We start from the raw sequence: 142,873 nt of genomic DNA, 5'->3' as shown, positions 1-142,873 counted from the left end.
AGCTGGGTCTCATTGCAGCCAGATTCCTTACTGTCTGAGCCACTAGGGAAGCCCATAGCACAGAGAAGTGTGGGTCAATAAAACAGTGTAAAGACCAGGGAATCCCCTGGCAGTCCAGTGGTTAAAACTCAGTGATGTGAGCCCAGGTTTGGTCCCTGGTTGAGGAAACTAAGATTCGACAGTCGCATGGGATGGCCAAAGATGCAGAGATGCTGGTACAGTTCTGGCCACTTCACCTCTTATCCATGCAACTTTAGGCCTGTCATCTAAACTTCCTCAGCCTCATTTCCTCATCTGTGAAATGGGGAGAAGAAGACAATCTGCCTTACAAGGTTGTTGGGAGGGTTCCCTAAGATGAGACACAGCAAGGGTTGGTTGTCCACAGAACCTGGAGCACAGTGAGTGCCCGAGAGAGCAGGGACTAATTAAGGATAAACATTTATTTTCATAAATAGATGTTAGTAACCAATATTTTTAAACTGAAATTATCTTTATATATTATATATTTAGTATGTTTATAAGTTAAAGATGCAAAGTTATACATTATCACTCAAAATATATGAAGGGGCTGTGATTACCCTGTAAAGCCACGTGTCTAGCTTGCGTGTCACTTCACATCTTATTGATAGTATTTCCCATCAGTACAAACTCTTCAATGAGTTTTTCGTACTGTTTCCCTATTTGGGTGGCGCTGGGTCTTCGTTGATGTACCCAGGCTTTCTCTAGTTGCAGTGGGTGGGCTTAGTTGCCCCAAGGCATGTGGGATCTTAGTTCCCCAAACAGGGATGGAACCTGTGTCTCCTGAATTGGAAGGTGGACCCTCAACCACTGGGCCACCAGGGAAGGCCTCTTCTATGAGTTTTAAAGGCTGCACAGGACTCACTTGGTGGTGTCTTTAGCAGCTCCTCTCAGTGTCATAAAGGCACGGCCAGGAGAGGAGACCTTGTGATTCCCCATTCCAACCCCTAAAAAGTCCGTTTTTCACCCTGGCTCCCTTTGACTTCATTAAAATCTCTATGAAAATGGTTTTCTGCATATTCGGCCCTTTGATTTATAATCACCAGATAAAATGAATATATCATCTCTGGAGGAAACAAAATAGTGAGCATTTCAACTCCAAGGGCTTAGACAGAACTGCTTCTCTCCTCTACAGGGCTCTGCAGGTGCCCACAATTGCCGTTTCCAGGGGCCTGGGAAGAAGTCCAGAAAATGAGCAACCTGAGCTGATCACAGTGCACCTCTTAGGCACGAAGCACAAGGTGCTTTCTCTTCCCCTAAGGATGCTGAAAACACACCCAGTGGGAGGCAGGACAGGCATCCAGCCCCCATTTTACAGGTGTGAACGCTGAGGCTCAGAAAGGTGACTCTCCTAGACCAGGGCCACATGGTTCTAACAGAGCCAGGGTCCCACCAGGTCTGGCAGGAGTCCCTGTCCATGCCCACCCCCCACCCATGCTGTCCCCCTGAAGAGACAGGTGTCCTCCCAAGGCAGCTGCATTGAGACAGGATTTCAGCACAGCTGAGGCATGGAGGTGAGGGGTATGGGAACCCCCATCACACCCACACTTTCGTTTCTAACCGGGTCCTCCCATGACATTGAAGACTACATTCATGTAGGCCAATGTGAACCCCACACTGGACCACACATCACCCTGGGATGGCTCCAGGCAGGCCCTTATTCCTGCTCAACCCTGCCTCCCTGTGACAGGCCTTCTAAACCTGGGGGAATAAAGTGAGCCCAGATATTGCCCCCTGCCCATGACCACACAGAGCTGGGCTGGGCAGGGGGCACACAGATGGGGACCCCCGCCTTGCCCTCTTCTCCCCAGCCACGGCCTGATCCCCGGATCTTGGAGGGGTCCCAATGGAGGGGGGTCAGAAACCTGAGTAAGTGGGTGTCCCAGGTGATGCTATGAGCAATCAGTCCCCAAAACAGCCAACACTGTCTCCCTTAAGTCTGCGGAAGGAGAAACAGACCATAAAACACTCTCTGTGTATCCTGAAGCTGCTTGTTTCTGGGTCTAGCTTCTCAGCACTTCAGAGCTTTTTAAATTAACATCAAAGAGTCACGGGCAGTGTTTCAGTGTGCTCCCAGCTCTCCTACCCTGGGGAGCTGGGTCAAGCCCAAACCACCCATCACTGTCCTCCTCCTCACTGCAGGAAATTAGCTCCTGTCTCTTAGGACAGACTGAGCCACTGCTCAACTGAAATTGATTCCCAGGCCTCTGGAGCCTCGGGACGTTCTTGCTGCTGGGCTGGCAGCAGCGGGCTGGCAGGAGGTGGCTTCCCTTCCCTGGGAATCCCTGAGGAGCACATGGAGAAGGGCTTTTCACAGATGAATGGGAAAGCGGCTGCCCGGGCTTGTAGCTGAAGCCGGGGGTTGTTTTCAGGAACCATAAAGTGCATTTGGAATTGGGCTGATGGGGTTCAAATCTGCCTTTGACACGTCCTAGCAGGAGGAAATGGCAACCCACTCCAGTATTCTTGCCTGGAGAGTCCCAGGGACAGGGGAGCCTGGTGGGCTGCCCTCTGTAGGGTCGCACAGAGTCGGACATGACTGAAACGACTTAGCAGCAGCAGCAGCAGGTTAACTGCAAGACATTTCAGCTGTAACTTGAGGACAGTGATCATTCTTAGCACTCAGTTATAAGATGTAACAAGAGCCTGGTGGCAAGACTGAAAACAAGCCAGACCTGTCAACTGGCAAATGGATGAACCCAAAGTGGTAAATGCATACAATGGAATACAACCCCACGGTCGGGGTCGGGGGAGAGAGAAGTAATGACACCTGCAACAACACGGATGAACCTCAACAACATTCCGCCAAGTGTAAGAAGCCAGGCACAGAAGACCACGTGTCCTATGAGTCCATTTATATTAAATACCCACAAAAGGCAAATCCCTAGAAATGGAGAGTAGATGGTGGTTGTCTGGAGCTGGGATCACAATGGTTTGCGACAGCAAGTGGGCACAGGTGATTTTCCTGGGGATGGGAATGTCATAAAATTGGACTCTGGTGACACAGGTCTTGCGTTGCACAGCTTTGTAAATTTACTAAAGGGCATTCGATTGTACAGTGGAAACAAGTGAGTTTTGTGCTATGTAAATAGTACTTCAATAAAGTTATTCATAAGAAGTACCCAATGAAGAGTGTTAGTTCTAAGAACCAATTCAGACACTTTGTATACAAAGTGTTTTGAAAACTGTAATGTGCTCTGAGCTGCCAGCCCTGCCAGTCCTAATGATGAATAAGGCAATAGAGGAGAGTGGGCGTAACCAAAGCAACAGACCTGGAATCAAGTCTAGTCCTATCTACCTGGGCCTCGGCTCCTCCATCTCTAGAATGGAGATAGTAACAGTTTCACGGGGTTGATGTGAAGATTAAATAAGTTAAAGATGCAAGTCGCTTAGCCTTGCAAACGGCCATATGCTCAGCAACCGCATCTTACAGTATCACCCTCATCCTGTCTGTTACTATCCTAACAGCTCAGAGCAGGGCCCCAAGGCCAACAGGGCTGGAGACACAACCTGTTCATCACAGTGTCCCTTCTGCGGCTCACGGCCATTAGTCAGAATCCCTTGGGTTTAGGTTTAGACATGGTCATTCATCCTGAACATCCTCTCCCACCTTCCACACCAGCCTGAGCTTGCTCTACCCAACACAAGGCTGCTCCCTGTTCCCCAAGTATCAGCCATGATGGAGGGTCAGCTTGAAAACCCACACAAGGATGGGGGGCAGTGTCTGAGACGGGGCGAGGGGCAGGGGCTGGGGGCCAGCCAGCACCGGGATCAGAGGAAGTCACAAGTTGTACAGTCACAGAACCCAGGCAGGCACAGGGAAATGTAACCCTGGCCGACACATACTGAGCCCTGCACAGTCTCCCCACTTCATAGTCAAGGACACTGAAGCTCAAGGGGGCAGAACACCTTGTCCTGTGTCCCACAGCCGTAAGTGGCAAGTTGTTGTTCAGTCACCAAGTTGTGTCTGACTCTGTGACCCCATGGACTGCAGCATGCCAGGCCTCCCTGTCCTTCATTATCTCCCAGAGTTTGCCCAAGTTCATGTCCACTGAGTGGGTGATGCCATCCAACCATCTCATCCTCTGTCACCCTCTTCTCCTTCTGCCTTTAACCTTTCCCAGCATGAGGGTCTTTCCCAATGAGTCTGCCATTCACATCAGGTGGCCAGAGCGTTGGATCTCCCTTCATGGATCACTGCCTTGTCGTGGCAAAAGGGCTTGTGTAACTCAGTGAAGCTATGAGCCATACTGTGCAGGGCCACCCAAGACAGTCGGGTCCTAGAGGAGAATTCTGACAAAACGTGATCCACTGGAGGAGGGAATGGCAAACCACCCCAGTATACTTGCCGTGAAAATCTCATGAACTGTATAAAAAGGTAAGTGGCAGAACAAAGGTCCAACCTGGTCATTTACTCCAAAGCCCAAGTCTAGGGGCCCAGAGGTGATGTGCTAAGTGAAGGTGTCAGGATCAATGAGAGAGGGTGGAATGAGGCAGGATGGGAACCAAGCTCTGGGTTGGGCAAATCACCCAGATCACACTTCCCTCAAGGACACCTGAGAAAATGCAGATTCCTAGGCCCGCCACCTCCCACCTACTGAAACTGGGAAAGTACATTTTAAAAAGCTGGGCCAGTAAATCTTAAGACGTTTGAGAACCATCAACCCCAGTAAAGCAGGGAAATAGAAATGCAAATAGAGAAAGATCCGGAGATCAGAGTAGATCATTAGTTTGCTGTGTCAAAAGTAAAAAAGAAGAGGAGCCCCCAGACCAATTCAAGGGCTTCCGAGGAGCATGACTCAGACACAGCAAAGTGTGTGGTCAAGGAGAAGCTTTGCACTGACTTCTCATGGGGCTCTGCGCCACAGGCACACAGAGTCCTGAGGATAAAGGAGGAAACTGAGGCCCAGACTGGGGAAGTCGTGTGGCCGGCGGTGACAGAGCTGTGGAGCACAGGAAGGCTATCACCACACTGTTGCCTGCAAGCTTCAATCAGCGCAGACTCTAGGTCCGCATCCTGAAGACCCCAGGGTGCTGTTTCTCATCCGGCCTCTGCTCCATTACATCCATGAATGACCTGACATGGGCTTCTAACTATCCAAAGAGTAGATGTTGGCGGGGACAGGGGGTGGGGGTTGTCCAAGGAGACCCATTTGTCAGCAGGATGCAGTACCATGGGATGGATGGATTGATGGTTATGACCTTATAACTACATGGTCCCTGATGACTTCCAAAGTGCTTTTCCAGCATTATCTGCATTTGCTCATAAGAAGAATGAGTACTCACAGTCACAAATGGGTCTGATCCTAATTTTCAGCATGAGGGCTGAGCTCAGAGATTATTGAGTTCTGATGGCTGCAGCCACTCTAGGAATACTGACTTAATTGGTCCAGGGGTATAGCTGGACTGAAGGCCTCTTTTAAGCTCTTTGGGGAATCCTGAAGTATAGCCAAGGTGGAGAGCCACTGGGTCCTAAAGAGACCCGGCTAGATTTCAGGTCCTGGTGCCTCTAAACCAGAGCCCACAGCATGGCTGCATTCTGAGCGCCTTCCCTGGGTGGCCTGAACAGTGCCCACAAGCCCACAAGTCCCAAGTGTCCTGGAAAGCTCACCTGCCTCCTGCTTACCTCTCCTTGCCCTTGGGCCTTGTCTCTACCCCGACAGCATGCAGTTCTGGTAAAACACATCTTAGTCAAATCCCAAGTGCACCCCAAACAACCCGCCACCTCCCACTCTAGCAACTCAACTCCAAACCCACCTCCTCAGTGAGACAAGTGCAGAGTCACAAAAATTACAGCGGGTCTCCCCACCCCCATCCCATCTCACCCGAGCTCCCACACAGCCTGGGTCCAGCACCAGCACTCCTGAGCACGAGCCCAGTCCCAGGTTTCATGCCTTCAAACTCGTTGGGCCATGACATAACCACCAACCAATGATTTTGGCTTCAAATTGCCTCAGATGTCTTAGACCATGACAGTTTCCCCACAGTTAATTAATTCCAAACACTCCTCACATGCACCGTGGTGACTGCCAGTGTCAATGCCAGCTGTGTGCTAAGTGGTTTGCCCTGAATCCTCTCCAATAATCCTCAAACCCAGGCTGTGAAGTTGCTGTTATTACTACCCCCATTTCACAGATGAGGAAACTGAGGCTCAGGGAGGTGAAGTAGCTTATGTGGGTAAGTGGCAGGGTCTGCATTGGAACTGGGGTCAGACAGAAAATAGAGCCTGTGCTCTCCCTAACAGACACACTGTCCCACCTCTCCCAGGGGTCACTTAAGCATTGTCATTGCTGTTGTTCTCACAAGGACGTGGCAGAAGAAAGAGACTAGATGAGGAACCAGAGCTTCTTGGCCATGTGTGAACGGGATGCCTCAGAAGGTCAGGGCAGAGGGCTAAGTCCAGATGCCCCAGGGACCTTCCAGCTAGGGTGGCTGGTGATTTATTCCTTGAGCTGGGACACTTTGGGGAGCAAAGGGAGCTATTAATACTAACAGTGGGACAGTCGGTGCAAGTCAGGACTGCTCTGGATGAGCAGGACTTGCAGTCACCCACCACCAAGTCAACACAACACAAAGGGTTTCCCTGATGGCTCAGACAATAAAGAATCTGCCTGCAATGTAGGAGATTCAGGTTTGATCCCTGGGTCGGGAAGATCCCCTGGAGAAGGGAATGGCAACCCACTCCAGTATTCTTTTCTGGAGAATTCCATGGACAGTGAAGCCTAGTGGGCTACAGTCCATGGGGTCACAAAGAGTAGGACACTACTGAAGCAAATAACACAATACAAAGTTGTAGCTGGCTAAGCTTTTGAAACCTTGATCTCCTCCTATTTAAAATGAGGATATTATGAGGATTCACTGAAATAGTTTGTGTGATCACACTCTTAATAAATGCTGAAACATTACACACTAGGGTCCTCGTAGCCTGACAATGCTGTATACCCCCACTGCAGCTAAATAGGTAGGTTAACTGTCCAGTATTAATGTTAGGCAACATGAGAATGAGATGGCTGGATGGCATCACCGACTCTGTGGACATAAGTTTGAGTGTACTCCGGGAGTTGGTGATGGACAGGGAGGCCTGGTGTGCTGTGATTCATGGGGTCGCGGAGAGTCAGACACGACTGAGCGACTGAACTGAACTGAACTGAACATGTAGCATCAGTCAAAACACCAGACCATCTCCCCTCACACTGTAGCAAGCATTCAAGTCAACAGTCAACTGGGAAAAACAGGGTCACAAAATCAAAGGGTCATCACATCTCAAATGGAAATTTTGTTTTTTTACCTGGTGAACCACTGCCAACCTCTTTGGGTTAACCTTGAACCTGACAATCAAGGAAAGGAGATGGGGGAGAGGGAGAGAGTCCACCTTCTGCGTGAGGCCCAGTTTCTTCTGCAAACCCCAGAGAATAACATGCACCTGGTAGGACTGAGAGGCCTTGGTGACCCTGCTGGGCACAGAGCCCAGCACACAGACCCCTCTCAGTCACTTTCACTCTTGCTGACCCATCCAGGTAGAGTTCAAGCGTGGTCGCTCTCCATAAGGAGTAAAGGGGCTAAGTTGCTTCAGTCGTGTCTGACTCCTTGCGACCCCATGGACTGTAAGCCCGCCAGGCTCCTCTATCCATGGGATTCTCCAGGCAAGAATAAAGGAGTGGGTTGCCATGCCCTCCTCCAGGGGTCTTCCCAACCCAAGGATCGAACCCAGGTTTCCCACATTGCAGGTGGATTCTTTACCATCTGAGTCACCAGGGAAGCCCATGAATACTGGAGTGGGCAGCCTATCCCTTCTCCAGGGAATCTTCCGGACCCAGGAATTGAACTGGGGTCTCTTCTCCATTGCTGGCAAATTCTTTACCAGCTGAGTTACCAGGGAAGCCCAGGGAGTAAATACTTATCAGCAAACCTATTTTGGTCTTTCTCGCATGCAGCTTCTTAGAAAAGCAACATGGTGGCAGTTTAAACTGAATTTGGAGTTTCATCGACTTGGATTTGAATCCTGGCTGTGCCCTGACCCTGAATGAGTTCCTTGACCTCTAGATCTGTCTGTGCACCTGCTGCAGGGATGACAATGACCCCTGTCCTGCCCACCTCACAGGTAGTTGTCAGCCCCTCGAAACCCTATCTGTGAGATCTTGTAGAGGACCATGTATGTGTCAGCTGTCAATGTCAACTGGGAAACTTCTTCACACTTACGACCCTCTCTGCCATCCAAGCTAATTCAAATGCATATTATGTTGGGCCTTTTATTTTCTAGCAAGGGCTACCCATAGTTATTATTTACTTAGGTTGACTGGTCACAAGGGTATGACTTGTATCTGGGGTATGAAGTAAATAGTTTCCACAATAGCTACAACAAGATAAACAAATCTGTCAATTGCTGGATCCTAGATGAAGCCAAGGTTCCAGCTCTTAGTCAATCGAGTTAGTTAATTATTCATGATACATGATCAGGAAGGGATCTGGGGACCTGAAGCTTATACAGTTTAGGGGCCCTCTTTAAAAAAATCCAACTGTACACACAATTAGGGCCATGAAAGTAAGCATCCTTGAGAGGCTGACTTTGTCCAGCTTCAAGGTCAATTTACCTGGAGAGTGAGGATGAGTGCAGGAGGGACCAACGAAAGCAATCACATTCCGCCTGCCTGGTCCCACTGATCTATCTCACCAAAGCCTTATTAAACACGTGGGTCACCGATCACGATGAATGAAATGTAAATTTGAGGTGAGTTTCAGATTCACCCCAGTCATGCCATACCTGACTCCCACCAGAACTCCTGAAAATCACAAACATTCAGCCAGAATCCCACACACGAAAAGTCCCGGGTCGTAACAGTATTTGAGTCATGGAAAATGAGAAAGCGGAAAAAACCTCCATCATTCCCAGCAAAGACTCAACATTACCCTTGCAAAGCTCCACCTTGCTTCCACTGAGGCAGCTTCCGGCAAGCGCCTGTTTGTACCACCAGCAAGAAACAGAACTCGTGCGCTGATCTGAAGTTCTTACCCCTACACATTTGGTTCTCTTATGATGACAGGCAGCTCTGTCAAGTTTCACAGCATCCCCAAAACGTGCCAGAGTAGGCTGGTGAGACTCTCGGGACTCATATCAGCTGCGACCACAGAGAGTTCTTGTGTTCTTTTTTTTTTAACACCAGCTCAAGGACAGAAGAATTAGTCAGGGCTCAGAGGTTCAGGAACGCTACTGTATGGGACCATAACATCACTGTAAGGCCCCACAGCTCAGCCACCAACTGAGATGGAGCAAAACAAAAAAAAAAAACTCCCAGGTACTTTACCAGACACAGAAAGCAGCGTCCTGTTTGGGACACAGTCATTTGGCGTTCTGGTTTCTCAACCCGTAGTAAGAGTGTTTCATGCTTTTGAAACTGAAAGATGCATCCAAAAAATCTCTATGACACACCGTGACTCACGCACCCCACCCCCCCCCACCCGGCTCTCAAGGGGTTCAGACTCTTTCCTTCACACCGGAAGTGAAAAGGAGTTGGTCAGTGTCTGTCAGTTTCGCTTCCTGCTTCCTTGCTTCCCTCAGCCAGCCGAGCTGCTGGAAACAATGGATGTCACAGCACAGTGGGGACCAGACAGGCCCACCTGACGTGCCTCTAGAAGGAGCACTGCCCTACAGCAGGACTGAAATATCCTGCTCACCAGGCTTCCAGCCTCCCATTCACTCATTCATTGATTAGCATTGTGTGCTCAGTCCTGTCCGACTCTTTGCGGCCCCGTGGACTGTAGTCTGCCAGACTCTTCTTCCGGGCAAGAATACCAGAAAGGGTTGCCATTTCCTCCTCCAGGAGATCTTCTCGACCCAGGGATCGAACCCTCGTCTCTTGTGTTTCCTGCATTGCAGGTGGACTCTTTACCACTAGCGCCACCTGGGAAGCCCTCCATTCATTCGAGGGACATCTATTCATCCAGCCTCTATGGAGGCCTCTTCTGGGCTGGGTGTTGCTAGGAGCTGTGCCTGGAAAGAAAGACACAGTTCCTCCTCTCCCTGTGCTCACTGTCGTGGGGAGACTGAGAGGCTAACACAAGTACAGAGAGATGGGTGCTAGGATGGGAAGGCACCTGTGCTACAGGATCAGATGGGCTGTCCTCAAGGATTCTCAGAGGGCTTCTCAGAGAAGGTGTCAACCAAGAGTAGAAGGATGATAATGACAATAATGACAATGTTAGCTATCACTGGCTGAGCATCGACGGTATGCCAAGAACTTTCTCATGCCTCACACATCCACTCACTCATATTACCTCCCCCATCACTCTACAAGGTAGGTGACAATATTTTTTTCACCCTATGAAGGAGTCACCAAGATGTTCCCTCATTTGGCCCAAAGCCACACAGCTAGCTGGTGGACAAGCTGATCCTTGAAGACAGCATACAGCTCAAGACGTGGGAAGCCATAGAGACAAGAGTGTGGCGTTTGCGGAGAACTGCCAGCATCTCCTGAGCAGAGGTCACAATACTTCGGTACGTTTTGTTGTGGGAAATGCTTTGTTGGTGCATTTCACCAATATGGTGATTTTTTAAAAATATAAACCAACACTTGAAAATTCGGAGATTTCCTGTAAAAATCCACATTGCCCAGGCTGTATTGGAAAATCGGGATCTGGGACCTCAGAGCAGTATTCTTCTATGGCAACAATCAGGGTTGGGTTGGTTCTCTTTAGACAGGGAGTAGCCATCCGTGCTACCCCCTTCCTGGTTCTGTGCAGCCCCCACCATTCCAGGGTCCCCCTAGTCTGGTCTGATAATATCTGCCTGCTGTGTGTAATGTGGGAGGGGCTGAAGAGCTTGGAGGAAAGTTTTCAGATTTGTTTTACAGAGATTACTCTGGTAGTTGTCTGGAAGAAGGACTGGATGGAGTACCAGTATGGAGGTGGAAAGCTGACTAGGAAATACAGTACTGTCCAGGCCAGATCCAAATTGTGGGCTGGTTTTGCTAAAATTCTCTTCTCTATTTTCTCCCTGGGGGGTCAGAATGTAAGTGTCACTTATGAAGCAGCAAGTTTTCGGGGGGTGGGGGGACGAGGTCCATAGAGAAACTCCAAAGTAACTTAGAGTCAAGTGGAGAAACCAGGGAGAGGTTCTTGGGCATTTGGGGGACTGCAGCTTTTAAAAAGTTGATTCCACATTGGGGCTGAAGCTGACCAGCTGCAGAGACCAGGTCCATATCGCGCTCCAAACCTAATTTCACTCTCAAGCCTCGAGACCTAACTTCACTCTCAAGCCTCCAGACCTCCCCTACCTGCTATGTTCTCAACCTGAAGCAGCACGCAGAAGCACCATGAACAAGGCTGGGTGGTGGCTGGAGGCAAGAACCCACATCATCTCCCCCCCAGGAGAGGAGATGGGGCTAAGCCCACGGAACTGCCAGGGAGAAAGTGGAGAAAAATGTCTCCACTTTACATGTGCCGTGAACTCATTCAGCTCGGGGACAGTCAGCAGCCAGGGCAGCAGGCAAAGACACTGACAGAGTGGTCAGCTAAGAAGTAGATCCGTGAGGGACACCTCACTCAGCAATGGGAAGATCATGGGGGAGCTGAGGTCACACAGGACGATTTAGGCCACTCTTGGCTGTGTGTCACGGCATATATAACCGGACTTCTCTGTGTCTGTTTCCCCAGAAATGAGGAATAACTCTTAGCCCTAACCAGAGAAATAAATCCAGAAATAAAAACTTTAAAATGAGGACAGTGACACTTCTCAGGGTCTGGGAGAGCACGTTGTAAACTGCAACGTGGACGCTTCCCTGGTGATTTGGTGGCTAAGATACTGCTCCCCCAGTGCATGGGACCCCGGGTTCAATCCCTGGTCGAGGAACTAGATCCCACATGCCTCAAGGAAGACTGAAGATCCCAAGTGCCTCAACTAAGATCTGGCACAGCCAATTAAATAAATTGAATAAATATTAAAAAAACAAAACTGTAACATGACCTACAGACCTGAGAGACATGCTGCTGTTATACGATTGTCACTGTTGTTAGTCGTCTCCTTTTCAACCCAGGACTGACTCAAACCCTGAAGGAGAAGTCAGACAAGAGGGTCAAGCTTGCATTTTCCTTTTTCTCCCTTCCCTCAAAGTTTCCCAGCTCTGATGCTGTCCCAAGACCCTTTCTCAGACTAGAAAACCTACGCTAAAGGTTCAGAGAGATCCTCCCACTTCCTACTTTTAAAGGATACCTCAAGGAAGGATGCTCTAACAGTAGTTTTCAGATGGCTCTTTCTAGAGCTCTCAGATTTTATCCAGTGAGCATCTGATTAAGTTGAGCCCAAAACCTGGGTTAAAAAAACAAAAAACTCAGCCAACATGCAAAAGTTTTCACATTTTCATACTACTTGGTTATGTATTGTTGTTCAGTCACTAAGTCATGTTTGATTCTTTATGACCCTATGGACTGCAGCATGCCAGGCTTTCCTGTCCTCCACTATCTCTTGGATATTGCTCAAGTTTGTGTCCATTGAGTCTGTGATGATATCTAACTATCTCATCCTCTGCTGCCATCTTTTCCTTTTGCCTTCAATATCACCAGCATCAGGGTTTTTTTTTTTCTTTTTTTCCAGTGAGTCAGCTCTTTGTGTCAGGTGGCCAAAGTATTGGAGCTTCAGCTTTAGCATCAGTCTTTCCAATGACTTATGTATAGACCAGAGTTAACAGATAGATTTCAATTTACACACCAGATCTAATGGTGTGAAATGCTATCTATATTAAGAATGAATCTAAGCCACATTCGAACTAGGCAGAAATGAATACTGTAATTGATTAGTGATGTTTGTTAAGGACCCAGGAATGGAATAGCTATATATGTCATATGTTTGCTGCCAGTGTAGACAAAACATCTAGCGTCTTTTCATTTGGATTCAATCAGATGTTTAAACTGTATAGATGCAGCCTCTGTGTGAAGGCAGAAGCCTCAGAGTGTGTTGGAGGAGCCTTTCTTCCCACAGAGTCTGGTTTTAACATCCCCACCTAACGTGCACTCCATCACCCCTCTTGCTTTGTTTTCTATTGAAAGCACCCTGTCATCTTTTACGTTTCCACTCAGGAAACAGCAACCACGGGACACACACACATACAAATCAAGATCCCATTTGCCTTGATGGATTCATTTCGATACGACTTCATTCAAGAGCTAGCCGCTTCCTGATTTCACATTTCACCATCAAAGACAAAGACCAGGGCAGGGCTGGGGGCGCGATCATTCAGCAACGTACCTGGCTGAGCAACAGCTTCCCACCTGGAGAAGTATAATTCTGGGATGGCAGCTTTGAACCCCATCAGCCCATTCCAGCAGCCAGCAAAGGAGGCGCACCCCATCCTGTGGGCCCCACAGCCAGCAGACAGAAGCCCCAAGAGAAACCCACAAATGAGACAAAGTTGAACCTCTGCACAGATGAGGGAAGCAGGGCCCAGAAAGGGTGGTGGTATGGCCATAGTTACACAGCAAGGTTCTAACACCCAGTGTCCTCATTCTGGCTTGAGCACTTCACCTTTGCAGCCTACACTGCATCAGGGACTCGGTGTACAGATGTCGCCACTCATTTCCCCAAGGTGGGGATGAGGGGTCAGACCAGGGGCTCAAGCAACCCCAGAGCTGGCCTGTAATAAGGTAGTAGTCTGCTATGGGGCTGATGGAGGAAGAGATGCACCCTCCAGAGAGTAGGGAACAGGGATAAGGACTGTGGACTCCAGGTCCTCGCCAGAGGTTTTCATGAGCAACTACTTGGTCCTTGATAGACAATCCCAGCATGACTGAGAGGCAGTCCACAAATTGGGTGGGCACACAGTGGCTTGAATCCAGCCCAGGGGAATTCGAACAATGATTCATTCATTTATCAGACAAACTGTACAGCAAGCTCATGCCAAGCTCTGGGAATACAATGCTGGAAAAGACACACTTTTTCATGTTACTTAGAGAAGCGTCATGAACACTGAACAGATGCGGTACGCATACAATGGGATCCAACACAGCAATTAAAAAGCACAGACCACCACTATACTCAAAAACAGGGCTGAATTTCACAGGCATAATTTTCAGTGGTAGAAGCCAGACACCAAAGAGCAAATTCTCTGTGATTCCATTTATATGAAGCCCAAGAGGAGGTGAAACTAATCGACCATGATGGAGTCAGAACAGGGCTTAGCTCGTGATGGGAGGAGGGAGCTATGGATGGGCAGAGACACTAGGGAACCTTCTGGGAGGCAGAAATGTTCTATATCTCGAAGTGGGCAGTGGTTTTGTGTGTGTGTGTTGTAACTCAGTAAAATTTGTGTGTTTTTTAAGTCATCGACAGTGTCTATTTACACATCTGTTTTTCAGCCAACCAAGAAAAAGGTTCAAAGACAATTCTGTCAGAGCCTGAACCCTTCCTGTGAAATATCAGACGGGGGATTCTGCAAACACATTTGTATTTCCTGGGGATCATGGTGGGCAGCCCTTCCAGTCGGCCTGCAGGACAGTGTCGCCAGAAATGCCCCTTCCCACTGCCCGTGCTTGGAGCCTGAAGAAGAGTTGGCTGATTCACATTCTAAGCCCAAACAGAGGACCAGGGGGGCAATCAGAGCCTTGGGGGAGCCCAGATGGCGCCCACCAGGAGCAGGGACACGTGGGCCTCAGATGGACGGCAGACCAGAACCGGGTGTGGAGGCCCCAGGCTCCAGACTGACCTAGTTTCAAGCAAGCTGGGGCTGGCGCCCATGCCTCGGAAGCTCTTTCCTCTGTTCATGGTGGGATGGAGGGAGCCCAAAATAGCAACCCCCTCCCTCCACCCACACAGAGACAACAGGTGGCTGGAAAAGGAAGGTGGGAGGGGGAGGGGAATGGCTGCCAGGTGAAGGGGGGTGGGCTCCGGATGGAACTGTCTGGCTCTTCTCTGGGGCACAGCCATGGGGCAGAGAAAGGCGGGGCAGTGACTTCATGGGTCGCTGCCACCACCGCCCACCATCCCGCCCACGTCCACAGCGATGATGCCAGTACATGCGCAGCCTGGATCTCTCTCCTGGGCCCAGACTCACATCTCCCACTCCCCATGGTGCTCTCAGCACCCCTACTGTTATGTTCAATGGCATTTCAAGAGGAATATGGGCCAAAAGCCAACAGCTAATTGGCTCCATCTCAGGACAGGGGCCCCCATTCCACCAGGTACTCTGGCCAAAACCCTCGACTCCTCTTTCTTGCAATCCACCCGAGGGAAACCCTGCGGGTTCCACCTTCAACATGTAGCCAGACTCTGACCACGTCCACCACCTCCCTGCAGCCACCTGGTGCTAGCCACCAGCATTTGAGTACAGGGATGTCCACCCAAGGAGTGCTGGCAAGAGGGAAAAATGGAAACCATCTGAGTGCCCGCTATAAGGGGAATGGGATGAATAATCATGATTTCCTCGAGAAGAAAGAATGGGACCTGGGGCTTCCCTGGCGGTCCAGCAGCTGAGACTATGCTTCCAATGTAGGGGGTGTGGGTTTGATCCCTAGTTGGGGAAATAAGATCCTACATGTTTCGGAGCAACCAAAAAGTAAAAAACAAGCAAACAAACGAGAAAGCAGATACAAAAAAGAGAGAGGGAGAATGGGACCAGCAACTCCCACTTTGAAGAGACAACTATAATATGAAGCACAAAAGCATGTGTTGCATCAGCCCATTCTTGCTTTTTTTTTTTTTTTAAAGGTGTGTATGATTGCATAGGAAAGTGTCTGGAACAATGCATATCAGAAACATCAACAATGGTTGTCACTGGTTAGTGAACCTAGAGGTAAACTCTCTTTTTTATTCTTTTCTGTCTTCTGCAAGTAATTTGACAATTAGCATATATCAGTATTCTTAGTTAATCAAACAGATGGGTTCATTCATTTTAGAAAAACATACTAAAAACTCCCAAGGCTTCCCCGAGGGCAGGCCCAGCCTGCAGGGTAGTCTCTATATCCAGACCTTGGCACCACCCGTCAGGAGCTGTTTATGTTGAGGCCCTGGCCCTCCAGCCTGGCCTTTCCTTCTCTTGGCACCAAGCGTCTATGTGTGACTGAAGAGGGGGAAACAAAGAGAAAAGAACCACTTCCTGCAGAGTTGGTGGTGGTGGTGGCAGCTTGGTGGGAAGAGAGGTGCCCACCCAACGTGAGAACACTGAATGCAGCTCTGGGGGCCGCCCGGATTCACAGACCAGCGGGGCCCTCAGTATGGCCTTGGTTGACCACAGGCCAACCGGGCTATAGGAGAGACATGCCCATCGCCACTCTGGGTCCTGTAGGGACTCTGAACCATCCTCTGCTTGGTCTGAATATGGGAATATAGTCTGCAGCAAGATTGAGCACAAGGCCATAGGCAATGGAACCCCACACTGGTCTCCAGACCACCCTGTTTCAGAGTGTCCAATGGAACCCCATCTCTTCCCAAGGAACATGTGAGCTCCTCTCCAGCAACCTTGGGGGAGCTTAACAAACCCCTCACTGCCCCCATTCATCCAGGTAGCATAGGAATCTCCAAATTGACTGCCTTCTATCCATCTCTGTATGCAGGGTGCCCAGCATAGGCCAGGTGCTTAGTGCATTTTTAATCCAGGAAAGTATGGATGAATGACTGAACAGGCCATCCACAAAGATGACCCACGTCACTGCTTTGAAAATAAATATCTCAGTTAGGAACATCTAAGGAGTTGGAAGGGCATCTATGACTTGAAGACAGAAGCTATTTTTATTTTTTATTCTTTGTAAAATTTGTGTTGGCATATATTTGCTTTACACTGTTGTATTAATTTATACTGTACAGCGAAGTGAATCAGATATACATATATCCCCTCATTTTGGATTTCCTTCCCATTTTGGAGAAGGAAATGGAAACCCATTCCAGTATTCTTGCCTGGAAAATCCTATGGACAGAGGAGCCTGGTGGGCTCCAGTCCATGGGGTCACGAAGAGTCAGACATGACTGAGTGACTAACATATCCCTTCATTTTGGATTTCCTTCCCATTTAGGTCACCACAGAGCACTGAGTAGAGTTTCCTGTACTATACAGTAGGTTCTCATTAGTTATCTATTAATATTTTATACATAGCATCAACAGTGTTGTTGTTTAGTTGCTAAGTTGTGTCAGACTCTCTGTGGCCCCACGGACTGGGGCACACCAGGCTCCTCTGTCCATGGAATTCTCTAGGCAAGAAAACCAGAGTGGGTAGCCATTCCCTTTTCCAGGAGACCTTCCCGACCTAGGGATCAAACCCGTCTCCTGATTGCAGGTATATTCTTTACCGCCGAGCCACCGGTAAAAAACTGACATATGAGCCTGTTTGTATGTCAACCCAATTCATCCCAAGCACTTTACCCACTTGGTATCCTTACATTTGTTGTCTATGTCTCTGTTTCTGCTTTGTACATAAGATTGTTCCACGATCTTTTTCAGATTCCACATGTATGCGTTAATACACGATATTTGTTTTTCTCTTTCTGACTTACTTCACTCTGTATGACAGCCTCTGGGTCCATCCACATGGAACTGAAAGTAGCTCAGTCGTGTCCGACTCTTTACGACCCTATGGACTGCATAGTCCATGGAATTCTCCAGGCCAGAATACTGGAGTGGATAGCCTTTCCCTTTTCTAGGGGATCTTCCCAACCCAGGGATCGAACCCAGGTTTCCTGCATTGCAGGCGGACTCTTTACCAGCTGAGCCACAAGGGAAGCCCAAGAATCCTGGAGTGGGTATGGAAGTTGCTTTTAAAGCGAGAGAAGGAAGCAGCCGGACCTGGAAAGCAGGGGCCAGAGGGTTACAGGAATGGGTGAGAGAACCCCACCCACCCGCCGTGCCGGGGGAGGGGAAGTCGGCTTCTGGGAAGATGTGGGGCCTCACCTGGGGCAGTCCCAGAGGAGGGAGGTGACTGACGGGGCCTGGCCTCAGTTTCCTGCCTTTAGAGGCTGAGGGCCAGGCCACACGGGTTTGGGATAATGCGGCCCAAGTCTCATTCTCCTCTGCCTAGACTGAGTGACCTGCCAGGGGTTGGGGCAGGGGGGTGTTTCGAGCTGGAGCCTTTGCCTGGGGTGGAAGCGGGCACGGATTGACCATAGCTGATTTCACCCAGCACTGGGAAATCAAAGAGGCAGATTCCAGGGTGTGGTGCTGGCCAGGAGATGGGTCACTCAATGAATCTAAGCGGCTTTCCAGTGAGTGTGAGTGTGAGGCTGTTTGCAGCTTCCCCACCCTAATCTTTGGCCACTAAACTGGGGCCTGATGTGGCCACTGCCCACTGTCGCACCACTCCCCCAACACACACACCCCAACTGTGGTCACATTCAGGTTGGTAGGATGAACACACAGAGCCGTGGATCCAAACTATGCTGAGATGCTAAGAACACAGAGAAGCCAGCCCTGGTGGCTCCAGTCCCAGTGGGGGACTTAGAAACCATCTGCTTGGCTTACCGTTTCTGTAGGCCAAGAGGACAGAGGCCCAGCTCAAGTCAGGATCCGATCTGGGATCAGAAGCCAGGGCCTCAGACCCCCTGTGTACTGCACCATGGGGAGTTTTCTAGATAAAATCAGGGCTTCCCAAGAGGCCTGAATCAGCAGGATGTGGTATCGGCTTGCCCCACAGGGGGCAATCCCCACTCCTCATTGCTCTATAGACCCTCTGACTACCCAGCCTGGAGTTGGGGTAAGCAGGGTCACAACTGCCCCCCACTGAGAGAGTCTTCTCTTCAGAAACCCAAGGGAAATAGGATAAACCAAAAGGCACCCGCAGAGCCATCTGGAGTTCCCCTGGCTCCAATTTGCTGTGTGACTTTAGGTGAGTCTCTTTGTCTGTCTGGGTCTCATTTTCCTGGTCTACATGACAAAGAGTTTGATCTCTGAGGCTCCATCCGACCCTAATAGGCTGTGCATTGTCCAAGCCTGGACTCATTCTTATGGTGTCCGAGGGATTCAGCCCATCAAAACCCAGCTAGTTACTAAAAACAGAAAGTACTCCCCAAAAGGTGGCCTGTGGTCTAGGAATTTAGAGCCAGGTACCAATGGTCATTTTTTTCTTTTCACCTGAAATTTCATTAAAGAAAGCGAACAGTTGTGCCGCCTGCAAAGCATGCCCAAAGATGTTGTTGGCTGGTTAATAACTGCAGCTCCCTCCATCTGTTTATTATTATTTTTTATTTAAAAATTTTTATTTGGTCTTCCCTGGTGACTCCAATGATAAAGAATCCACCTGCCATGCGGGAGACCTGGGTTTGATCCCTGGGTTGAGAAGATCCCTAGAGGAGGGCATGGCAACCCACTCCAGTATTCTTGCTTGAAGAATTCCCATGGACAGAGAAGCCTGGCAGGCTACAGCCCATGGGGTCACAAATTAATTAATTTTTAATTATTTTATTTAAAAATTTTTATTTATTTATCTTTGTAGAATCTCCATTACCCGACCATAGATTAAACCCAGGCCAGGGCAGTGAAAACCTGGAATCTTAACCACTAGGGCACCAGGGAACTCCCTTTATTTTTACTTTTATCTACTTTTGCAAATGAATCTGGAACATTAATTGGGCATTTTGGCCACAATGTCTTGAGCATGCTGAAACTCCCCTTAGATGAGAAGCTCCTGGCTGATAGGGACTTTTTTCTTCTATATTAGTTGTGGCATGTGGGATCTAGCTCCCTGACCAGGGATCAAACCTGGGCCCCCTATATTTGAAGTGTGGAGTCTTAGCCACTGGATCACAAGGGAAGTCCCTGTAATTTTTAACCAGAGAACCTGATGGGAACGTCACATCGAATCCAACCTCCTCTCTTTACAACTTGGAAACTGAGGGGCAAAGCATAAATTTTATTTAGTCCAGCACAAATTTGTAATCTTGTTCATTTTACTTCAAATCAATTCATACAAGTCACTGAAATTTAAATCGAATGGGATTTTTCAGGGGTGGAAGGTTTGACAAGATTACTTGAAAATGAGGGGCAATAACTAAGAAATGTTTGAGAAAGAAAAATAATATCCTTTTACATATTGAGAACATAGTTAAGTCTACAGATTTACAGAAATTAAAACTGGTTATACCAATTTGGGAACAGATTAGCTAAGGGAAAAGAAGAGAAAATCCAGAAGAAGACCCAGATTTTTAACAAATTCAATAATGTCGTGGTTCTAATCAGTCAGGGGAATGAGGAGTTTTCAGATACTGGCTTTGAAACAAGTTCTCTCCTTTTCGAGAAAAAAATTAAAAAATAAAAACTTTAAAGATGATTTTAAATAACTGAAACAAGTCACATCTCACACCAGCCTTGAATTAAAGATGTATGTTATAAAATAAAACAACAAAAATTCTAGAAGAAAATATAGGGCAAGATTTCTGTAACCTCAGAGTGGAAAATTTCTAAGTATGACATAAAACCAGCATCCATAGGGACTTCCCTGCTGGTCCAGTGGTTACGACTTCGCTTTTCAATGCAGAGGACTTGGGTTTGATCCCCGGTTGGGGAGCTAAGATCTCACATGCCTAGTAGCCAAAAAATCCAAACATGAAACAGAAGCAATATTGCAACAAATTTAATGAAGACTTTTAAAATGGTCCACATCAGAAAGATCTAAAAAAAAAAAAAAAGCTAGCATTCATAAGAAGAAAGAAAAAGAATGTTGACCACATAAAAATTTTAAACTTATGAATAGTGAATAATAAAAATAAAATGGCAAGTGGAGGCAAAAACATTTGCAATACATGTAACAAAGAATTAATAGCCACGATATGTAAAGGGTTTCTATAAATCAACCAGGAAAGATAGACAACCCAAAAGAAAAACAGGCAAAAAAATATGAAGAGATAATTAACCAGTAAAGAAAGACAAATATCCACCAAACATATGAAAAAAAAAAAAAGTCAGCTTCCCTGACGTTAAAGAAATAAAAGTTTGAAGCACAATGAGATATTTTACACCTATTATATTGGTAAAAGTTAAGACTGTCGGTAATATCCAGCTTTGAGGACGTGGGGGACATTCAAGGTGTTCCTTCCATGATGCTAATCATGTCCATTGGTTCAACTTTCTTAAAAAAACTGCTTCAGTATCAGCATTATCTTTCAAATTTTTAAATGCTCATACACACAAAGCAACACCACCTGGGAAAGCCATCCTAAAAGACACTAAACACACATGCCTATGTTTGCTATCTTCTCCTTGTAACAGGGGGAACAGATTAAATGCTGATGAAGAAAACGATAAACCCTGGCACACTTATATTTTAGATGATTGGGTAGACATTAAAGAGAATGACATAATCCATGCATACTGTCATAGAAAATCACTCACAATTTATTGGGAAGTGAAAAGGGGAAGAAATTTATACACTATATATGCATATAAGTATAATATCCTATTTTGTAAATAAGTAAATACAGATTCAGACCAGTTCTGGAGAGGGACATCCAATGGGTGTAAGTTCTGGGATGTCTTCTCCTGGAGCAGTTCCAGAATAGCCCAGATCACAGGAGGTACTGGTCTCGACACTCAGGTATACATCCTGGCTCTGCAACCCAACAGCCATGCAAAAGTCAAGTCATTAACCTCTCTGTGTTTTGCACTTCACAAGACAGGGAGGCCTGGCGTGCTGTGATTCATGGGGTCATGGAGAGTCGGACATGACTGAGCGACTGAACTGAACTGAATCTGTAAAATGCAGGCACTCATAGTACCTATACTTCATGTGACTGATACAAGCATTAGTAAGTGAGTTAATATCTATAAAGGTTTAAAATTGTACCGGGCACACTGCAAGCACTCAATAAATGTCACCTTCTCTTTAAAAAAAAAAAAGAGATTCAAGCCAAAGTTGAAACCATGGTAATATCTGTAGGGTAGGCTTAGTGGAGAATGGAGATGAAGAAAGGTTCCTTTTTAAAATGTTATGTTAGCATCTCTGAATATGCTTTTATGATACATATAATATTACATATGTATACTGTGTTTGTCTGTGTAATTAACAGCAAAACAATATAACTGCACAGGGCCCCCACACAAAGACATTATTATTTTTTATTTTAGAGATGAGGAAACCACCCCAGTTTATATCACTTGAGACACTCAAACGCTGTGAGCTGAGACGGAAGTCTAGTCTCAGTTTGCCTAAACTGAAAGCCAGGTAGGACCCTTCCCTAGCATGACCCACCAGCCTTCAACCCAGAGCTTGGTCATGTGAATTGCTGGCTTGGTTATGTGGATGGCTTGGGAAGCTAGAAGTATCAAGCGATCAGGCATTATTTCTTCAAGTGCTGTATTTAACGTTTCTGATCATCACAGCATTGTAGGCAACAGGGGAAGTATAGATAGGTTAAGAAGCAGGAAAAAAAAAATACCAACCACCCAGAGACAATTATTACTAATATTTTGACATGCTTCTTCCAATATTTTCACTGCATTTTTAAAACATAGTTGGTATTACATTGTCCTTATGATTTTGTATCTTTCCTTGAAAATAACATTGTATCAGTCATCTTCTTCCATTATTAAAATCTTAATAAATGTCACAACTTAAAAACATATCATTGTTTTAAGTAGTGGTATTTTATCCTCTATTTCATTTCATCCTGCTTACCCACTCCTCCCCACCCACCCACCTAACCTGCAGGCACCAAAGTGTCTCATCTGAGATGAAGTGTATTGAGTACATATTCTACGGCGGGCACGGAGATGACTAAGGCATGCCACACAGCAAAATTAATTCTGGGTGATTAAAGAGCTAAAGAAAAAAAATCACAGAAAGACCTGAATAAAGTTGATGAGCTTATTTATCAAACCTTGGTGAGGGGGAGGACTTTCTAAGCCTAAAGCTATGGGAGAAACCACAAGAGAAAAGATCACGAGATCGGGCAACTGAATGTCTTAGTACCCTATAAACAGTGAGAACAAAAAAGTAAAGGTCAAATTGCAACCTGGGGAAAATATCTGCAACAAATATGACAAAAGATCAATAGCCATAATATATAAAGAGCTCATACAAATCAATACAACACACCCAATACGTAATCAGGGAAAGACTTAGACCCAGGTTATCCAATATAGTAGTCATCAACTACATGTGGCTATTGAAATTTAGAACTGAATGAATTTAATGCAAATTAAAGACCCCCATTCTGGGAAAGATTGAGGGTGGGAGGAGAAAGGGGGACACAGAGGATGAGATGGCTGGATGGCATCACCGACTCAATGGAAGTGAATTTGAGGAAACTCTGGGAGACAGTGAGGAACAGAAAAGCCTGGCATGTTGTAGTCCATAGGGTTGCAAAGAGCTGGACCTAACTTAGCAACTGAGCAACGACAATAACAGTAAATTAGAGTTAAGTAAATTAATTCAATCTAAATTTAAGCCAAGCTAAAAATTCTGTTTTTCACTCAAACTAGTCACATTTCAAAGGCTCAAGAGCCATATTTGGCTGGTTGGAAATCCATTAAACAGTGTAGATCAGAGCACTTCGATTACCACAAAAATTCTGATTGGAAAGTGTTCATACTTTTCACAAAAGAAGACATGCAAATGACTAACAAACACATTTTAAAAACTTCATCATTCTTTGAAAAAGAATGCAAATTAAACCAAGGTAGCATTTTATGCTCATCTAATTAGAAGTAAATCGGATGCTGCTAATTGAAGAGTGCAGAGTGACTGACCATCTGTAAAATAGTTTGGTAACAGGAATTTAAAGTAATTCAGTTTCTGGGAACATATTCTAAAGAAATCATCATAAATACAGAAGCAAGGATTTCCCTGGCAGTCCAGTGGTTAGGACTCTGTGCTTCCACTGTAGGGGGCACTGGTTGGGGAACTAAGATACCACATGCATCAAGGTGCAGCCGAAAGAATTTTTAAGTAAAAGAGAAAAAACTGAAATACAGAAACAGTTTTACGCAGAAGCTTACATATCCCTGAGTGATTTTACATTCAGAAAGAGAACCCAGTCTCCGGGAAGTGATTACATTCACTCTAACTCATAAATCATTAATAAAAATTATTTTTTTTTTTACAAAAAGGTCTACTTGGGAACTACCTATGAGATAAAATTAGGTTGTTTTAAAAAAATCTTTCAAAACTAACCTGTGAGGATGACATCAACTATAAAAATAGAGGGCCTAGGACTTCCCAGGTGGCACAGTGAATAAGAAGCCGCCTGCCAAAGCAGGGGACGTGGGTTCTATCCTTGGTCCGGGAAGATGTCAAGGTGCAACTAAACCTGTGTGTCACAACTGCTGACCCCACAGGCTGCAACTACCAAAGCCCATACACCACAATGCAGGTAGCCCCTGCTCGCCACATCTAGAGAAAACCCTAGTGCAGCAATGAAGGCCCAGTGCAATCAAAAATAAATAAGTTAATTAAAAAAAACACAGGACCTATATATGCATAAAATGCTGTCAGATATCAGAAATGAATATCATGGTGTGATGGGATTCTTAATATTCTTTATGCTGTTCGGCAACTTCTGAATTGCTAACAATGGTCGTTTGTGGCTTTCACACAGAACCAGAAAAGTTATTGAAAAATTCAGAGGAAGAGACCCAACCCAGTGATTAAGAGCATGGACCTCAGAGTCAAAGCAGGGCTAGCTCTTCAACTTCAGACAAGGTCACTTCAGTGTCCTCACCTGTGAAACTAACACCAGCCCTGCCTCGTAAGGTGGTGAGAAAATTAATCGAGATGTTGCCTTGCAAAGAGCTCGTCAAAGTCTGAGCACACGCAGACCATACATAGGAGCTACTGCTTTTATCAACACAGGCAATGTTTATTCACACTATTGCAGGTCAGACCAAGACCTAGAATCCTCTATCGAATATGCTCTCAATTGTGGAAAGATAGACTTTAAACATATGCTTTTTTCAAAACTCCAAAAAGACAAAAAGAAGTTATTCCAAACCAGCAATGGTCACTTTGGGGAGATGTGGTTATGTGTTTCCTTCCTCTGTTGAAATAAGCATGAAAATACCCTTCTGTGCTTTCCAAAGTTTTTCAAGTGAGCATGCAATCTTTAGAATAATAAATATGATTTAAAAACAAAAAGCAAGCTGAAATAAGTGTAACTGGCTGTGCTATAGAGATCAGGTTTAAGCCAGGTGGCCAGGGACACATAAGTGAAGCATTTACAGGATGGCCAGAGCCCAGGGGGACCATGAGGATCTCTGGGTGATGAGATTCTGGGGTGATTCACATTTTTGAATATATTTTAGGTATCTTCTGATTTTCACACAGGGGGTTATGAACGAGTATTAATTATTCTTTTCTAATCCGAAAAAGGGTAGTTCAGAAAAGAAAACTAAGCTCTCTGATCCTGGGTTGGGGAGGGAAAGTGGGTCAGACAGAGACAAGTACTAAGGGGCAGGGGTTGAGGGTCAGGAGGAGGGCAGCACGGCAACCACGGACACCCTGAGAGGGGCTCACTTTGCTGGGCCTGCAAGTGGGGGTGCTGGAGGAAGCAGCCCTTACTGCCTCCTCTCCCCTTGCCCCCCAGGACAGCTGCGAACGCACTGGGGTAACGGTGGCAGGTTACCTGGACTGGAGCGGTCCCTTTTTGTTTCCTAAGCTTCCCATGAAAGGTCAGTGAAGTTTTTCACTATCAGAGGAAATAGGAGAGGAACTTGAGCTTCACCGTTCACATTGCTGACAACAAATCCATCTCATTTCTGTCACAAAGAGATTTTTCCCTCTGAAAACCGGTGAATGGCCATCCCCACCCCCAAAGCAGCGCCCCATCATTGCAAGTCCTCCTAAAGCCCCAGGCCCCAGGCCACAAAACATTTAATTTCAAAAAAGTTCAAGATGTAACAGGGAACAAACACCTTCTCCCAGTGTGGGGTGGGGCCACTCCTCTCTCTGCTCTGTGGGATTCCCTCTCCTGATTTCCAAGTTCCTCAAACTCCCCAGGGCCTCAGACAAAGCCTGAGAAGTCTCTTTGTCAACCAAAAGGAAGGGACTGCTGGGGCTCAGAGTCAGATCTGCTCGGCCCAGCACACTTCTGAGGCGCTGAATTTAGACTGTTGCTTGAAATGAGTGGGCTGTCGACCGGCGTGTGAGAAGCCACTGGGGATGCAGAGAGAGGCGGAGAAAATGCAGGGGCTCGGGGGTCCGACCACAGGACCTGAGCCAGCTAATCCGTCCACAGACAGCGGCCCTAGAGGGGGGACAAGATCCTCGGCTTGCCCTTTGTAGCAACATGGACGGACCTTAACATGATCATACCAAGTGAAGTAAGGTCAGACAGATACAGACAAATATCACAGGATATCACTTACACGTGGAATCTAAAACATGATGCAAGCGAACTTATCTACAAAACGGAAACAGACTCAGACATAGAAAACAAAGTTACGGTTAGCAAAGAGGAAAGTGAGGATCAACTTAGGGAGTTTGGGATTAACAGATACATAGTATGGTATTTAAAATAAACAACAGGGACCTACTGTATAGCACAGAAAAGATATTTATTAAATATCTTTTAATAAACTATAATGGAAAAGAATATGAAAAATTATGTATGTGTGTGTGTGTATAACTGAATCACTTTGCAGTACAGCAGACACTAACACAACATTGTAAATTAACTGTACTTCAATTAAGAAAAAAAGATGCTGGGCTTGCAGGGCTGCAGAGCAGTCTGTGAAATGGCCGATGATGCACGGGAAGTGCTAGTAAATAGGAACTCCCGCCAGCCTTTGTTCTGTTGTTGCCAGGGCAACAGAGAAGGCCTGAGAACTTGGAAAACAAGGGGATGAAAAGGCCTGGGACCCAGAGTTGAAGTCCCAGGCATCTTTCCACACTGGCCTTGTGGTCACCTGACCTGGGGGCCCCAGTTCCCTTCTCTGTACAAAGGGGTTCACGTCACCTCCAGCCCCAGCACCAGGCCAGAGGCTCCTCATGGCAGGATTCGGGAGCCAAGGGAAGTGCAGGCGAGCTGTAACCTCTGGCAGAACAGTTGATCACTCGCAGAGCCCAGACAAGTAGCACAAAGCCCGGGTGCCCAGGCAGCGGTTTCCTTCGAAGAGGAGAAGGTGCGTTCTCTGCAGCAAAGCCCAGCAAACCAAGCAAACAAGAGACCACGCTTCCACGCGGCACGGCCTCGTCCAGCCTCTGAGGATCTAGGGCCTTCTGAGGCAGCAGTGAGACATGGAGACTCAGACGGAAGGTATGTGCCTTCTCCCCAAACAGATGCACACGTGAACACACATGACATCAGGCAGCTCATGGAACCCTGAAGCACAAACTGGACCCCTGGGTCGGGCCGGGCCCCACCTGGGGCTCAGGGTGAACCTAGACAGTGGCCCCCACCATGGGCAGCCACAGAGGAAGCAGAAACCAGGCTGGAGGCGTAGCGGCCTCGGTGAGTTACTAGGCAGGGCCTCCATCCTCAGTTCTGTAGCCCGACCACCCATCCTGACTGGTATTGTTCTGGCTGCCTCTGAGGTGGGTTGCTCATCTCCTCTCCCAGGCCCCCCTTAACTGTGGGCAGAACAGAGAGAGGTCCTCAGGCCCTAAAAGGGCCCCTTTTAGATTCACTCATGATCTGGGGTCAGTGGATAACAGGATTCCCCAAAAGCAGCTCTTTGAGTGCTGGGGAGGGTCTTGGGCTGAAAGATCCCGCTTTCAGAGATGACAGTCCCGTGTCCCTCAGCTCCCTGACACCCCGGCCCCAGCATCAGCCTCCCGCCCCAGCATACAGCCACACTCTTGAGGGACGCAGGCACTGGACTGACACCCGGTTGACCAGGGGAGCCCTCTTGAGAAATCCTCAAGCATGTTTTCAATCTCCTCTTCCCTCCACCAATCTACTACCAGGACTTGACCTGGAACCTCACAGTTCAACCCGTGGCCATGGTGGCTCTACCTTTAGCAGAGCCTGTGGAGGAATGAGCTCTCAGGATTACTGAATTTTAGACTTTTAGCTTTTCTGTCCCAGCTCCTTGTCAGAGAAGGGAAGTCGCAAGGGAGCTCAGAAGAGAAAAGAACACGGAGGGAGATGGGGCAGCCCATACCTCACTGCAGATTGGAAACCAAGGAGGGCTTCCTGGGGGAGGAAGCCTTGATCCAGGACCTGGCTGAGGGTGAGAGCGGGGGCAGGAGCAGCTCCAACTTCCTTCCGCTCCCCCACCAACTCCTTCCCACGCCCTGCCGAGCCCTCACCTTGGGTGGACGGGCCTAACGTCATGCTAGCACCTTTTTTTCCCCCTGACTGTCTTATCAAGGACCAGGGCCAGCCCTACACACTGAGCAGACCAACCTCAGAGGGACACCAAGGGCAGGCCCTGAGCTTGCCCCCCACCCAGGTAGGTCCTGCCTCCACAGACAAACAGCCCAGGCCAGAGGCTTCCCTGCACCCCCTTCCCCTGAGTGAGTGCCAGCGAGTAATGGCTTACAGGCCACGGGGACACGTTTTACTTTCCAGCTTGTGACAACCTAGCAGAGTGGTCCTGGCACAGAATCAAGGGAACATCACAGTTTGCATGTTGGTTCTGACAGGTGGATCCAGAGTCTCACAAACACCTTCCCTTCTGGAATATTGGGGAGGGGGGAGTGTGTCGTTCACCCAAAAGCAGGCCTCCTCTAGTGGACAGACCTAGTGTAGCAAGGTAGGGGTATCCTGCAGGTCTGACAGTCAGGAACCCTGGATCCCTGTTGGTTCTTTAACCTGCCAAGCGACTAGGGGTGTGTCACTAAAAATGGGGCCAATGTTATCTGTGTTGCCTTCCTCCCCATGGTGGTTAGAGATCAGCTCTGAATCTGAAAGTTCAGCTCTGGGAGGATTGACAGTCAGAAGTTGTTATTGATCAGGCATAGCCACCACAACCCTCCCCTGGATGCAGCGGGGGCGGGGGAGGGGTGGGGGTGAAGGTGGGGGAGCAGGAATCCTCCCCCTGTTTTGCAAATGAAAAAGTTGAGGCTCAAAGGACAGCAGCTTTCACTCCAAAATGTCAGGAACTGGTTTTGGCTTGAACTCTTTCTCAGAACTCTTTCTCCCCAGGCTCTTGAGGGTCTCCATGGCCTCGCTAGGCCCCCTGGATTCACCAGGCAGTCAGAAGGAGGTACAAATAGCCAAGGATTTAGTATCAGGAGATATGAGTTTAGATCCTGGTTGTTGCTTTCTCCCCCTGGGGTGTTGGAGTCACTTCCCTTAGCTTCGGTTTCCTGGTTTATAGCATGGGGGCAGCCCCTCCTACCCCCAACCCCCACATCTGAGGGGCTGTGAGATGCTGCTGGAAAAAGTGCTTTATAAAGCGCCACACCGCAAGAGAAGCACTACAGTTGTCCAAACCACTGACCACCCAGGCCACCTCAAGCCTGCTCTGCAATTAGCAAAGCACTTGCCTCTGTAATTGTGGGTTTGTGTGTTTCACACCCTGCCTTGGTCTCTAGCTCTTTAGAGAAAGTCCTGTCTACTCTTCTGTGTGCAGGTATCTGTGGGTGGCAGCAGAGCTTCAAGAGTAAAAATAAACTGGACTTTATACGATGACCCAAAGCCCGTCACTGTAGAATGGATGAATAGACTGTGTTCCCATCACACAATGGAACCCTCCTCATGCAGCAGCAAAGAACAAACTTCCACCATAACATAGTAACACCAATGGATCTCCCAAGCATAATGTCGAGTGAAAAAAGCCAGACACAAAAAAGTCCAGACTGTGTGATACCATTGAGACAAAGTTCAAAGACAGACGAAACCAAACTATGATGCTGGAAGTCAGGATGGTGGATACCTGGGTGGGGAGGGCTGGGGGACGGGGAAGCGCAGGAGATGGGCTTCTGGGTCAGGTTGTGCTTCTTGGTCTAGATGCTGGTGACATGGGCGTGTTCAGTTTGTGAAGTCGCTGAAGCTGTGCCTGTGCATCTGCACTTTTCTGGGTGTGTCCCATATTTAAATAGAACAATCTGTAAATGAAGCGTCTGAGTTCAAGTCTGAGCTCTGCCATTAATGAAACTCTTGGCTTCCACATTCTCCTCTCCTCTCTCCCCTGAAAGATAGGAATAATAATGGTACCCGTCTCTAATGGTCCCAAATGTCAGCTGTTTAAATTCCACCTTCCTGGGGCTTCCCTAGTGGTCCAGTGATGAAGACGCTACACTTCCACTTCAGGGGACATGATTTTGATCCCTGGTAAGGGAACTAAGATCCCACATGCTGTGCAATGCAGCCAATAATAATAATAACAATGATAAGCACATTAAATTCCACCTTCCTGACACTTACTTTGTACAAGTGCCAAGTATTAATATTTTTCCTTTAAATCAACAGTTTAAATAATTTAAAAATAATGTTTTATATCGTTCTCACAAATTATGGGTTTGGTGTGCTAATTATCTGTTTTCTAGAGGATTAAATTAATATTACTTAAAACAAACACATAGTTATTAAGATAAAGATGTCCATCTGTAAGCCACCTCAAATCATCTTCCATATCAGTGACAATGACATACTCAAATTAAAAAAAAATTATAATGAGTACTTAGAACACCTGGTGCTGTTCAGGCCCCTGGTAAGTGGAAACCATTAACACCATCATCATCACCATCAGCATCACCACCACATACAGGTCCAATAAATACTTATTTCCAGTTCATCTCAGAGGGTCAAACCAACATGCCCTGCCCTCAGCAGAGCTTAAAGAATTAGGGATATGGAACCCATTCTGAAACCTGGGAATCTGCTGGAATGCACATCTAGGTGAGGGCTCCACATGGGTCTCGACTGGATGGGAGCTCCGGGCTACACCCACCCTCCACCCCAGGCCAGGGCTGACCCCTCTCCAGACACCTCTGCTAACCTGCCTCTTCCGCCAGGCCGAGGCTAACCACCGCTGGGCCCATCCCCACATTTCATACAACTTCAGGCTCTTCATCGCTAAAACAGGGCCAGTGGCCGTGGCTCTTCGGAACCTCCCACCAACGGGTCCAGATCACTAGACAAAGTCATCCTAGGAGAGCTCTGGATGCTCAGTAAATAAAGAAAAGTGTGTCGCAGTATTATCTCAAATTTGTCCTCTGCGATTGCCTGGGTCCCTCCCTCGATGACTTGGAGTGTCCATTCCAGAATAAAAAAAAACCCTGATCCTGGGACTTTCCTAGTGGTCCAGTGGTTAAGACTCAGCACTCCCAGGCAGTGGTACAGGTTTTTTTCCCAGATCAGGGAACTAAGATCCTGCAGGCTGAATGGTGCGGTCAACAAAAAAAAAAACTCTGCACCTGAAAGTGGTAATAAACCATTAGGGTTGCCCTTCTTTTTAAGTAAATTCAGCTAATCAACAATCAGATTTATTGGAACTAGATTGAGGTAAGGGTTACTCCATTTTCTAAAAAGGCTTTTGGTATTTAGAATGGCCATAACTGTTGATTCAAATAATTTTACTTAAAGGAAATAAAGGTATGAAAAAAATGTTTGTGCAAAAATATTTATCACACATTTATTTTTAATAACAAAAAAATGAGAAAGTAAAGAATACAAATGTCCAGTAATAGGAATTAAACATACATCAGGACTTTTATATATTAGCTATTGCACAGCCACTCAAAAACCATGTTATATAAGTCTATGACATACGTAGACACTCAAAATATATGTTAAAAGAAAAAGCAGCTTACAAATATGTGCATATATATATACATTTATGTGTATATGTCTTTCTATATGTCATATAAATACATCAGATCAGATCAGATCAGTCGCTCAGTCGTGTCCGACTCTCCGCCACCCCATGAATCATAGCACGCCAGGCCTCCCTGTCCATCACCAACTCCCGGAGTACACTCAAACTCATGTCCACAGAGTCGGTGATGCCATCCAGCCATCTCATTCTCCGCCGTCCCCTTCTCCTCCTGCCCCCAACCTTTCCCAGCATCAGAGTCTTTTCCAGTGAGTCAACTCGTCGCATGAGGTGGCCAAAGTATTGCAGTTTCAGCTTTAACATCAGTCCCTCCAATGAACATCCAGGATTGATCTCCTTTAGAATGGACTACATATATCATACATGATACTGATTTATAATTTTTATAAATTATAATTATAAATATTTTATTTATAATTATAAATAAAAAATATATTCCTTAATATGCTAACAGTGGTCATACTATATGATAAGCTTGTGGGTGGCTTTATTATTTTTATACTCAACTACACTTGGTTGTTCTCAATAAACATGCATTATTTTTATTACTAAGGAAAATCATATAATAAAAAAGTTATATGTCATATATAGTTATACAAACAAATACATGGAACTTTAAAAAAAGGTTTTCTGCAGATCCTTTTTGTGTTGTTATTAAATGTATCATAAAATCATAATACACATTCTTTGAAAAACAAAACCAAACAATCCAGAGGTGCATAATAAAAACAAAAACTCAACCCAACCTCACTTTTTCATTTCTACCAAGACTTGTCCCCTTGGACAAGATTCATCTCTGTTATTATTACTTTGGTGAATATTCAGCAAAACCTTTTTCTGTGAATGTAGAAACATACCTGGCTATTCAATTCACTCATATTTTTATGTTATGAAAGTAAGATGGAAATACACAAATTGTTCTGAAATGTCGCTAAGCAGAACGGCTGTCTCTCCAAGTTTGTACATTGCGATCTGTGTCCTCTCTCTTCACTGTATCATATTGCAGAATAGAGCTGGAGTGAAACCTATTTGCTTTTTGTCCTATTTTTCATTACCCCTTGGTGGCCTAACACCCTGGCATATATTGATTTGCACACTGGGGAACACATGAGAGCTCTCTAAAAATAACACTGTGTAAGAGTGTTTTTTTAAAAAATGTGACTTTTGCCATTTTATCTTTCAAAAAAAGGCTATATTGATTTTTCAGGTTGTTTTCGATGGCATTCTTTAAATAAGATCCCAATCCAGATTGAGGACTCTAAGGGACCATCTTGGGGTAGGAGGACACATCCCCAGACTCAGAGCCTATAAAAGGCTGAGTCAGGACTGATACCCAACTCCCCCAACTTCTAGACCCTTCTCACCTGTAGTAACATGGTTATTGTGCTAAAAGGACCCTTTGAGCCTTTGTCCTCAGTGTGGAAAACCAACCACCAAAGCAGCAAACTCCTGCTCATTCTTCAAGTGTCAGCTTGGATGTCACTCCCTCCAAGAAGCCTTCCTTGACTTTCCCAGAGATTAGGCTCATGCATAGTCCCAGCTGCCTGTTGGATGGTCTTCCCACTAGATTGGAAACTCAGTGCTTGGAGGTAGGAAATGGTGTGCTGGTCAGTCTCTTGCCTGTGCCCATGCGCAAAGCCTCCCTGTCATTCACTCATGCATTCAATAAAGAGCTCTGTGCCAGCACTGGGAGAGAAAGGATGGGTTGGAGAACAAAAGAAAGACAGAAATGTTTCCAACAAGCACCAGGACTTTAGAAATGCTGAACGTTGCCCTATCAAGCTGGAGACCCTGGTGCCGTGAAGCCGACTGTGCTGACGACCCACTTTGCACCTTTCCCACAGGGCACTCAGCCAACCTCACAACATCCATCCAGAGAGGTTCTGCTCTGCCCATTTTCCAGATGGGATATGAGGCTCCAAAAGAGGAGGCTGCGGCCAAGGACACAGAGCATGATCTCTCCACCTCCTAGGCTCGCCATCTATTATATATAACACAGCAAAAGTCCTCAAAGGGCAGAGGAAGCAGCCGCCTGCGAAAAGAGAGAGCACTGTGCTGACGAGGAGACCTGAGGGCTCAGTCCAGATCTCACAGTTGGTTAGCTGTGAGCCTTGGGAAATTAACCTAACCACTCTGATCCTCAGTTACTTCAGCTGAAAAACGGGCTCAGTGAACAGCTGTCCTACTCTGTCTATTAGGTGGCCTCATTTTCTCAATCCAAACCTAGGTCTTCTCGTTGAACAAGTCTAACCTTACAGGATCAACAAAAGAGAAACCATGAATGCTGAGTTCTCAAGACGTGTGATTTGCATGAGCCATGGGCTGTAGGACATTTCTTGCACACCCACCATGGGGAGGCCTGAAGCAGGTCTGATGGGATGGGAGTGAAAAAGGCAGGTCAGTTCATTCAAGGGCATCAGCTGAGCCTCCAGGCACATAGTCCCCATGAGGAAACATGAACAGGTCCTGAGAGGCTAGGGTGGACGGGGCCTGAGTTGACCAGCCTCACACTCACCCAGAGGAGCAAGTGCACTAGGATTTAGAAGCTCTTCAACTATCCTTGCCTGGAGAATCCCGTGGACAGAGAATCCGGTGAGCTACGGTCCATGGGGTCACAAAGAGTCAGACACGAATGAAGTGACTTAGCATGTTCACACGCACATGTCATTAAATGATGGAAACTTCCAGAAGCCCTGTAATGCAGGGCTTATCCCTACTCCCATCTTAGACAAGACAATCAGTCTCAGAAAGGGGAAATGACTTGCCCAAGGTCACACATCAAGTCAAAACAGAAAGTTGGCATCAGGGCCCCCTAAACCCTAGACTCTCCACCCAGAAATGACCATCATAACAACTCTGGTTTCTGGAGCCTTTACCAGGAGCCAGGCCTGTGTCTTTATAGACACTTCATCTTCAAACCGTCCCATTTTACAGATGAAGAGTTTAGGTAACTGACTTGAGTCCTTGACTCAAGGTTTCACCACAGTGATGTGAGACCAGTGTCATCAGATGGCAAAACCCAGGTCCCAGATGTGGCTGGGAAAAGTGGGAGGGAGGGTGCCCTGACCTGTCCCTGCAGGTTGCATGGCCACCCAGGACTCCAGGAAAGTACACACACCCAGCCACCTTACAGAGCCTGCACACCCCTATCCATGGCAAACTTGGGTTCTCTGCACTCTGCTCCTCCAGCAAAGCCCTGGTACCCGACGACAACTTCCCACTAGAGACAAAGAGTCAAACTGTCCAGGTCCCATATCAGACAAATCCCCCACCTCCAGCTCCCACGGCGGTGCAGCCTCGGGGCAGGGGTCCTAGAACCGGAGATTGGGGCCTTGGCATCACTCAAATCCCTGGTTTGCAGATAAGCCAGCAGAGGCGCTGAGTGACCCTGTGAAGCAGAGGTGGGACCCCTCCACCACCTCAGTTACCCACCCAGATTCAGAATCAGACCCTATGCCCCTCCTCTTCCCCATCCTCGTCCCTAATAAAGATCTGATTGAACTGGAACACAGCAGGGGGGGAGGGGCGGCGCGGGGGAGTGCACTTCCTGAGGTGGTGGGGAAGGAGAGGAGCGGTTAAGACTGTCTCCACTCCCACCCTCCCGCCTCCACTCCCGGGCCCCAACTCCCCTCCAGGCTGCGAAGAACAGGTTTTCAAGGATTTAGGTCACTGAGTCATTCAACAAACAAATACGTGCGGGTGTTCTTCCTGCCCACCGCGCAGAGCAGAGGCGCCTCCTCTGGCCACCGGGCCATCCCGGGTCCGTGGGTACCACCCCACAGATGCATCCATTCATTCAACAAGCGCTGAGGTCCTACTATGCACCAGTCACCTTTCACTTCATCCTTGGTCTCCTCCCGCTGCCCCTCCCAGTCCCAGCCCTCCGCTCCTCCCCCTTCTCCTCCAAGTCCCCTCGGCCCCTTTGCCCTGGCGAAGAGGGGCAAATCCTGGGGGAGCGCTGGGAGCTCGGGAACTCGGAGGGGCTTGAGGCAGCGCGGGGTGACTGAGGGACAGGCACCCGCAGCCCCGTGGTTACCTGGTGTGGGCCCGGGCAGCGCAGGCAGGCGCTTCTCCCGCGGAGGCCGACGCGGTACTGACACGGCCCTGGGTGGGGGCTGGGGGTGATAACCCCCTCCTCACCCCCACCTTCGGCCTCCACCCAGGGCCCGGCGGCCTGGAAAACCCAGCCCCGGCTCAGCCGACTTCCTCTTGTGTCATGGAAAGTACGGGCGCTGGGGACAGGAAACTCCCGCCAGGGACCTGGGGTCTGAGCCGGGACAGCGGGTCTGGAGGCCTGGGAGGGGTGGAAGGGGGGCCGAGCGACGGGGTGGGCGGCCGGAGGGAGGGGCTGGAGGAGACAGACGGGGCGTCTATAGACGGCGGTGGCTGGAGGGGATGTGAGGATCCCTTCCACTGGGACAAGGTCAGGCCGCTACCCGAGGTACTGCGCTGCTTTCAATTTTCCAAAGACTAACAGAAAAGAGTAAAAACCACACCCTTGTCTGTAATGAAGACTCTGAGATCAAGTAAAAAGCCAAATTGTTTGTTTTCTTTGGGTATATGCGGGTGGAGGATAGTGGCAAAGGTTGTGGAGTGAGATATACGAGGGTTCAAATCTTAGTTTTAACCTCCTGAGGCCAAGTAGCTTACCTTCTGAGCCTCAGTTACCTCCTCTGTGAAATGGAAAGCTCCACCCACTCCCCATAGTGGTTGGGAAGATTGAAAGAGGCCACACCCCCGACATGGGCCATGAAGGGCCACTTAATACACACCACTAGCGTGACCAATAAAAACTTCCTAAACATGGAGTGTTATTTATTTATTTTAGGCTACTGTGGCATTGGGAATCTTACTTCCCCCACCAGGGATCAACTGGAGTCTTTGCAAGGGAGAGCCTGGAGTACTAACCGATGGACAGCCAGGAAATTCCCAACATCGTTTTTAAGAGAAAAATTATCCAGAAGGTGGGTCCTTGGAATGTAAGCAGAGTGGGCTCTGCGTCTCTGGTGCTTCTCCAGGAAAGAATACTAGAGTGGATAGCCATTCCCTTCTCCAGGGATCAAACCCAGGTATCCTGCATTGCAGGCAGATTCTTTACTGTCTGAGCTCCCGAGGAAGCCCTTCCAGTGCTTAGCCTAGGGCGATGATTTGTTGGATAAACAAACCCAACTGAAGGAAGGATGAAATGTCTGGGATTTCCAGTTACAGGACAGGAAGGATGCATGGCGAGGCTGCAGAGGAGGGGATGCGATAGGGAGGAAAGGGTTGCAGGGCTGGAAAAGGGCTGGCTGATGCCTCCGTGTCACCTCTGGGGAGGTGTGGAGGCACGTCCAAATCCTACGTGAGGTGGTGAGCGTGCCCCCCAATCACAGTTATAACAGGACTCGATCCCAGACCTCGATCCTTCCCTCTGGGGAATGGATTCAAGCTTCCCAGCACTCTCTTGGTCCCATGTTAGCAGAGACGGGGAAATGTTGGATGCTGGGAGCTGAGAAAACCTCAGAACCCAGGGACGGAGAGGCTTCCCCTGCAGCCCGGTGCTGGGTGGGGGCCGGAGCGGGTGGGTGCTGCGAGGCCCGGCTCCAACTCTTACCCTCCAACTCTTCACACTCAGCTACTGTCACGTCCCTAAACCGCTTCGCCCCTGCCTGGCATGCCCCAGATTGTGAGAAGCCCCAAGGAGCCCGGGTCTGGGCTCCCTCTACTCATCCTGGAGTGAGGGACCTGAGCCTAGTCCCCGGAGAGGCTGAGCCCTTCCCCGCATCTGCTTTGCAGAATGCCAGCCGGCCTGCCTTTTCCTCAACAGCCAGAGGGTTATTTCAGCAACAGTGACACCGAGATTGAACCATCCACACACAGCCTGTTGCAAGTCTGGTGTCCATAGAGGACCCCTCTCCTGTGCTTTCTCATAAAATGCTACCTGTGGGGATTCACCTCCAATTCCCACCTCATCCCACAACAGAAATGGAGGGTTGGGTGAGGTTTTTCATCACTGAGTCCACTGCAAGGACTGGGGCGGTGCCCACCACCTTCCACTCGTGACAGCTAAGGGCTCACTTGGTGAGATGTGTCCCCTTTCCCCCTCAGTCCCCCCAGGCCTCCCTCCCTTCATCTTGGTTTAGGACCGCCCCCACCCCCCAACTCCGCCCCCAGACCATAGTCACTGCTCCAGGCCTAGGCACCCTGGGCAGGAAGCTGGCAGAGACCAGGACCGCCAATCAAACTGGGGCAGATGGTTTTTTTACCAAGGAGGAAGTTGACAGTTTCAACTTCAAACACGGGTGACGCAGGCCCCGCACTGCCTGCTCCCCTGTCCCACCCCTGCCTGAGCCCTGTCCGCCCCGCCCCCTCCTCCCAGAGAGGGAGACACAAGGCCAGACACCCTCAACTTAGGCGCCTAGGTTGCGGAGGCTGAGGCGGGAGGAGGCCGCGCCCATGGGGTCTCAGCATCAGCCACTGGCCGCCTTGTACCTGCTGGAGCTGCTGGGTGAGTACCCCTTCTGGGGCATCTGCCGGGGGTACCTGGGCTCGCGGTACAAGGGAGAAGGTGCCAGCATCAGATCTCTCGGGCCTGCATGTCACCTCTCTGGAGTATCGTGGAGGGCTGGGGCCGCCAGGATCCCTGTCCTGTCCCCCAGCCCCAGCTTGGCTCTGGGTTCTGCTTGTCCCACCACAAGGGCCCCATTTCTCCTTCTCTCTTGCACTGTTGGAGGGTTGGGGACCTTACTGTCTCCTTCCAGGTGGAATCCATCCTCAGATCGGGCTCTGAGCCTAGAACTAAAGTTGTCCAGCTCTCATTCAGTGCCGGCTTCCCTCTGCAGCTACCCACCCTCAGCCCTGCCTTATGAGTGTCCAGCCTTTACTTGGGTGCTTCCAGGGGCAGGAAACTTACCATCTTCTGGGCAATTCTGGAGATGCTCTAGACGGAGCAGGCCGAGGTGGGGTGGGGACCAGATCGCAGTTGAGCAGATGTCAAAAACATACATCTTAGTTCCTAGTCACTCTGTTTTCATCCCAGGGGCCTCAGCCGGGCCTCCCAGGCAGATGTGAGCTCACACGGGCTCCACTTTCACTCCACACCTGGACGAGTGACATCCTAACCCTTACCCAAGGGTGGCTGTGGAAATGACCTGGGGCCTCTGGAGAAGCTGGCTGGGAATAAGGTTTGGGGTGGGTGAGCCTGGGGTCTCCCGTCTGCTGGAGGGGAGAAGGTGGAAGAGGCAGCCCTCCCTCCCTGAGGTCCTGGGACTCTAGCTCGGGACTGGAGCCCTGCTGCTAGGGCGTCTCCGACACTGGCCAGTGGGGAGGATCCTGAGCAAGCGGGAGAGGTGAGAGTAGTGTACTTTGTGGTCTGAACCCTGGGGTCTAAGTTTGGCCCTGTACGACCTCAAATAGGACTCAAGCCTCTCCAGGCTCTACCTCCTTGTTTATAAAATGCAGGGGGGTAAACTGGGTGAGATCTGACCACTTCTCAAGGGTTTGGAAGGTGTGGCAGTTGAGAGAGGTGACTGACTCAGGATGGGAACAGGTGAGAACAGATGGCAGCTTGAGGCTTCCCAGTTTAGGAGAAAAGGACTCAGGAGACATAGCCTGCTTAGCGGGGTACCTCAGTCCCTCCTAGAAAAGGGTGTGTATGTGTGAATATGGGTGTGAGAGGTGTGTGTGTACGTGTGTGTGTTTTCATAGGCAAAACGTGGCTTCTGCATGGAGCTGGCCTTCCCCCTGGGCATGTGGTGATGGCTCTTATGCACACATATTTTCATGAGTGTTCTTCCATGGACCTGCAGGAGATGCAAAGTGCCTTCTGTCCCCAGGGTGGAGGCTGAGGGATGGGCCCTGGTTACTTTCCAGTACCTTCCTGAGCAGCTGCTGTGGCCTCCTTGGCCCTGGAGATTCCAAAACCCAAGGTCCTAAGCCTCCCCCTTCCCTGGTGGCTCAGGGGAGGGGGAGGTAAAGGTGGTAAAGAATCCACCTTCTATGCAGGAGACCTGGGTTCGATCCCTGAGTTGGGGAGCTCCCCTGGAAGAGGGCATGGCAACCCATTCCAGTATTCTTGCCTGGAGAATCCCCATGGACAGAGGAGCCTGGCAGGCTACAGTCCATGTGGTGGCAAAGAGTCAGACACAACTGAGCGACTAAGTACACACCCCTCCTCCCCTGCAACCTATTCCTTACCTGTGGCCTCTGACCCCACTGGGTCAAGGGTCTGGCCAAATTCCCAGCTGAAAGTGGGGTTGGGATCCTTCTCTGCAGGCCTCCCCATGAATCTCATCATGGGCAAGGCTCCTGGCAGGATCAGGCCCAGCGGAGCCCAGAGTCCAGAAGGCAGGGCCCTCACCAGAGTATAGGAACCACCTGGAAGTCCAGGAGCACAGGGTTCCCAGTGTGTATGTGTGGGTGTAACTGGTGGATAATAAACATTTCCACTGTTCAGTGGGTCACAGCTTAAGAAATACTTTGAAAGCCATTTTCTTCTGAAAGCTTCACAACAGCCTAGTAATCAGGTCGCCTAGTAAGCAGCCTAGTAAGCAGGGCCCATTGCCCCCATTTTACAGTGTGGAAAACTGAGGTCCAGGAGGAGCACCTGGTGAGCTGCAGAGCCCACCCCAGCCCAGGGCTCCTGCTCCCATGCAGCCTCTCCGTGACCCTGGCCAAGAGCAAAGACACACCAAAGCCACTCTCACGACTAGGAAAATGGCCGCAGGACACAACCGCCACCAGCAGACAGCCAGCCACCAAGGTTTGGGGATACCTAGGCCCAGGGTTGGGCTGGAGGCAAGCAGCACAGGCAACCTTCAAGCTGTTCTAAGCAGAGATGACCCAACGCCAGAACCCTGGGGACACTTCGGCCTTCTGTCTGGCCACCAAAGTTGTGCCTATGGCTTGGGGACCTTTGGGACATGGAAATACCACGGCCTGCTTTCCTCCACAGCTGCTCTTAGCCCCAACCTGCCGGGGGCTCACCTGCTGAAGGTAGGGCGTGGAGGCAGCTCTGATCACTACCCAGCCACTCAGGCCTAGCCAACAGGGTTACAGAAACTGACACCTAGGTGTGGTAAAGTCACAGACTCAGCAGTCTGAATTCGGGTCTCCTCCCTTGCCCGTTAGGTGACTATGGACCCACTCTGTAAGCTTCAGTGTCCTCCTATGCAAAACTCGAATGATAATAGCACCTGTCTTATAGCGATTTATAAGGATTAAATGAGTCAGTGAATGTAGATTTCAGTGGGAACACTAGCTTGTATAATAAGTGCTCAGTAAGCATGAATAATAATCATTAATAAATTTATATAGTAACATAATTACATAACTTATTTATTATTTATACATAATAAATTCTCCAGGCAAGAATACTGAAGTGGGTTTCCATTTACTTCTCCAGGGGAGTCTTCCCAGCCCAGGGATTGAACTCAGGTCTCCTGCATTGCAGGCAGATTCTTTACCATCTGAGCCACCAGGGAAGCCTATGTATACATAATACACAATAAGTATATAAATTTATTATATAATTTATCATAAAGATTATTTGTTGTTTATTATGTGAATTTATTATTATCATTATTATTAGAGTCAACAAGAAGCCAGGTGGGGCAGGGCCCGGTGGGGAAGGCTTGAGCCTAGCCATCAGGCTCTCTGTCCTCCATCCTCCTGTTCTGGCTGATGATTCGTTCATTTCTTCATTTCCATATATTTATTGAGCATCTACTATGTGCCCAGTTCTGTGTAAAGCTCTGGGGATACAGCAGTGAACCAGACAAGAGTCCCCCTCATGGAGGGGGCACCCGAAATTTTACAAATTTCTAAACTTTGTCATTAGCATGATGAAGGAAACAGTAACCACTGAGCCTCTGGGACCAAGTTCACGTTTGACGGGACCCCCAGCCAGAGGAGATGATCTCATCTGAGACCCGAATGATGGAGGGATCCAGTCAGGCAGGGAAAAGTGGGAGGAGTGACCCAGGCGGAGAGCACGTGGAGGGTGAAGGCAACAAGCAGGACAGGCCTAGAGGGGCTGGATGTCCACGGTGGAGGTGGGGAGAGGGGACGCCCACTGTGAGCCTGTCGCCCGGTCTGAAGTCTCAGGCTTCAGAGCTGAGGCCATTGCTGGCTCTGAGTGCAAAGAATCAGGCCCCCAGAAGCCCCGAGTTCCCCACCTCCAGCGGGGAGCAGAAGACCTGGGAGCTCAGGGCCCCCACTGACCCCTCCGGTCACCCTGTCCTATGCCAACAGCTCAGAGGGGTTTCCCTGCAGCAACCAGGGGACCACAGAAGGACTTGGCCATCCTACAAAACTGATTGCTTATTCTATGTGCATGACGTGGGTACCTTGTGAGCATGTGTGTGTGTGTGCCCGCTATATGTGTGCACACGTGCAGAGACCTGTGGGGCTTTGAAGCAACACAGAACTTGGTTTGACGTCTTTGAGATCACTCACAAATGACAGGCACATGCCTCTGAGACTCAGCATTCTCATCTATAAAATGGGGATAACCACTGCGCCCATCTCAAAGGACAATTGTCTTCCTAAAATCTGGTTCATTCATTCATTCGGACAGCAAGCATTTATCGAGCACCTGTTATTCTAAGTGCCAGGGACACAGCAGTGAATACTCGAAGTTCCTGTCCAGCTGGAGCTGACATCGTAGTTGGAGGTGTGATGGGGAGACAGACAAGAGACAAACAAGTCAAGGATTATATGGGTGTTAGGAGGTCAGGAGTGATTTGAGGTTGGGGATTAGGGGCTCTGGGGGCTGTGCTGTACCCAGAGAGGGTGCAGTGGGTCTCATAAGAAGATCACATTTGAGCAAATACATGTAGGAAGTGAATGATTCCACAGCACCATGCGGGCCCAGGAAGGAAGGTGGCGGTCACATGTAGGCTGGTGGCAGGGCAGCCATGAAGGCCTCCGTGAGGATGGGGCATTTTCTCCAACAAACTCGAGGCACCTGGGGCCAAGCTGAGGAAAAATGGTGCTGAGCACCCTGGAGAGAAACGGGACCTCTCCAGGTCCACAAGCCGTTATCTTGAACCTCTGGCCAGATGCGTTTGGGAACTCAGAATTTTCCAGGCGGTGGAAGGTACTGTTGTGTATGTGCTGTGTGCTCACAACACATCACGGAGGTCTGGGCAACACACTGTAATCAAACACATTCCCATCTCTGCAGTGCAACTACATTTGCGCGCTAAAAACATAAATGCCTTCCCACCAAATGTGTCAGAAAGACTTGGTTTTGGCTTTGAATTGCAGATAGGGTGGGGGCCGTGGCCCAGTGGTACTTCCTCTAACTACCACTGTCACGATTCCTGCCCTGTCATTGCCGTGTACCCCTGGGGAGCTTGACCCTCACGTTCCCACAGGAACCCTGGTACTCCCTTCTCCCTGGGGGCACAACTGGGAGATGTGTGGTGGGAACAGACAGGAAGTTGGTGGTAGCCAGCAGAAGCAAAAATGGTCCCACAGACACCCCTGTGGGGTGAAGCCCTCCTTCCCTCTGGCCTCAGTTTCCCCATCTGTACCACAGGGCCAGCAGGCTCGGGGGTCTCCCAGTGGTAGAGCCCCACAGAGCCCTGTCAAGTGATGGTGATGGGATTTCTGTCCTGACCCTACCACCAGCGGGCTGTGTGACCTTGGGCTAGTCGCTCGGCCTCTCTGAACATCAGTTTCTTGATCTGAAAGTAGAGATAGGCTCCGTCCCTTCTTCACAGGGCTGTGGATGGAAAGGACGACCCCTTGTGCAGGCTTTGGAATAAGTGAAACTCTGAAAAGAAAAGAGGGCTGGTCCGTGTGACAGTGGAACCACATACGGCAAGTGTGAAGCTCATGCAAATTCAATCAGACACACAAGGCCACCAGGGAAAGCGTGGAATCGCAGTTCAGATACGAAGGCCATTCTGCCCAGAAGCTGCTCGCTGTCGCTTGTTGGCGCAGGCTCTGGGTGGGTGAGATTAGAGACACAAATCCGCTGTTCCTTCTGTGGTCTCCGGCCCCCCAGCTTCTCCTGGCATGAGCCCCGTATGATTCTCTGAGCATTTTGCACATAAAAAGGCTCCTAATCAAAAACCAACCCTTCATCTGGTGCTGCACCAGAGAAACAGAATTTTGGCCCTTTGTGATCTTTGTTTCCCTGAAGCCCTGATACAGATTCAGGTTAACAGGGCTCCACTAACAAGTGTCATTTCAGAAAATCAGGATTCCTGGCCTCCTGATTCAGACTCTCATCAGAGGCTGAGGGAAGGAAAATAAAGAAAGCACCCCAAAGGCAGTGGACATACTGTGTTTGCTGTAAATTGATGAGAATGTTAGGGACCATTAAAGGGAATCACTGTTAATGGAAAAAAGTGAACATCTGACTTCCTAACCACACTAAATTGGTCTGTCAGTTTCCTTATTTGGAAAACAGAGTGATGACAGACCCCATGAATGAGGATGTAGGGAAGAAATGGAGTTTCCCATGTAAAACCTTCATCTGGGGGTCTACACAGGGTAAGAGGTGGCTGTCCCTGTTTTTATCATCAGTGAAGCCCAAGCACCTCCCTGGGATCCCCATGCCCACTGGACCCTCGCAAGGCAGGGCTCCCCAAGGCGGGCCTCGCTCTTGCCTCCATTTCTCAGTATATAGGGGCTGTGAGTAGAGGTGCTTGTGGGTCCAGGAGGGCCCACGAGTGGGTCTGAGGCCGGCATAAAGGGTACAGTCTCTGAAGCCAGTTGCCTGAGCCAAGTTCAGGCTCTGCTGTAAAGTGGGACCAATAATACAGACCCACCAACTTGCATCTGCAATTCCAAAAAGTATTTGTAAATTTCCAGCAAATGCATACACTGCAAATCCTGACCTGAATGAATAGGAGACTATTTATAATCTTCACACATCCCACTTGGTGTGAAAATTCATATATTTCGCTGCAGAAACCATCATATGTATGCAGCTGAGGCTCTCCAGATGCAGGGGGACAGTAGGGTGCTCCAAGGATGCTGGCAAACCTGGATAGAACTGACTGCCCTAGGGCTCATGGCAATGCAGCCCTGCATGACCAGAAACAGAGTTAGTCAGTCAGTCGTGTCTGACTCTGCGACCCCACGGACTGTATGTAGCCTGTCAGGCCCCTCTGTCCATAGAATTCTCCAGGCAAGAATACTGGAGTGAATACAGGCAAGAATAATGGAGTAGCCATTCCCTTCTCCAGGGGATCTTCCTGATACAGGGATTGAACCCAGGTCTCCTGCATTACAGGCAGATTCTTTACTGCCTGAGCCACAGAAAAAAATTTTTTCAAAAATATCTCTATCTTGGGATTTTTTATAAAAAAGAAAAGCAAGGGACTTTCCTAGTGGTCCAGGGGTTAAGACTGTGGTTCCACTGCAGGAAATACAAATTTGATTCCTGATCAGGGAACTAAGATCCTGCATGCTATGTATGAGGCCGAAAAATAAATAAGAAGAGGAAAAAGAAAACAAAAAGAAACCGTTAAAAATAACGGGCTCCCTTCCCCAGTTTTATTTGCTGAGCAAATAAAACTCATCTGTGGCCTGATGCAGCTCAAAGTGTTGCAGTAGAGGGAGCTGAAGAGAGAACCATCCAGAATAGGGAGGGGGGAAGGGTGCAAGAGGAGAGGCAAGGGAGGGGATGAGTGTGTAAATGTCTCAGAGTTCCTTTCAGAAATTCATTTACTCCCCACCAAGACCTCCTTAGGGCAGCAGGGTCTAAACAGCTCAATCTCTGCCAAGGCAGAGATGAGGAGAGGAGCTCGGGGAGCATGACAAAACCTTCCTACTGCCTCTCTGGCTTTTTCAGCCCCGAACTTTCCTTGGCTCAGCCAATCTAAGCCTGAATAGTGGGGACTCCAAGGAGAGGTTGGCACCGGAAGGAAGCCAGCCCTGGCCCTGGCTGCTCAGATTGTGGTGGTAGATGATGGGTTGGGCAATGGCGCGATACTTCCATGACTATTGTCCCTCATGGTCTGCGGGGTCCCCAAGCTTTTGTTGGCAGGTTCTGCAGCAGCAAAGCCTTGAACCTCTGGTGGCATGCTTTGCCTGGACCTCCAGGCTAAGGTGCAGCCAGGGAGGGGGTCTGAGGGACCCTGAGCACAGTCTGCAGGATTCAGGGAAGGAGGATGCTGGTCCAGACACTGTGAGAAGCAGCTAAAAGAATAAAAGTAAGTTGTGGACAAATCAAAAGCTGGCAGATCCATGGACAGACAGGAAGAAGCAGCACCCAGGAAGCCTCCCAGTCAGTCGTGCATCTCACCTGCCCACGCCTGCCTGCCTGTGGCTGAGATACATCAGGAACCAGAGATTATAGATCCTGGAAGTTTGAACTGAAAGGAAGGTGAGGGAGGGTGGAATCTAAGGTCTTCACTTTACAAACGAGGAGACCAAGCCCAGAGAAGTTGAGTGATTTGCCAGGATCACACAGCAAGTTCAGGGAAAGTCTTCCCATAGGATGTTTCGCTGGCTGAAGGGGATTTCAAATTCACTCCTTTTCATCAGGTTTGCATGCCAGGTATACGCAGGAATCAGTGAAACACAGAGCAGGACAGCACAGGCTTCCACTGAAGGGAAGGGAGGCAGCTCAGCCCCGCGGTCAAAAGCATAGACACTGTGCCCGGTGGCCTGGCTTGGAGGCCTGGCCCCAGTGCTCATCAGTTGCTTAACAGGTTATTTAATCTCTCTGTGCCCTCATCTGTAAAATGAGAAGGTCAAAATAATAGTGCCAGCTTCGCAGAGCTGCAGTGAGGTTTGAGAGAGTTCACGTATAAAAATGTCTGGGAGAAAGTATGAACTATAGAAGTGTTTACGGTGATGGCGACAGGGGTGGTGATTATGTTGATGGTGATGGTGACAGCAATGGTGATGGTGACAGCAATGGTGATCGTGACTGTGTTGTGAGGGTGATGGTGGTGATGGCAATGGTGATGATAGTGACAATGATGGTGACAAGAAAGGCTGCTCGCCCGCGGCCAGTTAGGCTCACAGAAGGAAGGTGAAGCCCTGGATCACATAGATGCCTTGTCTCCACCGGGCATTTTCTGTTTTAGAATTGTCTTTGGTTCTCAGGTTGTGCAGTCTTTCCTGAGGTTGTTCTCTGGCTGTTCCATGTGAGATCGGCAAGGGTGGTCAGGCCCAGTCCCTGCCCTCAGGGACTTTGGGGTCTGGAGGCTCCAGCACCAGGGTCAGGGTCTAGGTCATGTTCATTTCTGCTTGTTTGTCTGTTCTGAGGACTTGGCAATTTGGAGGCCCAGATAGGTGACAGAAAGCAGAGAGATGAGTTTAGAAGGCAGACTTGTGGTTCGAATCCAGGCCCTAGCGGTGTCACCCTGAACAGATGTCTATATCGAACATGTATTCAGCTCACATTGTGGGGCTGTCTGGAAGATAAACAACCATATCTGTAAGGAACTACCCTCCCGAGGGCTGAGTATACAGTAGTGTTCAGTAATTGGTAGCTGCTGTTAACAAAAGTTGGCTGTGGTGACTTTGGGAATATGAAGCTCCCAGGTGGGAAAGGGGGGCAGCAAGCCCTGTGATCCAGCTCTCCAAGCATCCAGACCCAGACGCTTCCCCCTGGGAAAACTCCCGGGCAGGCCTGCAGTCCACCCACCTGTGCCACAGGCCCAGCTGGCTCCACAACCAGCAATGCCGGCTCTGAGCATAGAATGCCGGATGGAGAAGGCTGGCCAGGAAGGCCCTGGGCCAAGGCTTTTACATAGATTGCTTCATCTCATCCTCATGACATTGCTATAAAACTGGTCCCTTTCTTGCTCCCATGCCACAGACAAGGAAACTGAGGCTCAGAGGGGCCAAGGATGTGGCAGAGCCCTTACTCAGACCCAGTGAAGGGCCTCAACGTCTGAGAAACTTTCCTGCAGCTTTGAGCACCAAAGAGTGGATCCCCTCTTCTCATTAGTGCCACTTCAAGCTGCCTCAACCCTCAGGGTTTAGCCAAAGAAATGACTCCCTAAAAGTAGACAGCCCCATTCCCACTGGGAATTGGCACCGAGGGAGGTAAGAGGTCAGGGGTGAAAGGTGAGGGCAGAACAAAGGGCCTCCTGCCTCCTCGTCACCAAGTGAGCCAAGTGTCTTCACCATGTCCTCCTGAGGCCATCCTGCCCCTCGCAGTGGATTGGATGCTTGACAGCTGGTCAACCCTCTCCCAGCCGAGAGCAGAGCTCTGGGCCTGACACAGTCTCTGCATTAGAAATACGTTCTCTTTCTGAGGCCCAGGACGCTCAGGACAACTATGGTGGGCTCTTGTCAGGATGGATGAAACTTACCACAGGCTGCCAAGTCATTATAAGGAATCTTGGTTGGGAGAGAGGGCAGGCTGGTGGGGCGTGACTTCCTTTAAAATTCTACCATTGGTTTCAGAACACTCAGGCAAAACTAGGCTTTTTTACAGCCAGCAACAATCTCTCAAAAGCAACTTAAACACAGCCGTTTACTATATAAAGTACTCACCCTGGCCCAATAGTGTCCCCAGCTCCCAGTTGAGAAACGAGCCATGGGGGTAGACAGAAACCAAACCACTTGTTCCGCGACTGATGAAGCCTAGCAGTAAATGTGGAGGGTGGGCTTGGAGGCCATACAAGTGTGCCACCCGACTCGTACCCACCCACATCAAACCTCTCCCAGCTACACTTGAATCAGCCATGAGCTGCTCTGCCAAGAGGGTGACGATTAGCTGCTTTGACCACTTGCTCCACAAGTGGAGGACCACTTGCTCCTTCCATACAAGGCTGGGAGGAAGTGGGACTTCCTAGGGGCCCACATTCCTAGTGAAGGGGCCCAGGCAGAAGCCTGGCCAAGGGGTAGACCAGTTCTCCCCAAACACATGTCCGCTGGGCCCCCTCACCAACTGACTGCTTGATCTTGGGCAAGTCCCACTGCCTCTTTGAGCTCTGATTTCCTCCTCCTAAACTGGGAGTTGTTGAAGAGAAATTGTTTCATTTCTATCCTGCCTTGGGAATTCTAGAAAGTAGCAAAATGTCCTAGATTCCCATGCTGGCTTGTTTCTCAGCTCTCTAGAACTAAGATGTTTGATTGTTTTGTTTTTTTTTTGACTGAAAGTGACACTCAGGATATTTTTATATTGACACCTAGTGCACAAAAAATGAGCCTTATCCTCACAAAACATGATGCATTCTGACATTCTCTATTCTCGTCCATTTCATTTTTTAGAAAACTGAGGGTTGCAGGGACTTCTCTGGTGGGTCCAGTGGTTAAGACTCCATCTTCCAATGCAGGAAGCATGGGTTCAAGCCCTGGTTAGGGAACTGAGACGGGGTGCTGTCAAAAGTTTGAAAAATAGTTTTTAAGTTGACGGGTTGCATTGCTACACAATTTTGAAAAAGTTGATGGTTGCCATGCTGCATGTTACTACAGAGGAATAGCATGAGGAAGTCTTTAGGGGTGTGCAGAGCTGTACACCTCGACGGCAACAGTGATCGTGCAGACCTTTGTGTGTGTTTATAGTCCTAGAACTGTGCACTAAAAGAAAATCAATTCCACACGTTCATTGAAAAAGTCAAGTTTTAAAGCAAGAGAGAAAATTGATGCTTGCAACGCACAACATTGATTTCACGACCCACCTAAGGGTTACAACATGCAGTGTGAAAACCCTGGTCCCTGCACCCCATGACCGCAGCACGGGGCAGAATAGGCCATTGATCAGGCTGCGGGTAGAGGTGAGGTGGGGAGATGGGAGCAGGGGAGGGACCTCACTTCCTGACCCTCCTCTCTCCTTTCCACAGTCACTTCCTGCCTCGGAGGGCTCAAGGTGGAGGACCGAGGTAAGGAAGAGCCACGCGGAGAGGGGGGCACGGAGCAGGGCTGCGACTCCACCAGGCTGTAGGGGGACCTACCATCTTTTCATCAGAGTGAATCTCACCTTTCAGGGAGAGAGAGAGTACCCCCCCACACACTCACACACCCTAAAGAGGCCCATTTGCAGAGAGCTGCCCTAGACAGCCATAAAGTACCATACAAATGCTAGTTCTCATGCTAACTACTATCACAGTCCACTCATTGGGGACAGAAAGTATACTGGCCCGTAAATGCATCTTGCAAAGTCCTATTTCTTACCCACTTCTGCCAGATGCTCCTTGGCCAGAGACATTTGCAGCAGAGGCTGCAGAGAGGCTGTCCCAGATTGTGATGTGTGTTAAATGTCTTGGACTTTAATCCTAGAGGTGAGTGTTTCCCAAACAGGATTCCATGGAAGTCGTTGGACAAAGCATAGGCCACACTACATCCCACCTTAGAGTCTGACAGGGGACAATGGCCTGGTAAAGGCTCTGGGAAGTCCTGCAATGAGGAAATCTGTTAAGCATTTTCAAATCCAGCAGTCCCTAGGCTCCCTTCACCACAGACCTCTCTTTTTCATATGTCCTGAGATAATATCAGACTGAATGTATTTGGAGGTAAATGTAGCAAGAGGGTCTCCTGAAGCTACCAGGCAGTCAGAAGGGGCTGCAGGGTCCTTGGCAGGCCCTGGACTGGGACCTGGAAGCCTGCAATGACATGCTAACTCCAAATGCTAGCCAGATGGGACCTGCCACATGATTCTACTTATGTCACATTTGAGAGCAGGCAGAACTCATCTCTAGTGACAGAAAGCAGATCACTGGTGGCCTGAGGCTGGATTCAGGGAAATCGGCTGTGAAGGGACACAACGGAACTTCTGGGTGATGGGAAAGAGTTCTTTGACTAGAGCACAGTGGGGGCTGCAGGCATGTATACATTTGTCAAATTTCATTGAACAAGTGCCCTTAAAATGCATGCATGTCCCTGTAGATAGATCATGCCTCAATAAAATTGATTTTAAAAGTTGGATAGAGAGAAATAATTCAGCCACTGGGCCCTATCTGGGGTCTATCGAAAGAGAATTTCAAGGCAGGGGGCAGGGAGTGATTTTGCTGGGCAGTGGGTGCTGAGAACTCCTTGCTCACTGCTCCAAGTTCCCCTGGGGCCTCGAACCCCATCCTCCTGGACCTGGTTTTTAAGGGACCACCTGGAACCAGAGCAGCACCAGCATGAGTTTCTGGAAAGTCCCCGAAGGAACCCCAAGGACCAAACTCACAGGAGGAGCAAAACTGGTGGGAGGATCCCGTGGGTAGAGGGAGCCTGGCTGACTTGGAGACCCAGGTGGGGAGGGTACAGGGAGGGGCCCCTGTGGAGGACCCTGTCCAGTCTAACCTCCCACTTGCCATCTCTGACTCCTAGGGCTCGCCATGAGACTAAGCGGCTCTGGCTCACGGTGTCAGGGCCGTCTGGAGGTCAGCTACAGGGGAGAGTGGTATGCAGTGCATAGCCAGAGCTGGGGCCAGCGTTCGCTCTACCAGGTGGATCCCAGGCAGTTCTCGAAGCTGTGCCAGGAGCTGCAGTGCCGGGACCCTTTGTTCCTCTCTTCCTCGCGTCACTTCAAAGAGAGGAGATTCAAGAACTTAATGATCTGCCATGGACAGCTGGGGTCCTTCTCCAACTGCAGCCTCAGCAGTGGAAGCCAGGTGGACCCTCTGGCCCTGATCTGCTTAGGTGGGTGACTAGCTGGCCCAATAGGTTCCCTAGGCCTGGGCAGCCTCCCTGCCCATGCCTGTGACCTGGAGCCTGAGCAAGCAGGTGGAAGGGGTCACCGACTTAAAACCACCCTCTCAGAAAAATGCACTGGCGGGAACTGGAAGGGGAGAGCAGAGAGGGTGCTAGCCTTTGTCTGGGATGGAAAATGTAGAGGAACTGGTTCTGCCAATGGCTAATTTCATTGTCTACTCTTAACCTCTATTTTCCCAACTGTAAAATGGGCTGGCACTCGCAGAAGGCTTAGATACAATGTATGGGTCAAGTGGGTTTAATGGGGCCTGTAGTACTTATATCATGACTTCCAGTTCTTTCTCAATACTGCCGGTTGCCCCCAGCTCTCCCCACACCCCCTCCTCTTCCAGGGGCCCCGGCCTCTCCCTAACCAGAGCATCTTTTTGCAGAGCCACCAAGGACAACAGCTCCTCCCACGACCTCCCCGCCCACAACCACTCCAGAGCCCACAGGTAAAAGGATTCTGAGGGCCCTGGGGATAGGGTGCTGGATTTTAGCAAATAAAAACACAGGATGTTTACGTTTGAGTCTCAAGTAAGCATGCAAAATTGTGGCGCATGTTCCATGCAGTATTTGGGACCTCACCACCTCCTAGGGTCATTGGCCAGTCACTCACTCCTCTGTGTGTTAGAACCACAGAACAAGGAAGGTCTGGCTGCTGGTCATCAGCTCTCAGGTCCCTGCCCCCAACCTTCTTTCCCCTAGCACCTCCCAGGTTTCAGCTGGTGGCAGGGCCAGGGGGCCTGCGGTGTGCTGGCCTGGTGGAGTTCTACAGCGGCGGCCTGGGCGGCACCATCGGCATCGAGCCCCAGGATGAGATCAAGGGCCTGGGGCAACTCATCTGTGCAGCCCTCCAGTGTGGCTCCTTCCTGAAATCCCTGCCAGAGACCGAGGCAGCCTGGACACCGGAGCCAGGGGACCCCCGGCCCTTGCCAATCCGCTGGGAGATCCAGAACCCAAGATGCGCCTCCCTGAAGCAGTGCTTCAGAAAAGTGCAGCCCCGGACAGGTGGCCAAGCTCTGGGCCTCATCTGTTCTGGTGAGTGGGAGCAGACTGAGACCCATGGGCGTCCCCACGTGGTCATGTCACTTACCGCACGTTCCTGAAACCCCAGCATGCAGCGCAGGGCACTAATGCTTTGGAGAACACACGGGAAATGGAGAGCTGATTGTTGGCCTCTGAGAGGTAGGGCGGTCATGGGGTGGAGAGGTGGCACACCCGATGCCCTGGGAACCTCCACAAGTAACGCAGAACAGGCCCAAACGTGCCGCTGGCTCGGCTGCCACTTGGGGAGGAGCAGGACTTTCGGGAGGAGGCAGGGTCTTCTGGTGGTTTTGACGGATCGTGGCTTGTGTCAAGGGCCCAAGAAGGATGGAGCACTTGGAGGAGACCAGCCTTGCAGGAGGGGACAGAGACAGAGACAGATGAGGTTGGAGCAATGGTAACTCATAGGAGGTAGAGAGAAGGCAGAGTGGAGCCCCCAGGGGCTTCCTGCAGAGGCTGCTGAGTCATACACTGCCACCCTGAAGAAGCTAGCGATGCCGGTGTGGCTGAGTCAGGAGCCCAGAGGCGGGGCTGGGGGATCCCAAAGCCAGGATCAGTAGAGAAACAGGATAAAGGACCAAAGATCAAATTAAGGGTAAGCACAGCAGACCTCAGCAGGTAGTAGCTCCTATCACAAATGTTCTAGTAAAGTCCAGACTTTAAGAAGTCACACTTACTGAGCACTTGTATCACACTGGGCACCATTCAGGGCATCCAATCCTTTTCACAACAAGCTTAGGAGGTGGGTACTTTACAGATGGGAAAGTTGAGGCTCTGAGAGGTTAAATTTCTTACTCAGTATCACAGAACACTAGCTGGGGTTTCCATTTAAGTAGCATCACTCCAGAGTCTGTAGTATAAGCCTAGGCTACTCCAAGTGTGGAGGGCTTCCCAGATAGCTCAGTGGGAAAGAATCTGCCTGCCAATGAGAGAGATGTGAGTTCGATCCTGGTTTGGAAAAATCCCCCAAAGGAGGAAATAGCAACCCACTCCAGTATTCTTGCCTGGGAAATCCCATGGACAGAGGAGCCTGGCAGAATACTGTCTACAGGGTCTCAAAGAGTCGGATACAACTGAGCGACTGAGCATGTATGTGTGCACACACGCACGCATACGCTCCAAATGTGGTCCTGGACGAGCAGCTTCATCTGACTGGTTAGAAATGCAGACTCCCAGGCCCCACCTTCCATTTACTAATCAAGATTTGCATTTCAGCAAAGCCTCAGGGGTTCATGTGCACTAACCTGGGAAGCATTGCTCTGGAACACTGGGCCCATCCTGCAAGCAGGAATATCCCCAAAACACTGGATTCATAGTGGGAATTAGTAAAATGCTGCCCCCTCCAGGCAGACGTAGTCCCCAAGGATCTCTCAGCCTGAGGAGGGAAAAAAACCCGGCTGGCTCCCAGGCTCACCCACTACTCTGCTCTGAGCCCTCTTGCAGGCTACAACCTGCAAAGCCATACCCAGAGGGCTTGCCTTTGATTTTTTTTTTTTTTTTCCTGAGTAGAAGATTTACTAGAGCTTTGAAGATGGCTGTTGCTATAGCAACTGGCCACAGCTGGTAAGATCACAAAGTGCTCTGACCTGAGCACACATGGGCCTCCAGGCCAAGCAGACAAGCAGAAATCGATGATCCTCTGTTATACCAGGCCCTTTTATGAAAGCCAGTCTCTCCAGGCTCAAGGCCTGGGCAGCAGGATTCCTGGGTATGGTTCCCAGCGGTGAATCTTCAGGACTCAAAGCAGATGGTATTTCTCATCCCCAGGCCTCAGTTTCCCCCTCTCTGAAAAGCCCCCACCTCCCAGGGAGCAGCAAGAGAATGAGAGGATGTTTCAAAGAGAGAAGCAGACCCAGGTGGAGCGTATTTCTCACTTCTCTTACTAACCCCTAGGTAGGGGACAACGGCAACTGGGGGCTGCCGACGGGCACTGCCCCCCTGCCAGTCTTTTCACTGAAAGTGCCCAAGCTGTTGCAGCTGCGCAGAGGTGCCAGGGACAGAACTTGATGGAGAAAATGCCAGAGAGGATGCCAGAAGAAGGGAAAGGCAGAAAGGAAGGCACTCCCATGTGGTACCCAAGCCCCCCGAGACCTGGGCCCTGCTAGGGCCCACACTTGGCCAGTGTCATGGGGTCCCAGTGGCCCGGCATGCAGACTGAGGGCCCAGGGAGATCCGGCTGAGCCCACCAACTCACCTCCCATTGCTTTACCCCCAGATTTCCAGCCCAAGGTGCAGAGCCGCCTGGTGGGGGGCAGTGACACGTGCGAAGGCTCCGTGGAAGTGCGCCAGGGCCAGCAGTGGGACACGCTATGCGACAATTCCTGGGCCAAGGGCACGGCACGGTGGGAGGAGGTGTGCCGGGAGCAGCAGTGTGGCAATGTCAGCTCCTACCAGGGGCTGGACCCCAGCGAGAAGACCTTGGGGGGCTTCTTCTGTTTCTCGGGGATTTTGTCCCAGTGCCACCAGCTTCTGGAGAAAAAGTCGCACTGCAAGAGGGTGTTTGTCACATGTGAGTTGGCTGTGGTGGGTAGAGGGCGGTTCTGGATTTTTGTTCTGAGACTTGGTCAATGAACATTATTTCTGAAGAGCAGGTCCAGGGACTAAAGAGAGAGAGCCCTAGGACAGGATGGAGAGGTGACAAGTGGGGGAAGAGGGGACAGTGTGCTCAGACAGCAAAGAGCAGGAGCCATCAGGAGGGGACTGGCCATAATTGTCAGGAGGCTAGTGAATAACTGGACTCTTACTCCGTCTTCTGCTCTTTCCGATGGAAGTTAAGAAAGCAAGGGATGGGGTACATCTCTCCTATACTAATGGTAACACTAATACGTAAAAGAGAGAAATGGATGGGTGGACGGCTGGTGAAGGCAAGGTGATCACTCATAAGTAACAGGAAAACAGTGGAAAGCTGATAGCAGAAGTGGTAAATGATAGCCGGATGATCAGCTGTGACACAGTAAATGGTGGCTAAGTGAACAGGGAGCAGAGGATTTCAGAGATGGATGGACAGACAGACAGATAGAAAACTGCCTCCTGCACATGCTGGCCAATTCCTAGGGGACGCCAGCCAGCCAGCCAGCCAGGAGCTTCCCTCGAATGGGATGCCCCCCTGCTCCGGGCCAAGACTGACTTCACTCTGCCTCCTGCAGGCCAGAACTCCAGGCGAGCAGGCCTGGGTGCAGGCACCGTGATGAGCATTATCCTGGCCCTCGTGCTTCTGGCGGTGCTGCTGGTTGTGTGTGGCCCCCTGGCCTACAAGAAGATCGTGAAGAAATGTAGGTGATGGAGCCCTGAGCTGCCTCCTTCTGAAGCCCCTGCCAGGAAGGGCTGCACGTCAGCCCCGCAGGGGAGGGTCCCCACCTCCAGAGAGCTGGCTGGGCGCACCTCTGCTTCCCAGCCCAGCCCCGCCCCTCCCTTTCCTGCCCACTGGCCCTTCTCTACCCCAAGCAACAAGCAGGAAAATCACTGATTTGCCCACATCTGGGGCCCAATGGAGGGTGTGGGTGTTCTTGAGACTGTGATGGGTCCAGAGGATCTGACCTCAGAAGATAGGTGTCCCAGGTCGGCTCCACCACTTTGCAGCTGATGGAGCCACTTCCTGTCTGAGCTCTGTATGTTTCTCCATCCAACGAAGGGGCGAGGGCAGACCTGGTAAATGCAGTAGGTGTCATCTTGGGCTTGCAGAGCTCGGGAAAAAATCGTTCAGAGACGAGGCTGTGAGATTAGAGAGGCAGGTGGGAGAAAGCCCAGAGGTGGGCAGTGTTGGCTGGGTCCCGGCGGCCCTCCCAGGCCTGAATTCTAGTTCTGTATACCTTGCGCTGTTTCTCCTGGAAAATCAGCCTCTCAGCATGCACCTGCTGCCTCCCTCCTTCCCTGTCCCCCTCCCCTACTCCCCCCCTCAATTCCCCCCACCCCCATCCTGACGTACCTTTTGCCATCTGTCTGTCACCCAGTCCGCCAGAAGAAGCAGCGCCAGTGGATTGGCCCAACGGGAATGAACCAGAACAGTAAGTATCCCCTGGAGGCAGGCTCCTCCCTGGGCCGGGGCCAGCATCCTCGGGGCTCAGGAAGGAGGCCGGTGGAACAGGGTTGTGGGTCACTGCTGACCATGGATGGAGCCAGTGGCTGCCTGTGGCTCCACTGTGCTTGTCTAAGGTGTGGCTGTGGCTGCGGGTGCTGGCAGGTGGTACTCAGAAAAGAGGAAGCCATGATCAAAGAGACTTGGGAATCAGTGAATTAAGCAAAGCTAGACACAGTTCTTTACTTCAGGACCTGTCAGAGAACCTTCACGGGCATTTTTGGGTGGTTCATCTTTCCAAAACGGGCATATGTGAAGGAGGGTGGTCCAAGCTAGATTTTTCATGGGGTGTCTTTATCACAGGCAGACTTTACAAGGCCAGTTTTAAGACGTTAGGAGGCAGCCAGCCCAACCCCCAGCCCTGGTCCCCATCGTCTTTCTTTCTGGCCACGGTCAGAGCACTTTTGTGGGTAGAACCACAGCCTTCCTCCTGTCCCCACATCCTCCCCTTTCACACGTCGAGGGCCAAATCCTTCAACTGTGTCGTCAAGTCTTTCTTACAAGATAAAGACCCTCAGCTCCAGGAGGGCAGGGGCCGTGTTTGCCCTGTTACTCATGTCCCAATTCCCTGCTTGATCAATGATTGAGGGCTGACCGACTGAAGGCCTGCCCACCAATCAGCTTGCCGGCCAACCCAAAGCTGCTCTCCAAGTCTGAGCCCTGGGACATCCCATTGGTCCAGTGGTTAAGACTCCGCCTTCCGATGTGTGTTCCATCTCTGGTCGGGAAACTAAGGTCCGACGTGCCGTGGGGTACGGCCAGAATTTTTTAAAAAGATAATAAAAATAAAAGTCTGAGCCCTGCTAGAGTGAGCATCCCCAGGAAGAAAGGGAAAAAAAAAGTATGTGCTGTAGGATACCTGGGGGTCCCTTGCCCCCACTCCCCATCCCCACGTTACACGGTGGGAACAGGAAACTGGAGTTCCGGGCCCCAGGTGGGGAGGAGGAGAACAGAACAACACATCTAACCACACCGTCTCCTGCATCTATTAGTGTCTTTCCATCGCAACCACACCGTGACTGTCCGGTCCCAGGTTGAGAACGCCACGGCCTCCCACGTGGAGAACGAATACAGTCAGCCTCCCAGGAACTCCCAGATCTCAGCTTATCCAGGTAAGCACCGGCTGGCACTCCTAGGAATGACGCCAGGGCCGAGCAGAGGGCCACGTGGTTGCCCAGAGGGAGAAGGAGGCTGAGCAGGGCGGAGGATCAAACTGCTCCTTTGATGGCTGGTCACGGCAGGTAAGGGAAGGGATACAGCCTTAACGGGCCCCTCAGCAGGAGAGAAGAATGTGCCGGGATGTCATTAAATCCCAGCTCCTCTGTGACCCAAAGGACCTGTTCTCAATAAATGAGGCCCTTCGCATTCTTCGAAGCAGAACAGAGCCATCCACCAGCGGCCCGCAGAGCCTTGTATCGAATGCTCCCCGACTGCCAGTGACAATTAAGCCGCAGGGAGCCTGGGGCTCAGCATCATTAGTGGACACTGGCTGATTTGATCACAACACTTGTGGGGCTGTTGAGCCACCAGCTCAGGAAGCCTCTGTGATCTTCCGAGGCCTGAAAGGCACTCGGCTCTGAGGGGCTGTCTTTGTGTGTCCTGAAGGGATAAGCCTGCTCACGCGGCCTTCTTTCTTTCCGCAGCTCTGGAAGGGGCCCTACACCGCATCTCCACCCAGCCTGATAACTCCTCTGACAGTGACTATGATCTACACGGGGCTCAGAGGCTGTGAGAGGTGATCCTGGCTCCCGGCAGAGCCCTGGGGATAAGCGCAAGTCCCCGGGGTCTGCTCACCCTGCCTATCCTGGAATGGGGTGGGGGGACAGGCGCTGAGCACCGGGGCTATTGTAACGGAACTGGATAAGCGGCTGCAATTTAGGTGGTGGGAGCCGATTTGACCGTCTGAGCCAGCGGGGTCACGAACCTTTAACTCCATCTGGGAAGACCACATAAAAGAGCCCCAGAGGGTAGAGGAATGTTATGAGGTACAAACTACTATCCATAAAAGAAATAAGCTACAAGGATGTATTGTACAGCACAGGGAAGAGAGCCAATATTTTATAATAATCATGTTGCTGTTTAATCGCTAAGTAGTGTCCAACTCTTTGTGACCCCATGGACTACAGCATGCCAGGCTTCCCTGTCCATCACCAACTCACGGAGCTTGCTCAAACTCATGACCATCGAGTTGGTGATGCCATCCAATCATCTCATCCTCTGTCTTTCCCCTTTTCCTCCTGCCTTCAATCTTTCCCAGCATCAGGGTCTTTTCCAATGAGTTGGCTTTTTGCATCAGGTGGCCAAAGTATTCAGCTTCAGCATCCAGTCCTTCCAACGACTACTCAGGGTTGATTTCCTTAAAATCTATAAACTTGCTGAATCATGATGTTGTATACCTGAAGCAAATATAATATTGTAAATCAATATATACCTGAGGTTTTAAAAAAGGACCTCTGAAAATGTCCTGATTGACTTACCCCAGAAGTAGGGCAAAGTCACTGTCCCTGATTTTGGGTTGGGGGTTCTGGGCCTTTCCCCCAACTCCTTGAACCATCCCCAGAGCATGAGGTGCCCTCCACCAACGCACTTCCTTCTCACCCCACAGATCTGGGACCCGGGAACAAACATTAAGAGCCAGACTTTTTATCCCGAGAATCCTCTGCAGTCACAGCTTGGATGCCACGTCCCACTTCCTGCCCAGCAGGACCACGGACAGGACTTCCCAACACATCCCACTGCCGTGCAGAGGCAGGTCCGCTCTGACATCTCCTCACATCTTCACCAGCCCCCAGAAGACCCCAGCATGTCTCAGCTGGCCCCTCCATGGGTGGAAGCTGTGAAAGGGCAGAGCCCGGAAGCAAGCAGCCTTCCCAAGCAGAGACACACAGGGTCCAGGCCCGGGCAGCCCCCTCCCTCGCCTGTGGACATTGGCTTTCCCTTCAGACTCTGACCCCATGAGGACCCACAGGAAGCCTGCACCTGGAGGGGGCGGTGGGAGGGAAAGCTGATTTCTTTCATGTATTTTTAATATGTTTTTTTGTAAATAATGCTTTTTATTGCTTCCTGGAAAAGCCTGCTCAGCCTGCTCAGTCTACCTCTGTGAATCCCTCTGGGGGTGCCAGTGGGAAGGGGCACCTACCAGAGGCAGGGGGCTCTGCAGCCTCATGGTTGGAGGGCTTCATTCCCGACAGAGGACCACCTAGCACAGTACAGCAGCTGCCAGCCAGCACCTATAGCCTCATCACCAGCCCTCCATCTGGGCCCTCGCTTGACAGAGAGCAGGGACCCTGGCTGTCAAGCCTGAAGGGCACCAGGGCCACCTCAGGGTCCTGCACAGAACAGGCACCTAGTAAATTCTAGCCAGTGTGGGGTTTGGGTTCACACAGCTATTAAAAGTGCAAAGTATTTTCTGCCAATTAGGTGACCTCCTAACCTGAGAGTCACAGACCAGGACTGAACATTTCCTTGGGCTAAATAATTCCCTTAACTGAAATGGTCCCCTCTAACCTGCGGAGAGCCTTTGTTGTTCAGTTGCTCAGTCATGTCCAACGCTTTGTGACCCCACGGACTGCAGCACACCAGGCTTCCCTGTCCTTCACCATCTCCCGTAGCTTGCTCAAGCTCACGTCCATCTAGTCGATGATGCCATCCAACCATCTCATCCCCTGTAGTCCCTTCTCCTCCGGCCTTCTGTCTTTCCCAACATCAGGGTCTTTTCCAATGAGTCAGCTCTTTGCGTCAGGTGGCCAAAGTACTGGAGTTTCAGCTTCAGCATCCAGTCCTTCCAATGAATATTCAGGGTTGATTTCCTTTAGGTTTTGACTAGTTTGATCTCCTTGAAGTCCAAGGGACTCTCAAGAGTCTTCTCCAGCACCATAATTTGAAAGCATCAATTCTTTGGCACTCAGCCTTCTTAATGATCTAGTTCTCACATCTGAGCATGACTATTGGAAAAACCATAGCTTTGACTATGTGGGCCCAGAGAGCCTAGACATACTTAACCCTGCAGTGCCCAGGTTTTCTTAACGACGTGCCAGCGGAGAATATCTGACCTGAAACTTAAGGGTCTAGTGAAGGGAGAGGCTGGTTCAGGTCTCATTGCCCCCTGGGAATCAGACAGTGACCTGAGAAGACATTTTGGGGCTGGGGCCTTTCTCCACATGATTTGGCCCCGTGTCCACTGGGAGCAACAGATATCAATGGTCCAATTCACAAAAGCCAACTCTGGAAGAGCAAAAGGGAGTTTCTAGAAGGACATGGCGGGGGTGAGGGGTGTGCTCCAGAATGAGGGAGCTGGAGGGGCACGAGCATGCCAGAAAGCCAGGCCAGCCCCCTGTCCCCACAGACACCCTCCAACCAGACCTCCCACCCACCCCCTACTGAGGACTCCATCATGGGAGAGCCCAGGGCAGGGCCCTAGCCCTGGCCATGCTGGGAATCCAGAAACAGGGACACCCAGTCACCTGGGGGCTAGGAGTCACCTGGCAGAGACTCCTGTCCTGGAGACCCTCCTCAGAAGGGAGGATCCTCCAAAGGGAACTGGGGTGCAAAGGGCCTGGGGCACCAAATGTCTCTTCCCAGCCCCTTTTCTGGGCAAAAGCTCTTGCATGTTTAGCTTGGCTACCATTCAGTGGCCTAATAGCTATCTCGGCCTACTTTAAAAACATACTTCCCCCCAAAAAAACCTGCCTTTGTGCAGAAAGGGGGTCAGGTGATACATCTCCAGAAGGAACATTTGGTTAAGCAACTGAGTGGGAGCTCTCCGAGCCTCGGAGGTGCCTCTGTCTGGTTCCAGCCGTGGTGGGCAGACACAGCCCACAGGCTGCTGGTCAGTGCTGCTCCCGTGACAAGAAGCTCACAGGGTCTCCCTCAGATGGAGGATGCCCTGCTGCGACCTGGGCCCATCTGGGTCCACACTGCAGCCCCCACTCCCTATCCTTCAGCCCTCTACATCAGCCAGAGAGGGTGGCACCCACCTGTGTAACCCCCCTACCCCAGCCCACTCCCCTAAATCATGTCACCCACCTGACTCTCGTGGGCAACCGGATGCTCCTCATTCTCCTAGCACATTCTCCTCATGTTCTGTCTAGGACACTGGGGACCCTAAAAAAAAGCTCACTCCAACAACCAAGAACTGGGTCTAGCTCCAAACCTGTCACGCCTCTAGGGTCTGGGAGTGCTGAATGGGACTACCCTAAAAGGACATTTCAGATGGCCTCATGGCAGCTAACAGAGCTGAGCGTCCTCACCGAGCGAGGGATCTCTGTGAAGCTCTGAACTTGACACTTAGGGTCTGGCCCCGTGCAGCCCACACACAGTGAGAGGCCCACTGCGGTCTGGCAGAGGACACTCAGTGATTTCATGTGGCGGATGCAGGGCGGGGGTGGGGGCAGGGGGCAGGGCCTGAGAGCCAGAATGAAGAGCAGCGGGGCCGCCTGCCCCAAGTGACCAGCCTCACTTAGAAGGTGGCGCTTCCTCTCTCCAGCCCCTGGGTGCCCCTGGCCACCACTTTGGGCCAATCCAAAGCTCTGTCTTGATTGCGCCCCCTCCTCCACCCTGTGAAATTCTCAGCTTCTTCCTACACAGCCCAGGGGTCTCCTAGTTCTCCCTGGGACTCTGACATTCCCAGCCTGCAACACACTTGCAAGGCAAGGTCAGAGTTCGGGAGGGGGCGAGGGGACAGTAACCCTCTGGCCAGAGTGTAGGTGGGTTCGCAGCTTAGGTTCCCCAAGCTTTTCTCAGGACTATGGTGTCTCAAGGAGGCCTGATGACTTCTGGAACCACAAAGGTATCTCAGCTGCCAGATCAGAGCTGGGTGCAAGTCTCATCCTGACGCCCCCAGGTGAGTGACCTGGTCACTGAACCACCCACCCTGCAGCCTCCTCCCTTTGTTTAAACTTGGGGGCTAAAGGGCTGCTGAGAGGCACCCATGAGGTAATGCACATCCAAGGTTAATATAAGGTGCGATTTGTTGAGTATTCAAGACTGGTGATTCACAGCATCTCTGGGCATTACCCACAGGCAGCCTGTCCTGATGAGGACACCTTGCAGGGAAGGAAAAGCAGAAGGGATGATTCAAGGGTCCGCCAGAAGCCTGGTCTCCTGACTCCACCAAAGCTGCTCTTCTGGCTGAAAGGCAGAACATGCCCTCCCAGGACTCACGATGACCGAACTGAGCTCAGGGGGAGCTGGAGAGGAAGGCTGGGTGGTGGCAGAAGACAGCTTGGCTCCACAGTCAGTTTAGCAGCCTGCTGCCCCTCGATCCTCGTTTAGAAATGGGATGCGAAGACATGGACCCCCGCTGGGGATCCTGGACAGGAGGACAGGCTGTCTTGGTCAGCCCAGCAGGTGGCAGTAATGAGGCCCCTCCTGTGCGCCAATGAGGTTCTAACGCCACCTAGTGGGCATCTGTGGCCTTGCACCGCCCAAGCTCTGTACCCAGGACACCGCAAGCGTGCAGGCTCCAGCGTGAAAATGCCTCGGATGGAAAGAAAGCCAGAGAGCAAAAGCCGGAAAGGGAAACACTGTAAGAGCCAAGCCCCCGGGGGTGAAGGAATAGAGGAGGGCAGCGGCTCAAGAGACGATATGCAGAAAGATGGGGCCCTGCGAACGTGAATCAAACAGGCCTTTCAGCAGAGCATGACCCTGAAGGCTGTGGAAGAAATCGCAAAACAAAGAACACTGCCCAGTTCTACAAGGATTAAGTCAATAGCCAGTGCACCCTGAAAGGAATGCAGGATGAAAAACAGGACAAGGTACTCCATACTTCTTTCCAAACCGTAGCTTTGCTTGTCCGTTCACTTTTGGCCACACTGGATCTTCGTTGTGGCACACGTGCTGTTCACTGCTGGTGCAGGCTTTCTTTATTTTTGGCGAGTGGAGGCTCCTCTTTAGTTGCAGTATCCATGCTTCTCACTGCAGTGGCCTCTTGTTGTGCAGCTTGGACTCTAGGGTGTGAGGGCTCGGTAGTTGTGGTAAGTGGGCTTAGTTGCCCTGAGGCACGTGGGATCTTAATTCCAGGACCCGGGATCTAACCTGTGTCCCCAGCATTGGCAGGCAGACTGTTAACCACTGGACTTCCAGGGAAGTCCCAGAAAAAAATTTTTAATGAACCCAGATTCTTGCACCTTAGCTCAGTTGGTAAAGAATCTGCCTGCAATGCAGGAGACCCCAGTTCGATTCCTGGGTCTGGAAGATCTGCTGGAGAAGGGAAAGGCTACCCACTCCAGTATTCTTGGGCTTCCCTGGTGGCTCAGCTAGTAAAGAATCCCCCTGCAAGATGTCCATCAGCAGACGAATGGATAAGAAAGCTGTAGTACATATACACAATGGAATATTACTCAGTCATCAAAAAGAATACATTAGAATTAGTTCTAATGAGGTGGATGAAACTGGAGCCTATTATACAGAGTGAAGTAAGCCAGAAAGAAAAACACCAATACAGTATACTAACGCATAGAAATATGGAATTTAGAAAGATGGTAACGATAACCCTGTATACAAGACAGCAAAAGAGACACAGATGTATAGAACAGTCTTTTGGACTCTGTGGGAGAGGGCAAGGGTGGGATGATTTGAGGGAATAGCATTGAAACGTATATTATCATATGTGAAACAGATAGCCAGTCCAGGTTTGATGTATGAGATAGGGCGCTCAGGGCTGGTGCACTGGGATGACCCTGAGGGATGGAATGGGGAGGGAAGTGGGAGGGGGGTTCAGGATGGGGAACATGTACACCCAGGGCTGACTCATGTCAATGTATGGCAAAACCAATACAATATTGTAATTAGCCTCCAATTAAAATAAATACATTTAAATTAAAAAAAAAAAAAGAATCCACCTGCAATGCATGAGCGGAGAAGGCAATGGCACCCCACTCCAGTACTCTTGCCTGGAAAACCCCATGGACGGGGGAGCCTGGTAGGCTGCAGTCCGTGGGATCGCTAAGGGTCGGACACGACTGAGCGACTTCACTTTCCCTTTTCATTTCACACATTGGAGAAGGAAACGGCAACCCACTCCAGTGTTCTTGCCTGGAGAATCCCAGGGATGGGGGAGCCTGGTGGGCTTCTGTCTATGGGGTCACACAGAGTCGGACACGACTGAAGTGACTTAGCAGCAGCAGCAGCAATGCATGAGACCTGGGTTTTAACCTTGAGTTGGCAAGATCCCCTGGAGAAGGGAAAGGCTACACCTACCCCAGTATTCTGGCCTGGAGAATTCCATGGATGGTACAGTCCATGAGGTTGCAAAGAGTCTGACACGGCTGAGCAACTTTCACTTTTACTTTTTGTGCATAGAAAAACATTAAAATCATTAACTGAGCTATCTGATCATCACAACTAACAGTCACATTTTTTCTTTTTAACGAAGATATGTGCCTGACAGCATACATTCCCAAGCCAAAACGATATCTATACTGGCTTCTCTGAGCTACTGAGAGGCTGTTTCCTGAGTAACAGTCCTATAGTAAGGTCCCTCAATAAAAGAAACCCATGGCTTTTACACTGTGCATTTTTCTTTCAGTTGACAGTTTTGGTGACCACAAAGTGACCCACAGCAGACTTGTCTCCTTCACCTGGTATTCTCCAAGGATCTGGAGCCCTGGTACCACCAAGGGCCCTTTGAGCCTGTCTGCCTCCTCACTAGTCCAGAATACTGGGTGACTCTCTCCTGAGTCTCAGAGCTCTCATGTTGGCTGACAATCCTGAGTTCAATTTGGTAGCAGATAAAAAGGTACCTGATTTCTCAGTTGAAAGATACAAAGAAAGGGCTCAGCTCAAAGACCCTGAGAAAATCATCCAGTTGAGAGACACAGGTTTGGATGGGGTGATTAGGCAGGCAGCTGACGTGACATCTTTCATCGAATTGGCAGCTTAATGGGGTTTGTCAGGACAAAAGTGAAGATACCATACAAGGGCTTTCAGCTACAAAGATAAGGGACACAGCTCTCACCAGCTAGTCACGACTTTCTCAGGCAACTGAGAAATGAACAGAACTGGTGAAGGCAAATCCTCATAATATCCAGCAGTCCCACAGGGAAATCCACTTGTTACTTTTAAAAACTAGCTAGTCCAGGGACCCTCACATGAAGACTGGCCATCCAGGGATCTGCATGCCCACAGTGGTTTTAGACTGCTAAAGGGAGAAATGGAGACACATAAAAAAGCGTAAACGACCGTAGGGTGACATCTAGAGGCGCTGGCCAGCACCTATTCCCTAGTCAAAATATATATACTGGCTTCTCCCCCTACCTCTTTGGAGCAGCTTTTCAGTGGTACTGAGGGTTTGCTCCTCAGGCTATAGTCTGCCATAAGGTCTCCAAGTAAAACTGAAATCCACAAGTCTTATGCTGTGCGTTTTCCTTTCAGTTGACGAAATCGATGTCCCCCACAGGCAGCCACTTCTCAAATTCACTGCAGCTGCATGGACAGAAGAGCCTGGTGGGCTACAGTCCATGGGGTTGCAAAGAGTTGGACATGACCGAGTGACTAACGCTAACACAGCACTACTCGCAACTCATCAGAGTTTATTATGGCAATTAATTATACAAACATACCAGCGATTGCTCGTCCAGCACAGAAGTCCTCGAACCGGTAGAGTCCATTAGTGATCTCTCTGTATAAATAACTTATTAGAAGCAAGCACAACTGGTCAGGGCCCGACGGGGCTGACTGAGCATCTCATCACACACACCCACTGATGGCACGCAGGCCGGGCGGGGCGGGGCAGGAGGGGCCGGCACCAGAAGCTTGGGTTTCCTCTTTGGCCCCCAGCACCCCAGGCCCAGCAGGTGCTGGGTACTCGGGTAATGGACAATTCAAGGCACATATGACTTCCTAACAGATAGCAGCTCCAGAGTCTGCCCTTGAGACCTGGTTCACATCCGGTAACAACCAAGGTAATGCTTCATTCATCACAACCCCCTTTGGTCTACTGTCATTTTTATTATTGAACTGGATGCTGAAAGCCCCCAGTGTGGTGGGGGCTGTGTGTGGCTCGGAGTCACAGTTCCTGCCCTTTACATTCTGAAGATAAGAGAGATGCAAAGAAATGACTCCGATGGTGATGGTGTTTTACAAAGCACCACAGGGGAAGTGTTAGGGCATCTTTTGATGTCTGTCTTAGGAGGGCTTTAGGAGGTCATGAAGAGTTACAGGAGGGAGTCAAAGGAAGGGAGGGGGCTGCCGTGGATGAGATTCAAGGCACTAAAGGAGTGGACAGGATGGGGTCGAGCCACAGAAGTCAACCAGAAGCAGGGACAGGAGAGGTGGCCGGGGAGGCAACCCGGCCTTCTGCTCCTAAATGAGCCCCTGATGTGACCACAGTCTCCTGGACCAGAACTGCCCCCTCTCCTGCAGCCAGAGGGTCCAGGGCAGCCCCTGGATTCTCCAACCAGGGCCAGCAAGGTCTGGGATCCGCCTCCACAATCTTCGGCCTGCTCCTTGCATGGGCACCGCTGCTGTTGTTTAAACGGCAGCGCACAGGACAAGCTGACCTGACATCAGTCTGTCAGAGTCCCGTTATGGCTTTATGTGACGTGAAAATCACTCATTGTTTTGCCTAACTCTGTTCTCTCCCCCTGATCCAACTCTGCCATGGAGCGAGCGGTGGGCCATCCTTGAACTCACCGAGAGACACAGAGCTGCCTCTCTCGGCGTGGGCACCGTGGTTGCACTTGCTAAATCCCAGAGAAGAAGGGGGTGAGCAGGGGCCAGCCAGCCCCTCGCTGAGATAACTCCTCACTGGGTTCAGGTGTCCGTGAGTCCGTGAGTGAGTGCAGTCACGAGGAGACGTCCATAGGTGTGGGCACCCACTCCTCCACCAGGCACCCACGGGGAGGACTGAACTCCCCGCCTGGCGAGCACCAGGAAAGCTACAGTCAGCCACGGAAGCCAGGTGCTCCCTTCCCCTGGGAGGCCCGCAGGCCCTGGGACCACCTGGTGCGGCCAAGCCAGTCACACTGCCTGGCCAGCCTTTCCAGGCCTGTGCGCTCTCAGTTGAGTCCCCTCAGGCTCCCGGGCACGACACAAGTCCATGTGGAGCCAACTCCACTTCCAATTTGGCCTCGAATCTCAGCAAGGGGTGGGCTGAAGGTTGTGGTACAGGTGGGAGTAGGGAAGAACCGAGGGCCAGGACTGTGCCTAATAGCCAGGCCAGGCGGGACCCTGTGGCGGGGGGAACCCATAGGGAGGAGCGGGCCCAGGGGGGTAGGGGGGCTGGAGGGGGCCTGAGGGCTGGGGCTGTGTGGGGTATGGAGGTTTTCCTCCTGTTGAGAGGTAGGGGGGCTGCTGAGGATAACCAGGACTGGGGGCCCGGCCCCCCATCACGGGGTACCCGGGCCCAGAGGCACCAGTGGGGGCCACGGGATAGCCCGGCCTGGGTGGTGTGCTCCTCTGTGGGGACCAGGAGTAGCCTGAAGGGACCCGGGCTCCCGGCTGGGCTGCGGGGTACGGGGGCCCCAAAGGCCCACTGTAGGAAAAGGAGGGTTGGGACACCACGGGGAAGGGGGCTGGCTGGAGCGCTCCGTGGGCGGTGGGGCCCACAGGCATGCCTGGAGAGGGGCTGTAGGGCAAAGGGTAGGGAGGGACCACTGCGGGCTGCGGCGGCTGTGGCTGAGCGTCTTCGGCTGGCGGGGGCGTCGCCTGGGGGCCTGGGCGCAGTGGGGGGGGCGGCCGTGGAGGAGGGGAGTCCCCGGCTGGCTCCAGGGAGGCCCTGGGCTTTCTCATCACATCCTGGAGCTTCTCCACACGAACCCGGCGCAGATGGGACAGTGTTCTCATGGAGGAGAAATTCTCCAGGAATGTGTCCAGGGGCACCTCGCCCTCCAGGAACTTCTCAGCCATGGCCTGGAAGACACAAGCTCCAGTGGCATCGGGTCTGCCAGAACTGAGGCCACCTGAATACCGCTGGGTCAGAGGTCAGCTGCAGCCTCCACCCCCATCCCAGCCAGGCTGCAGGAGCTGCCTTCTTTGTCCCCCGCTTTGGGAATTTCTCTCTATGGCTCTTCTCACTGGGGATATATTATTACATAAGCACGTATTTATCCTGTCTCCCCCACCAGGATGTCAGCTCCCAGAGGGTGGGGACCACCTGTCACGGCCACTGCTGTTCTCCACCCCGGCATCATGCCAGGCTCATGCCAGATGCTAAATTGGGTGTCGACTGACCGGATGAACACTGGCTCCCTGGTCACTAGCACAGCCCAGCCCAGGGGCTGAGGGGCCTGGCAGAGGGCAGAGAGATGTGGAGAGAGCCAGTCTGCCCATGGAGAGTGAAGACGGGCCCAGAGGGAAGCAAGAGAGAGCTGCCAGGAGAGGGAAGGAGTTGGCGGCCCGGCTTCAGCCCTCGAGGGTACCTGCTCACTGCCCTTCCCCACCAGGCCTGCAGCTGCCCCACAGCTGTGCCATCCACAATCCATTTCCACTTCATCTAGTGAGACTGGGTTCCCGTTCCCTGCATCCAAAAGGGCCTCCATGGGGACTACAAGTGGAGGGACCGTTCACCTCTGCCATCTACTAGAGCCCAGGTCCTGCGCCCTGCCGACGCAGGCACTCAGGACAACAGCTCCTGCTCCCGAGGAGCGGGACCCCCAGCTTCTCTCCTCTCCTGGGGCTGCCTGGTCTCTTCTGCTGCCCTCTGGCCTGTCTTCACTCTCTGTGAGCAGACCGGCTCTGGGTGGAAGACGCTGCCAGGCCCAACAGCCCCTGGGTGGGCTGTGCTGGTGAGCATGGAGCCAGAGTTCAGCCGGCCAGTGTTCATGTGCTCCAGGGGCCGACTCTGCAAGGAAGACCGGGTATCAACAGCGCTCTCACCTCGGACTCTTCTTCAATCTTCATGCTTTCAATCTGCAGAAGGTCCAACAAGGTCCCCAGCTGCAGTGCTGAGGAGAACTTCTCTGGAAGGGAGGGCAGAAAGGTTGACATTTCAAAAGTGCCTCTTGATGCTGTGGTAGAGGCCGAGGTTTCGGCAAGGGTCCTGGAGAGTCCTATGTGCCAGGGGCCCTGCCTCTGCCTGGGGTCTCAGCAAAACCCCCTTCAGTCGGTTCCCTGTGGTCAGCTTCCTGAGCTGACAGGAGCTCAGTGAACAGACCCTGGCTCGCCGGCTCCCCATGCTGGCAGGGAAAGCAAGAGGCCTCAGGCTCCGCCCGCCCAGCCTAATCTGCCCAGGGGGTCCTCCACCTTGAGGACCAGACGCCCCTCACCTCCTCAGATGGCAGGCTGGGACACAGAAAGCCCAGACCAGGCTCTCCAGATTCAAATCCCAACTCCGCCTCTACGTGGCCGCGGAGCCCTGGCCAAGCCCCCGTGTCTCTCTGAGTCTCACTCCTGTCATCTACGACATGAGAACAACGACAGCACCTACCCTTCGATGGCTGCTAAAGCACTTCCCCAGGCTGGGGACGTGGTGACCCGCAGTAACTGCTGGCCCCTTCCTGTCCTCGGGAGGGAGGGGGAATCTGTTCTTCCAGGAGGTTCCAGCAGCTCCCCCAGCCCCATGGGGAACAGGGACCCTGAGTGAAGCGAGGCGCCCCTGGGGCACGTTCCCGGGGCTGGCCGCCTACCCAGCTTCGCCTTCTGCTCCTGGCACCGCTCCACCAGCTTCCGGAGCTCCTGGTACTTGTCTGAGAGGTTCGAGCGGCTGATCTCCAGTGGACCCTGGAACTCCAGGTTCTGTTCGGCCAGGCTGCGGTTGGTGGCCAGCGCCATCTCCCGCTCCAGCTGCAGATCCTGGACCTACAGGGCAAGACACCTGACCATGAGACCTGCCACTCAGCTCCCGGCGGGCTGGGCCAGGGGCTCCTGGGACCTGTTGCTTACTGAGGGGAAGCCAAGCAACACTCAGCCCCCAGTGAGAGTCAGTGGCATGTGACGTGCACACTAAGTCGTTCAGTCACGGCCCACTGTGTAACACTGTGGACTGTAGCTGGCCAGGCTCCTCTGTGCAGTGGATTTTCCAGGCCAGAATACCGGAGTGGGTTGCCATGCCCTTCTCTAGGGGATCTTCCCAACCCAGGGATCGAACCTATGTCTCTTAAGTCTCCTGCATTGGCAAGCGGATTCTTTACCACTAGCGCCCCCTGGGAAGCCCAAAGTCAGATGGACCTGGGTTCAAACTCTGAGCAAAGCACTGACCCAGATGCCTCACCAAAACTTTAACCCAACAGCCTCTATGGTGGAGGCAAGTGGGGGGCTGGCACTGAAGGGACATGTGACGAGCGGAAGGAGCCCGCCGTGGAATGTGTGGAGCTCCGGGGAGGGGGCGGGGAGACTCAGACGCTTCCTAGGAAGGAAGGGGCCAAAAGGACCAAGTGCTCATCCCCAGGATTCAGAGGCAGGAGACCTCCTCTGAGGTGCACTAACATGGCCCAGGCCAGACCACAGGCTGGACAACCAAGGAGGCCCCCAAACAAACTTAGTCTGAGGAGCGGGAAAGCCAGGCCAGCCTGAGACACCGATTCCAGACAGACCTGCCCTGCCTCCTCCACGTGTGTGTCCTGCAGAGAAGCTACGCAGATGAGCTAACAGGGGGTCACCTGGAGAACTGGAAGGGAGTCCTCAGGTGAGCCCCTGCACGGCCTGGCTGAGATCATGTCCCCAGGCTGAGCGGTGCTCTTCCCCTCGGTGAGGTCCTTCGTGGTCGCCAGCCTGTGAGGTGGCAGCCTCAGAAACCCTTCCCAGACCTGCTCTGACCTGAAGCCCCGTCCATTTATCAGGGACAGGAGGGTGGAGAAACATACCCACACCCCTGCGGGAGCGGGGACTACACGCCAGCACGTCACCAGGGGCACCAGCGTCCCCAGCTGGGCTCAGGGCACAGCTCGGCAAGACCCGCTTCCACCAGGAACCACTGAGCAGCTTCTCCGCCACGGCGCACACATGGCGAACCCTGCCTGACTGGCTCGACCCCAAGCAGACGCAGGAAGCCGTGGGCGTCCTGGAGGAGGGGGTTTTGGAGGGCCCGGAATCCTGTGCTCTGGGGTGGGCTGGGAGCCTGCCCTTCGAGCTCCAGACTGCAAAGAGGACTGCCATGGTTACCAGAAATTGTGGGACCTGGCCACAGCCTCCCAGGTCTGCCCCCACACCTGGCTGTAACAAACACCCTCTGGAGCTGCTCAGCAAGGGCTCTGACTCGGGACGCCTGCACTGTGGGGTTCCAATCTCATCTTCATCAGCCGTGAAAGCTTTCCTTCTCTTATGTGGCAGACCCAGAGGGGTGCCTGAAGTGCCCTACTCAGCTGCCCCTTAAGGGGCCCCAGATCCCCAGTGGACATGTCCTCTTTATATCTCCACTGCCTTTTCCCTGGGTTTTAGCCAGTAAATCTATGCCAGACACAGCAAAGACAGAAGCACATGCCAAAGGCCGATCAATGACCTCGCCGAAATGTGTCCGTGTCTCCCGACCCTCAGGGGCAGGAGGCGGCGGCGTGTGGAGCTGAGGATAGGCTGCGGCCACTCAAGGCATGGCCAGGGGCATGGCCAGCTCTGCGGCCCCATCTGGTCAACTGACTTCTTTGACCTTGCAGGGGAGTCACAGGGTCAAGGCGATGGGAAGGGCAGAGAGCGCCCTTTATAAAATGTAAAGCTCTGTACTTTCAGAAGGTGGCTTATTCCCGTGAGGATGGTGACTAGGAGCTGTAGGTGATTAGGTGTCTGTTATGATTGAAAGGGATTAAACAGGAGATGAGCCTAATCCCAGTCCCAGAAAGGCTCTCCTAGAGACCCAGGGCCAAACAAGGCTGCTGGCGAAAGGCGGCTGTATGACAGAACCAGCGCTTTTAGAAACGCCTCCAGTCCCAGGCTGGAGCAACAGGGTAGGGGCTCCGGAAGACACCAGGAGCCAGAGGTGGCTGGGGGCCCTGGACTCCCTGGCCCTGCCCTGCCTTCCTCCCCAGAAGGCCCAGGAACTGGACTGAGACCCCAGGGGCTCCTCTGGCTGGGCCCAGATCAGGGTGAAGGCCACAGAAAAGGGAAGACCTGGCCCAAACTCCCAACAAGCCAGCATCCCTGAGGAGGGCCCCAGTCCCATCTGCCGTCTCTGGCCCCATGATAGCCTCCCCTACCTCCGGGGTGTCCTGGGCCAGTCGGTCGATGGCCTCCGGGTTGTTCTGCATCTCCTCCAGCTCCTCCAGGGTCTTGTCTTTTAGCGTTTCCATCTTTCCTGGGATCACAGAAGGACAGTGAAGTGAGAGAGGGGTGGCTCAGGAGGAAGGGACCCCTGAGTCCATATTCATCATCTGTTAAAGACCAACTGGAGTTTCCCAGCGATGTTGCCAGTCCACAGGGAGGCCCAGGGAGGGCACAGTCAGGCTACCCTGCCCATTCCCTGTTCCCAGGGAGGCCAACAAGCTGCTCCTTCACCCAAACCATGAACCTCAGGATATGCAGAGGAACCGGGCAGCCAGAGGCAAAACCACGATTCCTGGAGATGACAGATGAAGCCCCCCAAGAAGCAGACAGGAAAGGCAGGAAGAGGGAGGCAGACAGCTAGGGATGGAGACCAAACTTGGCCCAAGGCCGCCTGTGAGCCCTGATGCCAGCACATACCCTAGGAGGTGTCTATTTCTGTCTGAACCCGAAATACATCTACTCTTCACATGGGGGCTTTGCCGGCTTCGGGTGCCTCCCTGCCTGTCATGTTTAGCACACCAACCACCTTGGGTTTGCCACAAGCATTCTCTGCAGCTCCACGTGCCACAAAACGAACCCACATGTGCCACAAAAATGAACTGTCACATGCATGTCCCCATCAGGGAAGAACCAGAAATCGCCACCAAACTGGCCCCTGTGGGTACCAGAAGGAAAGGAAATCGACCGACCCGAACAGGACGCCTGCTTCGAGGGAAGAGCTGGTTTCTGCGGCCCTCTCCCCGTCACTCTGCCCAGGGGGACGTGGATCGATGACTGTATGACACGAGGTCATAGCCAGGCCCCAGGAGGACGGAGTTCCAGGGAGAAGAGAAAGGACTAACACACTCAGGGCTCACTTCCCTTCTGCTGACAGCATCCCTGTTCTCATCTGTTCCCACCATTTCCAGACACGTGTTTTACAGCCCGGATTTTTCACTACAGAGGCTCTGCCAGTTTTCCTAGGATCCCGATGCTACAGAAACCCAGAGTCCCCCATCGGCCCTCTGCGCCACGGCTCGGCGGGAATGACAACTGGGCTGAGGGGGCGCTGCGGAGTCCAGGCCCAGGGTTACGGCTGTGTGGCCAGAGGTGACCTCCAGGCTTGCTTCCTCATCTGGAGTAGGAGGGGAAGGCATCTCCAGGGCAGCAGAAAGACGAAGGAGAAACCCATCAATGGAGACCATGTGACACCTCTGCCAGGAAGGCCCAGGTTCAGCCTTCACGCACCAGTGAAGTTATTACAGGTGCCCCCCCTTTCATGCTCCGAAGTGTCCTGGTTTAGGTAACCGATTAAATGGTCACCTGACCTACAGACCACTACAGGGCCACCCCCACTTTCTGTTACCTACTGAGGGCTGAATGTCACCCCCAGCCTCCATGACAAGGATGCCAAGCTTTGCTGAGCACCTGAACCCTGGGGGGTACGCTCGCTGAGAACGCAGGAGCCAGAGCTGCACCCTCAGAGCCCTGCGTCGTAGGCCAGAGTGGGGCCCAGAAATCTCCTGGAGATGCGGACACAGCTCGTCCAAGGCCAGATTCTGAGAAAAACAACAGCTCACGACTGGTCATGTGCACTGGACACCTCTAGGGACTGAGCACCATGGTGTGAGTTTCACAACGCACTGCCTCTCCTACTCCTGCGAGCTGGGAGCAACTGTCCCACTGGTGGGTGGGGATCAGAAAGGTTACAAGGAGAAGAGTCAGAATTCTGCAGTCTGTCTACACCCCACTCTGAGACTCCCAACAAGCTTGGTCTAAAGGTTGACGGTGAGGGTCTGGGGAAGGAGCAGAACCGGGGATGTCATTCCCTGTCTTGTTGTTTAGTCACTAAGCCGTGTCTGATTCTTTCGTGACCCCACGCACTGCAGTCTGCTAGGCTCTTCTGTCCATGGGATTTCAGAGGCAAGAATACTGGAGTGGGGTGCCATTTCTTTCTCCAGGGGATCTTCCTGACCCAGGGATCGAAACCACATCTCCCATGTCCCCTGCACTGGCAGGCGGATTCCTTACCACTGAGCCACCAGGAAGACCACTGGGGAGGCCTCCCGCTCCCGCCCCGCGCCCTCCACTTATTACTCTGCAAACCCAGTGAGTGTGCCACGAGCGAGACAAGCAAGGGGAATGGAGCAACGTTCTGAAGACCTGGAACATCAGGGGCCTGGGCTCCGTCAGACCGACGTCATCTGAGTCCCAGGCCCTGCCACTTGCCACTGTGGGAAGTGGCTCAGTGAACTCACCCTTGGCCTCGGGTTCTTCCTCTGTAAAATGGGTAAGTGCAATGGTCAACATAGGCAAAGCGGTGGCTCAGTGTGAGGCCTGGCCTAAAACAAATGCTGATAGAAGGCTCCAACGCTGCAGAAGTTACTTATTGGTTACTAAAGCCTCCAACACAGCCCAGACTTGCTGGGCCTCAGTGGCAGCTGGCCTTGCTCCACCCACCTGGGGAGGGACCTGCCACAGGAGGGTGTCTGCTCCTTTCCAAAGTTAAGGCTGGGCACAGAGACACCCCCAGACTGAGGATGGACGCTCCAGTGCTGGCAGCTAGCTGGCTGCGGACAAACAGTGCAGTTTCCGCAGTGCCACCTGAGAGGGCCCCAGCAGGTCCAGACACACTCACCATTCACCCGCTCCCTGGGATGGGCCCCCACTGCCCCCTGACCACTTACCACGGGAGGCTGCCCCAGCCACGCATGGTGAGACCACATTCAAGGTGGCACAGCCTCAAGAGCCGACGGCACACTTTTCAGTCTCAGGATACGTGTCACTCTTAACACTATGGAGACCTCAAAGAGTTCTCATTTACGTGGATCTTAGCTACTGATAAATATCAAACTTAAAAGTAAGGGATTCTTAAAACACAAGAACACGAAAGCATACACACACTTGTTGTCAGAAGGATGTTGTGTTGTGAACCCTCTGAAAACTCCCCTGTGTACTCATTCGAGAAAGAAAGGAAAAAGGAAAATAATGCCCTAGGTTACGAAAATCACTCTGATCTCATGGACAGCCTGACAGGGTTCTCAGAGATCCCCCGGAACACACTAAGAGAACCACTGGCCTTAGATGTTAGGTGCACAGACTCAGGAGCCAGACTGCTGAGGTTTGAAGCTCATTTCTGCCACTTACTAGGTGTGCTATTCAATCTCGCCGTGCCTCCGTCTCTCCAGCTGTAAAACGGCAGCGCCGGGCACACTGTAGCACTACAGAAGTCTTTGTTGCCACCAGGACGCCCATAACCTCATTACACAGTGAGTCTCGCTACTGTCCAACCTTAGAGACGAGCCTCAGAGAGGTGTCCAGCGTCACCAGGCCCGGCGGGGGCAGTGCCTGAACCAGTCCAGGACTCTTCTCACCACCTGCAGCCGCGTCGCCGGGGGTGTCTGCTGAAAGCCAGAGTCCCAGGTCCCTAGACCCAGAACGTCAGCATCTCCACGGTTCATTCTTTGTTTCTTTCTTCCTCCCTCCCTTCCTTTCTCTCTTCTTTCCTGCCCTTCTTTCCAGTTTTATTGAGGTATATATAACTCACATACAGCACTGTGTAAGTTTAAGGTGTAGAACATAATGACTTGACTCACATCATGAGATGATGACCGTAATTTTAGAGAACATCCATCATTTCCTACAGGTAACAAAATTAAAGAAACAGGAAAATACTTTTGTGTGTGTGATGAGAACTCTCAGGATTTTCCTTCTTAGTGACTTTCAAATGTAACATATGGTGTTAATTATATTTACGTTGTCTCTATAAATTGCATTTTTATAAGTAAAATGCATAAACTGTTATAAATTATATTTATCATGATATCTTTATCATCCCTATCGATTATCTACCCTATAATGGAAGTCTGTACCTTTTGATGGTCCTCCTCCAATTCCTCTCCCCCACCCCCCACCCCCATCTCTAGTAACTATGAACCTGATCTCTTTTTCTATGAGTTTATTTGTATGTTCGTTCATCTGTTTTGAAGTGTGATTGACCTACAACCTTGTTAGTTCCTAGTATACAACACAGTGATTTGCTTCCACACATTTCAAAATGACCACCAGGACGAGCCTGGTTACGCTCAGTCACCTACAGAGATATTAGTTACTGACTGTATTCCCCACACTGTACATCTGATATGCGTGACTCACTTTGCAGCTGCAAGTTTGTCCCTCTTGGTTCTCCCTCACCCCACTGCACCCCTGCCTCTGTTTGTTCTCTGTCTCAATGACTCTGTTTCTGTCATGCTATGCTTGTTCATTTGTTTTTTAGATTCTACATACCAGTGAAATCATAGAGCATCTGGCTTTCCCTGTCTTGACTTCCTTCACTTAGCATAAACGCCTAATTTAATTTTAATGACGTTTTCAGGGGGCTCAATCTCCCTGTGCTGTTTCTGCCAAGTGTCTATCAAGCCTCCACATGCACTGCCCTCCGGGTGCTGACGGCCTGGCTCATGCAGGCATGGAAGGGAGTCTGGCACGTGAGAACAGGGGTCTTTCCCTCCAGGATTTAACTCTGGGTGTGCAGCCCCGTGACATCGAGCATCACCGAGCAAGGCCACTGCAGTGTCCAGACCAACCAGCAGAACGTGGGTATACGGTCTGGAGAGGACAGCCCCAGTGCTGCGGCCTCCACAGGGAGATCCATGTGACAGGCACACCCGCCACGCCGCCAGGCTTTGAGCAGGCCAGGAGAGTCGCTCTGCATGCAGGCTGGGTATTGGGGGGTGCGGGGCTGAGAGGGTCCTGGGGGCTCATCACAAACAAGAGGTGCTGACACTGGACTCCCCCCTGCAGCCCCCCGAGAGGCCTGGCTTCCCTGATGGGCTGGCCTTCACCAGCCACTTTCCCTCCGCCACCCTCCTCCCCAAAAGGGAAATGTTTTGATTAGCGGAAAGTCATTAAAACAAAATCTTTCTAAAACTTTCGAGCTGTTTTACAACATTCTAGTCTCCTTCTACTGGGGCTGCCCAGAGGGTAGCGCGGGCGCCTCTGTGGGTCAGATGTGCACGTCCAGCCTCTGTGAATTCGTAGTGTATGTGGGTGTTCGTGGGTGAGTCTGACAGCAAAGCGGCCAAGTCTTCCCCCTGGGCTTGAGAGTCCAGGGTCACACAAAGAGGGCCTGATGTTGCTAAAATCTGTATGAGGCTGCTGCTTCCACTAGGGAGAGGGCCAGAGGCAAGGATGAAACCTGTCAGCAAAGTTTGGTAATAAGTCACTGAGGATACTGAGCAAGAAAGGAGTCTTTCCTGTGTTAAATAAAGAAAAAAAAAATCCTAGGAATAGAATTACCATGCTGTGCTGTGCTAAGTCACTTCAGTGATATTGGACTCTTTGTGACTCTAGGGACTGCAGTCCTCCAGGCTCCTCTGCCCATGGGATTCTCTAGGCAAGAATACAGCAGTGGGTTGCCATTTCCTCCTCCAGAGGATCTTCCCAACCCAGGGATCAAACTCATGTCTCTTCTGTCTCCTGCACTGGCAGGCAGGTTCTTTACCTGGAAAGCCCATATGACCCAACAATTCCACTACTGGGCACATACCCTGAGAAAACCATAACGGAAAGAGACGCATGTGCCCCCATGTCTGTTGCAGCACTATTTACAATAGCTAGGACATGCAAACAACCTAGATATCCACTGACAGATGGATGGATAGAGAAATTATGGTACGTATATATAACAGAGTATTACTCAGTCATATAAAAGAACACATTGGAGTCAGTCCTAATGAGGTGGATGAACCTAGAGCATGTTACACAGAGTGAAGTAAGTCAGAAAAACCAGGATCATATATTAAAGGACATATATGGAATCAGCAAGAGGGAACCTACTAGCAGGGTCGCAATGGAGATGCAGACACAGAGAACAGACTTGTGGATACAGTGGAGGGAAGGAGAGGGTGGGACGAACTGACAGAGTCGCATGAAAGCATACAAACTGCCGTATGTAAAATAGACAGCCAGTGGAAATTTGCATATGATGCAGGGAGCTCAAATCAGGTGGTCTGTGGTGACCTAGAGGGGTGGGATGGGGTCAGGTGGGAAACGGGAGGGAGGTTCAAGAGGGAGGGGTTATTCATCTTGATGTATGAATATCTATGGCTGATTCATGTTGATGTATGGCAGAAACCAACACAATATTGTAAAGCAATTATCCTCCAATTAAATTTTTTTTAAACATAAAAAGCATATAAAACTAAAAAGAAAAAAAAAGAATGGCGGCCGATCTAGAAAAAAAAAAAACAAAAACAAGCAAGTGAGCACCCCAGGGGATTCCAGGGTGTGTCTCCCTTTGCCACTACACACGCCTCCCTGGAGTCGCCTTCCCCTCCAACCACTGTCCAAACGAGGACCTTCCTCTGCCATCTAAAGTCCCACACCTGGCTCTGTTTGATGACTTTAAACTCCTGTGGCAAAAACCCCTGACACATCTATCTACCTGGTGACCTGGACAATCACGTGTCTTTTAGGCAGTGAGAACTCACCCCCAAAGTGGGCAAGGAATGAAACATACAGCTCTGCTAATTAAACCATCTCTCCCTGGATCAGGCCCCCTGGCTGGGAAAAAGGATCCCATTCTGTGTGGGGAACATGCTGGTATGTGCTCAACCTGGCATTCATCCACCCTCTTGTGATGACTCTCTGCCATTCCCCAATTGGGAAAGATTTGTCGTTGTTGCTATTGTTCAGTTGCTAAGTCGTGTCCGACTCTTTTCGACCCCATGGACTGCAGCATGCCAGGCTCCTCTGTCTTCCACTACCTCCTGGAGTTTGCTCAAATTCAAGTCCACCGAGTTGGTGATGCTATCTAACCATCTCAGCCTCTGCCATCCCCTTCTCCTTTTACCTTCAATCCTTCCCAGCATATCAGGGTCTTTTCCTATGAGTCAGTTCTTCACATCAGGTGGAGTTTCAGCAACAGTCCTTCCAAAGAATATTCAGGATAGGGAAATGGCTACTCTCAAAGACAGGAGAAAGACCATCTCAGTCCCACGGTCATACAAAGCCTCTCGTGTCAATTCCCTTTCATTGCAGACTTCAAAGTATGCATGTTTGAAATGCCTCAAGAACTTCAGGTATGAAACAGCTCTATTTTATGCAGGTCATGAGAATGAACCCTCAAGGTCAGCCTGCAATTCTGACGTTCTCAATACTACCAGAAGTAGATCTCTTTCATGTAGCAAGTTTTCAGGTGAAATGTACTTGGCCACAGTGGGATGTGGGCTACAGTGCTTTTCTTCTTAATCCACCGTCTCTGGTTTCTAACTCAACATCCCTCTCAATTCTATCATGCCCATTTCACAGGTGGTGAAACTGAGGTAGAACGGCATGTAACTTTGCGACCTGATGCACTGCAGCCCATCAGGCTTCTCTGTCCATGGAATTCTCCAGGCAAGAATACTGGAGTGGGTAGCCATTTCCTCCTCCAGGGGATCTTCCTGATCCAGGGATCGAACCCAGGTCTCCTGTACTGCAGGTGGATTCTTTACAGTCTGAGCCACCAGGGAAGCCCTTTGGAGGCAAGAGAGGGGACGCCAGACCTAGAAGCCCTGACCTGGCTGGCTGCTCCTTGCACCAGGCTCTGCCCACCCAGTCGCCTCTGCTCACACTGCCCCACAAGGCGCTGCTGGCCCGTGTAAGAGCCACATCTCCTCAGGCAGAGGTCTGCTCAGGATCCCATGACCAAATGTATCCCACTCAATTTTCCTTCACTGTCAAAGGGACCCTAATGGTTCCATGGCTCCCTTCTTCTGAAATCAAAGCCCTTTGCAAACTCTCCCATTAATTTATATAAACTGTCCAGTAAGTAAAGTGAACTCAGGGCATAATTACCCCTATTTCAGAGATGAAAGCCAGAGACAAACAAGGTACTTACTGCGCATGGTCCGGTAAACGGCTGTATTGCCCAAGTTCCTACAAACTGTTACCGCAGGCCAGAGTCCTGTCCTATCCTGGTATTCTGACTTCACAAAGGACACAGGGGAGAGATGAGGGTAGCGCTTAGTTATAACGTTATCTGAGCTGCAGAGATTACGAGCCCAGGCAAGCCGCTGATCACCTTTGCCCTCCCCGGTCCCTGCCTCTCGGGAAGAGGTGACTCACAAAGATGCCTGCTGACCTGAGGATGGGCAAGTTCCATCTTACAAGATTTATTGAGGCATCGCCCACCCCTGCAAGTTAATTTCTGACGCCTTTGCTTCAGAAGTCCACAGACACTGCCTGATCCCAAGACACCCAGGGAGGCTGAGCGCAACAAGCATTTCTCATAATTTGTAGAAGGGGTTGGAGATGGGAGAACAGACAGTATTCTGCCCAGGCCCACAAGGCAGTTACCCCCAAAGTCTGGGGGTACCCATCTCCTGCCATCAGCGTTCTGCCTCTGGATCATCCAAAGTGGCAGAGGAATCCAGACCAGCGCTTCTCAAAGTGGCCACAACCCAGGGAAGCCATCAAGTAGAGGACGGGGTGGGGGAAGGGTTACGGAGAAGCTCTTTGGGGAGACAGAGGCCATGTGCTTTTGCCTCTGGAGGCCTAACAACTCCAATGACCTCACCTCTCGGCACTGTGGCCCTGGACTGGACCCCCTCCCACTTACTACGGTGCCCAGAAGGGGGCTGGGCACTTCTCGGGCAGTGCCTGCAGACTGCCCAGGGGAGGGGCCAAGAGAGAAGAGGCACGGTGAGCAGAGGCAAGCCCCTTGATGGCAAGGAGAGTTCTTGTTGGCCTCTGTATCCCCAGGGCCCGGCAGAGGCTGATGCACAGCGCAGGGAATGCTAAGAAAAACAGCTGGAGGCAGGGAGCTGGCTGGTGGGCAAGTCACGAGGGACATGCGGCAATGCGGGCAGGGCTTCTTCCATCTTCAGGCTTCCTTCATTCATTCCTGCTTCACTGAATAACATTTAAGGAACAGTTACCACAAGACAAGGACAGAGCAGGGCTCCAGATGAAAGCAGGAGGGGTAAGTGGGAGCAGAGGGAGGGGAATAAATGTTTACTGACTTCTGATTATGAGCCAGACACAGGCTTACATTAAAACTGATGCTCTCGAGGAACTCAGTTCGGTTTTTTAAAAAGAAACACTTCACCACGAAGCATAGTGAACACATGTGAGAGTGGTGAGGAGTTGGCAGGGGGTCAGTTCTGAGGGGCTGGGGTGCTGGGAGCCCAGGAGGCCTCCCTATAGGGGAGACTGCTGTTGGAACAGGAGTCAGAGGGTCGGGGGCAGGCAACAGCAAGGCCGCCATGGGAGCCACTCACAGAGTATCCACAGGTACAGAGACAACAGCTCCTTGGGGGATGCTACCTCCCACCCTAAGGAGATCAGACTGGGACCGAGGCGGGAAAGGAACAGGTGCTGATCTGTGTTCCCTCCACTGAGAAGAGACAACGCATCACCGATTGCTCACCAGCTGAGAGAGACACTTTCTCTTCTCTTTTCCTTCCTTCCTTCCCGTCTTTCTTTTTTCTCCTCTGAGCTTTCACCCCTGACACAGCTCACAAACCCAGATGCCTACACAAGCCAGGCAGGCGTGTCAGAGACCGTCTCCCCCGAAAGCTCCATCCCAGCTGGGGCACCTCCTGAGGAGGGCGGGCCCAGCGTGACCAGACCTGCCTGGTCTCCAAGGGAGGCTAGAAACCCACAACGCTGTGACGTCTCCCCATTTTTAAATTTCAGTAACCAGTTCAAAGTTGTAACGACCACGGGGTGAGCTGTGGTTTGTCACCTGACATCAACACCGCACCCTCCATGAGAGGCACGTGCGGGGAGGACAGAGTCTGCAGAAGGAAGGCAAGTGTGAGAGGGGCGAGGCGACAGACATTTCTCAGGTGTCCTCGAGCCCAGCTTCTGCCCTGGTGTAGGGGCTGACCTGGAGCAGCGCCAGCCAGAGACAAGGAGGCGGTCTCCAGGTGCTACCCCGGCCTTGCCAAACCCGCAGCATGGGGAGGGGTCACGAACTCTCCCGCCACCGCTTCTGCTGCTTGCAGTCTCGCCCTCAGCTTCTTTCCACTACTATCTTAATGAAATCGAGCTCACGTACCTTGAACACGGGAAACACGATCGAGTGGAAGATAAGGAGGCCCCGAAGCGACTACACAAGCCCCGGTGGATGGAGGCCAGAGCGCTGCCCTTGGTCACTACTCCCCGAGACGGTGGCTGCAGAATGTCCTGGTGGGACACCTGCCAGGCCTCAGCTCGGGGCAGCCCTCCAGATCTGACCTCAAGCAGGAAAACAGCAAGGTATTGATGGCTCCTGCTCAGTGAGGACCTATCCTGGGACTGTTTAGCTCAACAACAAATACTTTCAACTAATATTAGATCCTGTGCAAGGATAAACTCTCTGGGAGGAGGGGAGGGCGGGGGATGGGGAGAAAAAACCGAAAGCGTAACTCAGCATTTTCTAAGCAGGAGGGTGCTCAGATCAGAGTAAGGTGTGCAGCCCTAGAGATGGCTGGTGGTGCCTCTCACCCCTTGCTTCTGCATAAACAATTAGTGCTAGGTCACTTCCTGCTGGGTGCAGAAGAGAAACAGAATCTGGGGACTGAGGTCCTAGGTTTGCGCTTTGGCTCCTCAGCGCCTTAGCTGTGTGACCTCGAACACGTCCCTTAACCTCAGCTTCCTCATCTGTAAGATGGGCAGCATGATGATAATCCCCCCATGGGGGCTGCATGTGTGCCTGGCATGAGCAAGCAGCCCTGAGACGGCTTTGTCATCTCCTGGGTCCAGAATAAATATTAATTATTCTGCCTCCCGGGGGACAATCCGATGATTCGAGGTGACTCCTGACTCTTCAGGGTTCAATACTGAGTTATGGAAATAACTGCTATTTCTGAACCATAACCCAAACTCTGACTGAGCTGGGGCTTCTGTTTCCTGGCTCCACCAGGAGCTAAAGCACTGGCTCTGATTAGTCCCCTCCTCACGCTTAGCAGCCAACCTTTCCTTGCCAACTACTTCAAGCCTGAAATCACACTGCAAGGAGAGTTGTAAAAGCCTTGGCTTTTCTTGTCACTTTCTCACATCTCCCTAGGGCAGCACAAGAAGCTGTTACCAAGGCAACCTGCATAGTTCAATCTCTGCGTTTTATTTGGAAATGGCCCCATTTCTCCCCTTGTGACAAAAACACCTGTGGCTGCCTTAGAAACCTTTCTAAGCCTGCTGCTTAATGAGGAAATATGTTCTGACCTGATTAAGTTTTCTTTTCCTAGGATGATTTCAACTGTTAAATCAAGTAAGCAGACATTCAGTCACCTAACTTCCCACAGGACTTGACAAAAGCAAACCACCCATCATGCCCTTCTCACTTGCCCCAAAACACCATCGAAATGACCTGCCTTGACAATCTGAAAAGGCCTTGGCAGTCTTCCAGAAGGAAGACTTCTTTTGTTTCCTTTCTTTTTAAGGAATTTCTGGAGTTGGGATTGGGGTTGGAGATCCGTCCACACTTCTCAGTGCTAAATAGCTAAAACAGTGTGAAAGGCAGTGGAAAGAGTTCAAGGCTTGAGAGTCCAATATTCTGGATTTAAATCCCAGGTTGACCTTTTACTGGGCTTTAGACAGTAAAGAATCTGCCTGCAATGCAGGAGACCCAGGTTTGATCCCTGGGTTGGGAAGACACTCTGGAGAAGACTGGAATGGCTATCCACTCCAGTATTCTTGTTTGGAGAATTCCAGGGACTGGCAGAGGAGCCTGGCAGGATGTAGTGCATGGGGCTGCAAAGACTCAGACATGACCGAGCAACTAACACAACAATTTGACCTTTTACTAGGTATGTGACCTTGGGCTAATTATTCAGCCTCCTAATTCTGCTTCTTACTGGTAACATGGGAGTAACTCTACCAACTTCACGGGGTGGTTGTAAGAGTTTAGCAAGAAATAAACACAAAAACTTCTGGAGGTGCTAGGAAAACCACCAAGCCAGTGCGAGGTAGCATTAACCCATGCACTCTCACACTTTTTCAAAACTTATTGTTGTAAAGTGCTGCCTGACAACCCTGCCAGGCTCCCAGCTAGGCCCATGTGGGAGAACTGTGAAAGAATAGGTTCCAGAAGGCAGCAAAGGATATGGCTTTCTGAAACAGACTCCAGACCAATCTGAACAAAGGTCCACAAACATAAGGGGGCCCATACATCTATGGGGGATGTATGGTCTCTCAGGACAAGATTTTGGAGGACATTATCATCAGTACATTATTATTTACATGACTGGATGCTCCTCGGGTCCCTGAATAACTCCATCTGATGCCTCTTTCCCCAGAGACAGGTCCCAAGTGAGAAGGCCCAGGGATGATGAGCCACTTACTGTGCCAAGTGCAGGAAGGCATGCTTGTCACCTTTTTTCTCCCCAAACTAGATTCCCCTCCCGACCTCCGCTTCCAGCAGCCTTCCGTCCTCACTTCCCCCCTCCAGGCTGGCTCCCTCACCTCTGAGGTCCACCACCAGGTTTGATCTAGTTGTTGTTCAAATGTCGTTTAGATGCATCCATCGCTACCCTGCCACAAACTCCAAAATGGGACTTCCTACCTCCAAACTGCCAGGCACCTAAGGATTAACGTTTTTTAAACACTGCTTCTAACTCCATCCAACCTTCCCTGAAGCTCACCATCTATTTGCTTTCCCCTTCCCTCTTCTGTTTATCTCCCCAACACCTTGGCTGGGAAGAGTCTAAGCATAGCCTGACACGCTGTCAGGACCTGCACCTCCATACTCTTTCCCCATGTGCCTCCTGAGCCCACTCCTGATGTTTTCCAAAACTTTATCAACTCCCCAGCACTCAGGACACATCACAGAGGCCATGCTCTAGGCGAAGGGGTAAGGGACGAGCCCCACTCTCCTAGCTCAGTCCTCCCATTGACATCATGGGGGTCCCCAAGGCACCTTCCAGGAAGGCAGATGGAAAACCCCAGCCCTGGCCCCTCACTCCTGTTGATCCCCACCGTCCCCTCCACCACCTGCCTTATCCCCCATCCTCCAGCTGGGATGCCTCACCTGCAGGGCACAGAGGGAGGGAGGGCGGGCGGGCTCAGCACAGTAAATGGTTCCTGGTTCTCACAGAGCACGTGGGAAAGCCGGCGTGGTCTTTGGGAGAAGCAGTGAGGAGGGGCAGAGGCGGCTCACTTCATCCCCCTACACCTTGGTCTCATCTGTAACACAGGAGTTTTACTAGGAGAAATGAGTTGGTCCCAGGGAAAACTAATGCCCTGTTCTCAGGCTGGGTTCAATAAAGGGTCATGATTCTTATTACCATGGCTGAGTTCCCACACTCCGCCCATTCTGATGTCTATAACTCAAGCCCTTCTCACATGGACACTAAGGAGAGAAAACCTCAGATTCCTCCAGAGAGCACAACAGTCAACAGCATGGCAGAACTCAGATGGCTGTATGGAACTCAGATCAATAGCATTCAGCTTCAGTCAATACAATGGCCAAAAAAAAAAAAAAAATAGGTCATCTAACAAGTAGTCCATTCTGGAAACTTACCGACAGTAAAACACAGCCCAGCCACTTAAGAGAAGCCTCCTGCTTGTCTGCCCTGTGGCTCTGATGTGAAAATAAAAACATCCTAAGCTACTTCACATCAAACTTTCATTTCTTTTTATTTCATCCCAACTGCTGAGATGACTCAGAAAGGATCTCGCTCTGCGGCTGGCAGTCCTCCACCCCACCCCACACTTTCTCATCTGCAGATCAGGCTGAGCAAACAGGTTCAACCATCCCAAGGATCAAGATGAAGGTTAAGCCAAAGACACACTCAGGGCAAATAACAGGAATCTGTACAGGGTCATGCTGGTGTGTCTGTTGTACCTCTAAGATGAGGAGCTTCGCTCTCCAGGCTGACCAGGGGCTATCCTAGGCTGGTACAGAGTTAGGCCAGCTCCAGACCCTACCTCTGCCAGCAATGTCTGACCCTACAAATTTCTGGGTCCAGCAGAGGCAGGCAGGTGTGTTGGGGGGCGGGCAACAGTGTAGCCACGGAAAGAGAGAAACCCAGGCCTGAGCCTCCTCAACTCATGACTCAGGCAGCAATCTACAGAGGCTATCACACACAGGTGAGACAGGGCACAGCGGTATCAGCGCCGCAGTGAGCTCTAGACCCCTCTCCCTCCTAGTGCAGAATGTCCACAGGAGCCAGGGTCTCTGGCAGCTTCCCGCCTGGTTTTAGCAGACTCAGCCTTCTTCAGCACTCTTCCACATCCCCCAGGAAAACCCAGAGAACACAGTCAATCAGGGCTGCTGAAAACTGGTTTTTACAACACCCAGTGTTTGGTATCACATTCATAATCTTGTGCTCTTCAGCTTGGCATCCAAGGCCCTGTACCAGCAGAGCCCAAGCCTCCTCTTCCAGCTATATCTCCCTCCATGCCTCCACGGACTGTGGACTCTACCTGACTCTCTGTTCTACCTATTCCCAGAACAAACTAAATGCTTCCGATCACCTGGCAGATATTCCGCATCTAAAAAGATCAATAGGATGGGGACCCTGTCCTCTGGGAACCCCAAGGTTTGCCGCTCTGTCTTTGCTCTTAGTATTCTGTCCACCTAGCCTGGAATTTCTTCCCTATACCTTCTCCAGATTGAAAATGCCGGGTGATCCTTTATTGTCAGCTATCTCGGAAGTATTCCTTGTGCTGTTCCCAAAGACGTCATCCTGACCTCCCATGGTGCTCTTTATATGAAGTGAAGTGAGAGTATTAGTCACTCAGGTGTCCAACTCTTTGCAAGTCCATGGACTGTAGCCTTCCAGGCTCCTCTATCCATGGAATTCTCCAGGCAAGAATACTGGAGTGGGTAGCCATTCCCTTCGCCAGGGGATCTTCCCGACCCAGGGATCGAACCCAGATCTCCCACACTGCAGGTGGGTTTTTTATTGTCTGAGCTACCAGAGAAGCCCAGCACACCATGCAGCAATTACTCTGTAGGAATCAGCATGATTCTCCAGCAAGACTGGGAGATTCCAAGGGCCCAGCATATGTCTCATTCATGTCTGCCTGCCTGCACCAAGGTCAAGGCCAACGCATGAATGGGGTCTCCAGTGAGTGCTGACAGCAGGGGGACCTTCTTTTTGGCAGACTTAGAGGAGCAGGCACCAGACTTACTCTCCTGCCTCAAACAACTCCAAACCAGACAAAATAAATGTAACAACAGTTTCCAGACACTGGATGTGAGGCCGCAGAGGATGGATTCCTCAGAAGGTCAGACTAAACGAGGTTAGTTATTTTCACCCCAACTCTAGACAGTTTCCAGGCCATGGCACAGGGAGGGGGTATCCAGGCAAAGTCTAACAGTCTCCCCGAGTTGGGAAGAGAGAGCTGGGATTCTAGGTAGCCAGAGTTCACAGGAGAGAGATACACACAGAGAGATCTGTGGAAATCTGCAGGAGATCCCCCTCCTGGTTTCTGCTGAGTGTTGACAGTACTGGTCAGGATTAGAGCGAACAATCCTTGAGCCTCACATTGAGCCAAGACTAATTTGTGCCTCCACACACCAGAGTGGAATTACCTTGTAACTCATAGAACATCAGTAGGGCACTGAACATGGTATTGCTTGGTAGTGTGAAAATTAATGTTGGTATAAAGACTGGTCTCAGCTATCACTGCTGAACAGTGAGCCTTCAAAAGATCACACTATTTTCAAGTAACTTAACAGTGTCCTCAAACAATTTATAAAAATACAAAAATAACCAGAACCCAACAGGGCAAAATTCCAAACATTCAACATCTAAACAAAAATTTTCAAATATACCAAGAAGAAAATATAATCCATAATGAGGGGAAAACCAATCAGTAGAAACAGATTCAAAAATATAGACAATATAACTAGCACACAAGGACATTAAAATGGTTCCTATAACCATCTTCCCGGACAAGGCAATGGCAAGCCACTCCAGTACTCTTGCCTGGAAAATTCCATGGATGGAGGAGCCTGGTAGGCTGCAGTCCGTGGGGTCGCTAAGGGTCGGACACGACTGAGCGACTTCACTTTCACTTTTCACTTTCACACACTGGAGAAGGAAATGGCAACCCACTCCAGTGTTCTTGCCTGGAGAATCCCAGGGAAAGGGGAGCCTGGTGGGTTTCCGTCTATGGGGTCACACAGAGTCGGACACGACTGAAGTGACTTAGCAGCAGCAGCATAACCATCTTCCATATTCTCAAAATGCAAAATAAGATTAAGCATGTTAAGCAGTGACAAAAAAATAAAAGACCCAAATCAAACTTCTAGAAATGGAAACTATGAATGTCTGATATAAAAAGCATACCATACGGAAATAACAGCAGGTTAGGCACTACAGAAGAAAAGATCAATGAACTTGAAGAAACAGAAACTATGTAAAACCCACCCTCCCCCACACACAAACTGGGGGAAAAGTAAATGGAGCAACAGACAGCTGTGGATCAACTTTAAGAATACTAAAATACATGTGACTGCATTTTCCAAAAAGGAAAATCCCGAAAGAATGACTAGTTGAAAATTTTCCAAATGTGATGAAAGCTTTAAACTCACAGATACAAAAACTCAATTAACTCAAGCACAAGAAATATGAAAACTACCCAAAAAGTGAAAGTGAAAGTCAGTCATGTCCGACTCTTTGTGACCTCATGGACTAAATAGTCCATGAAATTCTCCAGGCCAGAATACTGGAGTGCGTAGCCTTTCCCTTCTCCAGGGGATTTTCTGAACCCAGGGATCAAACCCAGGTTTCCCACATTGCAGGTGGATTCTTTACCAGCTGAGCCACAAGGAAAACCCAAAACTAACCAAGGTACATAATAATTCAATCATTTAAAATTAGTCATAAAAAAAAGTGGCCAGAAGGAAAAAAGAGAGATATGAACAGATGAACTTCATAAAATAAAAACGACAGCAGATTACTCATACGAAACAATGTAAGCCAAAAGACACCAGAACCACATCTTAAAATACTGAGAAAAATATAATCGACTTAGTGACATGTATGACAACAAGAGTATAAAGGCCAGGAGGGAGGAAATGAGAATATACTATGGTTAGGTTTTTATACTACGTGTAAAATAATACAAGATCACTTGCTTATAGACTATGACAAGTTATGACACATATCATGAATCTTAAAGCAACTATGTAAAAAAAACCTAATAAACTGACAAAGGCAATAAAATGGAATTAAAAAAAAAAAACTACTTGATCCCAAATTACTCAAGAAAAAAAAAAGGGGGGGGGAGGCGATATAAGAAGAAAAAAACATAGGACAGATTGAAAACAAACAGCAAGATGATAGAGTTAAACCCAACCAGAGTTAACCCATCAGAGGCAAACCTGCCACAGAGTTGTACCCTGGGCCCCAGATGCCAGCAGATTCCCCATGCCCAGCAGTACAGTGAAAACAGAATCCGCCAGGCCCCAGCACCCAGCATCCCATGTGCCTCACACTTAAGGCCTGTCCCTCAGGTGACTGACTGCACCCCACCGAGGAGACTCTGGCAGGATGTTCTCCAGATGGGTAGACTCACACTGAGTCATCCTGGACTCAGAGCACACCTGTCAGAGGGAATTGTATAGAAAACATCCCAGTTGACATTCTCAGCACGATCTGAAGCAAGATGGTGCAGTACAAAGACTTTGAGAGTTAAACTTAACTACAGTAATAATCACATTAAATGTAAATGGCCTAAATAGCCCAATTAAAAGGCAGAAATTATAAGGCTGAATTTACAAAATGCAAAACTCATCTATATGTTGCCTATAAGAAATTCACTTTAAACATAAAGACACAAACAATTCAAAAGCAAAAGGATGTAAAGAGATACACCACACAAACACTAATTTTTAAAATACCTATCCATTTATTTAATTGTGGTAAAATATACATAACATTTTCCATTTAAAACATTTAATGTGTACAGTTTTGTAACATTAAATAGAGCACACTGTTGTACCACCATCATCACCATCTACCTCCAGAACTTTTCCATTATCTCAGACTGAAACTTGTACTTCTTAAACATTAACTCCCATTCCTCCCTTTCCTGTGCCCTTGACAACCACCATTCTTCTTTCTTATTCTATGAATTTACTACTCCAGGCACCTTAAATAAGAGGTTGTTGTTCAGTCACTAAGTCATGACCATCTCTTTGCAACCCCACGGACTGTAGTCTGCCAGACTCCTCTGTCTATGGGATCTCCCAGGCAAGAATACTGGAGTGGGTTGCCATTTCCTTTTCCAGGGGACCTTCCTGACCCAGAGTTGAACCGGAATCTTCTGCACTGTTAGGAGGATCATTTATCCTGTAGTGACTGACTTGTTTCACTTAGCATTATTGCTTCAACTTTCATCCACGTTGTCAAAACTTTCCTTCATTCTTAAGGCTGAATGATGTTCTGTTGTGTGCAGGTATCACATTCAGTTTACCCATTCATCTGTCAGTGGACACCTGGGTTGCTTCTACCTTTTGGTTGTTGTGAATGACGCTGCCAGAGGCACTGGTACACAAATACCTGAGTCTGTTTACACTTCTTTAGGGTATATACTCAGAATTGGAATTGTTAGATCACATGGTAATTCTATCTTTAACTGTTTGAGGAATTGCCATACTGTTTTCCACAGCAGCTGTACACTTCACACATTTCCACCAGCAATACAAGAAAGGGATCCATCTGAGCCACTGGGCTTCCCTGGTGATTCAGATGGTAAAGAGTCTACCTGCAATGCGGGAGACCCAGGTTCAATCCCTGCGTCAGGAAGATCCCCCAGAGAAGCAAATGGCAACCCACTCAATATTCTTGCCTGGAAAATTCCATGGACGGAGGAGCCTGGCAGGCTACAGTCCGTGGAGTTGCAAAGAGTCGGACACGACTGAGCCACTAACACTTGCCAATTCTTCAGATGGCTTTCTTTTTTCTTTAACAGCTGTTATTCTAATGAGTGAGAAGTGGTATCTCCTTGTCATTTGATTTGCATTCCCCTAATGACCAGTGATATTGAGCGTCTTCATGTGCTTATCGGCCATTGGTATATCATCCTTGGAGAAATGTCTATTCAAGAACTTTGTCAAATTATACCGGTTGTTTTTTCATTGTTGAGTTGTAGAAGTTCTTCAAATATTCTGATATCAATCCATTGGCTATATTAATACAACACAAAGTAGATTTCAGAACAAAGAACATTACTAGGGATTAAAAGGGTCATTTCATTATAAAGGAGGTCAATTCATCAAAAGAACCTAACACTCTTAAATGTTTATATGGAACAGTGAATTATAACAATTCAAATCATGCAAAGTACATCCTCCGTTTACAACAAAATTAACTTAGAAATCAATGTTCACTAGACGGAAGAATAAAGTAATAGCATAATAGCTGACTTTCCTCTTTTACTACCTGTAATTCTGCCCAGGAAGGAGCAGATAAATTAGCAAGACTTACATGTCTTCAATGCTAGGCATACCTGACCTGGGTCATTTGTTTCATTTTCTTGGTTCAGTCTTCCCTCTTCTCCCCACCCTAAACTCCAAGGACTGCACTTGTCAGCCACAGCTAAATCACAACAATCAAAGCTGTCTGGTGTTTGCTCAGTGAAAATGAAGAGAAATGTAGTGGAGCAAACACCTGCTAAATAAACCTCCTTTATAGTCCCCAAACCTCAGAGACACTGTTGCATTTACAGAGATCTCTCTGTCATGGCTCAACTACGCAGAAATAAACAGGAGCCTTTTGAAAACCCCAAAGTCTAAGGAGTAACTAAACAATTTCCGGACAGAGACCCAATCAGATTAAAACAAGGTCTTTGCTGACCTGATTAGGTCAGTCTGGAAAAACCCTCCCAGGACTGGACAACAGTGTCCAAGAGATGATTCATACAGCTGGTTACTCTGATGCCCTTTTCACAGCAGATTAGCAAATTACATAAAAATAAGCAAAAACATAATAAGAACCCTTAGAAAAAATTTCACTTCCAGGCTCAACAAATCTACAAACTCCTTTTGTGTAAGGCAGTGCTTCCAAACTTGCCTTACAGTAAGAATCACCGAGTTCAAGTGTTAAAAATACAAATTCCTATGTCCTTCTGGGCTTCCCTGGTGGCTCAGTCGGTAAAGAATCTGCCTGCAATACAGGAGACCTGGGTTTGATCCCTGGGTCGGAAAAATCCCCTGAAGAAGGGCATGGCAATCCACTCCATTATTCTTGCCTGGGGAATCTCCATAGACAGAGGAGCCTAGTGGGCTATAGTCCATGGGATTGCAAAAAGCTAGATATGACTGAGCAACTAAGCACAGAACAGCACATGCCCTAGAGAACCTAAGCAAGAATACCTGGAGGTGGGGCTCCATATCTCTGACAAGCATCACAGATGCTTCTTAACAGCCAGCAAATACATTAGCTTGGAAATAAGGCTCATGAGTTAAAACTCCCAATGTGGCCACCTATCATCTCTAGGTCTCCCTCACTTCATCGGCAAAATGGGCTCACCACCTACCTTGAACTGTTTCCAGAATCCTCATATGTTAACAAAGTCCCTAGAACACTGCCAAAAGCACACGGCAGCAAGGTAAGAAATCAGAGCTATTGCTACCTTGAAATAAAACAAAAAAGCCACAGAAGCTGTCCAAATGAAATCTACTAAGAAAATTTTCAATCTAATGGAAACTACAAAGGCATCAAGCCAGATTTCTGGCATGATCTAGGGGGAAAAGCTTTTCTAGGCGCTATGACTGCCAAGAATGCTAACGTTCTCACTCCAGGGTCCAGGACTTCACTGCAAGTCCTCACTCCCATCCAGAACCAGAGTTCAGGCCTGTGCAGGGTCAGAGCTCTGGACAACAGCCATAGAAAGTCTTTCCTTCCCAAGTCCCTCTGTCACCACCACCTCCAGCTCTAGGACCAACAGTCAGAGACCTGACAGTCAAGTGGAAGCATCTTGGGTGCACCAGTAGGGGATGGGACTCCTGGGTAAGAATGAAGAGGGTGGGAAAGGCCTGTCACAAACAGTATTACTAGGACACTGCTGAAGTCTGTGAAATTTCCAGAGCTAAGGGTGGATATTCTCAGGGTGAGTGACCCAGATATTGGGCAGCTGAGAAAGCACTGACTTGCTGAAACCCTGATGTGCAGAGTCAAACACACACCCACTCACCCACCCTTTTGAACCCAGGAGGAACAAGGCACACCTTGGAGATACACAAGCGCCAAAGACCTTTGTACCCAGCCGGCCCAGAACTAGGGATTGGTCAGTGATGCTGGGACAAGAGTACAGGATAAGAACAGATCCAAGCTGCAAAGGTCGATCCTCACCGCCCTGGGGAAAGGGCATAACCCAAAGGCTTACAGATCAGAGCGTCCCTTGGACTCCACTCTGCAGCCAGACTGCCGGTGGCAAGTCAGAACGCACTCTGACACCTCTTTCCCCACCTGTACGATGGGCAACATGGTTCTAATGTCACCAATAGTGTGACCGGCAAGACGCTCAAGTACGGATGGAGATTAAGCGGACAGTGACGGGTGACGCGGGGCTGGACCTCGGACTTGGGCGCGGAGCTCGGGCACTGCCTCCCTCCCGCGGTCCCACTGCACCGGGCAGGAGCGCCGGTCCCGGCGGGAGTCACGCGTCCCTCGCGCCCAATCGCCAGCCTTTGCCAGGTGAGGCGGCACGCCCGGGGACGCGCCAGGAGCGACGCCCGGCGCCGCCCCCATTCCCACCCTCGCCCCTCCCCAGGACCGGCTCACGTACCCCAAGCCGCCTCCGCAGCCGCCTCAGCCGTCGGGGGGTTAAATCGCAGCCTAAGCCCACATTTCCGGAATCGACGAGGCCCGCCCCCTCCCGCCGGAAGTGACCCCTTCCACGTCCGGGCGCTGGGAGCCGGTCCCACGTCACTCTTCCCGCGGCACGTTGGGCGCGCCGCAGGCCTCTGAGTCACCACGATAGCGCACTCCCTCCCTCGCCCCCAGCACCCCCGGGAACCACACCCACGGGAGGGCCCACGAGACCTTCCCGTGAGAGGGGAGCCTGGCCCCGCCCCACGGGCCATTGCCCCGCCCCCAGAAGGGACACCGCCCATTGGAGGGCCCCGGGCGAGTGCGCCTGCGCAGGTGTCCGCAGAGTCTGTGACAGGAGAAAGATGGTCTCTCTTTTTTTTTTTTCAAACAGTGCCTGACCTTCAGAGTGAGACTCAAAGTGGCCCAAAGGAGACCCGAAGGGAAACGAATGGAATTCCAGCCCCAAAGGGACTCCCTCGACGGTCTGAGCTCAGACTTGGGAACCCCCACGCCAGGACTGAAGCGATCAGTGTCCTAAATGTCCCCAGGCAAACAGCTGCTGCTGCTGCTGCTAAGTCACTTCAGTCGTGGTCGACTCTGTGTGACCCCATAGACGGAAGCCCACCAGGCTCCGCCGTCCCTGGGATTCTCCAGGCAAGAACACTGGAGTGGGTTGCCATTTCCTTCTCCAGTGTGTGAAAGTGAAAAGTGAAAGTGAAGTAGCTCAGTCGTGTCCGACCCTTAGCGACCCCACGGACAGCAGCCCACCAGGCTCCTCCATCCATGGGATTTTCCAGGCAAGAGTACAGGAGTGGCTTGCCATTGCCTTCTCCGCAGGCAAACAGCAGTGGCTGTCAAACTGGAACTGACTGACTGGCTCCTCAAAACAACTGAGAAGCTTCCTGAAAAGTAACGTGTTTCCCAAGGCCCTCGTTCATTCATTTCAGTCGCTCAGTCGTGTCCCACTCTTTGGGTCCCCATGGACTGAAGCTCGCCAGGCCTCCCTGTCCATCACCAAATCCCGGAGCTCACTCAAACTCATGTCCATCCAGTCGGTGATGCCATTCGACTATCTTAGCTTCTGTCCTCCCCCTCTCCTCCTGCCTTCAGTCTTGCCCAGCATCAGGGGCTTTTCTAAGGAGTCAGTTCTTGTCAGGTGGCCAAAGTTTTGGAGCTTCAGCATCAGTCCTTCCAATGAATAGTCAGGGTTGATCGACTGATTTGATCTCCTTGTTGTCCAGGGGACCCTCAAGAGTCTTCTCCAGCACCTCAGTCCAAAAGCACCAATTCTTTGGTGCTCAGCTTTCTTTATAGTGCAAGTCTTACATCCTTACATGACTCCTGGAAAAAATCATAGCTTTGACTAGGCGGACCTTTGTTGGTAAGGTAATGTCTCTTCTTTTTAATATGCTGTGTAGGTTTGTCATAGCTTTTCTTCTAAGGAGAAAGCATCTTTTAATTTCATGGCTGCAGTCACCATATGCAGTGATTCTGGAGCCCAAGAAAATAGTCTGTTTCCATTGTTTCCCTATCTATTTGCCATGAAGTGATGGCAAATGGACCGGATGCCATGATCTTGGTTTTTTGAATGTTGAGTTTTAAGCCAGCTTTTTCACTTTCCTCTTTCGCTTTCATCAAGAGGCTTTCTGCCATAAGGGTGGTGTCATCTGCGTGTCTGAGGTTATTGATGCTTCTTCTTGCAATCTTGATTCCATCTTGTGCTCCCTCCAGTCCAGCATTTCTCATGATGTGCTCTGCATATAAGTTAAATAAACAGGGTGACAATATACAGCCTTGATATATTCCTTTCTCAATTTGGAACCAGTCTGTTGTTCCTTGTCTGGTTCTAACTGTTGCTTCTTGACCTGCGTACAGGAGGCAGGTAAGGTGGTCGGGTATTCCCATCTCTTTAAGAATTATCCACAGTTTGTTGTGATCTACACTGTCAAAGGCTTTAGCATAGTCAATGAAGCAGAAGTAGTTGTTTTTCTGGAACTCTCTTGCTTTGTCGATGATCCAACAGATGTTGGCAATTTGCTCTCTGGTTTCTCTGCCAAGGTCCTAGGTTACATTTAGTCCAATCTGTGTGGATAGTGCTTAAAAAATAATAGGCAGCCTTAGACAGTACATCCTAACTCCCCAGAATCACTAGGCTAGTGCTCCGTGAAGCAAGGCCCCGCTGCTAGCACTGTCTTCTCTAGGCAGCTTGTACTTGACAAGCTGACCTGGAAATGAAGCGGTTCCCTGTCTGCTTCTTAGCAGCGTCCAAAATTGCAGCTTTGTAAAAATGGGGCCCCAGGATGAGAGCTTCTTAGACCAAGGAAATCTTCCGACCAAATTGAAAATCTTATTCGATGTTGAATTAAGACCTGGCACGCGGAGAGTCGGACATGACTGAGCGACTGAACTGAACTGAACTGAACTGGTAACAGTGCCAGGAACAGCAGTACTTTTGGCCTCATTCTCCTCATTTGATTCTTTCTTCATGTTACACCTTTCCTTTCAATGGATACCCTCAAATTTCTTTTTCAAATTTTTGAGAGAGTGGATCGGATTGGCTGAGATAATCACTGTTGACTGTTGAGCTGAGTTTACTCTTTCTTTCTTTCTTGACATTCTTTAGAATGTCATTCATATACTCCACTTTTGGAAAGCCCTTTTGGTACCCCTAAGACTGGCTAAGTGCCCCCCTTGTATGTTCTTCAATCTCCTCACATTCTGCCCCCCCCTTTTTTTTCAGTATTTGCTACATTTTTCTGCAATTGAAATTCACTCTCTCTAGATGGAAACTTCTCTAAGGTAGGAAGACACTATTCTAGACATCTTTTCACACAGATCCTGGAAACTCCTGAAAGACTGACAGTATCCTGTGAATGTGACAGACACAGTGATTCCACTGAGGGTGTCGAGAGGAAATGGCAAGGGCTGCTCTCTGAATCAACTGGGTCACTGCCAAGTCACCTTAGGGTGGGGTGGGGAGAGTAATGCTGGCCCTGCTGAATAAGTGAAGATAGAGAATTAGGGCAAAGGAGGGCACAGGCAAACTTGGCACAAAATTCAGACGGCAGACGGCATTGGAAAGCCTGCTCTTCCTAGCTTGTCTCCTCTTAGTTTCCACTTCTGGCTCTTTTTAACCTCCCCACCTGCTGTGACCCTGGTCCTCTATCACTTGCACCCATGTCCCCAGACACCAGTCCTCTAATATTTCTCATTTTCGTATTCAGACTGACCCTGACACAGGCAAAACGTGAGAAAGAGAAAGCGTGGGCAGCTCCTTACTATCTTCTCTTGTTCAATCACTCCACATACATATGCTCAATACCTGTACTGTTAGACCTGTGGGTGCAGAAGTGAACACACCATCCCCAGTTTCAAGGAAGTCACCTTCTTGGTTGGGATTTTAGAGGAAACAAGAGATCTCCCTATTCTAGCCATCTCAGTCCTTCAGGTGACCTTGATCAGGAACAGAATACGTATTAAAGTAGTCATCCTGTTTCTATCCACTTCTCAATACTGAATCTCCTCAATACTGAATCTTGTTATGCTGGTGGACCCTGATACTGGGAAAGACTGAAGGCAGGAGGAGAAGGGGATGACAGAGGACAAGATGGTTGGATGGCATCTCAATGGACATGAGTCTGAGCAAGCTCTGGGAGATGGTGAAGGACAGGGAAGCCTGGCATGCTGCAGTCCATGGGGTCGTAAAGAGTTGGGCACAACTGAGTGACTGAACAACAGCAAATGCTGGTGGACTGGATGAAGACATGATGTGAACAGAAGTCAGGCAGGTGAGACGGGCAGGTCAGATGTGAGGTAACAAAGACAGGATACTTAAGAAGCTGAGATGTTGAGAAAGACTTGGAACCTGAGTTGGAAAAGCAGTTTTCCAAAAGAAGTTTGGCCGTGTGGTAGGTTTAATCCCCAGTTCAGTGCTCAGGAGATCTCCGTGCGATCTCAGGTCAGACCCGTGTAGCTGTTTCTCATTCTTGCTCCTCCCTTGTGACTCCCACACCGTGCCTTGCATTTCAGCCTGATCCGTCTCTTTGGATGGATCTTTTGTGTCTCTTGAGGCAGAGGGTGGTAGCTACCCACGAAATTGCCATTCTCAGGTTATCTTTAGAAACAGAATGCCTTCTGTTATATAGCCATGTGCCCAGTAGCTACAAGATTGCATTTCCCACCCTCCTTTGCTCTTAGTCATCACTGGTGACTTTGTGATATAAGCAGACCCGTAAGAAGGATTTCTTGGAAGACTGCCTTCAAAGAGCTGATTCAGCTGGGAGATGAGTCTCTTTCCTTCTCCACCTTCTTCTTAACTGTTGTCTGGGCTTCAGATATGATGGCTGGAACTCCTGCAGTTGTATTGGCCCATTATGTGACCTTGGAGATGAAAACTAGGCAAGCTCTGGATGGCCCACAGAAAAAAAGAAATCCAGATTTCTTTTTGTGGGAGAAAAAAAAAACAAGTTTTATCTTCTTAAAGATATTGATGTTTTAGGTTTTTTGTAATGTGCATCCAAACTTAAACCTGGTACTGCTGCTGCTGCTGCTGCTGCGTCACTTCAGTCGTATCCGACTCTGTGTGACCCCATAGACTCCCCCATCCCTGGGATTCTCCAGGCAAGAACACTGGAGTGGGTTGCCATTTCCTTCTCCAATGTGTGAAAGTGAAAAGTGAAAGTGAAGTCGCTCAGTCATGTCCGACCTCTAGCTACCTCACGGACTGCAGCCCACCAGGCTCCTCCATCCATGGAATTTTCCAGGCAAGAGTACTGGAGTGGCTTGCCATTGCCTTCTCCGAACCTGACACTACTATGTGCTTAGTATTGTAAAGCTTTATTATTATTTATTAGTTGGATTTGATCAATAAGTTCAGTTCAGTTGCTCAGTCTTATCTGACTCTTTGCAACCTCATGGACTTCAGCTCACCAGGCTTCCTTGTCCATCACCAGCTCCCGGAGCTAGCTCAAACTCACATGCATCGAGTTGGTGATGCCATCCAACCGTCTCATTCTCTGTCATCCCCTTCTCCTGCCTTCAGTCTTTCCCAGAATCAGGGGCTTTTCCAATGAATCAGTTCTTCTCATAAGTTGGCCGAAGTACTAGAGCTTCAGGTTCAGTATCAGTTCTTTCAATGAATATTCAGGACTGGTTTCTTCTAGGATTGACTGATCTGATCTCCTTGCAGTCCAAGGGACTCTCAAGAGTCTTCTCTAAGACTATAGTTCAAAAGCATCAATTCTTTGGCACTCAACTTTCTTTATAGTCCAACTCTCACATCCATACACAACTACTAGAAAAACCATAGTTTGACTAGACCTTTGTCAGCAAAGTTATGTCTCTGCTTTTTAATGTTGTGTAGGTTTGTCATAACTTTTCTTCTAAGGAGGAATCATCTTTTAATTTCATGGCTGCAGTCACTGTCTGTGGTTATTTTGGAGCCCAAAGAAATAAAGTCTCTCACGGTATCCATTGTTTCCCCACTTTTGCCATGAAGTGATGGGACTGGATGCCATGATCTTAGTTTTTTGAATGTTGAGTTTGAAGCCAACTTTTTCACTTTCTTCTTGCATTTTCATCAAGATGCTCTTTAGTTCTTCTTAGCTTTCTACCATAAGGGTGGTGTCATCTGCATATCTGAGGTTATTGATATTACTCCTGACAATCTTGATTCCAGCTTGTGCTTCATCCAGTCTGGACTTTCTCATGATGTATTCTGCATATAAGTTTGCAGGCTGACAATGTACAGCCTTGATGTATTCTTTTCCTAATTTGGTCAATAAATTTATATTTAAATTTTTTTCTCTATGTTTTTTGTTAAATTTATTTATAAACTGCATATATACCTAATCTTATATAAATGCAGAATTGCAATTACAAGCATGCTTTCTAATAGATTTTGGACTTCTTTCTTTCTTTTTTTGGCTTTGTTTCCCCACTTATTAACAGCCTAATATATGTCCTTCCATTGGAGAAGGACATGGCTACCCACTCCAGTGTTCTTGCCTGGAGAATCCCAGGGACAGCAGAGCCTGGTGGGCTGCCATCTATGGGGTCGCACAGAGTCGGACACGACTTAAGCAACTTAGCAGCAGCAAAGAAGAGACTACAATCTCTGTAAAATTCTCTGTATTCTGAGAATTTTCTAAATCCACTCCCCAAAGACACTGATGGATGGAGGCAAACATTTAATCAAGAGGTATGTATTTCTTATTGGCCTCAAGGGGACAATTGGGGCAGATAAGAGCATATATAACTGGGAGCTCTTGTCACCATGGCAAACCCAGACCCTCTGTTCTGTGAATACTTGAACCCAGGAAAAAAGCGTGAAGTGGCTTGGGCTCCTGGGCCTGGTGGCACTCTCAGAGTGCACAGTCATGTAAGTACAGGGACTGTAAGCGTTGGCATCTGTCTTTCTGGGATTTTTCTTGTTGTCCTCTCTTCTTCCATCTGTGAGGGTTAGAAGAGAAAATAATCATTCCCTGGCAGCCTTAAACTTCAGCTTTCACTTATTGATAAGTACCTTTCCATGGGCACCTTGGGGCCCAAAGATTTGGAATAGGCTTGCAGGGTTGCACATCTCTAGGGGTGCCAATCACATCATGACCTAAATGAAAATGACGCTCCTTGGAATTGTTCAGTGCACAACTTGTGCAACTGTGAGTGTGGTCCTGTTGCATTTCTCCTGCATTTACTTCTAGATCTTCTCTCAGCTCTCTGTCCGCTTCTGTCTGTGTGGCTCTGTGTCTTCGTTACTGTATCTCTCTCTTGTCTCTCCATCTCTTTGGCTATCTCCGTGCATGCAAAAGTCTCCCAATTTTTTTTTCTTTTTCAATTTGGACTCTCTCTTGCTTCTCTAGCCTCTTAATTTCCCCAGTTTGTTCCCTGTCTCCTGTCATCCTCTCTCACTCTCTCTTCTGCTTGAGCCCAGAAGAAAGATCAGTAGCACTATCTCTCTGCTCTTTTAGCTCTAACAAGCAGTGTGACCTCAGCCAAGTCTCCAACTCCCTGCGTTTCAAATTCCTCCTCTGTTTAAAGAGGATGATAATCCCCTTCTACCTCCCTTCCAGAGCTTCATTGCGAAACATACAGTGGGATGACCACATCAGTGGTAATGGCTGTCATTGCTGAGACTTCCTGTATATCAGGTGCATTATATACATCATCTCCCTTAATACCCAAGACATTCTATATGCGGGATACTGATTATTACATTCCACCTTTTTACTGACAGGAAAATGGAGACTCCAAATGGTCCTATGGCTTATCCCAGATTACACAACAGGACCAGTATTCAGACCTAGGTCTTTGCCATGGTCTTTGCACAGCATTCTAATAATAAGGTGATCCTCATTAAAATGCTTTAAAAAATACACAGTGCCATAACAACGCCAGCTATGGCAGTCCTACCATAACACATATGGCTGATGGCTGCCCTTTCATTGTTTCCTTTTCCCCGTGCTTGCGGAAAGAATCCTGCTAACGAAGATGAAGACCAAGCAAGAAACCCTCGGGGGGAAAAAATAAAAAACTTGGTGGAAAATTTCCCGGAGGAAGAAGCGTACAGCCTGTCCAAAAATTCTGCTCATGACCCAAGTGCAACTTTTCATCCCCTGAGAAGCTACGAAGATGTGAATGTGTTGGGAGGATGGTGCTCCACAGCGCCCCCTGGTGCTCTGGCCTAGCACTGGGGTTCATTTGCACGTGCCAGGTGGGATGTTGCCGCTGGCGAACAGGGACCCCATTCCCAGAGGAGAAGGCAGTCTCATCCTCGGCTCTTGGTCTGTGGTGACTGAGGCCAGCAATGACCAGGGGGCAGATAAACATTCATTTCTGTGCCTAAGGTGTATCATTAGTTTGAGGGAGATTGTTCTTTCCAAACTAAGTGAGCCACTCAGTTACAGATGAAGGGTGAGCCGTCTCTCATCAAAAGATAAAGACAGCTGCAGATCAAGTATGAATCCCCAGGCAGAGCACGTTCAGTCTCAGCAGACCCAAGAGTGATACTGGTAAAAAGTTACCGAGTCCCTATGGCGTGTGAGGCCAAAAAAAAAAAAAAAATCGAATATTGTGGTTATTGCCAAAGGTCTAGTCTCTTCTTCAAGAATGCACAGGCCATCCTGAGAGATGGGGAGAGGGTAAATACATGTCTAAATAAAGGGCCACCTGAGTGCCGTTGATCAGACATGGTCTGAGATTAGAGTCAGTGGCCTGGGGTGACCTAGGAGAAGGAAGGGCTCACGCTGGACATAGAGAGGAGACTGGAGAGCTTCTCAAATGAAGACGCGAGTCCCAGTAGAGGCTGTGAGGTTGGGCGCTTGGACAGTGATTTCAGGAGACCTGGGAAATCCAGCAGGAGGCAGTACTTGGGGAATTGGGGGTGGGAAGGGGGTGGACAGGCATCCAGGTCTGCCCTAACCATCCCTTCCCGGCCCCTGTAGTTCGTCTACATCGGCACCATCGCCATTGGAACGCCCCCTCAGGAGTTCACAGTCTTGTTTGACACCGGCTCCTCTGAGCTGTGGGTGCCCTCCATCCATTGCCACAGTCCGAGCTGCTGTGAGTACCCCCTCCCCAACCCCCACATCCTGTGCTTGCCCTCCCATCCTGCTCTCCGTCTTTGGCACCTGAAGGACAATCATCCCTTCTGTCTGCAGTGACACACAATCTCTTTGACCCTCACAAGTCCACCACCTTCAAGCCCCTGGACAACCCCGTCAACCTTATCTATGCCTCTGGTAGGATAAAAGGAGTCCGTGGCCAAGATATCATTCAGGTAATGTGGAAATCAGAAGCTGCTGGCCCTGGGAGCAACTGCTGCTTACAAAACAGGTTCAGATTTGTAGCTATTTCAGCTACAAATTGGAAAGTGGAGACTTGGCCAGCTAAAATATAATTTTGACACTGTAATATAGACAATAGTTCTTGAAAATTGCTTAATTCTTTCTCCAATTTTGATTTCTCTTCAGTGAATTTTAATTTGGCTTCATGAACCTTATGGGACCAGCACCACTTATTCTTGCCCTTTCTCAATTGGAATGACCTACAAAAGCTCAGTAACTTCTAAAGTTTTGGCCAGCTTTAATTTAGAGTCCCAATTCTCACACAATCCAGTGAATATGCCCCATTCAGTAGTTAATAAGAAGTAAGGCCAATCTTCCCATCTAGAAATAAAAGCTTGATAAAGAGTTTTTCATGAATTGGCTCATAGGGGCAAATGATGTTTTGCTAAAAGTTTTATTTCATTTTAGGTTCAAAGAATCTGATAACAAAATAAACAACTCCTTACAAAGAATTTCAATTTCTAAAGATAATTATTTGACTTCATTTCAATATACCGTCCTTAAAGAAAAGAAATAGAAACAGCAGAGAGAAGTAACAGCTTGTACATCACCAACTTGGGCTGACAACCTGCCCAGAATTGAAGAGCCCTGGAAAGTTCCAGAAGAAGGCAATCTGGAATCCCAATTGGGAAAGAGTCCTAGGTGGTCCTTGGACATCCCGGGTGGGACTACAGGTTGCAGTTTGGGGCCCTCTGCTCATAATCCCAGGCTACAAACTGATATCATCACCGGTTTTCCCTGTAAAGTGCAGCTCTAGCTTGGCTTTAATGTTTTACAATGCTGTTTCTTTCACCTTGTGAATTACAAGGTTTTCCAGACCCTGGGGGCTAGCCAGGCCTCAGGGGGCTCAGGAAATTCCAAGACTCACTCCCTCTTCTCATCTAAGGTGCTAGTTGACATCACTGATAACACTTGGTGTGCTTGCAGCAGGCATGTAGTCCAGGCCAAGTCCAGGAAAGGTCAGAACTTGATCAGAGGCCTGCTCTCTTACTTCTGAAGCCTGAAGAAGACTGCCTCAATTTTCCCTAACAGCATGACAGCTTCCCAAGTGGTGCTAGTGGTAAAGAACTCCTGCCAATGCAGGAGCCACAGGTTTGATCCCTGGGTTGGGAAGGTCCCCTGGAGGAGGTAATCGCAACACACTGCAGTATTCTTACCTGGAGAATCCCATGGATGGCGGAGTCTGGCAGGGTACAGTCCACGAGATTGCAAAGAGTCAGACACACAGAGCACCACGTTTCTTCCAATATTGAAACTGCCTAGAACTTCGATGCAGTTTGGTGTCAATGGTGTCTCTGATCTGTGCCATCTATCCCTCTACCTAAAGCCACTCGTATGTCGCTGCACTGTGCTGTGTTGTGCAAGTCGTTTCAGTCGTGTCCAAGTCTGCCATTTGACCTCTTTTCCTCCTAGCAGTCTCCTCTCCGACTGAGGACAGCAATGCGCATCTCATGAAGTGGCTAGGAAGACCACACGAGATCACAAGGGTCTAACATGGCCCTTAACATGTACTTTTATCACTTTATTAGCAGTGTTTTACCTACAAGTTGGAACGAGTCTCCCCACTCTTAGATTGTGCAGTTCAGTTTGGTTTTTCACCCAAGAACGAAGGAAGAGATTACAGTGGAATTTTCTGTATAATGGGAGTTTTCCAAGTCCACTCCTCACAGACACCGATGGAGTCAAAGATTTTATCTAGAGGCTCATATTTCTCATCGGACTCATGGTGGCTTGAAGGAGAACATTGGAGCAGGTTAGCGCAAAGAGTCGGACACGACTGAGCGACTGAACTGAACTGAACTGAGAGCATATATAGCTAGGTAACCTTCACCGCCAGTGCATGCTCAGAACTCAGTCTGTCCTGAGCACTTCATTCGAGGACAGAAGCATGAAGCGGCTTGGACTCCTCGGGCTGGTAGCTCTCTCAGAGTGCATAGTCATGTAAGTGCGGGGACTATAAGTGACATCGTCCCTTCTTTTTTTTTTGGTTTTTTATTCTCGTCCTCTTATTCTTCCACCTGTTCGAAGGGAATGTAATCACTCCCTGACAGTCTAAAGTCAACTCTCGCTTGTTGATACGTACCTTGCCACAGACTCTGTGAGGCCCTCGGGCCTCCAGGCAAACCTGTAGGATCGCACAACTCTTGGGGTCCAGCCACATCATGTCCCGTGCAAAACTGCATTCCTTGAAATTGCTCAGTGCACAAGCTGTGCAGCTGTCGGTGTGGTCTGAAGAGACTGCGCCTCTCCGTGTGTGGTTCTAGGCCTCCTCTCGGTCTCTCCGTGTCTGTGTGAACGTGTCTGCCTCTTCCACTCTGTATCTCTCTATGTTGTCTGTCTCTTTAGATGTCTCTGTGCATGCAGAACTCTCAGATTTTTCCTTTTTAAAAACATTCTTCTTGGCTTCTTTCAACTTCCTTAATTTATTCCCCATCTCCTGGCCTCCTCTCTTCTGCTTGAGCCCAGAAGAAAGATCAGTAGCACTATTTCTCTGCTCTTCTAACTCTAACAAGCAGTGTGACCTCAGCCAAGTCTCCAACTCCCTGCATTTCAAATTCCTCCCCTGTTTAAAGAGGATGATGAATCCCTTCTACTTCCCTCTCCGAACTTCCTTGAGAAGGATACTGTGGGATGACCACAGCAATGATAATGGTTGCCATTGCTGAGGCTTCCTGTAAATCAGGTGCATTATATCCATCAGCTCACTTAATATCTAAGCCATTCTATGTGGGGGTGGTGGTGGTGGGGATTATTTATTCCACTTTTTTACCGATGAGGCTATTGAGACTTCAGATGGTCATATGCCTTACCCAAGATTACACAACAGAACCTGTGTTCATACCTAGGTCTTTGCCATGGTCATTGCATGGCGTCCTGATAATAAGGTGACACTCATAAAAATGCCTGGAAAATACACAGTGCCATTCCAATGTCAGGTCTGACAGTCTTTACAACACAGACAGCTGATTGCTGCCCGTTCTTTGTTTTCTTTTCCTCATGGCCGGTGAAAGAATCCCTGTTATGCAAATGAAGACCATGCGAGAAACCCTAAGGGAAAGAAATTTGCTGACAGATTTCTCTGAGGATCACCCTGACAGCCTGTCCCAGAAAGCCAGTAACGACCAGAACATCATTTATCATCCCCTGAGGAGCTACAAGGATGTGAGTGTGTTGGGCGGGTGGTGCTCCACTGCGCCCCCTGGTGCTCTGGCTGTGTACCAGGTTCAAGTGGAGATGCCATGGGGGTTGTTGGGGCTGGGGCTCCTGCAGGAGGCAGAAACAGGGGCGAAGAGGGACCCATTCCCAGAGGAGAAGGCACTCTCATCCTCAACTCTTGGTCTGTGGTGACTGGACCCAGCAATGACCAGGGGGCAGATAAACATTCATTTCTGTGCCTAAGGTGTGTCATTAGTTTGAGGGAGATTGTTCTTTCCAAACTAAGTGAGCCACTCAGTTACAGATGAAGGGTGAGCCGTCTCTCATCAAAAGATAAAGACAGCTGCAGATCAAGTATGAATCCCCAGGCAGAGCACGTTCAGTCTCAGCAGACCCAAGAGTGATACTGGTAAAAAGTTACCGAGTCCCCTGGCGTGTGAGGCCAAAAAAAAAAAATCGAATATTGTGGTTATTGCCAAAGGTCTAGTCTCTTCTTCAAGAATGCACAGGCCATCCTGAGAGATGGGGAGAGGGTAAATACATGTCTAAATAAAGGGCCACCTGAGTGCCGTTGATCAGACATGGTCTGAGATTAGAGTCAGTGGCCTGGGGTGACCTAGGAGAAGGAAGGGCTCACGCTGGACATAGAGAGGAGACTGGAGAGCTTCTCAAATGAAGACGCGAGTCCCAGTAGAGGCTGTGAGGTTGGGCGCTTGGACAGTGATTTCAGGAGACCTGGGAAATCCAGCAGGAGGCAGTACTTGGGGAATTGGGGGTGGGAAGGGGGTGGACAGGCATCCAGGTCTGCCCTAACCATCCCTTCCCGGCCCCTGTAGTTCATCTACGTTGGTACCATCGCCATTGGAACACCCCCTCAGGAGTTCACGGTCTTGTTTGACACTGGCTCCTCTGACCTGTGGGTGCCCTCCATCTATTGCCATAGTGCGAGCTGCTGTGAGTACCCCCTCCCCAACCCCCGCATCCTGTGCTTGCCCTCCCACCCTGCTCTCCGTCTTTGGCACCTGAAGGGCAATCATCCCTTCTGTCTGCAGTGACACACAATCTCTTTGACCCTCACAAGTCCACCACCTTCAAGCCCCTGGACAACCCCGTCAACCTTATCTATGCCTCTGGTAGGATAAAAGGAGTCCTTGGCCAAGACATCATTCAGGTAATGTGGAAACCAGAAGCTGATGGCCCTGGGAGCAACTGCTGCTTACAAAACAGATGCAAGACCAGCTGGGAGTGTCTGTCCTTCCAAAAGTCCCCTAATGGCTGTACGTCTGCCTGGAAGGACTCTGTCCTTGGGGATACAGCGCCCCTGCTGACACACAAACTCCCCGTGGCTAACCCAGAGAGTGGCTTGGAGTGTGGATTTGCAGCTTCTTTGCCTGTGAGGAGCCCAAGGTTCATTTTGGTGTGAGCTGAGAGGGATGGGGGAGAAACACCCACTTCTATATCCTCAGGCGGTGCTGGGCGTTTTCATGGTAATAACTTGCTTAAAGTGAAAGTGTTAATGAAGGTCCCATATTCTGGTTACCTTCTGTGAAGAGCCAACTTATTGGAAAAGACCCTGATGCTGGGAAAGACTGAGGGCAAGAGGAGAAGGGGGTGACAGAGGATGAGAGGTTGGATGGCATCTCTGACTCAATGGACATGAGTTTGAGCAAACTCTGGGCAGTAGTGAAGGACATGGAAGGCTTGTGTGCTGCAGTTCCTGGGGTCGCAAAGAGTCAGACATGACTTAGCCACCGAACGATAAGCAACTTGTTTAATCCTGCAACAACCCTACACAGCAGGTACTATGATTAACTCATGATATAGATGAGGGAACTGAGGTGCAGAGAACAATGGCCTTGCCAAGGTCACACATGTGCTGAGCAGGTGAGCTGGGCTGCCTAGTCAGGACTCAGGCAGGTGTGGGGTATTTGGGGAGAGGATAAAACTGCTTGGGACCCTGGGGGCAGCCCAGGGCTTCAGGTATCCAGACAGGGAAAGCAGGAGGTCACAAATGCGGGAGGGGCCTGGTAAATGGGTTCTCACTCTCGAGGGTCTTTGAGAGTATATTAAAAACTATGGCGTGCCTTCCCCCAAATGTCTGAGTATTCCACACTCCCCGATCCCCCCCGACACGTGTGCACGTATATCCCAAAAAGTTAGCTTCCCAGGCAGAATTTTCATAAGAACCCTGCCAGCGACGCTGTATAATGGGCTTCTGTCTTCTGGGCAGATGCAGAACCCACGATGCACTGCAGTGAATTCTGTCTGCTTCTGTCCTCAGATCATAGCGATGTTGAAGAGACTACCCTGCTGTCTACTCACTTTGTCCACAAGGGGGCACCGTTCAGTCCTGTCCTGAGTCTTGGTTGCCCCACCTGCACAGAAGGCATGAGGCCAGTCTGATTCACTCAGATGGTGTTTGTGGGAGCAGCAGGTGTTGTTAAAATCCACAGCCCCACACAAATGGAACCCGAATTCCTCTCCCAGCTTGGTCTAACTGTTTGAGGCCAACGCAGGGCACAGCCAGGAGTCAGGTCCTTTATGTGGGAACACTCTCCTCTCCCGGGCTTCGCTTGTGGCTCAGCTGGTAAAGAATCTGCCCTCAATGTGGGAGACCTGGGTTCAATCCCTGGGTTGGGAAGATCCCCTAGAGAACGGAAAGGCTACCCACTCCAGTGTTCTGGAAAATTCCATGGACCATATAGTCCTTGGGGTCACAAAGAGTCAGATACGACTGAGCACCAAAGTTACTCTCTGCTCCCACAGATTGGGAACTTTCTCCACTTCAACCAGACCTTTGCCCTGAGCCAGAAGCAATCCAAACATTTTTTTCAAAATGCACCTTTTGATGGTATCCTGGGCCTGGGCTTCCCAAGCCTTGCCATCCAAGGAACCACCCCAATCTTTGACAACCTGAAGAACCTCGGACTCATTCCTTACCCTCTCTTTGCCTTCTACTTGAGCAGGTAAGTCTGAGGTGACAAGCATCCTCTCCAAATCAACTGAAACACACTTTTACTTTCATGAAAAATTATAGACCACTTGAGGGCAGTGGCTTGGTTCAGGGGATAGGGGGAAGGGGGAGAGCAATGGAAAGTGTCAGGGTACGGGTTGGAGGAAGGGCATCCGGATTTGCTGTGGATTTGATATGGAAAGAAGGAGAGGAATAGTGGGAATATTTCCTTTCTCACTAATATTGCACCAGGAGCCCAGGACCAGCTACACAGTTTGCTGGAGCCAGTTGAAAATGCAAATGCGTGACCCCTTGTTCAACAACTGTTAGGAATTTCAAGAGAGGGTAACAGAGCTTGGGGCCTGCTGAGTGTGGGGCCTCATGGTCGGCACAGGTCATAGGCCAGTGGTGCCAGCCCTGGGTGACCCTGAACCTATGCCCTTAGTGCCTTTGGGCCTGGAAGTTTTGAAAAATGAAAGGTGAGGCAAGGGGGATGCCAGACTCCTCTAGCACGGAGTCCTCTGAGGGGATCTCTCAGCACTCAGGTTGTGGGAGGGGACCAGGCCCTCTTCAGAAGGTTCGGTGGTCAGAGCCAGGCCAGGCTTCAAACTTCTGCGGCACTGATTAGATGGTGACAGACCTGGGTCGGGTACTCAGCCCTTCAGCTCCTCAATCTCCACATCTGTACAATGGGGACCATGGTAGTGTCTCTGATGGGTGGAGAAGCACAGCCTTCAGACAGTGCTGGCGTTACTTTCCTCCAAAAAGCCCCTCTCTCACTTCTCTCGACAGCCGGAAGGAGAATGGCAGTGTGGTGATGTTTGGTGGGGTGGACCACTCCTACCACACAGGAAAGCTCAACTGGGTACCAGTGTCCCGAACCCACTACTGGCAGATAACCGTGGGCCGGTAAGCCTCACCCTCCGAGGGCCGCTCCAGCAGTGCTCCCACGCGCGTGTACTGAGACATGTAAACACACATGGATTTAACGCAGACACACAGTCTCACACATGTAACACATGTCACACACAGACATGTCCACCCACAAAGACTCACGTATACACACACACGAGACACACAGAAACAGTCTCACAGGCACACATATAAGCATGCAAAGGCACACAGACATACACACATGTGGCCAGACACAAGCACAGAGACACACAGGCACACACACACAAAGACATACACACACCACCCAAGGCACCGTAATCACCCTAGGCCGCCAGACCGGCCCGCTGGCCAGGGTCCTGAAAGGGTCCAGAGAGGCCTGTGCAGCTCGGGAAAGGCTGTCCCCACCGCACTGTGAGGCAGGCAGCATGGTTAGAGGACCTGACTGTGTGCTGGAAAGAGGATCAGGGAGAATTCACCCGCCTGAGCAGGGCTGTGTTCAGATGACCAGCTGTCTGGGGCTGCCCGGGGTCGAGAAGGTTCTTAGTGCACAGAACTGCTAGTTTAAAAATAGGAAAAGTCATGGACAAACAAGGAAAACTCGTCTCCATAGAGAGAAGCTACCTCGCAGTGGAGAGAGGTTGGCTGCAGTCTTGAGACCTGAAAGCATCTCTTACAAAGAGACATTCCCTCTATCCGTAGCTACCTACCTACTTTCTGGGGCACACAGTGGGGCAGGGCTTGTTTCAGAAAGAATCAGGGAGCTGGGATCCAGGAGTGGCCTGAGAACAAGGGGCAGTAATTGATGGCATTCTGTGTGATACCCTCAGACAAAAGCTCTTCTGTCCTTTGGAGCCCTCTGGGTTATCTTGAGCATCCGCTGGCTGGGGCCCTCAGTATCTGAGCCGGATGAGGGGCTGGTGCTGGGAGACAACCTCTCCCAGGGCAGCTTGTGTCTCCCCCACCGCCACTCCAAGAATCTGGGGCCTCAGGGGCCCTCCATCTTCACCGTGTGGGTTGAGGCATGGTTGATTGGTCAGACACCAGAGATGAGTCTCTGGGGTTCTTCATTCACTCACTCAACAAACATACACTTGCATCCCCTGTGGCTGGGCACTTGGGGGAGGCACTGAGGATCCAGCTTGCCCTCACATCTGGCGAGGCAGACGCACATGAAGCGAGTCACACACACAGGGAATCACCACTTTGGTGCATGACAGACACGAGGAAGAGACTGAGCAAGACAGGAGCCTGACCTAGTCCGGGGGGAAGACTCCCTCACAGAGCGACAGTCAATCAGCAACCTGGAAGATGCCGAGAAATTAGGGGGTCTTCTAGGAAGGGCAACCAACAGGCGCCAAGGCCCTGAGGCCTGAAAGAGACTGGCGCATTCAAGAACTGAAAGGAAGTCAAAGTAGGGGACGTGACCAGAGCCAAGGAAAACAGCGCAGGGCAAGAGCTGAAGGGCTGTTCAGGAGACGGTCAGGGAGGGGGCAGTCATGGGGGAGACTTCTGAGTGGTGTCTGCTCTGTCCCACTTTCAGCATCTCCATGAACGGTGTCTGCTCTGTCCCACTTTCAGCATCTCCATGAACGGGAAGGTAATTGCTTGTAAACACGGCTGCCAGGCTATTCTGGATACTGGGACTGCATTCCTGCTTGGCCCAAGTAGACGCATTGCCAAAATCCAGAGGCTCATCGGCGTCAGGCCCTTTGGAAGTCTGCAGGTGAAGGGTTGTGCACCAGGGTCGCTCCCAGGCTCCCCAAACAGCAAGGATCAGCTGAGCTGACCTCTCTCCCTCTGTCTGACAGTACACAGTGCCGTGTAACACCACCAGCACCCTGCCTCCTCTCATCTTCACCATCAAGGGCATCGACTACCCAGTGCCCGCTCAGGCCTACATTCATGAGGTGAGGGGCCAATCCCCGGGGCTAGTTCTCCAATATGGGACTTGCGGGAACCCTTGGGCTGCTGCTGCTGAGAAGAGGGCGCCCTCTGCAGGCCAAGTCAAACCATTGCAGCTGCTGCTGAGCCCCTGTGGCTGGGCCAGTGCCTCCCACAAAACCAACCACTTGAGAGTGAAGGGTACTCGGAGACATCCATCCTCCTGAAATAAATGTGGAGACACCACTCAGTGCTGGCCTGTGGGAGTCACAAGGAGAGGGGAACACTAAGGGCCTTAGTTTCAGTTCAACCAGAGACCTCAGACGCATGAACACGGAAAGTCAGCTCTAGCAATCCCTGAAATATACCAAGTGACAGGAAGGATGGCTGGGGACAGTCCCAGTGTGCTGTGCCACAATAGGAGTTAACAGTTTCCCTTTCCATCTTGAAAGTGTCTAGGTTGGGATGATATATTACATGGTAACCCTAGTCCTCAGGGGCAAATTCCCCTTGCTAAGCCCCAGAGCCCCCTTGGTGAGTTGGGGTACTGACCCCTCTGTGGGGAGGTGGGTTGTTACAGTGAATAAAGGCTACACAGTGGCTGCTCAGCCCCAGCACAGGGTGGAGGCTTCATGTCATCTCCCTGTGGGAGTTCAGAGCAGGCTGATGGGCTTAAAGAAGGCTTTGAGGAAGAAACAAAGCTTCAGTAATTCTAAACCCTCACCCTCATGGAGGAATGAGGAAGCCTGCTTGGGTTGAGGCAAATCTATACTGGATTCCATGCAAATGGCACCCCCGGGGCCTGTGCAAAGGGGCATCGGGGGCAGATTAGGGGTGATGAGGGCTACAGACTTGGGGAGCATCAGGGTAAGTCACCCAACCCAGCCTGGAGTGGCCAGGGAGGGTGAGGGTGTGTCCAAGAAGACTTCCTAGAAGGCCTGAGTAAAGTCTTAAAGGCAAGGATTGTGGGGAACAGGGAGAAGAAAAGGCATTCTCTGCAGAGAGAAGAGTGAGCAGAGGTCGGAAGAAAAGGAACAGCAGAGTGTGAGGGAACTTTGGGCCATTCTTTTTTTTTTTAATTCATTGAAGTATTGTTCATTTCAGTTCAGTTCAGTCGCTCAGTCGTGTCCGACTCTCTGCGACCCCATGAATCACAGCACGCCAGGCCTCCCTGTCCATCACCAACTCCCGGAGTTCACTCAAACTCATGTCCATCGAGTAGGTGATGCCATCCAGCCATCTCATTCTCTGTCGTCCCCTTCTCCTCCCGCCCCCAACCTTTCCCAGCATCGGAGTCTTCTCCACTGCTGTACAGCCAAGTGGCGGTTACACACATATATATATGTAATTTTCATATTTTTTCCATTATAGTTTACCATGGGGTATTGAATATAGTTCCCTGTGCTATACAGCAGGACCTGGTTGTTTATCCATCCTCCCTATATTAGTTTGCATTTGATAATCCCAGATGCCCAGTTCTCCCCTCCCTCACCCCCAGGCTTCATAGAAACTGTAGGTCTTGGCCTTTCTTGTTCTTGGGTGAACCCCGATTCGTGCAGCTGCTAAGAGACCCACTTGCTTCTTATCAAAGGATGGATATGAATCCGAGAAGCTTCCAGCTCTGGATCTTGATTGGGAGAGGCAGGTAGGGGCTCAGACTGACTGGTGTGTGTTTCCCTCTCCCGCAGAGTTCTCAGGGCCTCTGCTACAGCACCTTTAGGAATGGCAAACAGCATAAGAACGAGGCAGAGACCTGGGTCCTGGGCAACGTCTTCCTGAGGCTGTACTTCTCAGTTTATGATCGGGAAAACTACCGGATTGGCCTGGCTCCTGCAGTGTAAATCCAGGCTGCTACAGGAATCAGTCAGGCTCACACCAGACACACACTCACTCACACGTAGGGCACTCTGGCCCAGGGATGCTGGTGAACTGTGCTTGGTGCTCTACAAAGCCCTCGTCTCAGGAAAGAATAAAGGATTTAGGGCTTTCCTTGATGGCTCAGTGGTAGGGAATCCGCTTGCTAATGTGGAAGACAGGGGTTCAATCCCTGATATGAGAATTTTCCACGTGCTGTGGAGCAACTGTGCCCCTGCGCCACAAGCATTGAATCTGTTCTGGGAGCCTGAGTCTGGGAGCCACAATCACTGTGCCCACGTGCCACAGCTCATGAGGCCCGAAGGTGCTCTAACGCCTGCCCTGCAACGAGAGAAGCCGCCACGGTGAGAAGTCCACACACTGCAACTAGAGAATAGCTCCTACTAGCCACAGTTAGAGAAAACAGAAGACTGAACAGCAAAGAATACCCAGCACAGTCAAAAATAAACTAAGTAAATAAAGAAAATTATTAAAAAAGAAAGAAGAAAGATTTCGTCTCAGTGGTGCTGATATGAATGGGGGCCTCTCTTTGGGTCAGGGGGTGGCAGTGTGTCATGCCCAGACAGGGCCTCGAATCAAGTCTGAACCACAAATGAGAGGAGCCTGACTCCAGCTGGGCTTCAAGAAGGGGGAGACTTATTGGAAGGACATTGGGGATCCAGGATGCAGGAACCAGAGCAGATCCAAAGATCTGTCACTATTGTTGTTCAGTCACGAAGCTGTGTCCCACTCTGTGCGATCCTGTGAACTGCACACGCCAGGCTTCCCTGTCCATTGCCCACTCCCGGAGTTTGCTCAGACTCATGTCCATCAAGTCAGTGATGCCATCCAACCATCTCACTCTCTGCCGTCCTTTCTCCTGCCTTCAGTCTTCCCCAGCATCAGGGTCTTTTCTATTGAGTCAGCTCTTCACATCAGGTGGTCAAAGTATTGGAGCTTCAGCTTCAGCAACAGTCCTTCCAATGAATATTCAGGACTGATTTCCCTTAGGATGGACTGGTTGGGACTCTTTATGGTCCAAGGGACCTTCAAGAGTCTTCTCCAACACAACAGTTTAAAAGTGTCAATTGTTAGGTGCTCAGCCTTCTTTATGGGCCAACTCTCACATGCATACATGACTACTGGAAAAACCATACCCTTGACTATACAGACCTTTCTCAGTAAAGTGATGTCTGCTTTTTGATACACTGTCTAGGTTTGTTATAGCTATCCTTCCAAAGTGCAAGTGTCTTTAATCTCATGGCTGCAGTCACACAGTGATTTTGGAGGCCAAGAAAATAAAGTCTGTCACTGCCTCCATTGTTTCCCCATCTATTTGCCATGAAGTGATGGGACCGGATGCCATGATCTTTGCTTTTTGAATGTTGAGTTTTAAGTCAGATTTTTCACTTTCCTCTTTCACTTTCATCAGGAGGCTCTTTAGTTCCTCTTCACTTTCTGCCATAAGGTGGTGTCATCTGCATCTCTGAGGTTATTCATATTTCTCCCGGCAATCTTGATTTCAGCTTGTGCTTCATCCAGTCCAGCATTTCGCATGATGCATTCTGCATATAAGTTAAATAAGCAGGGTGACAATATACAGCCTTAACGTACTCCTTTCTCAACTTTTAACCAGTCCATTGTTCCATGTCCAGTTCTAACTTTTGCTTCTTGACCGGCATACAGGTTTTTTAGGAGGCAGGTAAGGTGGTCTGGTATTCCTGTCTCTTTAAGAATTTCCCACAGTTTGTTGTGATCCACACAGTCCAAGGCTTTAGTGTAGTTAATGAAGCAGAAGATTTTCTGGAATTCTGTTGCTTTTTCAATGATCTAGTGGATGTTGGCAGTTTGATCTCTGGTTCCTCTGCCTTTTCTAAATCCAGCTTGAACATCTGGAAGTTCTTGTTTCACGTACTATTGAAGCCTAGCTTGGAGAATTTTGAATATTACTTTGCTAGCGTGTGAGATGAGTGCGATTGTGTGGTAGTCTGAACATTATTTGGCATTGCCTTCTTTGGGATTGGAGTGAAAACTGACCTTTTCCAGTCTTGTGGCCACTGCTGAGTTTTCCAAATTTGCTGGTGTATTGAGTGGAACACTTTCACACGGAGCCCATGCTGCCTTCCAGGCTGACGTGTCTCAGGCAGGGGCTGCTGGAGCAAGTGCAGGTGAAAGCGAGACGACCTTGCCCTTTAAAGCCCTCATGTTGCCTCCACTGCCCTCAGCTCTACACGGTTTTTGGTGTGTAACCTCCCCCTTCCATAGGCCTGCTCTTCCCGCCATCTGTCATTGTGTCTTGTGCGGGATGAATTTCTGGTCCACATGTCTGAGGATGACTGGGAGAAAGTCACAGTCATTCTTTACCCATAGGGAAAGTCAAGTGCCCAATCCATTGGCTACCCACCAACTGTGTATATGGCATTTCGTTAAATTTTCTTGCTTTTTGATCTGATAAAACAGCATATAACTCAGCAAATTGGCCTCTTTAAATTTCTCCAGTATTTTTCCTCAATTTAATAGTGACTGTATTATATGCCACAGCTTTTCAACAGCAAATGAATTCTGTATATTTAGATGATCCATCAGTATCACCATGAACGCTGTTTTTCTTGTGCTATTAAAGAGACAAAGGGCTTTCCCCAATTACAGGTGACTCAGTTATGTCAGGGCAATTATCCTCTTTCTCCAGGGCTTCAGTAGGAATTTCAAATTTTCTTCATGTAAGGCAGCAAACCCATGTGTCCCAGGTTTGGCTAGATCCTGAATGTATCATATGATTTCCACTTCATTACTCTGGACTCCTGGGCTTGTCCAGTCCTGTGGCTTTAGGGGGAACCTTTGTACTCATCTCATGACTGTCGCCTGTCTCAGTACTACAGTGTGATCTATAGTCAATATTTTCATGTCAGTCCAAGCCCAGTAACAAGCCAATCACTGTTTCCCAAAGGTAGCATAAATTCTCCTCTGTGTGCTCAAGCTCAGTCATGTCCGACTCCTTGCCACCCTTTGGACTGTAGCCTTCCAGGCTCCTCTGTGCATGGGATTTTTTCAGGCAAGAATATGGGAGTGGGTTGCCATTTTCTCCTCGAGGGAATCATCCTGACCCAGGAATCAAACTCACACCTCATATATCTTCTATGTTGAAGGCAGACTTTTTTACTGCTTGTTGTAGATCAGTCACTCAGTCGTGTCCAACTCTTGGCAACCCTATGGACTGCAGCAAGCCAGGCTTCCCTGTCCTGCACTATCTCCTGGAGTTTGCTTAAACTCTTGTCTATCGCATTGTTGATGCCACCCAACCATCTCATCCTCTGTCATTCCCTTCTCCTCCTGCCTTCAATCTTTCCCAGCATCAGGGTCTTTCCAATGAGTCAGCTCTTTGCATCAGGGGGCCATTGTATTGGAGCTTTAGCCTCAGCATCAGTCCTTCCAATGAATATTCAGGGTCGATTTCCTTTAGGATTGACTGGTTTGATCTCCTTGCTGTCCAAGGACTCTCAAGAGCCTTCTCCAACACCACAGTTCGAAAGCATCAGTTGTTCATTGCTCAGCTTTCTGTATGGTTCAACTCTCACACCCATACATGACTCCCAGAAAAACCATAGCTTTGACAATATGGACATTTGTCAGTTAAGTGATGTCTCTGTTTTTTAATATGTTGTCTAGGTCTGTCATAGCTTTTCTTCCAAGGAGCAAATATCTTTTAATTTCATGGCTATAGTCACCATCTGCAGTGATTTTGGAGCCCAAGAAAATAATGTCTTTCACTGCTTCCATTTTTTCCACCATCTATTTGCCATGAAATGATGGGACTGGATGCTATCATTTTAGTTTTTTTGAATGTTGAGTTTAAGCCAGCTTTTTCACTCTCCTCTTTTGCCCTCATCAAGAGGCTTTTTAGTTCCTCTTTACTTTCTGCCATAAGGGTCTCATCTGCATATCTGAGGTTATTGATATTTCTCCCAGCAATCTTGATTCCAGCTTGAACTTCATCCAGCCTAACATTTCAAATGATGTATTCTGCAAATAAGTTAAATAAGCAGGGTGACAATATACAGTCTTAACGTACTCCTTTCTCTACTTGGAGCCAGTCTCTTTTTCTATGTCTAGTTCTGTTTCTTCTTGACCTTCGTACAGATTTCTCAGGAGGCAAGTAAGGTGATCTGATATTCCTGTCACTTTAAGAATTTTCCACAGTTGTGATTCACACAGGCAAAGGCTTTAGCATAGTTAATGAAGCAGAAGGAGATGGTTTTCTGGAATTCCTTTGCTTTCTCAATGATTTAGTGGATGTTGGCAATTTCATTTCTGGTTCCTTTGCCTTTTCTAAATCCAGCTTGTACATCTGGAAGTTCTAGGTTCACATACTGTTGAAGCCTAGCTTGAAGGATTTTGAGCATTACCTTGCTAGCAAGTGAAGAGTACAATTGTGTGGTTGATTGAACATTCTTTGGCATTACCCTTCTTTGGGATTGGAATGAAAGCTGACCTTTTCTGGTCCTCTGGCCACAGCTGCGTTTTCCAGAGTTGCTGGCATATTGAGTGGAGCACTTTAACAGCATCATCTTTTAGAATGTGTGCCACTGAGTCACTATAATAGTAAATTCTCCTATCCTCTGGGAGTTTTCTACTTCAGAAGCCCAAAGGCACTCTTTCCTTTGTAGTTATTGCCATAAGCTCCAATTAGCACACAATTCACTTATAGACAAATGTAATTCAGTGTCACCAGGTGGTACTGGCCATGAATCTAAAGCATTCTGTATTGCACTATTAGCAACATTGAAAGCCTATTCTTGATTGTCAGACCAGAAATTCATACTTTTGTTTTTCTAATTACTTTGCACAGTGGACTCAATATTTGGCTCAAGTGTGTAATATACTTTTGCCAGAAACCAAATAACCCTAAAAAATTTTGAACCTCCCTTTTCTTCCTGGGATTTTAAAATTCCATAATCTTTTGTTTAACCTTAGGTAGAATCTATGTCCTTTAGCCCATTTTATTCCCAAATACTTTACAGTTTGGACAGGTCCCCGATTTTTGGAGGGATTAATCTCCTATCACAATCATCCCAGTATCTCCCCTCAACTTTCACTTTGGTTATTGACAGATGGACTTTCTTTTTGTTTACCTTACTGAGGCACTTGTGATATTTAGCTTGTGCAAACTTTGCAGTGGCTTTTTCAGGTCTCAGCTGGAAAGTGGAGACTTGGTTAGCTAAGATATAATTTTGCTATTGTAACACAAAAAATCATCTTTGCAACTTGTTTAATTCTTTTTCCAATTTTGACTTCTCTTCAAGCAATTTTAATTTGGATTCATGCATCTTATGGGAGGCAGAGTGGAGAATCCAGCCTCTGCAAACCAATGAGGTACACTCTTGTTCTTTCTCAGTTGGCAGGATCTAACAAATATTCAATCAATTCTAAAGGTACAGTCTGCATTAATTTGAGGTCTCAATTCTCAAACAATTCAGTGGATCTACCCCATTCAGTAGCTAACAAGTATTAAAGCAAGATTTCCCATCTGGGAATAACAACTTGATTAGTCTTAATCTCTTTCTGTTTAATGAGTGGCATTTGGTTTCATGAATCCGGATCACAGCACCAATGGCTGATTTCCCGAAAGTTTTCTTCCGTTTTAGGTTGATAGAATAGAGTAACAAAAGAATAAACAGTTTTAACTTGTTATAGAAAGTCATTTGACTTGTTCTGATATGCAGTCTTCAAAAGAAACGAGATAGAAACAATAGAGTGAAGTGAAGCAAGCACATCACCAAACTGGGCCAAAAACCTGATCCAGACGAAAACAGCACTTGGAAGGCCCAAATGACAGCAATCTGGGGTCCTGACTGGTAAAGGGTCTGAGCAGTGTGTCCACCCCATGAGTGAGATTTCAAATGGCAGTTTTTGGGGTTCCAGCTTATAATTTCAGCCCGCAAACTGATATTATCATTAGATGGTATGGAATAATGCAACTCTGGGTTTCCTTCAACTTTTACAACACTGTTTCACCTTGTGAGTCAAGGCTTTCCAGACTCTGGGAGGCTGGCCAGGCCTCCAGGGGCCTAGGAAATTCCAGGAAATTGCTTTTCTTATCTAAGGTGCTACTTGACATACTGGTAGCAATTTGTGTACCAGCAAGTAGGCATGCAATCCAGGCCCGATTCAGGCAAAGTTAGATCTGTCAGAGGCAGCTCCTCTACTTCTGAAACCTAAACAAGTCTACCTCCCCAATTCAACTTCCCTAATAGCATCACATTTCTTCTAGTATTGAAAGTGTGCAATTATAATACTGCTCTAGCTTAGATCTTTGATGCAGGTTGACATCATAGAGGCCCCTGGTCTGTACCATCTGTACCACTACCTGCTGCTGCTGCTAAGGCCCTTCAATCGTGTCTGACTCTGTGTGACCCCTTAGACAGCAGCCCACCAGGCTCCCCTGTCCCTGGGATTCTCCAGGCAAGAACACTGGAGTGGGTTCTTGCATGGGCCCCCACTTCCCCATCTGTTCTGAGATGCACTTGATTTTTACCAAAGAAGGGAAATTAAAAAAAAAAAACAACAGAAAAAAAACATAAACTGAGAACCTGTTATCTCTGGATAAGGAGGGAGGGGCAGGTAAGGTTCAGGCTGACTGGAGTGTATTCTGTTTTCTCCAGAGTTGGCAGGATTGCTGCTATAGAAGATTTCAAGTGAAAACAGACCTCATTGGATGAGCTGGAGAGAGACCTGGGTCCTGGGTGATGTCTTCCTGAGGCTGTATTTCTCAGTTTTTGATCAAGAAAATGACAGGATTGGCCTGGCTCCTGCAGGGTAAATGCTGGGTCTGCCTCAGGAATCAATCAGGCCCACTCCAAATACACACTCACTCACACCAAGGGGACTCCCACCCAGGGATACTGGTCAACTGTTTCCTTCTCTGCAAAGCCCTATTCTAGATAAAGAGTAAACAATTTCACTCTCAAAGGTACTAGCACAAATGAGTTTCTCTCTTTGGGTCTGGGAGATGCAGCAAAGTTTGGAAGGATCTAGAATCAGTCAATCTGAACCACACTCAGAGAAACCCAACTCCAACTGGTTTCAAGGAAAGGGGAGACTTATTGGAAGGATACTAGGGATCTGGTACACAGGAACGAGAGCAGATCCAAAGATCTCAGTGACTGGACCCAAGAAATCAGAAGCTATCAGTTCATTATTTCTCTCTCTTTCCCTTTTCCTTCAATCATCTTTGATTCTCTTAGTCTCACAGCTTTCTTCTCTCTTCCCTACTGAAGTATTCTGAAGCTGCCTGCCTCAGGGTTTTATATCTCTAAGGCATCTAACTAGGAAGGAAGGAAGCTAAGAAAACGTCAGTTGACCAGGGAAGGCTCTGATGGGTCCCACTCAGATCATCTTTCCAGCCCTGGACCAACCATCCTGGCAGGGGCATGGGCTCCTATGATTGATTTTACTGGTCACATGGCCCTGGCCCCATAGCAAACGTGATTGACAGTTTCTTCCAGAACCACATAATAGGAACTAAGGAGAGACAGCACCAAAGAAGTGTCAGGAGGATGCTCTAGATTAGGAAAAGTTTACGACTGCTCACCCACTCCACCACTTCCTCATTAATGCAGCACCGTTTGCAATAGCTAGGACATGGAAGCAACCTAGATGTTCATTGGCAGACAAATGGACAAGAAAGTTGTGGTACAAACACACACAATGGAATATTACTCAACTATTAAAAAGAACACAGTTGAATCCATTCTAATGAGGTGGATGAAACTGGAGCCTATTATAGAGAGTGAAGTAAGTCAGCAGAAAAACACCAAATATAGTATATTAATGCATATATATGGAATTTAGAAAGATGGTAACGATAACCCTGTATGCGAGATGGAAAAGAGACACAGATATGAAGGGCAGACTCTTGGACTCTGTGGGAGACGGCGAGGGTGGGATGATTTGAGAGAACAGCATTGAAATATGTATATTACCATATGTGAAATAGATGACCAGTCCAAGTTCGATGCGTGAAGCAGGGCACTCAAAGCCGGTATACCGGGACAACCCAGAGGGATGGGATGGGATGGGGAGGGAGGTGGGAGGGGGGTTCGGGATGGGGGACATGTGTACACCCATGGCTGATTCATGTCAATGTATGGCAAATACCACCACAGTATTGTGAAGTGATTAGCCTCCAATTAAAATAAGTGAATTAATTTTAAAAATGTGTATTCTATACGTCCCATCTTAGAGGACCTTTGGCAGTAGCCTTCTGCTACAGGTGCCTCTGGGTGAGGCCACTGAAGCTGTGTTGGTTCTCTTTTGCCCCCACATCTCAGTCACCAACACTATGCCACTAACACTTGCACTGTAGTTTCCAGTCCCACTTCCCAACTGTAGGGTCCCGCGGATCCCTGATTCTTCCCCCTCCTCCTGGCCCCATTACAGACCTCCCCTTGGCCTCCAATGCTGCATGTAACAGGGGACCCATGGTGCAAAGAGCCCTCAGCCTTTCTGAGCTTCCTCCCAGGGCAGAGCTACAAACCAGCTGGTTCCAGCTGCCATGGTTTGGCACTTTGGGAGTGGAAGCATCACTTCTTCCCAACTGGAGACCCTCGGCAGAGGCCTAGGATGAGATATCAGGGGTCAGGGTCAGAGGGAGACCCAGATAAGAGACGATACAGGGAAGAATAAATAATGTGGAAAACACACCCCAACACAATGCACACTATGGGCCTTTGCTCAAGCAAGACAGTCGTCAGGGAAAGCCATGTCTCCTCAATTTCTTGCTCATCTTCTCATTCAGTGCAAATTTACTGAGCACCTACTATGTGCCAGGTGCTCTGATGGACCCCAGGAATAGAGGGCTGGGTTAGGAACCCACCACCAAGTCATGAAAGCAGATGAAGAAACAACCTGCAAAGGAGAGGACCAGAGAGAGAAAACAGCAGAGGTGTGAGTGGCAGGCCAGACGAGTGAAGGGCTTCCTCTTCTGGGAGCCAGAGAAAGGCTGGTGAACAGTGGGAAGTCTTGCCACCCCACCCTGAAACACATCCAAACCCCACAGTAATCATTCATGTGTAGATTGGCCATATGCCCGTGGTTACATGTGCTTGGCCCTTTGAGATGGCTCTTGATTACAATCAGCTTGAAGGGAGTGAACGAGTACTGGCTGTGGAGCTGATAAGGTGGGGAAAGATGAGAACAGAATCTTTTTTTTAAAAACAGTTCCAAATAGGAAAAGGAGTACATCAAGGTTGTATATTGTCACCCTGCTTATTTAACTTATATGCAGAGTACATCATGAGGAACACTGGGCTGGAAGAAGCACAAACTGGAATCAAGATTTCCAGGAGAAATATCAATAACCTCAGATATGTAGATGACATCACCCTTATGGCAGAAAGTGAAGAGGAACTCAAAAGCCTCTTGATGAAAGTGAAAGAGGAGAGTGAAAAGGTTGGCTTGAAGCTCAGCATTCAGAAAACGAAGATCATGGCATCTGGTCCCATCACTTCATGGGAAGTAGATGGAAAAACAGTGGAGACAGTGTCAGACTTTATTTTTTTGGGCTCCAAAATCACTGTGGATGCTGATTGCAGCCATGAAATTAAAAGACCCTTACTCCTTGGAAGGAAGGTTATGACCAACATTGATAGTGTATTAAAAAGCAGAGACATTACTTTGCCAACCAAGGTCCGTCTAGTCAAGGCTATGGTTTTTCCCGTGGTCATGTATGGATGTGAGAGTTGGACTGTGAAGAAAGCTGATCACTGAAGAATTGATGCTTTTGAACTGTGGTGTTGGAGAAGACTCTTGAGAGTCCCTTGGACTGCAAGGAGATCCAACCAGTCCATTCTAAAGGAGATCAATCCTGGGTGTTCATTGGAAGGACTGATGCTAAAGCTGAAACTCTAATACTTTGGTCACCTTATGCGATGAGCTGACTCACTGGAAAAGACTCTGATGCTGGGAGGGACTGGGGGCAGGAGGAGACGGGGACGACAGAGAGTGAGATGGCTGGATGGCATCACCGACTCTGTGGACATGAGTTTGAGTGAACTCCGGGAGTTGGTGATGGACAGGGAGGCCTGGCGTGCTGTGATTCATTGGGGCGCGGAGAATCAGACACGATGGAGCAACTGAACTGAACTGAACTGAAATATCATGAAGTGACCTAAATGGAGACTCAAGTGGACAGTTTATCAAACTCATTTTCCAAGTGGTCTTCATGGAACCACAAGTAATGTTCCTGTTGGCGAGAAACCACCGGTACGAGTAAGAATGATAGCTTTGGTTAATTACATATGCTGTCTCACTGCCTACCCATGATCCCCAGCAAGGCAGGACCCCCACTGCAGAGGTGAAAGAAGTCTCTTCCGATCTTCTGGCTCCAGCACTGGCGACAGGCACATAGTAGGCCCTCACGAAATACATGGTGAATAAACGAATAGGTGAATGAGGAGATGGTTCCACTGGAATACACTGCTGTGTCCGTGACAGGAGGCATAAGCTGTCGGAAGAATCTGACAACATGAATAAGCAAGGATGTAGTCCTCAGAGTCTCTCACAAAAGGGAAAATCTGTGACATCCAAGGCCCATTCAATTTAAAGTGCCCATAGACATGCCAACATGCAACCAACTGCCTTAAAAATACTTAATATTGTCAGAAATCCTTCCAGTAGGACATGGAGAGAAAAGAACAGAATACAAAACAGCGTGATCCCAGGCACGCAGAGCACATGGAAGACAGTGTCTTTGCCGGGTATATACACACTGGAGGAGCAGTTCTGCCTGGGTTCAATCAAAGGACAGGAGTCAGAAGGTCAGGGGCAGGTGACAGCAAGGCCACCATGGGAGCCACTGCAGATGCGTGAGGCCCGAGACAGGGTGGGGAGGGCTGGGACCCGGGGAGACAGTGACACAGCATCCACACACCGGTAGAGAGACAATAACCCTTTTTTTTGCGGAGGGGGTGGTCGGTGATCCTTCCCACTTTAAGGAGATCAGACTACATGGAAAGCAGGAAAGGAATAGGTGCTAATCTGTGTTCCCTCCACCCAGAGGAGAAAATGTATCACTCTTTCCTCACTTGGGATTCAGAGGAAGATAATGAGGCCCACAGGCGACTATACTACCCGCAGTGGGTGGAGGCCAGACCGGTGCCCTTGGTCACCACTCCCCAAGGGGAGGCTGCAGAATGTTCCAGTGGGGAGGAGATGCTGGCGAGGGTTCAGCTCAGGGCAGCCCTCCAGATATGACCTCCATGGTGGAAAAAGCAAACTATTGACAGTTCTTGCTCAATGAGTATCTATCCTGGGATTGTCCTGCCGAAAAACGAATACTTCCCATTGATATCAGATCCTGTTAAAAGTGAACCTGGGGGAAAAGCAAAAGTGAAGACTGAAAGCAAAAGGCAGCGTGTTCTAAGCTTGAGGTTGCTCAGATCAGAGTAAGGTGTGCAGCCCTAGAGCTGGCTGGTGGTGCCTCTTCTGCCTTGCTTCTGCATAAACAATCAGTGCCAGCTTTCCCCACTGGGAGCAGAGCAGAAACGCAGAACTTGGGGACTGAGGTCCTGGGTTTGCACTTTGGATCCTAAGGTCTTTAGCTATGTGACCTTGAACATGTCCCTTAACCTCAGTTTCCTCATCTGGAAAATCCCCACCTTGGGGATCATGTGGGTGACTGGGATGAGCAAGCAGCCATGAGAGGTATTTGCAAGCTTCTGAGTCTGAATAAATCTTAATTATTCTGTCTCCTGGTGGCAATCTGATGATTAGAGGTGAATCCTGACTTCCCCAGCACTCAATATTGAGTGAGGAAAATTACTGCTCTTTCTGAACCATAACACAGAACTCTGACTGAGCCAATGCTTCTGTTTTCCTGGCTCCAATTACTCTCCTCCTCGGCTTTACCAGTCAACCTTTCCTTGCCAGCTCCTTCAAGCCTGAAAACACACTATGAAGAGAGTTGTAAAGGCCTTTGGTTTCTTCTCAGTTTCCACATCTTCCTAGGGTAGCACAAGAAGCTGTTACCCTGACAACTTGCACAGTTCAATCTCTGCTTCTTATATGGAACTGCCCCTATTCTGCCCCTCATTTTGGAAACACCTGCAGTTACCTTAGAAACCTTTGCAAAGCCTGCTGCTTAATGAGGATATGTATGCTGAGCTGATGTAATTTTTAAACAGAGCACAGCCAAAGCAGAATCCTTAGCATGTTGGCCATAGCTGCGAACCATTACCCACCACCACCACCATCCCCTTCACCACATAACCAGGCAATGGTTACCAGGGGACTATTAGTGGTCCCATTCAGCCATTGGTCGGAGCCACACCGGGCCCTTTCCACAAGCATCCCACTGTCAGTGAGCCCATTCAATAAAAGGTCCAGGGAGAGGTGGTCCTCAGTCAGACAGTGAGGTAGTAGGGGGATCCTGGCCTTCTCTCCGGGGACCTCCAGGCCACCTGCCCTCAGGTCAGCAGGTAAGCTAGGGGGACCAGAGAACAGGCTGGGGGCTGTGTCCTGCAGGGCTCCAGAGCGCTCACCAAGGACACCCACAGGGCTTGGCCCAGGCCTTGAGGCAGTGGAAAACCTGTCCCCCATCACTGCCTCTGGGAATAAATGGCAGTGGCAGTCTGCACAGAGAGCAGCCTGTGGGACCTGGTTCCTGTCATTTGGGCTGCCTGAGGAGCCTGAGGGCCAAGTGGATCTGGGATGCTGACCTAGAGGGGACCGCCAACTGAGATTTGCCTCTTCAGCCACGATTTTGATCTTGGAGCGGGATCATTGTGCTTTGAGACCTTGCCCTTTCATGTTAGAATAGAGAATAACATTTGCTTAGTGGGGATTTACAGGAACAATGGGAACATCATTACCTGACCATGACCTAACCTCAAGAACAAAGGATCTAACACCAAGATTTTTGCAACAACTAACCATGCCCCTCCCTCCCTTTTCCCAGAAAAGGGGTTTGTTGATAGATTTCAGGGAGCTGGGAGTGTTTCAGACATTGGACACCCATCTTCTTGCTGGGCCCTGTAATAACCCTCTGCCAGCCACATCTGACCCTACAAACCTCTGGGTCCTGCAGATACAGGGTCCTGTGCAGCAATGTGGCCACACTTAAAGAGAAACCAGGCCAGAGCCTCCTCAGATGTACTCATGACTCAGGCAGGAATCCACAGAAGCCATCACCACACAGGTGAGAGTGGGCAGAGCTGTATTAGTGCTGCAGTGAACTCTGGACTCTTTCCCTCATAGTGCAGAATGTCCACAAGGAGCTAGGCTCTCCAGCAGCTGCCTACCTGGTTTTAGCTGACTCGCCCTCTCTTCCACATTCCCAGTAATCTCCAGAGAACACAGTCAGTCAGAGCTCTTACACCCTGCTGAAAACTGGGAGGGGAGTTTAGAGGGAAATGGATACATGTGTATATATGACAGAGTCCTTTAGCTGTCCACCTGAAGCTATCACACATGGTTAACTAGCTATGCTTATGTGCTTAGCTGCTCAGTCCAGTCTGACTCTTTGTGAGCCCATGGACTGTAGCTTGCCAGGCTCCTCTGACCAGGTAAGAACATTGGAGTGGGTTGCCATACCCTCCTTCAGGGGATCTTCCCAACCCAGGGGTTGAACCCAGGTTTCCCACATTGCAGGCAGATTCTTTACCGTCTAAGCCATCAGGGAAGCCCAAGAATACTGGAGTGGGTAGCCTATCCCTTCTCTAGGGGAACTTCCTGACCCAGGAATTGAACTGGGGTCTCCTGTGTTCCAGGCGGATTCTTTACCAGCTGATCTATTATACTCTAATGCAAAATAAAACTTAAAAAAAACCCCAAAAACGTGATGTTTAGTGCACTTTTGGGAACACAAGTTATTCAAATTTTGATGTCTCTGCATATATTCTTAGGGACAGGACTGCCAGGCTTAAAGAGATGGGAATACCAGACCACCTGACCTGCCTCCTGAGAAATCTGCATGCAGGTCAAAAAGCGACAGTTAGAACTGGACATGGAACGACAGACTGGTTCCAAATCAGGAAAGGAGTACATCAAGGTGGTATATTGTCACCCTGCTTATTTGACTTACACACAGAGTATATTATGTGAAATGTCAGAATGGATGAATCACAAGCTGGAATCAAGATTGTCAGGAGAAATATCAATAACGTCAGATATCCAGATGACACCACCTTTATGGCAGAAAGCAAAGAAGAACTAAAGAACCTCTTGATGAAAGTGAAAGAGGAGAGTGAAAAAGTTGGCTTAAAACTCAACGTTCAGAGAATGAAAATCATGGCATCCGGTCCCATCACTTCATGGCAATAGATGGGGAAACAATGGAAACAGTGACAGACTTTATTTTGGGGGGCTCCAAAATCATGGCAGATGGTGACTGCAGCCATGAAATTAAAAGATGCTTGCTCCTTGGAAGACAAGTTATGAACAACCTAGACAGCGTATTAAAAAGCAGAGACATTACTTTACCAATAAAGGTCCATCTAGTCAATGCTATGGTTTTTCCAGTAGTCATGTATGGACGTGAGAGTTGGACTCTAAAGAAAGCTGAGCACCAAAAAATTGATGCTTTTGAATTGTGGTGTTGGATAAGACTCTTGAAAGTCCCTTGGACTGAAAGGAGATCCAACCAGTCCATCCTAAAGGAAATCAGTCCTGAATATTCATTGAAAGGACTGATGCTGAAGCTGAAACTCCAATACTCTGGCCACCTGATGTGAAGAGCTGACTCATTTGAAAAGACCCTGATGCTGGAAAGATTGAAGACAAGAGGAGAAGGAGCCGACAGAGGATGAGCTTGTTGGATGGCATCACTGACTCGCTGGACATGAGCTTGAGTAAACTCCGGGTGTTGGCGATAGACAGGGAGGCCTGGTGTGCTGCAGTCCATGGGAGTCACAAAGAGTCAGACACGACTGAGCAACTGAACTGATCTGAGGACTGCCAGATCATGTGGCAGCTCTATTTTTAACTTTAAAATTCACTTCCATATTGGTCCTTATAATGGCTGCTACCAGTTACATATCACCAGTAGCATATGATGGTCCTTTTTTTCTTAATCCAGCTTCAGCATTTCTTGAATGTAGACTTTTTGATAGCAGTCTTTTTAGCTCATCACACAAATGTTACTATCATGATTCAAAATATTGTTTTGGATTTTCACTTTTAAAATAGTATTGAAAGACAATACCACAAACTTTTCAATATCTTCAAAAGTGTCTCATATTTGCTTTTTGAAAGTGAATTTTAATTATGAGAAATGCTTAAAAATAAATTGAAATCTGTTTTAGTAATGATGGAAATAAGCAAACTGATAAATAAGCTTTTATTTTAAAATAGTTGTGATTGTGGATAGTGGTAAAGAATCCACCTGCCAATGTAGGAGACTCAAGGGACACAATGGGTCCATTCCCTGGGTCAGGAAGATCCTCTGGAGTAGGAAATGGCAACCCACTCCAGTATTCTTTCCTGGAAAAGTCTATGGACAGAGGAGCCTGGTGGGCTAGAGGACTTGGGGTCACAAAGAGTTGGACATGACTGAGCACACATACGCACTGACACACACACACTTGGAAAATGGTAATTCTATCCTTAATTTTTTTAGGAATCAGTTCAGTTCAGTCGCTCAGTCGTGTCCGACTCTCTGCAACCCCATGAATCACAGCATACCAGGCCTCCCTGTCCATCACCAACTCCCGGAGTACACTCAAACTCATGTCCACAGAGTCGGTGATGCCATCCAGCCATCTCATTCTCTGTCGTCCCCTTCTCCTCCCGCCCCCAACCTTTCCCAGCATCAGAGTCTTTTCCAGTGAGTCAACTCTTCGCATGAGGTGGCCAAAGTATTGCAGTTTCAGCTTTAGCATCAGTCCTTCCAATGAACACCCAGGATTGATCGCCTTTAGAATGGACTGGCTGGATCTCCTTGCAGTCCAAGGGACTCTCAAGAATCTTCTCCAACACCACAGTTCAAAAGCATCAATTCTTTGGCGATCAGCTTTCTTCACAGTCCAACTCTCACATCCATACATGACCACTGGAAAAACCATAGCCTTGATGGACTTTTGTTGGCAAAGTAATGTCTCTGCTTTTTAATATACTATCAAGGTTGGTCATAACTTTCCTTCCAAGGAGTAAGCGTCTTTCAATTTCATGGCTGCAATCAGCATCTGCAGTGATTTTGGAGCCCCCAAAAATAAAGTCTGACACTATTTCCACTGTTTTTCCATCTACGTCCCATGAAGTGATGGGACCAGATGCCATGATCTTTCACTGCCATAAGGAGGAATAGTCATACTGTTTTCCATAGGACTCAAACCCCTCCACATTTTTGCCAGTGACTCACATTTTTTTACAATGGTTATTCTAGTGGATAGGAAGTGCTCTCTCATTTAATTTTGACTCACATTCCCCTAATGACTATTGATGCTGAGTGTCCTCAATGTGCTTATTGGCGATTGGTATGAAAGTGAGAGAGGAGAGTGAAAAGGTTGGCTTGAAGCTCAACATTCAGAAAACAAAGATCATGGCATCTGGTCCCATCATTTCATGGGAAATAGATGGAAAAACAGTGGAAACAGTGTCAGACTTTGTTTTTTTGGGCTCCAAAATCACTGCAGATGCTGATTGCAGCCATGAAATTAAAAGACGCTTACTCCTTGGAAGGAAAGTTTTGACCAACATTGATAGTATATTAAAAAGCAGAGACATTACTTTGCCAACCAAGGTCTGTCTAGTCAAGGCTATGGTTTTTCCAGTGGTCATGTATGGATGTGAGAGTTGGACTGTGAAGAAAGCTGATCGCTGAAGAATTGATGCTTTTGAACTGTGGTGTTGGAGAAGACTCGTGAGAGTCCCTTGGACTGCAAGGAGATCCAACCAGTCCATTCTAAAGGAGATCAATCCTGGGTGTTCATTGGAAGGACTGATCCGTTCCGTTCCGTTCCGTCGCTCAGTCGTGTCCGACTCTTTGCGACCCTGTGGACTGTAGCCTACCAGGCTTCTCCATCCAGGGGATTCTCCAGGCAAGAATACTGGAGTGGGACTGATACTAAAGCTGAAACTGCAATACTTTGGCCACCTCATGCGACGAGTTGACTCACTGGAAAAGACTCTGATGCTGGGAAAGGTTGGGGGCGGGAGGAGAAGGGGACGACAGAGAATTAGATGGCTGGATGGCATCACTGACTCTGTGGACATGAGTTTGAGTGAACTCCGGGAGTTGGTGATGGACAGGGAGACTTGGTGTGCTGTTATTCATGGGGTCGCGGAGAGTCGGACACGACTGAGCGACTGAACTGAGCTGAACTGATATCATCTCTAAAGAGATGTCTGCTCAAGTTCTTTGCCCATTTTAATTGGGTTATCTTTTCACTGTTGTGTTATAGGAGTTCAAGTATTCTGTATATCAATTCATTAGCATTAATTTTTTAAAGTTGAATTGGCTATACAAATATTAGACAGAACGGATTTCAGAGCAAAGTATCTTACCAGGCATTAAAAAGGTCATTTTATGATGTGCTCTGCTTAGTTGCTCAGTCGTGTCCAACTCTTTGCAACCCTATGGACTACAGCTAGCCGGTTTCCTCTGTCCTTGAGGATTCTTCAGGCAAGAATACTGGAGTGGGTTGTCATTCCCTTCTCCAGGGGATCTTCCCAACCCAGGGATTGCACTCAGGTTTCCCACATTGCAGGTGGATTCTTTCCTGATTGAGGCACCAGGGGAGCCCCACTTTATGACAAAGAGGTCAATTCATCAAAACATAACACCTGGAAATATGTTATGGAACAGTAAATTTGAACAATTCAAAATGCATTCCCTATTTACAATGAAATTAAATTGCAATTCAATGTCTGCTGGACAGAAAGGAATAAAGTAGTAACATAATGCTGATTTTTGGTCTTTTACTACCTGTAATTCTGCTTAAGAGGGAGCAGATAAAAAAACAGTACTTATGCTTCTTCATTGCTAGACATACCTGACTTGGGTTATTTGTTTGATTTTCATGGTTCAGCATCCCCTCACTTCTCCTATCTGGCCATCCTTAGCCAAAGGGTTTACATTTATCAGTCCCAGATAAATCACTCTAAACAAGGAGTGCACGTGCTGCTGCTGCTAAGTTGCTGTGTCAGACTCTGTGCGACCTCATAGACGGCAGCCCACCATGGAAGTGTTAAGTGTCCATTTTAAGTGCTAAGTCTTTAACGTAAACCAGTCAAACTTTGTTTCTTAATAATTTCCACTACTGACTCTTCAGCTTCCCCTGTCTTCAGTTCTACTCTTTTAAATATCACTTGCACCTATGTTCCCAGAAATACAGTCCTCAATTATACCCAATGTCATTCCTATTCAGAGGGGCCCTGATACATGCATGCATAGAGAGAGAACAAGAAGAGAGTTCGTTACTCTTTTTACGTGGACATTCCCTCTACATACATACACTGAATACCTGTACAGCAAGTTGGCTGCATACAAACCTTCAAGCTGCAAACTCTCAAAGATGGGAAAATGCATTCATATGTTGAATTTTCCTAGTTCAGGTGTCTGCCATACACTGTCATGTACAGGCATCTTCTCAAGTAGCTGTACTTATGTGTACTTTACTATAAAGCACTGTATTGAATGCAGTATACAGTATCTTTATTTCAAGCCCATGATGTATGAAAGCAAGCATAAGAGCTGTGTTGTTGTTGCTGTTCAGTCTCTCAGTTGTGTCCAACTCTTTGCAGCCCCACAGACTGTAGCAGGCCAGGCTTCCCTATCCTTCACTATCTCCCTTTGTTTGTTCAAACTCCTGTCCATTGAGTCAATGATGCCTTCCCACCATCTCATCCCCTGTTGCCCCCTTCTCCTCCTGCCCCTAACTTTTCCCAGCATCAGGATCTTTTCCAGCGAGTCGGCTCTTTGCATCAGGTGGGCAAAGTATTGGAGCTTCAGCTTTAGCCTCAGTCCTTCCAATGAATATTCAGGGTTGGTTTCCTTTAGGATTGACTCATTTGATCTCCTTGCTGTCTGCTGATATTAATATACTTTTAATGGTACTGAACTATAACATTAAAAATGTGTTCTTTAATTGTGAAGAGGAAACATTAAAATTTTACATAACCTCCTGCTTGTTCTGCCTCTGTAACTCAGCTTGCTCCTTGTAAAGTCTGGATCATGTAGGTCACGTGGTCTCAGAAAGTGGGAACTTACAATACTAGGAACTGGAGCTTATCTCACTCACTCTTGTCCTGCTCTTTGCAATTGCCCAGCCCCTGGAAACCTGCTTAATCATGCCTCTCCATGTAAAGTTCAGGCAACCCCCTCCCCACCTTGACTGCTCTTCCCGCATGAGTGAAACCCCTTAGTTTAAATCAGCCTGTTAGCAGCTAGTGTTGCCTACTATAGACTGTCTACAAAAACTCTGTAAGCCCTTTATTTGGTGCTCAGAGCTTAGAGTGTTAACTCCTCTGGGCCCGCCGGCATAATAAACCTGAGTTCTCCAGCTCTCCGAGTGTGGTACTTGGTTTCTCGATCACTGGTTTCTGCAACAATTGCTTGTGCTTGTTTTTTATGTATTATTTGTATAAAGTATTATAAACCAATTACACAACAGTACTATATAGATGATTGTGAACTGAATCCCCTCTTTGAAACTCCCACTCTGTACTTCCATTCTAGGCCAGACATAAAAACCTGCATTCTGCAGCCTGAATCAAGCACACATTTGTTGGACGTTTGGCTTCCACTATGTTTTTGGAAAAGAAAATTAGTTGATAAAATTTAAAATCAGTGATTTTACATAAATACCCAGAGTTCTGACTTCTTTTGTAAACTTGGGCAACCAGCCAGCTTTCCAGCATGCCAGCCACTGCTTGGAGCTGAGAAGAGGCTGCTCTCCGTGGTAGGGCCTGTGCTGCCCTGTGTGCAGGCTACCCTCCCAGCCCTTCCATTCATTTTTCTTGCCTCCTGGGCCAGGATTTTGTGAGACTTACCCTAGCAAGCTTGCCTAGACTGCTAACTTCCTGAACATCAGGACCACCTGTGACTTATTTGACTTCGTCTTTCCAGCATCTAACCCAGATACCAGCACACAGGGTCCTCCATAATTGTTTGCTGGCTGACTAAAGTATCTTATGTATTCACGGATCTGTTTTGCCAAATGTTTTACTTTCATCTTAGGTTTAAAAGCTTCCTTTACAAAAGGAAAGGTTGCTCCTTGGTTTGGTGGTTTTACTCACTAAGTCATGCCCGACCCTTGTGATCCCATGAACTGCAGGCTGCCAGGCTCCTCTGTCCATCGGATTTCCCATGCAAGAATATTGAGATGCGTTGCCATTTCCTTCTGCAGGGGATCTTCTCAACCCAGCGACTGCATCCAAGTCTCCTGCATTGCAGGTGGTCTTTTGCATTGCAGGCGAGTTCTTTACTGCTGAGCCACCAGGAAGCAAAAGAGACCATTCCTTATGCACAAATAAACAATTTAAATTTATTATGGAAGTTTATTTCACTTAATTGCAATATACAGAAATTAAAAGAAAAAAAAAACAGAAGTAATAGCTTCCTAGGTAGCTCGGTGGTAAAGAATCTGCCTGCCCAGCAGAAGACCTGAGTACCACCCTGGGTTGAGAAAATCCCCTAGAGAAAGAAATGGCAACCCACTCCATTATTCTTGCTTGGGAAAGCCCATGGACAGAGGAGTCTGGTGGGCTACAGTCCATGGGGTCACAAAGAGTTGGACACAGCTTAGTCACTAAACCAAACAAAAACAAGGTATCAGTTCAGTTCAGTTCAGTCGCTCAGTCGTGTCCAACTCTTTGTGACCCCATGAATCACAGCACGCCAGGCCTCCCTGTCCATCACCAACTTCCGGAGTTCACTCAAACTCATGTCCATCGAGTTGGTGATGCCATCCAGCCATCTCATTTTCGGTCGTCCCCTTCTCCTCCCGCCCCCAATCCCTCCCAGCATCAGAGTCTTTTCCAGGGAGTCAACTCATTGCATGAGGTGGCCAAAGTATTGGAGTTTCAGCTTTAGCATCAGTCCTTCCAATGAACACCCAGAACTGATCTCCTTTAGAATGGACTGATTGGATCTCCTTACAGTCCAAGGGACTCTCAAGAGTCTTCTCCAGCACCACAGTTCAAAAGCATCAATTCTTCGGCGATCAGCTTTCTTCACAGTCCAACTCTTATATCCGTACATGACCACGGGAAAAACCATAGCCTTGACTAGACAGACCTTTGTTGGCAAAGTAATGTCTCTGCTTTTTAATATACTATCTAGGTTGGTCATAACTTTCCTTCCAAGGAGTAAGCATCAAAACAAGGTATATGTAACCAAAATGTGCTTTCAACCTTCATCCAGACTTGACAGTGCTGGGAAATCCTAAATTGCTACAATCTGGAGTCCAGTTGGGAAATAAAACTGAGCAGTGTGTCTACCCCATGGGTAAGACTACAAATTGCACTTTTGATGGCTCTGGCTTATAATCCCAGGCCACAAACAGATATCATCATAGTTTGCCTACAAAACTGCAGTTCTGGTTTTCCTTTAAGTTTTATAATGCTGTTTGTTTCACCTTGTGGGTCACAAGATTATCCACACCCCCATGGGCTGACTAGGCCTCAGGCACTCAGGAAATTCCAAGAAATTGGCTTAGCCAATTCACCTTGGCCTAGCTAAGGTACTCCTTGACTTGCTGATAACAGTGGTGTGCTTGCAGGTATGTTCTCCAGGCAGGGTCCAAGCAAGATCAGAAGGCGGTCAGAGACCTGCTCCCATACTTCTGAAATCTGAGCAAGACTATCTCCATTTTATTTTCCCTGACAATTGACTTTAGGTTTGCTTAGACTGAAGAGCATAAGAATAAGGACAAAGAACACAAGCAGTCTTATGAATTCTGTAAGTCAAATAACAATTCCAGATAAATAGAAATAAAGTGATCAAAGAAACAAGTAATGGTTAAGCAATGGAAAAAACAATTTTTGAGCAGTATAGAATTAAGTAAAGAAAAAGTCTCATCATGAATGAGAATTATGATTCTGTACATCAAATATATCCATTAACTTATTGGCAGCAACAGTAGTAACCGTGGAATGTTCTATCAAGATATGATTACATTTATCAATGAAATTTTGTAGCCTGCCAGGCTCCTCTGATCTGAGGTGGACCAATCAGAGCTCTCCACTCTTCCCCAGGAGCATACTGGACACCTTCCAACTTGGAGGGCTCATCTTACAGTGTCATATCTTTTTGCCTTTTCATACTGTTCATTGGGTTCTTGCAGCAAGAATACTGGAAAGGTTTTGCCATTTCCTCCTTCAGTGGACCACAATTTGTCAGAACTCTTCACTATGACCCATATGGGTGGCCCTGGCCAGTATGACTCATATTGTCTTTGAGTTATGCAAGCCCTGCCCCATGACAATGCTGTGATCCATGAAGGGGAAGCAGTGACAGATTTTATTTTCTTGGGCTCCAAAATTGTTGTGGACTGTGACTGTAGCCACGAAATTAAAAGACACATGCTCCTTGAAAGAAAAGCTGTTACAAACTTGTGCTTGCGTGCTAAGTCACTTCAGTCATTTTTGACTCTTTGTGACCTTATGGACTGTAACCTGCCAGGCTCCTCTGTCCATGGAGATTCTCCAGACAAGACTGGGTACTGGAGTGGATTGCCATCCCTCCTCCAGGGGATATTCCCCACCCAGGGATCGAACCTGCGTCTCTTATGTCCCCTGCATTGGCAGACATGTTTTCTACCACTAGCACCACCTGGGAAGCCCTGACAAACTTAAGCAGCATGTTAAAAAGCAGACAAAAAAATAAAAATAAAAAGCAGACATCACTTTGCTGATGAATGTCCCTATAAGCAAGGCTATAGTCTTTCCACTAGTCAGATATGTTTGTGAGAGTTTGGACCTTAAAGAAGGCAGAGTGCTAAAGAATTGATGCTTTCAAACTGTGGTACTGGAGGAGATTCTTGAAGGTCCCTTGGAGAGCAAGGAAATCAAACCAGTCAATCCTAAATGAAATCAATCCTGAATACTCATTGGAAGGACTGACGCTGAACTAAGCTCCAATACTCTGGCCACCTGGTATGAACAGCTGATTAATTGGAAAAGACCCTGATGCTGGGAAAGATTGAAGGCAGGAGGAGAAAAGGGCAACAGAGGATGTGAAGGCTGAATGGCATCACTGATGTGATGGACATGAACTTGGGCAAACTCTAAGAGATGGTGAAGGACAGGGAAGCCTGGCATGCCATAGTCCATGGAGTCACAAAGACTCAAACACGACTTAGTGACTGAACAATAATGACAACACAGGTTGATCATTTGTATTGGAAGGGAACCACAGAAGTTACCAAAATCTAGGCTCTCTGTGCATCAATGCCAAGAAGGAATACAGACACATTACTGGAAGAAATATCAACAACCTCAGATATGATGATGATACAACCTTTATGGCAGAAAGTGAAGAGGAACTAAAGAGCCTCTTAATGAGGGTAAAAGAGGAGTATGAAAAGCTGGCTTAAAACTCTAAGGTCATGGCATCCAGTCCCATCACTTCAAGGCAAATAGATGGGGAAAATGGAAGCAGTGACAGATTTTATTTTCTTGGGCTCCAAAATCACTGTGGACAATGATTGCAGCCACAAAATTAAAAGGCACTTGCTTCTTGGAAGAAAAGCTATGACAAACCTAGGCAATGTATTAAAAAGCAGAGATGTCACTTTGCCAACAAAGGTCCGTATAGGCAAAGCTATGATTTTTCTAGTAGCTGTGTACAGATGTGAGTGTTGGACCATTAAGAAGGCTGAGTGCCAAAGAATTGATGTTTACTTTTTGTGGTGCTAGAGAAAGCTCTTGGAAGTCCCTTGGACTGCCAAGGAGATCAAGCCAATGAATCCTAAAGGAAATTAAAACTGAATATTCATTGGAAGGACTGATGCTGAAGCTGAAGCTCCAATACTATGGCCACCTGATGCGAAGAGCCAACTCATGGGAAAAGACCCTGATGCTGGGAAAGCTTGAAGGCAAGGGGAGAAGGGGGGCAGCAGAGGATGAAATGGTTGGATGGCATCACCGACTCAAGGGACGTGAGCTTGAGCAAACAAAGGGAGATAATGAAGGACAGGAAAACCTGGAGTTCTGCAGACCATGGGGTCAAAAAAGAGTTGGACATCACTTAGCGACTGAACAACAAAGAGACAAAGAGATTTCCCAAATTACAGGTGACTCAGTTATCTAAGGGCCAATTATCCTCTTGCTGGAGGCCTTCAATGGGAATTTCAATTTTCTTCACCTAATTCTGCAACACCATGTTTCCCAGGTTTGGATTAGTCCTTAATATACCATTTTCATTTTCTTAGGCTGGACTCCTCAACATATTTAACCCTGTGGGTTTTCAGTGAACTTTGTACCTACTGCATGATTGGCACTGGAAGTCTCAATATTACAGTAATACCTACAGTCAATTGTTTCCATATCAATCAAAGCCCCAATGACAAGTCAATAACTGTTTTTCAAATATAGTGTAGTTTCTCCTGGCCTCTAGAAATCTACTCTTGAAGCCCACAGTCATTCTTTTGCCTTTCTGTTTTTGCCATTAGTTCCAATTAGTATACAGTTTACTTATAGACAAATGCAATTCAGTGTCATTGGGTGATACTGGCCATAAGTCTAAAGCATGCTGTATTGTACATTCAGTGGCATCAGAATCCTGTTACCGCTCATCAGCCCATTGAAATTTATAGTTTGTTTCCTAGTTACTTTGTGGATTGGAACTCATTATTTGGTTCAAATGTGAATTATGCTGTCACCAGAAACCAAATAGCCCTATAAATTTTTGATCCTCCCTTTTCGTTGGGGAGTTTTAAGTTCCATTATCTTTTGTGTAGCCTTAGGTAAAATCTCTCTATGTCCTTTAGCCCAATATAGTCCCCAAATTTAAAGTCTGGGCAGGTCTCCTAATTTTGGAGGGATTATTACAGTCACAGTGTACCCTTGCCTTAGCTATTGACAGGTGAACTTTACCTTACAGAGCCACTTTACATATTTAGCTTGTGCAAACTGTACTATGGCTATTTCAGCTACAAATTGGAAAGTGGAGACTTGGCCAGCTAAAATATAATTTTGACATTGTAACACAGATAATAGTTCTTGAAAATTGCTTAATACTTTCTCCAATTTTGATTTCTCTTCAATGAATCATAATTTGGCTTCATGAACCTTAAGGAACCAGCACCACTTATTCTTGCCCTTGCTCAATTGGAATGACCTACAAAAGCTCAGTAACTTCTAAAGTTTCAGCCAGTTTTAATTTAGAGTCCCAATTCTCACACAATCCAGTGAATATGCCCCATTCAGTAGTTAATAAGAAGTAAGGCAAATCTTCCTGTCCAGAAATAGAAGCTTGATTAAAGAGTGGCATTTTTCATGAATTGGCTCATAGAGGCAAATGATGTTTTGCTGAAAGTTTTATTTCATTTTAGGTTCAAAGAATCTGATAACAAAATAAACAACTCCTTACAAAGAATTTCAATTTCTAAAGATAATTATTTGACTTCATTTCAATATACCATCCTTAAAGAAAAGAAATAGAAACAGCAGAGAGAAGTAACAGCTTGTACATCACCAACTTGGGCTGACAACCTGCCCAGAATTGAAGAGCCCTGGAAAGTTCCAGAAGAAGGCAATCTGGAATCCCAATTGGGAAAGAGTCCTAGGTGGTCCTTGGACATCCCGGGTGGGACTACAGTTTGGGGCCCTCTGCTCATAATCCCAGGCTGCAAACTGATATCATCACCGGTTTTCCCTGTAAAGTGCAGCTCTAGCTTGGCTTTAATGTTTTACAATGCTGTTTCTTTCACCTTGTGAATTACAAGATTTTCCAGACCCTGGGGGCTAGCCAGGCCTCAAGGGGCTCAGGAAACTCCAAGACTCACTCCCTCTTCTCATCTAAGGTGCTAGTTGACTTCACTGATAACATTTGATGTGCTTGCAGCAGGCATGTAGTCCAGGCCGAGTTCAGGAAAGGTCAGAACTTGATCAGAGGCCTGCTCTCCTAATTCTGAAGCCTGAAGAAGACTGCCTCAATTTTCCCTAACAGCATCACAGCCTCAATTTTCCCTAACAGCATCTCAGCTTCCCAAGTGGTGCTAGTGGTGAAGAACTCCTGCCAATGCAGGAGCCACGGGTTTGATCCCTGGGTTGGGAAGGTCCTCTGGAGGAGGTAATCGCAACCCACTGCAGTATTCTTACCTGGAGAATCCCATGGATGGCAGACTCTGGCAGGCTATGGTTCACAGGATCACAAAGAGTCAGACAAAAAGAACATCACATTTCTTCCAATATTGAAACTGCCTAGAACTTCGATGCAGTTTGGTGTCAATGGTGTCTCTGATCTGTGCCATCTATCCCTCTACCTAAAGCCACTCGTATGTCGCTGCGCTGTGCTGTGTTGTGCAAGTCGTTTCAGTCGTGTCCAAGTCTGCCATTTGACCTCTTTTCCTCCTAGCAGTCTCCTCTCTGACTGAGGACAGCAATGCACATCTCATGAAGTGGCTAGGAAGACCACAAGAGATCACAAGGGTCTAACATGGCCCTTAACATGTACTTTTATCACTTTATTAGCAGTGTTTTACCTACAAGTTGGAACGAGTCTCCCCACTCTTAGATTGTGCAGTTCAGTTTGGTTTTTCACCCAAGAACGAAGGAAGAGATTACAGTGGAATTTTCTGTATAATGGGAGTTTTCCAAGTCCACTCCTCACAGACACCAATGGAGTCAAAGATTTTATCTAGAGGCTCATATTTCTCATCGGACTCATGCTGGCTTGAAGGAGAACATTGGAGCAGGTTAGCGCAAAGAGTCGGACACGACTGAGCGACTGAACTGAACTGAACTGAGAGCATATATAGCTAGGTAACCTTCACCGCCAGTGCATGCTCAGAACTCAGTCTGTCCTGAGCACTTCATTCGAGGACAGAAGCATGAAGCGGCTTGGACTCCTCGGGCTGGTAGCTCTCTCAGAGTGCATAGTCATGTAAGTGCGGGGACTATAAGTGACATCGTCCCTTCTTTTTTTTTTGGTTTTTTATTCTCGTCCTCTTATTCTTCCACCTGTTCGAAGGGAATGTAATCACTCCCTGACAGTCTAAAGTCAACTCTCGCTTGTTGATACGTACCTTGCCACAGACTCTGTGAGGCCCTCGGGCCTCCAGGCAAACCTGTAGGATCGCACAACTCTTGGGGTCCAGCCACATCATGTCCCGTGCAAAACTGCATTCCTTGAAATCTCTCAGTGCACAAGCTGTGCAGCTGTCGGTATGGTCTGAAGAGACTGCGCCTCTCCGTGTGTGGTTCTAGGCCTCCTCTCGGTCTCTCCGTGTCTGTGTGAACGTGTCTGCCTCTTCCACTCTGTATCTCTCTATGTTGTCTGTCTCTTTAGATGTCTCTGTGCATGCAGAACTCTCAGATTTTTCCTTTTTAAAAACATTCTTCTTGGCTTCTTTCAACTTCCTTAATTTATTCCCCATCTCCTGGCCTCCTCTCTTCTGCTTGAGCCCGGAAGAAAGATCAGTAGCACTATTTCTCTGCTCTTCTAACTCTAACAAGCAGTGTGACCTCAGCCAAGTCTCCAACTCCCTGCATTTCAAATTCCTCCCCTGTTTAAAGAGGATGATGAATCCCTTCTACTTCCCTCTCCGAACTTCCTTGAGAAGGATACTGTGGGATGACCACAGCAATGATAATGGTTGCCATTGCTGACGCTTCCTGTAAATCAGGTGCATTATATCCATCAGCTCACTTAATATCTAAGCCATTCTATGTGGGGATGGTGGTGGTGGGGATTATTTATTCCACTTTTTTACCGATGAGGCAATTGAGACTTCAGATGGTCATATGCCTTACCCAAGATTACACAACAGAACCTGTTTTCATACCTAGGTCTTTGCCATGGTCATTGCATGGCGTCCTGATAATAAGGTGACACTCATAAAAATGCCTGGAAAATACACAGTGCCATTCCAGTGTCAGGTCTGACAGTCTTTACAACACAGACAGCTGATTGCTGCCTGTTCTTTGTTTTCTTTTCCTCATGGCCGGTGAAAGAATCCCTGTTATGCAAATGAAGACCATGCGAGAAACCCTAAGGGAAAGAAATTTGCTGACAGATTTCTCTGAGGAACACCCTGACAGCCTGTCCCAGAAAGCCACTAACGACCAGAACATCATTTATCATCCCCTGAGGAGCTACAAGGATGTGAGTGTGTTGGGCGGGTGGTGCTCCACTGCGCCCCCTGGTGCTCTGGCTGTGCACCGGGTTCAAGTGGAGATGCCATAGGGGTTGTTGGGGCTGGGGCTCCTGCAGGAGGCAGAAACGCGGGCGAAGAGGGACCCATTCCCAGAGGAGAAGGCAGTCTCATCCTCAACTCTTGGCTGTGGTGACTGGACCCAGCAATGACCAGGGGGCAGATAAACATTCATTTCTGTGCCAAAGGTGTGTCATTAGTTTGAGGGAGATTGTTCTTTCTGAATTACGTGAGCCACTCAGTTACAGATGAAGGGTGATCCATGCCAATCGAAAGATAAGTTCAGTACAGTTCAGTTCAGTTGCTCAGTCGTGTCCGACTCTCCGCGACCCCATGAATCACAGCACGCCAGGCCTCCCTGTCCATCACCAACTCCCTGAGTTCACTCAAACTCATGTCCACAGAGTCGGTGATGCCATCCAGCCATCTCATTCTCGGTCGTCCCCTTCTCCTCCCGCCCCCAACCTTTCCCAGCATCAGAGTCTTTTCCAGTGAGTCAACTCGTCGCATGAGGTGGCCAAAGTATTGCAGTTTCAGCTTTAGCATCAGTCCTTCCAGTGAACACCCAGGATCGATCTCCCTTAGAATGGACTGGTTGGATCTCCTTGCGGTACAAGGGACTCTCAAGAGTCTTCTCCAACACCACAGTTCAAAAGCATCAATTCTTCGGCGATCAGCTTTCTTCACAGTCCAACTCTCACATCCATACATGACCATGGGAAAGACCATAGCCTTGACTAGACGGACCTTTGTTGACAAAGTAATGTCTCTGCTTTTTAATATACTATCAAGGTT

The 142,873-nt window shown here is 49.0% G+C and overlaps 4 protein-coding genes across 4 annotated transcripts in view; 3 read left to right on the top strand and 1 right to left on the bottom strand.

Annotated features, from left to right (window-relative positions):
* The first annotated feature begins 37,944 nt into the window (after nucleotides 1-37,944).
* Nucleotides 37,945-59,411, top strand: CD5 (CD5 molecule). Its single transcript, XM_055414985.2, has 11 exons — nucleotides 37,945-38,127; nucleotides 49,385-49,423; nucleotides 50,856-51,167; nucleotides 51,611-51,673; nucleotides 51,927-52,259; nucleotides 54,481-54,774; nucleotides 55,412-55,537; nucleotides 56,216-56,269; nucleotides 57,333-57,452; nucleotides 57,984-58,075; nucleotides 58,946-59,411. Exons 1-10 carry the CDS (start codon nucleotides 38,076-38,078, stop codon nucleotides 58,070-58,072), a joined length of 1,482 nt encoding a protein of 493 aa, XP_055270960.2. The 5' UTR covers nucleotides 37,945-38,075; the 3' UTR covers nucleotides 58,073-58,075; nucleotides 58,946-59,411.
* A 6,373-nt stretch (nucleotides 59,412-65,784) lies between these two features.
* Nucleotides 65,785-94,317, bottom strand: VPS37C (VPS37C subunit of ESCRT-I). The gene is made up of 5 exons (XM_055415824.2): nucleotides 94,162-94,317; nucleotides 72,405-72,502; nucleotides 69,906-70,077; nucleotides 69,157-69,239; nucleotides 65,785-68,190 (listed from the first exon to the last, which is right to left on the bottom strand). The coding sequence occupies exons 2-5, from the start codon at nucleotides 72,495-72,497 to the stop codon at nucleotides 67,486-67,488; spliced, it is 1,053 nt and encodes a 350-aa protein (XP_055271799.2). The 5' UTR covers nucleotides 72,498-72,502; nucleotides 94,162-94,317; the 3' UTR covers nucleotides 65,785-67,485.
* Nucleotides 94,318-106,066: 11,749 nt separating this feature from the next.
* LOC129548461 (pregnancy-associated glycoprotein-like) lies at nucleotides 106,067-114,186 on the top strand. Its single transcript, XM_088832267.1, has 8 exons — nucleotides 106,067-106,192; nucleotides 107,023-107,140; nucleotides 107,239-107,357; nucleotides 108,953-109,152; nucleotides 109,932-110,048; nucleotides 111,612-111,756; nucleotides 111,842-111,940; nucleotides 113,603-114,186. The coding sequence occupies exons 1-8, from the start codon at nucleotides 106,067-106,069 to the stop codon at nucleotides 113,753-113,755; spliced, it is 1,077 nt and encodes a 358-aa protein (XP_088688393.1). The 3' UTR covers nucleotides 113,756-114,186.
* Nucleotides 114,187-140,707: 26,521 nt separating this feature from the next.
* LOC129548460 (pregnancy-associated glycoprotein 2-like) overlaps nucleotides 140,708-142,873 on the top strand; it is a 9,674-nt gene continuing 7,508 nt past the window's right edge. The window contains exons 1-2 of the mRNA XM_055414982.2: nucleotides 140,708-140,808; nucleotides 141,879-142,029. Coding sequence (XP_055270957.2) covers nucleotides 140,708-140,808; nucleotides 141,879-142,029 — 252 coding nt within the window. The remainder of the gene's footprint in view (nucleotides 140,809-141,878; nucleotides 142,030-142,873) is intronic.

The sequence above is a fragment of the Moschus berezovskii genome, chromosome 25 (genome assembly GCF_049115385.1).
Source record: "Moschus berezovskii isolate FMDL1 chromosome 25, NW_MosBer_1.0, whole genome shotgun sequence".
Taxonomy (NCBI): Eukaryota; Metazoa; Chordata; class Mammalia; order Artiodactyla; family Moschidae; genus Moschus; species Moschus berezovskii.
Note: the sequence above shows the minus strand (reverse complement) of the source record. Positions and strands in the feature narration are given on the sequence as shown.

Bases quoted from the DNA above. Each gene is read 5' to 3' on its own strand.
- CD5 (XM_055414985.2), top strand. From the start codon at position 38,076: ATGGGGTCTCAGCATCAGCCACTGGCCGCCTTGTACCTGCTGGAGCTG. The intron at 55,538-56,215 runs GTAGGTGATGGA...TCTGTCACCCAG, and splicing joins CAAGAAGATCGTGAAGAAAT to TCCGCCAGAAGAAGCAGCGC. The intron at 57,453-57,983 runs GTAAGCACCGGC...TTCTTTCCGCAG, and splicing joins CCAGATCTCAGCTTATCCAG to CTCTGGAAGGGGCCCTACAC.
- LOC129548461 (XM_088832267.1), top strand. From the start codon at position 106,067: ATGCGAGAAACCCTAAGGGAAAGAAATTTGCTGACAGATTTCTCTGAG. The intron at 111,757-111,841 runs GTGAAGGGTTGT...TCTGTCTGACAG, and splicing joins GGCCCTTTGGAAGTCTGCAG to TACACAGTGCCGTGTAACAC. The intron at 111,941-113,602 runs GTGAGGGGCCAA...CCTCTCCCGCAG, and splicing joins CTCAGGCCTACATTCATGAG to AGTTCTCAGGGCCTCTGCTA.
- VPS37C (XM_055415824.2), bottom strand. From the start codon at position 72,497: ATGGAAACGCTAAAAGACAAGACCCTGGAGGAGCTGGAGGAGATGCAG. The intron at 70,078-72,404 runs GTAGGGGAGGCT...CTTGCCCTGTAG, and splicing joins TGGCCCAGGACACCCCGGAG to GTCCAGGATCTGCAGCTGGA. The intron at 69,240-69,905 runs GTAGGCGGCCAG...CCTCCCTTCCAG, and splicing joins GGAGCAGAAGGCGAAGCTGG to AGAAGTTCTCCTCAGCACTG.